At 48.7% G+C, this 121,896-nt stretch overlaps 3 protein-coding genes across 4 annotated transcripts; 2 read left to right on the forward strand and 1 right to left on the reverse strand.

Annotated features, from left to right (window-relative positions):
- Positions 1-39,405: 39,405 nt before the first annotated feature.
- ASCL2 (achaete-scute family bHLH transcription factor 2) lies at positions 39,406-41,086 on the reverse strand. The gene is made up of 2 exons (XM_048308294.1): positions 40,324-41,086; positions 39,406-40,224 (listed from the first exon to the last, which is right to left on the reverse strand). Exon 1 carries the CDS (start codon positions 40,857-40,859, stop codon positions 40,335-40,337), a length of 525 nt encoding a protein of 174 aa, XP_048164251.1. The 5' UTR covers positions 40,860-41,086; the 3' UTR covers positions 39,406-40,224; positions 40,324-40,334.
- Positions 41,087-41,403: 317 nt separating this feature from the next.
- Positions 41,404-80,760, forward strand: TSPAN32 (tetraspanin 32). 2 transcript variants are annotated; one of them, XM_048308293.1, is made up of 10 exons: positions 41,404-41,477; positions 43,031-43,385; positions 48,288-48,575; positions 50,606-50,720; positions 51,992-52,089; positions 58,731-58,805; positions 71,462-71,563; positions 73,054-73,146; positions 75,253-75,336; positions 77,505-80,760. In XM_048308293.1, the coding sequence occupies exons 3-10, from the start codon at positions 48,510-48,512 to the stop codon at positions 77,598-77,600; spliced, it is 729 nt and encodes a 242-aa protein (XP_048164250.1). In that variant the 5' UTR covers positions 41,404-41,477; positions 43,031-43,385; positions 48,288-48,509; the 3' UTR covers positions 77,601-80,760. The 2 variants fall into 2 exon arrangements, with proteins under 2 accessions (XP_048164250.1, XP_048164249.1); XM_048308292.1 differs by having other exon boundaries at positions 43,031-43,381.
- A 7,412-nt stretch (positions 80,761-88,172) lies between these two features.
- On the forward strand, positions 88,173-121,450 carry CD81 (CD81 molecule). The gene is made up of 8 exons (XM_048306553.1): positions 88,173-88,311; positions 98,562-98,676; positions 110,596-110,693; positions 113,455-113,529; positions 116,143-116,250; positions 116,828-116,923; positions 117,254-117,343; positions 118,033-121,450. The coding sequence occupies exons 1-8, from the start codon at positions 88,246-88,248 to the stop codon at positions 118,093-118,095; spliced, it is 711 nt and encodes a 236-aa protein (XP_048162510.1). The 5' UTR covers positions 88,173-88,245; the 3' UTR covers positions 118,096-121,450.
- Positions 121,451-121,896: the final 446 nt, after the last annotated feature.

Below are 121,896 nucleotides of genomic sequence, written 5' to 3' on the forward strand. Positions count from 1 at the left end.
GAATCCCAAGAAAAATAAGTCTTTGCCTGGGACATGGATATTCATGGTTTCTACTCTCTTTGGGACTTTATGGCTGCAGGAGCTCCCTCTGCCAGCACAGAGGAACTGTATGGTGCTTTCTAAACATGCTGAGCAGATGCACCTGTCCAAGTGGGCACCTTTACTGCCACGATGCTGGCTTCAAAGATTTTGGGGTTTTTAAAGGTACTTAAAAGTTTTTGAGGCTGTCTTTAGGGTTTGGATTTCAACTCCAGCAGTCAGATCTAGCCACGTACCCAGTCTGTCCCACACCATTGTTACCAGTGCAGGATTAGAACCTTTCTCACTCACAGATGCATTTCTCAGCCCTTGTTACTGTGCCATGCACTCCCGTTCCTTGCTGGTTGCAGTGTTTTCCAGTTTCAGTCGAAGTGCTTAAGGATTGCAGGAATCTCACCCAGCTATGGCAGGCACAGGCTGCTTCTCTGTCTCTGCATTTCTGCTGCTGAGCTATGGGAGGAATGCAGCCCCTCTCGTGAGAAGTGACTTGCAGGTAGGTGAGGTGGGAGGGAAGGAGGGGATTCAAGAAAAGAAAAACTACGTCAAGTTTGCTGCAAATGAGAAGGTGTCAGTCTTTTCTGCCAAGCAGAAAAGCTTGGGTCCCTTATCACACACCTGGGAGAGGGGACAAATGTTTCCCCCTGGCATCAGCTCCAGCTGATGAATGTGCATCTCCTCGGGGAGGAGTGGCTGAGGGTCTCCACCACACCATCACCCTCTCTCCTCCTGCCCCTGTACCCACTCCTTTCTTTTAGCTTTTCTATGGGGAGCAAAGAGAATTCATTTTAACCAAAATGAATTTTTGGTTAAAATGAATTCTCTTTCCAGCACTGAAAAACAGGAGGCTGAGGTCTAAAGACAGTCATTGCCCTTGCTCCACTCGTGTTGTATGGGTTTGCACACAGAGTATCTCCATCCCAGCAGTGCTTTCCTGGGATGACCAGGAAGAGATCAGAATAAACAGGTTTGGAAATTGTCAGGCAAACATTGACAAGGTCATCTTATCTGTGACTTTTTCAGGGAAGTGGGAATCAGAATCTGAAAGGAGGAACATGTTCATTAAGCTGTGCTCAGCAACTGTCTTACCAAACTGGCTCCTGTAATCAATCAGAATGGCACATTTCCAAGTCAGGGAAGATGCACACCACTGGCTATCAAGCCTGTGGGGCAGGGCCTGTCCTATCCCACATGTTTAGCCATCATCTCCTTTAATACATCCCTCAAAGGCAGATTCTAGGTAGCCCTTAATAATAGGAATAGGATTGATAATGAAAATGAAGAATAAACAGTTCACTTCAGAGTTGGAGGTGCAGATAAAGTTATCAGGTTCACAGAGGAGATGTGGGGTATGACTAAGAGAAGTAGGAAGGCAGCAGAGGCTGCAGTGATGCTCCATGGCAGGGGACTGTGTGGCAATTAGGGGGTCCAGGCATTCATCCCAGCCCCACTGCTGAGCCAAGCACGGATAAGATCCAGCTACGTTTTACACAGCCAGATGCATGTGCATCTTGCAGAGCTGGAGGCTGGGATCTGCCATGGGACAAATTCCTGTCCCATGAGGGAAAACATCATTAATCTAACTATCAACCTTGCAAACTCATCCTGGATCTCACAGGAGTTTTTACAGGCAATTGCTTGTAGCAGGTCTCCCGCAGCACCCGCACAGCACCTTTCTGATCACCTCCTGCTGCTGTTTATACCTGAGCAATGTGCTTGTCCTCACCATCTGTCCCTGCCTACAGTAATGTGAGCCCACTGCTCAATCCATGTGGCAGACTGAATCCCAAAGGTGTTGTCTTTGCAAGGCTGGGGAGCATTAAATGTCACTGCTACCACAGCCAGTGAAGGGGACTTTGACAGCCAGGTGCAGCAAGACCTCTTGTTTCAGAGGTGTCCCTTGGGCAGAGACCACTCTGCAGAGGAAACCCACAGCTGAATGAAGGGCAGGGTGAGAGCAGGGGGAAGGTGAGGAAGGTACAAATCCCACCAAAACCCTCCCAGGCACTGCAGCAGCTCCCCTAAAGTCCCTGAGAGCCCTCTTTCTGCAGCATATAAATGGTGACCGTGGGCATCGCTGATGTTGGAAGCTCTGCTTTCCACCAGCTTCAGATGTGCTTTTCCTGCTTCTATTCAGGCAGAAGGGTCCCTGTGGATATACAAAGCAGGGGGTTTGGGGGTCCTCTAATGCCCTGCCAGCCACTAACTTGCACAAATATGAGGGCAGCAGGGCCACCTCCTTACCTACTTTCCATCTGTAAAGCGGCAATTCTTCCTCCATTTAAAAATATCTCTTTGGTGGGTTTTCCCTGGCACTTGCAAAGTTGCCAGGGAAGCTGAGTGCCACTTCCGGAGATTGCTCAAGCAGATGCTGCGTGTAAAAGTGTCTTCTGGGTTAAAAGAGCATCCTGCTTCCTTCCCTCCAGGCTTGTTGGGAAGGGCTCAGGCTTCCAGGTGATCTGGCAGACTTTTGGGCTTCAAGAATTTCTGCTGGTAATGTGCAAGTTTGCACCAGAGCAAACCCAACCAGAGGAGCACAGGGATACCAGGGGCTGGGTACCTCTTCTCAGGGCTCCTGGTAAGTACTGCCTGCCAAAAAGAAAATTGCATTACTGAACCCATATTAGCTTTATCTTCCACACCATCTTTTCAGCCCTTTGGCCCCCTTCAGAGAGCTGCTGTGAACAGCAAATAGTTAAGAATATTTAGTTTTTACTTCCCTTGGACCTAGATATGAGCTGAACCAGTCACAAGGGGGTTTCCTTGAGGACTGCCACTTTTTTCTTCTCCAAATGCTCTCCCTGCTCCTTCACAGGGATCTTACTGCAAATTAACTGCGACTGTAGCACCAGCTCCAGCAGCCGCTGCAAGGAAGGCAAAAGGGGGGATGGATTCATACTCCAGAAAAGAGAAAAACATCTCTGTATGTCTTTCAGGCTGTAAATGGTTAAGCGTTGGGAGAGCTAGGAAGCAGCTCAAGGACTCGCCTAGAGAGCAGCACAGGCACAAAATATGATTAAAAGAGCAAAATGACAGCTTGTCACTGGAGGGCTTCACAAGCTAGAAGAAAAAATTTAAAAAAAAAATTAGTATGTGGATCCATGAGGAAGTTCCCACAACGGCTGGGAGTGAAACCTTGACCCTCTGGCAGATGGGGGAGGGTGGCTCCAGACTGTTTTCATCTGCATTCCGCTGCCTCCCCCTGTTTTTCTCCCTCCTGCTGGATGCAGTGACTGCAGCGGGTGCCCTCCAAAACACCGCGGGGGACAGAGAGCTTGTCTGTGCTGAGAAATGACACTTGGAGACAGAAGGAGAAGGGGAAATGTCTGCATGTCACTCTCACAGGGTCTGGGGAGCCATCAGCCATGGGGGAGCACAGGCAGTGGGGGGAGCTCAAGCGACGTGGAGCCTTCTCTGTGTTTGCCCTTTCCACTGCAGTGGTCGAAGAGCAGCTGGGATGCTCAGCCGCTGCATCCCTCACACGAGGATGGCCGAGGGACACGCACATACAGCACCTCCCTCTGTGCCACACCATCTCTTAGTCAGGAAAGAGCATTGAAGGGGACTTCATGGATTTGTGCTGGGACTGGGAGGGAGCCCAGGTCAATAGTCAACCTCTGGAGCTCCTGTTAGGAGTCCTGAGGGGTTTCCCACTCAGCTGCCCATGCCCTGAACACCAAACAGCCCTGGGACCAGGCACACCAGTTACTTCCCTGATGCTATTCACCTTTGCACTGTAAGTGGACGGACAAATCTTGTTCTCTTGTAAAACTGTATATTAAGTCCCATGGGAGGGCTCCTAGCAGTTTTAAGGAAACCAAGGACAGTGTGGATGCTGCTGGAGTATAACAAATATTTCGTGTTCATACTTAGTGGTAACTCCTGTCCCAAAAAGCTGCTTTTTCTCCTTCTCCCTCGCAGGCAGCACAGGCATTTCCCGAGCCCCAGGACCTGTGCTAACACCAGCTGGCTGCTTGGACACCACTATTCCTGGCATGACCCTTAGAGGGTGTTTTGGACCCCAAAGAGATCCTTCCCACTACAGCAACTTTAAGGTACGTTGCCCAACCTGCAGTTCAGTTAATAGCTCACAAGCAGCTTTTCCAAGTCCTCCAAGGCTTTTCTCATCTTTTGGCAAGAGTTTGCTTCTTTTGCAGATTGCTCTGGGGCTGCTGGGGTAGGCACAGTGATGGACCCTGCACAGAAGTGCTTTGACACCCAACTTCTGCTCACTGACCCCACCAGGGCAGCTCTGCACCATGATGGTGGGTGCTGCAGCCTAATTTTGGGGCTTCAGCACTCATGGTAAGGAGGCAAGGGCACAACACTGGGGCTCCCCAGGCCATGGGGCAGCCAAAAAGGAGTTTTTTCTTTTCACCCTCCATAAACTGCTGGTTGTGCAGGGAACTCAGGGCCATGGCAGGGAAGAGATCTTATGCCCAGGGACAAGGGCTTTCCTCCCTGCCTCCCAGGGCAAGTTTTCCCCTTGATCCTGTTAAAATCCTGCATCTCACAGTCCTACAGGTCACCGACAGCATTCCCATGCCAACATGCCAGTTAGAGTAATAAACCCAAGACCCACTTATGTCTTTTTTCTTCCAGCCTCAATTCCACCATGGTGGTGGGAATGGGACACAGACCTCACCAGCAACATCTCCACAGGCTCTGGGTTTGAGGCTACTGATCTTTGATTATGGCTGGGCTGTTTCAAATTGGTGTTTAGGCAGGGGAGTGCAGTATTCCCCTTCAGCTGGTTGGCAGCTGGATGCTCAGGAGTTCTCCAGCCAGTGCATAGATCCTGGCCCTGGGCTGCTCTGATCAGGGTGAGATACAGCCTTGCCTGGGGCAATGTGTTTTTTCGAGCCTCTGCCTGCCAAGGTACAGGCTTCACGGAGCTCCTTGAGGAGAGACGTGGGAGGGGAGAGTGAGTTTGGTTTTCTTCTGAGCCAGCTCCAATTTTGGAAAAGTTGTGTCTGCCTTTCAAGCCTGAAAGCATCCCCTCCCCTTCTCCAGGGGCCTCAAGTGCCCCTGCATTAACCTCTCCCATGTGAGGTAGCCCCCTAGGTTTTGAAACTTTAATGTCGTAACCTGTTTGTCCTGTTTACAGCACAGGGCTGGGGAGCTGACAGACCCTGAGCAAGCTGCACCTCCAGCTACCCTGCATCCTCATGGCTCAGCAGGTGAGAAAGAAGGGGGAAATAACTCCTAGAGCCTCTACATTTTTCCGTCTCATGTTGGGTTTTTCCACCTTCAAAAATAACACCAAGATGGCATTTGGATGCCGGTCTCAGCTCTGAGAGGGCTCAGTGGTGTGCTTAGCAGTGTGCTCATCTGAGGGCTTTTCCCCCAGACCTCAGCCCATGTGTGAAAGCTGCTCACAGTGACCCCTGAGATGAAAAGGCTCCTTCCCTGTCTCCAGAATAAGGCTGGCATCTGTCATCCTGACCCACGTCAGCAACCTGTGCACACAAAGGGTTGCAAGTGCTCTGGCGTAGCTGCAGCCCAGCTGCTCGGCACCAGCCCACCTGGCTGGGCACAGGCACAGGCCAGCAGCCAGGGCTGGATATCAAAAGTGCCCTTCTTGCTTCATCATTTGTCTTTGCATGCCCCTGCCACCGCTCACCCTCAGGCAGACCCCAATGAAGACCTTACGGCAGACGGTCATCGATGGCAACACAGCAGGTGCATGCACATTGTTTCTTTGCTGGAAGGATGCTGAGCATTGCTGCTCATCCGAACATACCCCGGAAACACTCACTGTGTCCATAAACCCTGTATTTACACCTCAATGCAGTCGTGGCATGTCTAATGAGGGAGGTGGGCTATGATTCTCTTGGCATCCATAAGATAAACATTCAAAAGAGAGAGAAATCACATTTTTCATGTCAGCAGTGCCATGTCCAGAACATGTCTTTTCTGGGATTTCTGTTACTCAGGATCTCTGAGATGTCTGATGCAACTTGTCACTTGACAAAAGGATGGGGCTTCAAAACTTTCTTGATAGAACAGAATTTTCATCTTGACATAGTCAAGATTACTTTCGAATACTTCAGGTCCTACATATTTGTAATACATTTGCAGAAATAGGGGATTTATGTTTTGTTCTGTTCTTTAATGGCAAAGATAGTGGCTGTGTATTGGTTTGTGCCTGAATGTGATTAAGCCTGTGCCAGGCTCCAAGATTAATGCAGTCGGGAATGGGCCAGCACTGAAGCTGGATGGTGTCCGGACTCCCAGGCTGCAGGATTTGGTAAGGCCACAGGTGAGGTCAGGTGTAATTCTCTGCCTGTTTGCTGGTCAAGACTGGACCCGAACCTGGTATGAGTAAGATGTCTGAGCAGTTGGCCAGAAAATACTTTAAAACCCACTTGAAGTGGCAGTGGGCAGTTACCCATTACCACACCTTGTTTTCTGCAGCGAGTCCCTATGACTCCCTTTGGAAACGTGCTTTTAGCCCAAGAACAGATATGAAAGTCCTTTGGCACAGATGCAGGCACGTAGAGACATGAAGCCCTCGGACCTGGCACCTCCTGGGGAGGCAGCTTGTATGGCTTGGTGGCTCACCACGTGCTCCAAATGGTGCCAAGTGCCTTCGCCTTTTGGAAGTGACAAACAGAAAGCTGAGCACCGTGGCCACCCAAAAGGAAACATCTGCAATCAGTGAATCATAAAGCAAGCCGGTCATGTTTTATCCCTTTTCTTTTTTATTTTTTTTTATGACAAAAATAAAGTGATAAGTTCACTTTGAAACTTGCTCTTGACTTTAGTGCCTAGGAACTTAAAACAAACTGGTTTATGCCCTCCCCCCCCCCCTCTGATATCTCTGCTTGCAGGTGGCAGAGGCAGGCTCAGCCTGATAAGATTACTGATAGGGGGGCAATTCGGCACAGAGCAAATGTGCTCATTAAGCAGGAATCTTAAGAAGCTGGGGATATTTACCTAATGCCCTCCTCCTCTTCCCCATTGTCTCAGTGGCCAGGCAATGGCTGGCGGCACAAGAGAGGGAGCAGAGGGGCTGGGGGCAGAGCCAGGCTGCCCAGGCATGGCCAGAACTCAAGCAGGCACAAAGAGTAGCAGGATTCAACCAGTCCCTTGCCATCGAGATTGCAGCCCAGGTTGGATGTGGGTCCCTAAAGGTACTTAGGGCTGTCCAGTGAGCCTAAGGTGAGCAGCTACACCAGACTGGCTTTGGCACAGCACGTCTGAGGACACCACTGCAGAACAGCTCCAGACTTAGTGTCACTGTTGCTTGTGCAGTGCAATAACTTGTCCTGGTTTAGCACATGATAAACGTCTTAGTCATGGGCAGCAAAGATAGGGAACAGGACTGCAACAAGCACAGCTCTGTTCCACCTTTATTTGAAGACCAATTGTTAAGCAACCCATTTTTGTTGGCCTTTTTAGTGGTTTAGTGGTTACACCAGACATGTTTCACTCTTGCCTTTTTCTTTTCAGGAGAGGATAAAACTGTCATGGTGACATGAAATAAGTTCCTCAAATGGATTTCTCTCTGTTTTCTGGGTTTTTTTGGCCAAGCATTTCCATATGCCTGAATTCAGAACTTCCTTCATCCTTATTTATTGTTAATTAAAATAAAAGCAACAGCTGTTTGCCATGGTGGAAATAAGAGGGGGAAGCACAAAATTATGCCCATCATGGATGGGTCCTATCCCTCCTTGCTCTGCTCCTTCCCTCACTGATGGAGCAGGTGAGACAGCCAGGGACACCAGGGCTCAGAGGCTGCTCCACCTTCTTCAGTTTGAAGTTTTACATGTCGTTGGTGACATATAGCCCTAAAGAGCATAAATGTGGAATGCTTCAGCCAAGGTCAAAGGATCACAGGGAGAACGGCACCATGTTAGAAAGGGCACAGATCTGGGAAACCCAGAGTCCCTCATGTCTACATGAGTATTTGCTACTCAGCAGCAGTAACACCACCAAGAAAGAAATATCTGGAAACTCAAAGTGGGATCGCTATAGTTTGTTATATTTATAACTTGGCTTGATTACACTTCTAAGCTTGACTCTAAATTTCCTTTGGGAACTTACCGAGAGGTAAGGATACATCCCAATCTCCATGGCCTCACCCCTCTCCATGCAGTGTGTCCTCTCTCTGGTACAGCCTTCTCTCACCACATCTCATCCATCAGCTCTAGGGCAATTACTTAGGGCAAAAGATAACATGCAAACACCTAATTAGTATTCAAAGTGCCCCAAATATCAGCTCATATAAGCACTATATAACAAAGCACAGAGACCACAGATCACAGCCCATTGCCCAGCCCTGTGGCTTGCCCAGGGAAGCAATACCAGATGTAAACACGAAAGGTGCACGATCTTTTTTGCATGTTAACCATGCAGCCTGGGTAATCACGGACATAGGAACACTGCCTTGGTTTCACTGAGCCTCCTGATTTGCTCCTGTGGCCCATACTGGGACATGTTTCACCTCTGTCTCCTCCAGGCTTATCCTTATAGTGGTTCAGGTACTTCTTCACCTGCACAATCAGAACTACCAATGTTTTCCCCATCACTGATCCCTCACTGAAATGCACTGCTTGGTGCTTTGCAAAACCCACCTCCAGTAGCAAGACATGGCCTGAGTGGACAGGAGGGGTATTTCACAAAATCTCTTACCAAGAAAAGAGCAGCACCTCTTTATATGCCATGCTGAGGACTGCACAGCTGAGTTGCAAGGCAAAAAGGAAAGGTGTCATGTAACACGATAAAGCACAGCCCTGCAAAGCTATGGAGCAAACACGGAGGGATGTATGGAAACAGAGAGTGCAAGTGAAGGATGGGAAAAGGGGTTGGTGTGGCCAAGAGAGACGAAGGACAGGATTGAGGTGGGCAGGGAAGCACAGGGCATAGGAAGTTCAGGGAGGGATGAATGGGGCTGACTCCTTCTCTTGTTAGAACCTTGATTTCTGCGTTCACACACCCGGGCTGCTGAGGGAAGTGGTGTATCTCCTGCAGCAGCACAGATGTGGCAAAGAGCCCTGCAGAAATAAACCCTTTTTGCTTAAAAGAGCACAGTGCGCTGGCCATAAACAGGGTATCAGTCTGGCCCTTCTAGAAAACAAACAAAAAACCACCCCAAGTGAAACTCACTGACATTCCAGAAATAACAAATCTGCATCCCTCAGTGTCTAAATCACACAGGCGGGAGCTCAAGCTGGAACACGCTGGCTGGTTTCTGCCCCATGCCGCGTTTTAGCCAACTCTCCAAAGCAAACTGAAAGCCTCGGCTCCTCCTCCCGGGGAGCTGAACAGCCAGCAATAAAGAAAGACACCCTAAATTACTGCAAGCAGAAGAAGTTTTGCTCAAGGCTGTGCGGTGCCTCAGCGGGGATCCATGTAAAGCAGCCGGCGTGAGAGGACGTGACATGACCTGCCGCAGGAATTGTACTGAAACTCGGAGCATGTCAGAGCAGGAGAGCATCAGGGCAATGGCTGATGAAGATTAGCCTAGATAGCGAGGAGGAATGGTATGTCAAAGAAGGAGGGGGGAAGCGATATGGCTACAGGGAAGGGAAGGCAGGGTGGAGCCAGCGATTCGGGCTGGTGCCCTGCCAAGGTACATATATGTTAATTGAGCAATCCTGTTCCTCCGCTTCCCTGGCAGGCAACAAAAGGCATGCACACCTCTGTGGAAAGGGTGCATGAGGAATGCTCCACCGGCAGCATGGAGCTGGTCCCCAGCAAAGCCCTCACCAGACAGGTGCCCCCTGCCCTAGGATGGGCCAGGGTTCACTGCAAGTGCTGCCAAACCATCAGGGAGCTACCTGGAATAAAATGTAAAATAAAATAAAATAACCAAAAAAGGCTGGCAAGCCAATGGCAGCTGTATATGAGAAGGATTCTCAACCAGTTATGGCAAAAGAGAGGTGGAGGGGCCCACAGGGGTTTTGGGGTTGCTGAGGATGAGGAAGCTGGCCAAAGGAAGCTGCAGCAAGGAGAAGCTGGCTGCTGCCTCAGCAAGGGCCACTGCTTCACCCAGATGCCTTTACACCCACGAGGGCAGAGCTGTGTGGCCACTGTCCCCATCACCACTGTGCAGTAGAACCCTGCCATCCTCCTCCCTGGTGGCCTTCAGCCCTGGGGCTGCTGCCTCTGCTTATTATTTTTGGCTCCCCAGTCCGATGTCTGCACCAAGCAATGGGTATAACTGGGATTCCACGGCACAGAGGGGAGCTCAGGAACCTGCCCTCTCTAAAGAGCTGTGCTCTGCTGCACCAGAGGAATATTGGCAGATATTGAGGAATATTGCCACTCCATTGCAGCTTAGCTCACCAGGCTGCAGTGCTCCTCTTGTGTACCCTTCCCTGTGGGTTTGCTGCTGACATGTAGGAGTAGAGCAAAGACGAAAGGAAAGGAAAGGAAAGGAAAGGAAAGGAAAGGAAAGGAAAGGAAAGGAAAGGAAAGGAAAGGAAAGGAAAGGAAAGGAAAGGAAAGGAAAGGAAAGGAAAGGAAAGGAAAGGAAAGGAAAGGAAAGGAAAGGAAAGGAAAGGAAAGGAAAGGAAAGGAAAGGAAAGGAAAGGAAAGGAAAGGAAAGGAAAGGAAAGGAAAGGAAAGGAAAGGAAAGGAAAAAGGAAAGGAAGAAGAACTTTACTGTGTGGGTGACTGCACAGTGGAACAGATTACCTACAGAATTTGTGGAGTCTCCCACACTGGAGATTTTTGAGAACTGTCTGGACACAATCCTGTGCCATGTGCTCTGGGATGGACCTGCTTGAACAGGGAGATTGGATCAGATGACCCCCTGTCATCCCTTCCACTCTGACCTGTCCTGCAATTCTGTGAAAGCCTAGGCAAGGACAGAGACTCCTGATCTAAAGTTAGTGATTTATCAAGACCAGCAGCAGCCACTGCAATCACTGATGTTCTCCCCCTACAAATCACCTCAACAGCCACCCAGACTAATAAGCCAGCACAAAAAAGGTAGTGAAGAAACCCTTTCTTGCCTTCATAACTTCTGTGTCCTTCCACATACTCAAATCTTTCTTTGAAGGTCTTTTTTCCTAGTTGTCATGGTTTGAGCAGGTCTTTGCATGGCCACTAAAGGTACTGAGTGCCTGGCAGGAGGGTTTCAAAGCAGCCCAGCACCTCTCTATCACCAAGCTGCAGTGCTGGTGCCCTTTGGTACCCAGGCTGTTCTCCCAGAAGGACGACCATGAATGTCCCCAGAGATGGTTGAGGTCTAGGGCTGTCCTTGAGAGCTGTCATGACACATGAGCCTTGTTGTTGGGTCTCCTTTACATGTGCACTGTCTTTTGTTGCTGTTGGTATTATTAGTTTTGTTTTCTTGTAGCAAATGCTGATGGCATGATTCGGATGGCAGGAAACTCTCCCTCCTCCGAGCCAGTGAAGAAAAGTGTATTAATTTTCTGTGTTGCCTGCCCGCAGCTCACACATCACAGATGATCCTTTCTGATGGAAACCCAGGGCTGGGGGCCATGGAGCAACCTGGGGCAAGACCTTCTGTCAAGAAGCAGTGCTGCCTGCAGGAGGAGTGGGGCTGGGGCCAGCCAGTGGGTTGGTTAGCACAGGATTAATCCCTGGGGCCACTGCTGCTCCATCAGGGAAACATGCTGCGAAGCACAAATTAATCCCAAGTAGAAGGGGTTCGGGTGGCAGCTCCCTTTCCTTGCTCCCAGGGATTTCTGCTGGTGTCTGCAAGCTGTAAACAGCTCTTAAGAGCACTTACCAAATAGGAAGCACTTGTACCTCTCCACACAAGTGTATATTCCAGACAGGAGGTGCACGGGGCTCTGGTAGCCTTGCTGCATTTCCGTGCTGCTGGGAAGCAGTGGGACAGCTTTCAAGGAGAGACGCTGCATCAGGCTCAGTTCCAGCTCTGTTGTTTGCTCTTGCCTAAGGGGGGCTAAAATACAAATAGGGCCCCCAGAAATAAGGCATCTGTAGGTTTACACTCCTCCATTCCTAGAAACAGCACCAATCTTTGCTGCTGCCTGGCACGTGGAAGGTGAAATGCATAACAAATGGCAGCTATCTGAGAGCTATCTGAGACAAAGGCTGTCCTGAGCTAGAAGGCCTCTGACTGCAGTGAGAGTGATGGGTCTCTAGCCCTATCTCTCCAGCCGGACAATACACGAACAACCAGTATGTGACATTGCTGGGCATCAAGCACAGGCTGCACAGGGCCACTGGCACCTTCTCAGCTAGTCCAGGTCCACCCAGAGCAATGTCAGCCATGACTCACATGCAGGACTCCTGTTGTCCTTTCATCAAAGCACTGAGATCTGTGACATCCAGGCAATCCAAAAGACACCTTTTGCACATCCATTGCAATTTGTGGGGCTGTCAGCAGGTCATCCGTAGGTTACAACAGACAGGTGATGTCACGGGTTTCAGGGAACACTACCTTGTCCTTCTCTGAAACAGCCACCATTAGACATCGCTGACATCCAGCATTTGCATGGATTTGGTTATGTGGCAGAGTAGACTGGAGCCTTTCTGTTAAGAAGCCAGCAGCAGAACCTCTCATTTGCCTCTCCTCTCATTCACTTCCTGCCTGTGTGCAAACTAAATTTGAGTGATGCTGCAGCAAAAGATGCCCTTGGCAAAGCATAGTCAGGGAAATCACAGGTTTACCATTTCTTCACTGCAGTGTGCTATGTTCAGGCTCCTTGGTGGGGTGTGCAAGGCAGCAGGCAGGCCAGGTTCACAGGATCTCTGCCCAGCCACCAGCATTTCTACACCCTCCTGACCCAAAAGCAAAAGGGTAGTGATGACTTGCCAAGAAATAATTGCATGAATTTTCATGAGCCCAGTTTTCTTTCCACTCTCGCCTATGTCCACTGTTTGACCCTTGGGGAAAAGGCATAAATGAAGATCCCTCAGACAGTTCTGTCACACTGATGGATCTATTTTGCCATTTGAATGCACAAGGGAATTGATGCTTTCACATTAATGGGGTGAAATATGCTCTGTTCCTTGAAGTCTGAGGCAAGAGCAGAGCCTCTGAGCTTTCTCCTTTCAATAGCTACAAAATGCCAAAAGAAAGTGGAACTGACCCTCGATGCAAATTATGTGGTACTGCTAAAACAGGAACACTTCCACCAGGAAGGTTTTAGCTCTAAGCAGCACAGAAGCTTGTTTGCTGTGAGGAAAGAATGAATATGAGAAATCAGGTGTAGTGCTTAGCACTCTGCTGTGACACCAGCTGTGCTCTCACTGAACCTCTGATTTCACACACACACGTCTTTTCTCACTCTTTTGTGTTCAGCTGAGATGAGCAGCAACAAATGGTCATAAACCAGCAAGATAGGAAGGGAGAAGGAGGGAGGACATACACACTCCTGGTGGTGAAACAGTGTTAGCATGAAAGAAGGTGCAAAAGGCACTGCTGTAAGCCTGATAAGAGGGAGCTCACATGCTGGGACCTGTTTAGGCTTAGAGAGTTGTTTGTAGCATCCGTGTCATTATTAGCCCTACACATCCCATAAACAGAGCAACAGCCTGGAGCAGAATGCTAGCAGGTCACAGTTGCAGGGTGGCAGGGAATGCCAGCAGGACAAATGACAATCACCCTCATCCAGGGACCAAACACACACATCATGCATACAGCAAGTGCAGAGGAGACACAGACACAGTGAGTGAGCCACTGGATTCCTCAGTAAAGTAAAATTCAGCAAAACTCCACAAAGCTGGACTTCGAAGGATAGCTGTAAGTGGCACCAGACTTGGGCAGCTGAAACATGTACTGTTCAAGAAACACGGGTAGTGTGTGCACAGGGCCCAGTGTTTGCTGCACAGCTCTCCTTAGGGATGTGCATGTTTTGGACCCACATTTGAGGCACCTGCTTCTGAAGACATAGCCCCAGGGCTTTATTTTATAGCTACCTTCAGTGATAAACAGTACATCTAGCCAGTCAAAGAATGCAGTTACACACGTGGCCAGCTGCAAGCAGAGCAATAGCTCATGAAATCTTTCATACTTTGCAAACAGAGACCAACCTTATCACCGCTGTTGGTATATAAAAAAAAAAGCCAAGGCAAGGCAAGGTGGATTGAAGTTCCACAGGCTGTGCAGAAATCAGTGGTGTGCAGTGGCACCCTGGCTGCAGGCTTTGGGTACTCCAGTGACCTGTGCACAAAAGAGGTCTCAGGAGTCACCCAGAGGACTGGATTTTTCCCTGGGCACCTGTTGTGGTTTAACCTCAGCTGGGATATGAGCACTACAGAGCTGCTCGCTTACTCCCCCACCCAGTGGGATGGGAGAAAGAGAACTGGAAGGGTAAAGTGAGAAAACTCATGGGTTAGAATAAGAACAGTTTAACAATTGAGCCAAAATATAACAATAATAATACTAAATTGTAATAAAAGGAAAATAATAATAATAGTGAGAAACAAGTCAAGCATTGATGGGTGCCTAAAGACACAAACAAGTCGGTATCTAAATTTGCAGACTCTAATCCAGAGGGCTTCTAAAAAGCTCAGTAGGTGCTTAGGTGCTTCATGGGCCTGAATCATCTACAAACCCCAGCCCTCAGCCAGCATTGCTAACACATTCTTGGCCAATATAACATGTCTGAAGAAACAGTTTCATGCCTGTTACACAAAGTAAAATGTTACAGCACCAGTGTAGCTCCTTTGAAGAGATCATTTAAGGACACAAGTAGCATGGGAAGCAGAAAACATACCTGCTATTGCAGGAAAGATTACTGCAGAAGAAAAAAAATGACAGATTATTGTTACCAGTCCTCTGCTGTGACAATGACCTGCAGTTGGGGGTGAACATTTTTCTTTTCCTGGGTCACGTTTGCGAAGATCTCAAATCAGAGAAACAAAACCTCAGCCCGTGGTGAGCTTCCTCCTGTTTCCTTGATTTGCTTTATTCACACAAGCTTTCACAATCAAAACTTTCAGCTTCTGCTCAGCAATGCTCTGAAGAGGTGGGCAGGGAGAGCTGTGTGCTCTGCTTTCAAGTGTTTCTTGTGACAAAGCTTTATCCACTTTGGCAGTGGGGTGAAAATCATGCTTTTTCTGGTCTTGGTGTAGTTTAAACTGAATAATAATTTTGCAGAGCAGCTATGAGGATAAATTTGTAAATGCAGTGAACAGAGGTGTTTTGAATTAGTAGATTATGGTATACATGCTGTCAGTAGGGCTTTCCTCTCTGTTTCCAAAGAAAGCCTTCCAAATAGGTCAAGGTCTGGACATTTTGGGGATTCAGCCTTTGTCCCTTCTTGCAGAGGTCGGCACCAGGCTTGCACCAAGGCTCATTTGTCAGCAAATGACAAATATCTTTGCTGACAATTGGTGGGACCGTGGTGGTGCAGCATCACTCCAGCAGGACAAGGCCTGAAGAAAGGAAGACCACTGGGATGGCAGGACAGGGTTTAGCCTTCCCACTCTGAAGTGGAGTCCATTATGTGGCTCAGTCCATTATGTGATAAGTGGCACATCCCCAAGGGACAGCTTCCACTACCACGTGCCAACATTGCAACCCATCCACAGAAGGAAACTCAGGGGAGCGCTGAGGGACACGGGCACACCAAAGGCCACATCCCCCTTGCCTGGGCCAGAGAGGATGAATGGCTGGGAGGGCCGGTGGTCGAGCAGGCCAGTCAAATAGGTTAAAACCACACATGCTCTCTCCAGTCTGACTCTTGTTTCCTGGAAGAAGTTTTATTGCCACTGAAATGCTTCATGCTCTGTGAAGCCCTTGCCAGCTGGAATCATCTCTTTGCACCTGTCTTTTTGTTTACACAAATCCCTTCTCTAATAGAGCTAATCACTCTGCTTTGATAAATCTGCCAGGCCCCCGATATGAGCTGCCCCCATGCTAAACAAACAGACCATTGTCTCGGCAGGGCCAGCCAGCCTGTTAATGGTTAAACTGGGAGAGGGCAGGATGGGGGAAAAGAGGCATTGGCCACAGGCAGCCTCTTTCTTTTTCCTCCCCCCAAACCTGCAGGTTTCCCCATCCTTTGTGGGGGCTTGAAACTCTGCATGGGTTCCTGATGTCAGCTGGGGACACCGAGCATGGTTTGACTGCTTGGGGATGTGCAATTCACTGGGAGCATCCAGAGCCAGGATCTAAGGTAGGATGGACATCCCCAAAAGAGGAGTGATGGGGCAGAGAGGCACTTTGAGGATGTACCAAGCAGGACGTTAGGCAGGACAGAAAAAAGTTAAGTCAGTCTGAAGCCATAACAGGGAGGTTTAAGAGTGTCCCAAGTAAGGATGGTTGACTATCAAGAGGAGAAAACTGGAGACAGAGAAATGAAAGCTTGGGCATCAAATAACAAAACCTAGTTACAGCAAGGAACACGAGGTTTTTGACTTCACTGGTGCTTTCCTCCAACAGATCTCCTCCAGCTTTGGAAACATGATCAATGCCAAAACCTTGGAGTAGTGCAGCACCAACAGAACACCACATTGTTCCCAGTGCTCTGCTGCACCGACATAACCCTCATTTAAAGTGGGTGATGCTACAAAAAACACAATTTTGCTGCAGATTTCTCTCCCTTGAGGAAGCACTGTAAGAACTGCTCCCCATCCCAGAGCCTTGGCTGGTCATTTTCCAGCTTGTGTTGCTGAACTGGACAGTCACCTCCTGTGACACTGCTATCCAGACTCTTCTGCATGCATAAGGTGAGCAAATGCAGAAGTTTTGACATGCTGTTTCATGGTAATTGAGCAATGCCAGCAAAATTTGGTCATGTCATCTAGCTCCAAGGCAGAGCAACAAACAAACATTAGCCATCGACCCTTTGCTGATATTAGCTGCATCTGTAGGAAGATCTTTGTATACAACAGCCAGGAAAGCTCTTTAGCAAGTTGTAATCAGCCTTGCGGTGTTCAGATGAAACCAGTATACCCTTTACACCAGCTAACAAATCCATCAGCACCGGCGGATGATTTCTGGATTGCTTTGCTTGGGCCTGCTCTGTGCCTCAGGCAAGAGTTATTTGTTTAAGCAGGGAGACAGGAGGTGCCCCGGAGGCAGCTCTGGCAGCCTCAGTTACACTCCAAGCACCAAACAAGGATTCAGCCTTGTGTCCCATCTGCATTTGCATTGCGTCCAGCCCACCCACATCCCCAGCACCATCGAATAACCCTGTGTGTCTCGATGTCCTTCATGGCTGCAAGGGAAGAAGCAGATCCCAGGTTATTGTTTGGAGATGCTGTGTGTAAGGGGTACCCTTAGGATCTCAACCTAAAATGTGTGTTCTAGTGTGTCAGTGCTTTAGGTCCTTGGAGCGGTGCTCACGAGAGGCAGAGAGCTCTTCAGCCAAGGCTGGCACAGGTTGCAGGCTGGAAAGGGATAGAGGGAAGTGGCACCAGAGCTGCCACAGCATCATCCTCCCCTGAACCCCTGCAAGCACTGATGCTGCTTGCCGGAGGTGCCACACACTTGAGACCGGGAGATTAACTGCCGGCCGGGAGGGGCGAGGCGGCTTACCGGGAGATTGCCAAACGGTAGGATTAGGGACTTGTTCGTGCACGGTCTAATCCTTCTCCACTGCTTGTGTGGGTGCAGGAGCCTTCCAGCTCCTCTATACCCGCCCCCAGAACAGGACAAAACTTGCGCCGGAGGAACTCGGCGATGCAGGGGAGCTGCAAGGTCAGAGCCCGGCAGCGCCCGGCAAGGAATTACACACGGTACAGGGAGAGAAAACAATAGCAGGAACCAAGGGTGACATAAGACACTAAGAGGTTTAAACCACCAAGAGCTTTAGCAAGCATTCGGATCCTCAGGCATCACCCAGGAATGAAGCGGTAGAGGAAGGCAGAGCAGCTGCGGGGCAGGCACCCGACAGGTTTGGGTGCGAGAGCTGAATTGCTGCAGCACCCACCCCTGCCAGGCATCACCCACCACCAGGCATCACCCACCACCAGGCAGCACCCACCGCCTCCCCAGCCGCTGGGCACGGGCACACAACGAGCACACGCGCGGCAAGACCAGGGTTTTTTTCCCCCTTCTTCCCCAAACAATTAATGTCAATGCGGAGAGGCAGGTGCTCCTGGCGCCCTGCCCTTCGTTCTGTTTACAGAACACTCCTTGAAGATTATTTGTGTTGAAATCTCTCAGCTTTTCTCTCTCTGTGTCTTTTTTCCCCCCCCTCTCCCCACCTTGTTAGCATTCTTCCAGCCAGTTTTCGTGCCCCGCGGGCCCTGGGCGAGCAGCCCGGCTGCGCCCGAGTGGCGGCGGAAGCCCCGCCAGGGCCGCCCCTCGCTCTGCCCCGGGCCAGGGGGAGCGGAGCGGGGCTCCCCCGGCAGCGTCCTCCCGCTTCTTTGTGCCCGCGGGGAGCGGAGCGAAGGGGGCCATTGTCCAAGGGCTGCTGCTGACCCCGCCATTTCCATCTGAAAAGCCGCTTTCAAGGGAAAGGGGCAGCTCCCGTCCCCTCGCCTCGCCCCGAACCCCCCCCTTCCACCTTTCTCCTCTCCCTCGCGGCGTGCTCAGGCTGCCTGTCCCTCCTCGCCCTTCCTGTCCTTCCTCCTCTCCTCTTCTTCCTGCTCCCCCTCACCCTGTGCCCAGCGTCCTGATTCTCTCCCCCTTCTCCTCCAGCCCGGGGAGCGCCCGTGCAGGTTGTCCCGGGTGAAAGAGAGGGGAAAGAGGTGGGAACAATTGTGGCAGCTTCAGCCAAAGGCCTCGGTGGGATGCAAGATGCTCGTCTCTCCTTGGAGCATGAAAAATCCCAGCTGTGGCTCTGCACAGCCTTTTGTTACCCATCTCAGCCATAGAAATCCTTCAGCCATGTTTATAAAGAGATAGCATGGGGTCAATGGAATAAGCACGGCCTCTTTTCTTCCAGCCCTCTTGAAAGCATGCCTTTTTAATGGTAAAATGCATGAAAAATTAGATAGCTGGCTGTATCACCTTCCTGAGGGATAGGTATAGCAAACCCAGGGATTTATAAACAAAGACTCACACAAGTTCCTGCATTAAACGTCTTCATTGCCTTTCAAATCCACTCACTTGGGTGCACATTTGTACTCATCACTCCCACCAGGCTCCAGGCAGATGGAGGTGACGCTTCAGCAGCACCCCATGCTCCCATCCACCCTTGGCTGGTCCTCACTCTAAACCCCACTCAGGGTGCGCAGAGCCACTGTCATGGACCTGTGGCATTTTGGAGTGAGTCACCCCGGTGAGACAGACAGGCTACAGAGAGCTTTATGGTCATCTTCTCAGCATTTCAAAACAGAAAGCAGCTGGAACAGGTTTGAGGCAGCCTTTCAAGTTTGCAGAAGATTGAGACAAAAGTACACTCATTTTTTAATTTTTTTTTTTTTTGAAAGGAAAACTGACACACAAATCTGTCATAAAAATTCCCACTGATTTCATCCCCATCAAAAATTTTGCTCCACATGCTGGGGATTGGTCTGCTCAGCAGCAGCCTGGGATCCTCCCTGCAGTGCAGAGGGGTGCTTCCAGCAGCTCCCCATCTGAAGGAGTCCATCACTAAACGCTGAGTGAGCATCCCTAACATTCACTCAGAGGAAGAAGGTGACCTTGAATGGCACCTGCATCCACTCAGCACCTCCTTTGGGCTCCCAAGCAGCAGTGGTCAGGTTGAACTCTTCTTCTACCCAGTCACCGAATTTTGGTAAACAATGATGAATGCTCTGGGTAAACTGTTGCAGCAGTATAGCTTGGCCAAATACTTCTCTGCCTGTAAAATAAGCAAACAACCAACCGTTTAAGTTGATTGGTGGCAGGAGAAAATGGCATATTGCAGAATAAACTCCCGAGGCATCAAGAAACCATGTGGAGAAACTGTCCAGCACAAAATGAGACATGCAAGGTTTTATGCTTTGCAGTGTACAGCCAACACATGAGTGGGACAGCTGAGTGTGGCAGGAGAGAAGAGATTTAATACAGACTGGTGTAATATTTCCAGCTGGTTCCTTAGTAAGAGAGATGTTTAAATCTTCATCTTGAAATGACAGGCCAAATGACTTTCTGTCACTTCGTTATCATCATGTTGTTTTCTCTGCTGCTGCTGCTGCTGCTGCTGCTGGTCCTCACACAGCAGTCAGCATTTCTGCTGACATAAATAGGTCTAACTGTGTTGATTTTGATAGTTCTTTTGTCCCATTCATCCTACTGGACTGGGATCAACATCTCTGGCAGATTTATCATGGCATAGATACTCCAAACAGCCAGGCAGTGAGGGCAAATGCCCAGTGAGCCCCAAATGCCCCATGGCAGCTGCCAAGCAGCCAATGCAGCCAGTAAAGAGCTGCCCAGGAAACTGCAAAGGGCTCCTCTGCTTGGCTGAGGCTCTCAGCCGGGCTTGCAGGCAGTGAAGGAGCTCCAAAGCAACCATCAGGTTCCTGGAGCTGCAGTTCTTCCCTACCAACACCAACAGCACCTGAATGTGCAATTTCACAGATCTGATAATTTTAGCTTTTATTTTTAGCTTTAAGTTTCATTTCTTACCCATTGGAGAGCACTCCAGGCTCTGCCTTTGTGGGGGATGGCTGCACAGCTCAGATGCTCCTAGTCACCCCCTCCAGAGAGCCCAATGCCCCCAAAGGTCCCCGTGGCAGGGCCAAGTCCCCAGCAGCAGCATGCTGCTTGTCAGGTCTTGTTGCTCACACAAAGCACCCAGAGCTTGTCCCCACTGCCACCACATTTCCCCTGGCAGGAAGAGCATCACTCCAACACACTGTGCAGCGGCACAGCATCCCTCCCTGTGCCAGAGCCAGTGTTGTCCACACACACACAGAGGAAAATGAGACCCGGCCTCCTCCATACCCTGTGTGACAGTGCAACAGCGACAGGGACCATGTCCACAACATGGGATCTGCCATCCTGCATCTTCTTCAGGCATCTCCATGCCAGTGTCAGGATGGGGCAAGAGAGGTGCCCATTACAAGGCTCTCCATGATGAGGCAAGCAACTGAAGTGTTCCAAAAGCGGCTTCCTTTTGAAACCAGAATAAAAGCCAGCGAGCAGTTTCAGCTAATCCTTTCCTCATCATGTATGTTGTTTGTGTACACGGCTGGTTGGCTCTCCATTTGTGCACAGGGCAATGTTAAACCCCTCCAAAAAAGAAGAAAGCAGGTCAGAAAACCAATCCCCCAAGGAGCATTGGAAATCAATGAATGGGTTTTAGCTGTGCATTTTGTTACCCAAGAAAGGCGGCTTTGCAAAAGGACTTTCTAACTCATCGTCTGGGCCCAAGACTTCCTTGTAAAAGGCTGTTGGGCTTGTTGCAACATATTCCAGGTGTGTAAGTGATGCCCTGCCTTGTGCCTTTCACAGTGCAGAGCCTGGGGCCTTGAAGTGAGCAGGGAGGAGAAGGGAGGGAGAGGTGCGTGTGTTCAAATTAAATGAAGCAGAAAGAGAAAGCTGGAACCCACAGCGCCTGGGGCACCACTAACTGAACAGGTTGAACCTGATAGCAGTGCAAAGGAGGCAGCAGGAGGGATCCTCAAGCTTCTGGCTGGTGGTGTAGAGCCAGAGCCAGCCGTGGTTCAGGAAGCCATGCTTGCAAAGCTCAGGTGGTGGGAGAGGGGGGACAAGGTGATGAGGCAGCTTATTTAGGGCTGGAGGAGGGAGAGTTCAAAAGAAAAAACTAAATCTTCATAAGCACAACAAAGAGAGGCAAATGAAAGAGAGGACAGGCATACTCTTACTCTGCTCATTACTGGGATCCGCAGCTTCAGATCTCAGTGGGTGCCCCTCTCTGGGATCAGCTCTATCTCACAGGGGCACATGGGGATGCAGAGATGAGCAATGAATGAGCACAGAGATGCTCAGCAGCCCTGTGCCAGGGAACCTGAGGGCTCCTGACTGGCCTCCTCCTCTAGAGATCCCAGATAACATTACATGCAGCATCCATTCCATCCTCAGCAGTGCACCAGTTGCAGGGATGTTGTCCAAAAGCCAGAGCACAGGGACACCAGCATGTATTCTCCTTCCTAATTGCAGAAGAAACAAAAAGTGTCAAAACCCAGGAGAATTCCCATTTTCAGGCTTTTTTTTCAAGATAGCCTCACTAGACAGCTGCCCAAGGCTTGCCAGCTCAAGCTGCAGGGTGGTAACCTTTTCCTTTAAAGAGTCAGGTGAAGCGGGTGGAGAGACCCTGTGGAACAGAGAGGTCCTGGGGCAGGAGGGCTTGCCCTGGGAGAGAGGCGGAAGGTGGCAAGCGTCCAGGCAGCCCCCCAGGGAGGGCAAAGGCAGCAGGGCTTGCAGGTGCCTGCACAGCCCCAGTGCTGTGGCCATCGCTCTCTGTTTCCCCCCACTGTCCTGAGCACACCACAAAGGCTGTGGTCTGCCTTTCAAGTAGTGGCAGCTCATTGGGAAGCTGTGAGACATGTGAAGAGGTGGTCAGAAAGGCAGGAGCTTTAGTTCTCCATCACTGCTCAAGGGTCCCAGACATGGACTTGCCTTCCTCTGCAGCAGTGATGGATGGCAGCTGGAAGAAACAGCCCTTCTTTAATCAGTGATGCCCAGGAAGTTAGAGAGCAGCAGGAGCTTTGGCCTCTGCCACTTCCCAAGCTCTGGGATTGCTATTCAACCCCCAGAGAGTGCAGGAGCCATCACCTGCTGTCACTGCCCAGGGCTACAAGCCACAGGCTGTGGGGCTCCCCTTGCTGCCTCCTACCCTGCAAGGGACCCACATCACCACTTGCTCACCTGTGAGTACTCCCTGGCACTCGGTCCTGTGTGGGAACCAGGGGTGATGGGGTGCTGCAGAGGACCATCCTCACACTGCTGTGATGCCCTCACATCCATTCTCACTTTCTACTCCTGTCTTGGCCCTGTTTGGAAAGAGAAAAGGATCCCTTGGTAGTAGAGAACTGGCTCCTGGACTGTGCAAAGATTTCAGGGCCTAGAAGATCATGCTTTTCTTGCTTTTCTTGCTTTTCTTTCTTTCTTTCTTTCTTTCTTTCTTTCTTTCTTTCTTTCTTTCTTTCTTTCTTTCTCTCTCCCTCCCTCCCTCCCTTCCTTCCTTCCTTCCTCCCTCCCTCCCTTCCTTCCTTCCTTCCTCCCTCCCTCCCTTCCGTTTGTTCTCTCTTTCTTTCATTCTTTCCTTCGTTCTTTCTTTCATTCTTCTTCCTGTCTGCGAACACTGCATCACAGAACAATGAAAAATAGCCTGAATGGAGAAAACATTGCATTGAGGAGACCTCTGTTACTGACTGCAACAAAAACAGTGATGTGGCAACCCAGTGTCCTTTCTGGACCTGGTTCCCAGCCACTTTGTGAGCTCTGCAGGTCTCCCCACTGGTGACCACGTGGCAGAAGTGGTCCAGCATGGTCCTCAGGACACACTTCTGATCCCGGCTGCTTAAAACAGCGCAGCTCAGTGCCCCTCAAGGAGAAAAGGACAGTTTTGTTGGGATGAAAAGCTAGCTTAAGCTCCTGCTGTTTTTGTGGGTGAGGTTTCAGGGCCTGGCCTCTGCCCACCTGGATGCTTGCTCTCTGGACAGTAGTGACTCCAGGCTGCTAATTCAGACCTGTAGGCATCACTGCAATATAAACTGCAAATAGTCATAATAATAATTAATAAACATGCCAAAACAAAAGCATTCTCTGTTTAATTAACATCAGTCTTCAGCAGCTTTATCTTGGGGTGAGTGGCTACTTTGTTGGCACCCTGCCCTCACACCATGCCTTGCCCTCTCTGGCTGGGGCAGGCAAGTCTTCACTGCGCAATTGGGAAAGTGTCCTTTTTGCTCAAGCTCCTACCAAATAACTCTGAACCAGCATCTTGCAGAGTGCCTCTCACCTGAAAGTAAGGCTACAGCCAAAGAAATAGCAGCCAGAGAAGCCCGGTAGCTATTTTTACCTTGCTGTGAATAGTCTGAGTACATCCAGGGACAAACATTACAGCCAAAGGAAAACAAGGAGTGGAAAAGTTCTGAGTGATCAGGCTCATAAAATAATACATGGCTTGAAGTAAGGAGCTGGCAGCCCCCTGGGACAAGGGACAATGTGCCCTGAAGGAGCCCAGCAGGATCAGGAGCAGGGCTGCAGAGCCTCTTCAGAATAAACCAGGCACTGGCTGCCGACATCCAAAAAACTTCAGGTGCAGCTGGGGAGCCACAAGCAATAGATGCTGAGTACCCACCTGTGTCCCCTAGGTGACAGCCAGGTTTCAGAAGGGTGCTGAGCAGCACTTGGGTAAAGTCTCTGGAGCAGGAGCTCTGTGACTCAGCCACCCCATGCATGTGTATTCCCAGCCAGGGACGTGGCACTGGCCACACTGACCGCCAAGCTGAGGCAGCTGGAAGCCAGCAATGAGCTCCAGCCTTGCTCATGGCTCCCTCCCACCCCACTTATCGTGCTCAGCCCTTGATCTCTCCCAGGCAGATGGGGAGGAAAGGCATCCTCACGGGCTCCCATGGCCCTGGTGGGAGCAGGGTGGGCATTCACCTGTCCCATACTCCAGTGTCTGTTGCTTTGAAGAAGTGCATCTCTAATCTTTACAAGGCCTTGGAGACAGGAGCATTCTGGGTGCATGTTAAACCACACAGGCCATCTGCTGCCCTATCTCTCTGCTTTACCCCAAATCCCTCCCCAATGAACCCAATCCAAGCTGCAGCCATTTCTGTCTCAGTGAAGATTTATAGGGGTGTACCTGCCAACAGCGAGCCAGGTAAATTCAAGGTCCTAGGCTCCTTCCTAAGGTAATTGGGAAGGAGGTAAAGGAGGGGAGAACAGTGGACGGATGCCTGTGCTGGGAGCCTGGACAGCATCTGCAGCCAAAAGGATGGCAGGACAAACAGATGAGCAAGGCTGGCACTTGGGTGTCTCCTGCATGGCTTCAATCTGCCGCCATCTGCTTTGTGCCTCCAAGAAATCCCCTGCTCTGCTGCAGGGATTCTGGGGAAGAGTGGACCAGAGAGGCCATCAGAGCTGGTACCTGGATCGGTGTGAGTGTGTACTTTCAGGGCTCTTGTTGCTGCCGGTTCTGAAATGGATGTAAAACACACACAGCCTACATCATGGAGGGCAAAATGGGGAGTAAAAGTGAAAACTGAGGGCTCTCGACATCTGAGCTGCCTGGCCTCACTGGGCTCTTGGTCCAAGCTGGACACTGGTGGCTGCAGGGTCATGTTCCAGCAGATCTCAACCTGGGCAGCACAAAGGGTTTGGGCTTGCCAAAACGTGGCCAGGACAGGGGTGCTGTGGCAGCCTGGTGTGGGCAGGCTCCACCGTGGGCCAGCCATGCCCTCTCCCTCCGTTGAGATGCAGGAGATAAAGCTGCTCCCACCTATGCACACCAGGGATGAAGAACTACAAGCAGGCTCTTGCAGGATCAGGCTTCCTGATGGGGATCTGCTGCCCTCCTGGCTTTTTAATGAGCACTCCGTGTAGTCAGCCCTGTAAAACTCAGGGTGGGGAACTGTTACTGATTAACGTCCGTTGTATCCAGGGAGAGTGGAGCAGGGGATCTGCTGGCAAAATCAGCATCAAATGAGCGGCAGCACGGCATAGTATGGCAGATGTACACACCCCACACGTGTGTGTACCCACACACGTCCTCTGGCTGGCTGGTGTGAGGTGCCATCACCAACCCGCCTGTGCCACGATGTCCTTTGGTCTCTGCAGGTTCTCAAAGTTCTCTGCAGCCGCCTACAAAGCAAGAACGATAGCAGAGGTGCAAAAGTCCTTTCTGGTGATTAATACATCATGTGTACAAAGAAGGTCTGTGGTAAATGGAGGCTGGAGCCGGGATTAATTGCATACCTTGAAGTGGAGAGATTTATGTAAGGAAACAGACTTGGCAGGCTGCCCTGCTCTGGGCTGTGTTTACCTGCCTGTGCCTCCACACCTGTTGTGCTGCAGCAGCAAAACATTATTTAATAACATTTGAAGGGAGATCTTAATAGTCATGTGCCCTCTCTGCGTTGCCCCACCTCCCCGAGTGCTGTGGTGAAGCTCAGCCTTGCTTTGTCAGGCTCCTGGGCAGCCAGTCCGTCCACTCCCCACCAGAGCTGTCCTGCAAGGGGCAGCCCTGTGGCACCCTTCAAGCACCCACAATCTGGGGTGAGGAGAGATGGGATGGCTGGAGAAACAGCATGAAACAGGCTAATGCTGGAGGTCAGCCCCTGAACTGATGCAACCCAAGTAGCTTGCCCCCAATCCATGACCAAAGCAGGGTTTCTTCCTCCTCAGCTTGAAAACACTGGCTGGACACACAAACATTTGCATGCACGCAGGACTGCAAGTACATAAATGCACGAACAACAGAGTTCAAAATGCTCATTATGTCCATTCAAATAAGAGACAAATATTGGGTAAAACCCTGTTCAGAAATGCCTGATTATGAGGCTGTTACTTCAAAGAGATTTGGCTATTAATTGAAGTTCGTTTGTTAATTTGCATCCTTATCTGCAAGGGACAAGAGTAAAAAGGGCCCCATGGGCCTCTAAATGGGAGCACGTGCAGCTTTATTTCTTACCAACAAAGCCTCTTGGTGATTATAAGCAAATGAGGGAGCACTAAGGACTTTTGGAAGAGCGAAAGCAGAAATGTATCCCACCTGCTAGAGAATGACCTCACTCACCAGAGCTTCCCTCCTGGACTGGTCTCTAGCTGTCTCTACTGAAAGTGTTTCACCTCCTCCCCTGCTGTCACAGCCGGTGTGTGACCCATGGGATACTCACCCCGAGCTGACAGCATTGCCTGCCTGAGAAATGCCAATCCCAGCAATGAGCCGCCACCATGAGCAAACCTTCTCACCCAGAGGTGTAGACTTTGGCCTTGAACACCTCCAAATCAAAACCACCCAGCATCAACACGCACCGTGGCAGCACGTTAAGTGCAGGTGTAGTTCAGACAGTGTCATCGGCTTTTCCTCCTCAGCCTGCTGCAGTGTGCCAAACCTCAGCACGAGGTGCACCCTGCTGCACTGGGGCGAGCCACACTGGTGTTTGCAAGGATGTCGGTCTGGTCCAGCCAAACAAGCCCAAATGTAAGCACTCGGCACAGGCAGAAATGGGAGCATCTTCCCTTTTCACCCTCCTCCAGTGGCAGGGATGAACAATTTGAATCCCAGTTGAAGCTATTAAAATGCATTATAAGAAACCAAGAAATCATTGCCCTCACTTCTTGAAAGCAAGGACTATATTCCATCCCCTGCGGGTACAGCACCAGCAAAGCCAGGGTTTGCTACACAGACAGGAGAGAAAACAGGGGCAGGTCAAGTGAAACTCTGTCCCCTGTGGGTAACTGCCCCATGGTTTTACACTTCCTCTTCTCCCAGAAGGCAGGCGAACCAACTCCTTTTGGCACCGCTGTTGTCATTAACCCTGACTGTCCCAATTCTGGTTCTCCTCTGCATTATTGAAGGAAAACTCCGGGGTTTGGGTTTCTTTTTACCCCTGCAAACAAAGTTCAAAGAGGAGATTGAGACCTCTCAATTTCAATATGAAAAGAGCAGGGGACCAGTTCACCAGGGCCCACCCGGTACATACTCATCCCGCCTCATTTCACCCGATAATCTCAGTGGGGGGCTCTGGAGCGGGATGGCCGGGGACAGGGGGACAAGGTTCTCCAAGGTTAATCGCAAACTGCTGCCGCATTCATCGCAGCCGTGCCTGATTGATGGGCACCATTAATCACTGCCCAGAGAGGCTGGAGGTAAGGCAGAAAGGGGGGGGAAAGAGGAGGGGGTGGGGTGGTGGAGCTGTGGGGACAGGGACACTGTGCCAGGACAGGAGCAGTGACACCAGACCAACACGGGTTGGGAGACATAGAATGGCCACATCTGTTCACCTACAGAAAGTACACATGGTAGGGCTTCTTTCCAGGAACAGAAGTGTATCTGCCCCCTCACTCGCCATGTCATACATACGTGCCCTCCTGCAGAGCAAAGGGCAGGAGCGGAGGCAGAGAGATCTCTCCAGCCTTTCAAAGTGCCCGTGGCTTTCAGTGGGGGGTCAGGATTGGGGATTCTGGCAAGGAGGAGGGCTCAGGGCAAGGTAGGGGTGGGCTTGTCTTGCAGCCATAAGGCAATTAATAGATTTTCCGTCTTCTTTATGGACTGAAATGCCTCTGGCATTTTTATAGGAACAATGAAGGCAGTAAAAGCCATCCAAGTGAGGTCAGATGAGGAGCTTGTGTGGGCGAGTGACTCCCTTTGGAGACAAGATACTGGCATATGCATTTTCTATCATTCCTGACAATTTAATATACTCTTGCTTTCATACTGACCCAAGCTGTTGCTCACATTTCTAGGCAGGCTGAGGCTCTGTCTGTAGCAATGAAATTTGCAGCAGTGTTACCTACCTGGCTGCAAATGATAGCTGGGACTGGCAGCAGGGCTTGACACTGCAGTGGGACCTGTTGCCTTACAGAAGCTTCTTGTGCTTTCCACTGCAGACATATGAGCCTGGCTTGGGCAGCTGTGCCAGGAGGCTTGGGATGATTTGCTTATCCCACTGCAATTGCTTCTGACATGGAATAACTATCAAACAACTCATGTTACTAAACAAGGTGACATTTCTATGTTATCTTCTTCATCCCACCTTCTGCTGCCTCTTGCTTTGAACACAGGAGTCAGTGCCTTGAGAACATGTGCACACACCAGTCCTTCTCCTAAACCTCTTGTCCAAAGCAACAAGAAGGGAAGTGTGGTTTCTAACAGGAATATCCTGCAAGTATACTTTATTAATTTTTTCCCTTTAAACAGCTGGTGTGACATTTTCAATTTTGCTCTTGCAATGTCAAAGGCAGTGTAACATTTGAAACTCTTATGACTGCTAGGACACAAGAAATATATCACCCAGATTTTGTTGGAAGCATTTACTGTCATTTCAAGACGAAGGGTTGATGCCCAGTGCATAAACCCAGTGTGGGCTTTTTTTCAGTCTGTCTTTCATGCTGTAGATCAGGTGTGGTGACCACCAGCAGGGAACTGGGATGTCTTTCTGATACTGCCTCAGAGGATACAGATGTGATGCAAACACCACTGGAAGCTACAGCAACCTGGATTTCAGTGAACTTTGGAGCGAACAGGTGTTATTTCAGAGATGACTTCTGGGATGGGAGGAAGTGCTTCAGCCTCCATGAGCACCCAGGTATATAGGGCAAGAGGCAACTCCTCTACCCGTGACCACCTAAAGTTCCGACTGACGCATCTCCTCACCACAGACCCACCTATGGATGTAGGGAGGGCCAGGCATCAGCCAGGGGCGGCTAATCTCATGTCAAACAGTCATCCTACAGCCAGCAGAATGAATTGCTCTCAGAAAATGCCTCTGTCTTCGTGGGCTGCTAAAGTAGATGAGTAGTCAAATGACTAACTTAAAGTAGACACCACACTCCTAGATGGCCGAAGGGGAGATATTTGAGCTGGATTTTTATCCTTTCCCATTATATCCAAGAGTGCCTCTTTCACCAGAGGCTGTTGACTTTCAAACAAACTTTTTTCAATATGCGCCAACAAATAAGAAGAAATCGTCAGAAAATGTGGTTTTATTCGATTGTACATTATTCTCTCCATAACTAAGGCTGTCACGCTTGTGGACAAGGTCGTTTTTTTAAGTATGGCCACCTCTGATCCTCCAGCAGAGCTCTGCAAATCCAGGATTATGCTGAATTAATTTACTCTCTGACAGCTATCTCCTCCCAGCAACACATCTTCCTTTCTCTGCTGCTGGCCATGACTGCATTTAGTTCTTTCACAAAGAGCACCTCTCAGCATAAGAGTTTCCCCCCAGAGAGTTAATCACTGATAACTACACTACTTTAAACATTTGGTTTAATCTGAATTACGTTCCTTGTGTTGACCAGCATTCCAAGAGATGTAAATCCCAGTTAAAGAAAGAGCCATCATTTCTCAGTTGCAGCGATTCTGGGCACTTTCAGTAGGGTCCACAGCTCTTGGGGATCTACCGAAAAATTCAGCTCCCATCAGGAACCTGTGCTTAGGTAGCCTGTGTGAATACACATCCTTTGTCATCTCCACCCAACTTTTACTTCGGGATCTTACTGCTGCCTAATGAAACCTGCCTGTTGATCTGCATAAACAGGGATGAGGGTGTGCTGGGCATCTCGGAGTGGGCGGCTTCTTTGTGTGAAGGGAGGCATGGTCCTTGGGTCTGGAAACATCTTTAAGTTGTTTTGCCATCCTTGGTGCATGTTTCAACGGCAACATTATTGTAAAACAGCTTTGTGTTTACTTTGTGTACAGAAAAGATAAAATCAGCATTTATATGCAAACATGAACCAACAAGGAATTTCAAAATCCTGCCATTTCACTCCTCTGAGAAGAAGAGCCAGAGTTATTGTGTAACCAGAAACATCTGAAAGCTGGGGATTTTCTGGGTCTAAATTCAATTTAGATTATAAGGGACTAATTTAGGATCTGACTGTATCACCTTGGGCAGCCAAAATAGGATCTGAAACACATGGAGACTAGGGCTTTAGGATGGAGAGTTCTCCATTTCGGACAACCTGGGGCACTGCGTGGATCTGAGCTCTCCCTTTACAAATAAAGCTGGTGAAGTAACACAAGCCAGATTCTCAGTCAGGGTGAGCCACCTGAGCCCACTCTGATATCCCTGCCTGCCCTGGGGAATAGGGGGTGTTCATGTGTCCATCTGAGTTCCTCCAGTGTGCACAGCTGGAGCAGAACTCGGCACAGGCACATCTGCCTGAGTGTCAAGGCCTGAAAGGATCAGACATGCAGAATAAAGGCTTTTACTGGGATTTTATAGCTGGAGCACTGTATCGAGCCTCAGTGCATTTATGATTGCTCAGGAAGATGTGCCGGGCTGGGGGCACTGGAAAATACGGCATTCATAGCAGAGAGCTGCTCATGGTTTTCTAAAAGAAAATGTCCACTGTAAAAACTTCAGAGCACAGGTGTTTTCCTTCTCCTGGAGGTCTTGATTCCTGCTATATATCCCTGCCTCGCTGGGGCTAGTGGGGCTGCAAAAGGAAGCACCTGCCCCAGGGCCAGCACTCCCCCTCCCAGCTTCTACCCACCCCTCGCCTCGGGGTTTATGTACCCGGGGGCGCAGGGATAAATGGGGATAAGAAGGTGGAAAAGGTCATCTGGGTGGTGGCCACAAAGGGGGACATTGTGCCTCCAGGGAGGGGGTGGAAACGCCCGAGGAGCCGGAGCCACGGGGGCACTTTGATGCAGTCTGGATGAAAGCGGGGAGGGGAGGGAAGAGAGGAGGGGGGGCAAAACAGGGGGAGGGGACGACACCAAAACCCAAAAGGCAACAAAACTCTCCCAGCTGGGACACAAGTCAGGATGGTCCCTTTATTTAGATGGATAGAGCCAAGCACAATGTGTGGCAGCCGGGGGCCAGCCTGCCCCTGTTTCTCACCAGCCCTTTCAAGCCCTTCCTCCCTGCTCCTCCCCTCCCTCCTCAGCCTCTCACTTTCTTCCATATTTTCCATTTTCTTTTTTTCCTTTGCTCCCCGTGCTCCACTTCCCACTTGCAGCTTTCTCCCACGGTGAAAGCACTGAGAAAGAAAGTGGGGTGATGTCTGATGCAAAGTTAATTTTAAGTAAAGATGGGGAGGGGCAGACCAAAGGCACTGGAGAAAAATGGGCATGGGGAGGACCCTGTGAGGAGAAGCCCTCCCGACACATAAACCATGACGTCTGTGTCTCAGCAGGTCCTCAAGCTGTGCGCTGCAAATCCTACAGCAGGGCTGAATCTCGGGCAGAGAGCACTCGGGGTTGTTAATGCCACACAGATCCTGCCCTCTGAGATGTTTTAGGGGCATATTTTGAGCATCAAGGCTGGAGGAGTTTGGGGACAAGCTGTCACACACATCTGTACCTCTGTTTTTTCCAACCTGCTGTTTTCCAGCTGACCACCTGACTTTTTCTCATGCAGACTTTCTATCACTTCGTTAAGGAAGAAACAGAGCCCAGAATTTTTCTGGTAGCTCAAATGTCATCACTGTACTTTGATATATCTATAGTTCAGAGGTACCTCAAAATTTCCAGTAAAATGAAATTTTAACCTAAGTTGGCCCAGAGTGAAGTCTTTTCTTCAGCAAACTGTCTGCTGTACATGTTGACCACTAAGAGCTTTGGCAATCTCAATAAAATTCATTCAACATTTTGGAATGAAAAATCATTGCTTTCAACAACCCTCAGAATGGACCATTTTCTAATGCAAATGCTCCACTTCTAGACTCCTTCTTATTCACTGCATCTACTTTTTTACTAAAAAATACCAAACCAAACCTATATGGAAAAAAAAAAATCTCAATTCACACAATAAATTATCAGGGGAAAGAAACCAGAAAAAATTTCTCCTCTTAATTTATTTTCAATAAATGACTTCTTCAGCGCTGGCAAAGTAATGTCTTCTGTAATGCTCAGCTCAGAACTTACTGGAAATATGTTACTTGCTTAGCAAGCATTGCTTCAAGGGAATTATTTTAACTCCACAACAGAACTTTCAACTCACTTCTCTTATTATAATAGAACATGACAAATCTAAATGGGCACAAATAAATTAACACAGGAACTTCACTTTAGACTTAACTCCTCTGGATGATAACAATTTGCTAGAGAAGGGCTGTACAGCTGTTCAGATTGCTGCAGTGGCTGAAGGCAGCAGCTGCAAATCCTGGATATTCTATCCAGTACTAGGATGCAATAATGCAGTGGTGCACCACGTGGTGAGAATGCCACTTTATGGAGTCAAGGCTGACAGTGGGGAGAAGCTGGGATGGGAAGGCAGCAGCACAATGTGGGTGGCTGTTCAGTTTACTCACAAAGAATGGTCCCAAATCATGTCCCCTCAAACACAGCAGAAGAAAACATCTTGCGGGCAGCCTGTGTGGCCTCCTGCCCCAGTCTGTGTCCCCAGGAGCCCTCTTCCTCTGTGCCCTCTCCAGCTTTCTGCTCCTTTACCTGCATGATTTCTGCAGTGTGAACACTAAATGCAGCCTGTGTCCAATATCCCACCAAGGAACATGACGCTGCGCTTGCTTTCTCCAGCAGGTTTTACTGCACAGAGTGGGTTGGTTATGATTTCTGCTAGGCCTGAAAGAGTGCCCAGAGGTCCCTTTAACAAGTTCTGTGTTTCTCTTCAACAGCAAGACTTGCCTGCCGGCAACCATTAGCTCTCCTCAGCATCATAAACAGTCAAATTCAGCTTACACCACGTCTGAACTTGGCTTAGGCACTAATTTTTCTGCCAGTACATCACTGTTTTCAACTCCAGTCAGCATTGTTTTGAAGTTATTACTGTCTGGTGGCTGGGGTTTTTTTGGTGGTGTATGCATCCTAAATGAGCTTTGTGGTCTCCCCACTTCAAAAGCTTCTCTGCTCCCACCTCCCTTTACTGGCTGTCCTCCAGCAAGACCAAAGACCAAAGGGTATAAACTACCTCAGCAGCACTCCAGGTCCATGCAGTATGCAGGGATGCAGCCTGTGGGACAGTCCTGGGGCCTGCTGGAGAGAGGGTTTGGGGGAATCAGGCGAGGAGACGGTGCAGAGCTGTGCCAGGGTGCACCCAGACCTGGTCCCCATCCTTGCCTCCGTTCAAATCAGGCCCAAATACAGCGTGCACTGCAAACTTCAAGCTGCTTGAAGCGCATTCACCCTCTCCATTGCCCAGCTTGCTCAGGTGTCTCCTGGGCGAGGAGAAGGAGACACAGAAGCACCCTTGGCACTGAATCAGGTGCAGGTGTTTCACTGAGGGGACCAGTTGCTTCCACTGTCACCAGCTGGCTTCCCTTTGATAAAAACAAGCCCATGGTGAAAGCAGGCTGGGGCCAGGAAAACGGGAGTTAGCAGCCTGTGCAGAGGGCTTTGTAGGTACTCTGCTGGCAAGGGGATGATGGTATTTACTAATACTTCTAAGCTAGGCTTTTATTTACCCAGTGGGTTTCACCTGCTTTTTCTGTGGCTGGTTCTGCTAAAGTGACTGTGGCTCCTTTGTGGAGCCTTGAAGGAATTGTATCTGGGAAACGGAGTGAAAGGGAAAATGTGTTATAGTATTGCAACACTTCCTACTAGTATTTAACATCCTGACAAAATTCATCTTTTCCACAAAAAAAAATCTTGAAGTGCTTCATTCAAGGGAAAGATATTTGCTGTGTTATAAAAGTGTCAACATTTCACTTACAAATTGGTCATTCTTTTGGCAGTGACTTTAACAGAAAATTCCCCTTGGGGCTATCATGCCGCTTTGTTGGTTTTTCTTCCCTTAAGAAAAGAAAAAAGCCAAAAACCAAACAACTTAAAAAGCAAGCACGATTTACTGGGTCTGGTGACTGGATAACTGTTGCACTGCAGGCTTTAAGTGCTGGGGCTGAGGCCAGGAGATGAAAGGAGAGAACTGAGGCTTCTCCAGCAGCAAAGTGGATGCTCGCAGGTCAAAGCCTGAAGCACTGCCCTGGTCCCTGCAGCCAAACGATTGCCTTACCACAAGTTTCTCCTTTTCTGATGTTTATGCTTCTGCTGTTATTAACATCTACCCATAAACAAAAGCATTAATGGAAGGGGAGTGAAGGGTGTCACAGACCAATACTTGAAATCATTTCTCTGTGCTTCTTGCTCTGATTTAATGCACTATGCTCTCCACTGCTGACCACTTTCTTACCCTTGCTTCTCCTTTCCATTTCTATGTTTCTCTATGTGACTGTTTATTTCTCCTCTCTTGTACAACAATGCTGACGGCTTTGGCAGATTACAAATGTCTGTCTAGTCTTGGGTTTTTCCTGCTCACCATGTGTGGATGCTGGTGTTGGAGCCTACCATCTGGCTGGGGTTCCTCTGAGGATCTCTCTCCTGCCTCACCTGTAGAACAGACATGATAGGACTTGTGGGTGCCACTTCATTTATTCTTTTGCCACCTTGTTGTGCCCGGGGACAAAAGAGAGGTGACAGAAGGAGTAAGGAGGCAGGCAGTGATCTGCAGAAAATGACGGTTTAGTCATCCTGATCTGAACATGATCTCCATCTGATTGTAGGCTCTCAAGAACAAGAGAGACTTTCAATTTAATTTACAGCAGAAATCTCAGTCTCTGATGTTTTTGCAACACTTTCCCTAAGCTAAGGATGCTGATATTCTCCTTCAAATTTCCCTTCTTGAAGATGGTGACAGCAGAGGTGCAAATCAGCCCCTCCTACTGGGAAGTGCCTTACCATGCCACCTCTCTCTTTTTTGTACTAGCTTTACCATTATTCTGAGTAGACCTTTATTATGGGAAAATAATGGGTGGAAGAATATAATATACTCAGATATAATAAAAAGACTGAGAATCTGTAAGTGTAAAACCCCTCAGTGTTCTCGGAGTCAGCCACGGGAGCATCCACTCACTTCTTCAAAGAGCAAGCCCCAGGGACCGGCTTGAGAAGACCTGCAGTGAGTGCCAGGGGTGCTCTGAAAGCACCTGGCAGAGCTCCTGTGTGCCAGAGTGTGCACAAAGCTCCAAAGGAGCTGGGCGTTGATGGTGTCCCCAGAATTCTAGGCCATTTGTTACACTGCCCAGTAGCCTCCTTGGGGTGCGACATTAACTTGTGATTACACCTGGTGCTGCTTTAATAGTGTTAGTCCCATTATTCCCAGGTATGCCTTTGGCTAGTGCTTTGTTGATGGCAGTTTCTGGGAAGCAAATCGAATGCCCAAGCTGGGCAAAGCCAGGCCAGCTCTGCCTGCTGTCAGCTGTGCAAGGGGCTGCCTTTCACTCCTAATTCTGCCCCCTCCCAGGCTCCTGGCCCACAGCCAATCCAGATAAGAAATGACTGAAAATTGTTGCTGTTAGCCATCTATTCTGTGACCTGCATGAAAAGAGTGGAATGACCTCGGGACTAGTCCCGGCACACAGCCGTCTGCCCACAAGCCGTGGCAGCCGAAAAGCCTTGGTAGGCAAACCAAAGGCTGGCAGGACAAATATTTTCTTGGCGGCTGCTCCTCACGGATGGGAGGGGAGGCAGCAACAAGCTGATACGCAGGAGGTCGCCTCGCTGCCTGCTGTCCGTAACAAGATCTTTATGAGGTGTTTATGTAAATGTGAGTTGTTTTACATTGAAACCAACCGTGGGCTATTTTCTGCACGATGATCTGTGGTGAAAAGGGTATTTGCTGGTGGTATCTTGTGGTGGTAGGAATAGGAGGAAGCCCTTTCCCTCTGGACTCTTATCTCCTAATGTTCTCTCCTGAAGTCCCCTGTGGTGCTGGGGCTCTGCTGAAGCCACTCTCCCTGCAAGGAGGACCAGAAATGCCATTCTGCCATGGAGATGCTGCAGGGCATCCTCCTGCCTGCTGCCTAGGTCTTCTTGGGGTGTACAAGCCTTCAAGCAGGCTGCATAGGCCTTCCCTTCAACATTATTTTTAGTAGTATGTGAAGAAATTTGGAAGGAGCGTAGCCATGGAACTGAAACTGAGGTTGCCCATGAGAGACAACATCATCATTTAAACACTACTGGGCAATAATGCATGGAACTATTTTTACCCTGTGCTGGGCTTTAAGTGCTTTGGGTAACAAGAAAAGCTTCAGTCCGAGCAACAAAAAAATGCCAAGGAGGGGACCATGGTTGAAAATTGAAGGGTTTTTCAGCCTGGGGATGGGGGCAGCTAATCCTGACACCAACCTGCAACTTGTTTCTTCTTCATTAGACATTAATGTGTCATTAGACATTTCTGTGACCTGTGAAATGCTGCTTGGGAAAATGGGCAAACATCGATGGATGGAGACGTGAGAGGTTTACAGAAGTGTGCTTTTATCTGCACATTGACAAGTGTGTGCCTCCCTGGAGTCCTCAGCCTTTTGTTTTTTTCTTAGTTCTCAGAATTCCTTAGCTTATTTTCTTCTTCCTGAATCTATCAGACTCTCCTGCAGCCCTGTACCTTAGGGCTGGGTTTGTGTCTTGCTGGGAGCTGGGGTTTCCATTTTAGGCACTGAGTTTCTAGTTGTACATCTAAAGAGTAATGATGTTCTCATCAGAGGCATTCCCCATTCCGGCCACAAGTGTTCCGTGTAGCAGCTTAGGCAGGCACCCAGACTTCCTGGAACCCCTCATGGCAGCTCGTGGTTGATGGCAGCTAACCCAAACACTGAGGGTCTCATCATCAAGTGTAGCTGGCTCGTGCAGGCAGGGGAAGTACCTGGCTGAGAAGACAGGTCTGCTGTTACTCTTGCTGCTGACAGGTGACTCTCACGGTCAGAGGGCTTTCATCGAGTCTTTGAACTGGCACTATTTTGCATAAACGGAGCAGAGTTCTGGGTCTGAGTTTTTAGGGTCAGAAGCCTTCTCAACAGGCTCCAAGCAGTCTTCAGGTGGTGCTGAAGATGAGTGAGCTTGGCTGGCTAAAGGTACCCACTGCAACTGCCAAAGAACCTGCCTTGCATCCTCCCTAATGCTTTCTTTAAAGGGTGCAATGATTCAGTACCCTTCTCTCTAGTGTAGCAGAGCTCTCTTCAGATCTGCCATGGCCACGGTCAGACAAAGGAGTCCCTCTGTTCATCCTGTATTTCTAAAACACACATACATCCTTTTCCCTGCACCTTCTTCTCCCTCAACTGTTTGGAAGACTCGTGACCACTGTGGGGTTTTTTAAAGTAAATTATACGTTCCTGATTTCCCTCTAGTTTCGACTGAAACTCTGACTGACAGCATTAAGGTAACTTGTGATGCTGACTAAGCTCCTTTTTTCCCCCTAATATTAATATTGCTTAAGTGAAAACTGCTTACAGCTGATTTCTTGCCAATACAGTTACAGTTGATACTGCTTCAAAGTTGCTGCAACAGTATCTTGGGTGATCAGATGAATGCGGTAACAATGCTGGGAGTTACTTGACTAAGAGCCAAATATTGCTTTTGGAAATACTAAAATGATCAGTGCACCTAAGGAAGGAAAACAAACACCCTGCCAAGCAGTGGTAACATGCTTTAAACAAATGCATTCTGCCATAATGGGACACTTGTGCAGACCAACGCAGCAGTCCCGATTTCTAAACCGCTTGGAAAAGATGATGTGATGTTGGTTTAGGCTGAGAATAAATATGTGTGTCTCTATGAGTTTATGTCTGGCTAAATTTTTGGAGGTCATCTGTGAGGATGAAGCCTTTAAACCCTCTCTGGGGAAAGGTACCACATTACTCGCCCCTCTCCACCAGCCCTTCCTGCTGCTGCCAAGCACAGCCGATCACTTAACACCCAGGTCAGCTCACAGCTCTGGCTCCTACCTGGGGGACTGTTCAAGAGCCATAAAGGGTAAAACCTTTGCAAGACATTTATTAATTTGAATTCCCTGTGCCTTTCAAAGGGAGTGTTTATTACAGCAACTTTGATTAGGGACTGAACTTGTAGCAAAATAATAATAATGCTCTCGATTGCAGGCTCCTAAATACTGCTTCCTGTTAAGGGCCTTCATTTTCCCATGGCTTGTTTTGGGGATTTTTTTTTTCCTCTCCAAATGGAATCATGTATGTGGGATACTCTTACAGATCCAGATGACAGAGCATCCACTGCAATTACTGAATCTGGAATTGCTAAGTGACACTCCTGAAAAATTTTACCTTCCCAGTACTAAGGCAGCAGAGACTATACACACAGTCCCTGTAAAGTAGGTCAATTTTAATAACCATTTCTGCTTTGTGTTCATTCAGCATATTCCACAGGCCAGCCCATTTTAATCCATTCAACTCCTAACATTCACCAGAGCTCTTTAAGGGAATTAACAGTCTCTGCCATACTTTTTTTGTGCCATCAGCCCTGTGTTTTGTTTCACAGCAGTCTTACCTTAAAGACACACAGTTTTTACCTCTGGCTCACCTCCCTTGAAGCAGGTCTGCAGCATGAGCCCAAAAGTAATGGACAGAGCTTATTAATATCTGACTACAGTTTCCATGGAGCAATTCACATTTGCTTATTGCCTTTAGATAAAGACTATGTACATGCAGCCCGAGTTAGAGTAGCACAAGGTGGGACACTGTGGGTTAGTCTGTGTGGTTTTTAAAGGACAACACTGTTCTCAGAGGTGCTGCTCCCCTGAATAAAGGCACCCCAACCTACCTCCTGAGACCTGCTGCCAGGACAAACAAACTTCAGATACCCACTTCCTCTTAACCTTCCTATGACTCTCCCATCATCCCAGGCAGGGGCAACACAGCCTCCTGCAAATGCACCTTCTGCACGTTCAGGAAAGGGGTTACCAGCCCCAAACCCGCCTTGTCTCCTACACACATCTGCAGCTCCCCACACATCACCCCGGCAGTACCTGCTCCAAGTGCTGAGTTTATAAAACTTGAATGGGGGAAAAAAAGTAAGCCTGGCGATTGTGCTATGCTGCTCCTTATCCCCTTCTGCACGTGAAGCCTGGTCCAGGGAGAACTGCCTCTCTGCTGTATTGGTCATTACTCCCCTCTCCCACCCCTCCAGGCAATAGTTAAGTTACCTTGCACATTTCTGGCAAACATACATATCTTACAGCCCTGAAGCCATTTATAAATATATTTTTATTTATAAAGTCAATTTACATAAAATATGATACTCTCTTAAAAACTGCATATGTACAACTTAAGAAATCCTAGCAAGTGCATACAAAAATGCCTTCAATACATTTTTTTTTAATAAAACTTCAGTTTTCAGAGAGGTGGACCTTCACACCAGGCAAACTCAGACACCACGTTAAAACACCACATAACTTTACAGTCTTTTACTGAAGTGTTTGGAGAGAATAATTTAAAAAAACCCAAACAAACACCTTTTCATCTATACCGTGTATGTTCCCAAAACATTCCAGCTGGTAGTGTTCAAGAACAAGTGGATAGGACCTGCTAAAAATAGAACCATCTCATCCCTTTTCTCTAAGGTTTCTTGTACAAAAATAAGTCTTCATACACCAGTGTCCCTATAGGCAGTTCAAGTTACATATAAAATAGAATCTGACATGATAAAAAATTCCCTCCCCCTCCAGAAACAAGGAAGCATCAAGTGTTTTTAATTTCTTTTTTTTTTTTCCTTTCCACCCCTCCAAAGCAACACCAGACAGCAGCGGCGGGGGGAAGCAGGTTCGCTCGGGCATCCTCGTCGTGGGTCGGCAGCTCGCAGCGGGCAGGCGGAGCCGCTGGCCCCGCGCAAGGAGCGGGACCCCGCAATCAGCTACACCATTGCACTTTCCACAGCCAGAAGACGACGGCTGAACCCGGTGAGAAAAGCAGCCAGCGGGGCCCCGCCGGGGTGGAGGTCAGTACTTTTGGGGGGATGCTGCTGCCGCCGAGACCGGGGGCGCCGACGTGCTGCGGACTGAGCGCGGCTGCGGAGAGACGTGAGAAGAGCCCCGGTGGGTTCGTGCCCCTCTCCCCCGAGCCCCGGGGGGCAAGCGGCGCCCCCTCCCATCCGGCTGCCCCCTCACCTCCCGCCGGGTCAGTAGCTCCCCAGCCAGCTGGTGAAGTCCAGCAGCTCCCGCTCCTCGGGGCTGAGCGCCGCGTCGTAGCCGCTCTCCTCGGAGGAGCACGGTGAGCCGGGCGCGGAGGAGGCGAAGGAGGGCGAAGCGGAGGAGTAGCCGCCGCCGCCGCCGCCAACTTCCCCGACAGCCACCCGCCCGCGGCCGTCGGGGAAAGAAGCGGCGGCGTCGTGCTCGTCGAGGAGCCGCTGCAGGGCGCGGATGTACTCGACGGCGGAGCGGAGGGTCTCCACCTTGCTCATCTTCTTGCTGGCGGCGCCGTGGGGGACGTGCTGGCGGAGGGCGGCGAAGCCCAGGTTGACGAGCCGCACGCGGTTGCGCTCCCGCTCGTTCCGACGGGCCACGGCGGCTGCCGCCGCCGCCCCGGTGCCCGGCAGGGCGGCGAAGGCCAGGCGGCGCTTGCAGCGCAGCAGCTCGGGGGAAGCGGGCCGCCGGCGGCCGCGGGGTGCGGCGGGGGGTAGCGGCGGCAGAGCCCCGCCGTTCATCGCCGGGCGGCCACGGCGGCGGAAAAAAAAAACACACCCCAAAACTTAAAAAAAAAAAAAAAAAAAAAAAAAAGCCAAAACTAAATTTAAAGCGAGACAAAGGAGGCGGGGGTGGGCAGCGCGGGGCAGTTGATCCCCATGCCCGTGCTCTCCCGCCGCCGCTCCGCGCCTCTGCGGCGGGTCCCGCCGCCGGCCGGCCCCTTATCAACGCGCGGCGGCTCGCGAGCCCCCGCCGGCCGCACGCGCCGCGCACGCCGCGCCACGCGCGCCCGCCGCCGCCGCGCCCCCGCCCGCGCCCTCCCCCGCGCGCGCCCCCGCCCCCGCGCGCGCCCGGCGCGTGGCGCCGCCGGCCCCGGCAACCGCCCCCCCCCCCGGCCTCACACGCACCCCGCGCACCCCGCCGCCCGCGCCCCGGCCCCGGCCCTGCCCCTCGGGGTGCGCTCCCTGCCCCCCCGCTCCAACCTTCCCTCAAATCACCGCCCCTGCCCTGGCAATTTTTGACGTTTTAGTGTAATTTAGTTATTATTACTACTCGGGGGAGGGGCCTCCCTCTCGCCACGCCTCCTCCGCACCTCAGACCGGGCACGCACGAACTGCCGGGACTCGCCGGTGCCCTCGGTGAGTGGAAGCCCTGGGTTCTGTCCCTTCAAATGTGCCACCAGCCCGGCCCCTGCCGAAACCGGGTACCTCGCGGGTGACGGTGTGGGGAAGGCGGCGGCCCGGCAGCGCGGCTGCTCCCAGGGCTTTCCCTGCGGAGCGGGGAGTGCCGGCGCCTGGCTGCCGGTCGGTGCTTGCCTGGCAGAGAGACGGGACACGCCGGGGCTCTGCTTTGTTACATCCACCAAAAGAGTATAATAACAAAGATTTATAGCAGTGGCGTGAATCATGTTGCCAACGCCGGCTTTTTGGGCTTCAATGGGAGATTCAGGGATAAAGGTATGGAGACAAGAAGGAAAATGCGAAGGTTTTGTAGCTCGGGGGTTGCAGCCCGGCTTCCCTCTGCCATGCCAAGCAGTCCTCCTTGGCTTGCCATCAAGCAAGCCTTGCTTCCAGCTCCGGTGGGAAGAGCAGCAGCGTAAGGTGCGTTCAGATAGCTGGATGGAGTGGGGAGGACAAAGGAGCTTCCTCCTGGAGTCCCGGGAGCTTGTGGGAAGAAATAACTTGCATGGTTTTTGCTAAATAAACAGGATGGATGGAGGGGGAGCTACATGAACGCACTGCCCTGGAGCTGTGTCCACTCTTGGCTTCAGCACAGCTTCAGGATGTGCTGTCCTGGCTTTGATCCTACCCAGCCTTTAAAAAAAAAAAAATCCAGTAGTGTGGGGCAGTTCAGTCACAGGGCTTCACTTTTTGGGGGGGAACATAACCCCATCTCAGGAAAGTGCTCCAAGTGGGTGTCTTTGGCACCAACATGGACAGGTGCCAGCAAGACTCTGCAGCTCGATTTGGATATCAAAGGGTCTGTATTCCCCTGGCTGCCCTGAACCACTGTGGTGCTGGTCCTTGGGTGTATCTAAGCCAAAATGGTAGTTCAAAGAGCTATCATTTCTTGATGTGACAGAGGGGGCTTTTCTAGTTTCTGTGTGGGTTATTTCGGGAGCAGCAAGGCTCCATTATGTTGCAAGAGAAATATTGCCCCTGGGGATCAGTTGCAATGGCAATGGCTTGAAGGAACCAGCCCCACTGCAGTGTCCCAGGCAGCCGAGCTGAAATTCCTGTATGGAGCCTGCGAGCACTTTGATTTTCTGGTAATCAAACACGCAGAAGGCTTAACGCCCAAATTCAGTGGCTCCTGAGACATTCTTGGCTGTGCTGTAGACCTGGGGGCAAACCAATGAGCAGCCCTACAACTTCTCTGAAGGACTTGACCCCAAAGGAGTGGCTCATGGCATGGGGCACAGGTGGAGCATTTTTCCTGGTGGGTTCCGGGCAGCACCAGGGAGCTGCTTGTGCCTTGAACATATTTGGGAGTGCACAGACTGCTTGCTCAGCTCAGGCCATGTCATGCACTTGTCTCCAGCATCTGCAAAGCTGCCCTGGCTGGTACAGGGGGCTTGCCTTGTGCTCACTGTCAGACGTAGCTTAGTCAGTAGGGGCATTACTGCAGTGGAGTAATACTGATGTTCTTTTATTACCTCGTCTCTAATTTCTGCTGAAAACCTTTTTCACAGGAAAGGGGAAGCTGCTGCCCTTGAAACCTTTCAAGAGAAAGCTTTCTGTATCGAAGTGCCACACTCAAGAGTAATAACTGGATTTTTATCATACAAAAATAGCTACAGGGAATTTTTTCATTAATAACGCACACCAGTAAACCCGGTCTCAAGGGAGAGCGCGCAGCCTCCAGCCACAGAGATTCCACGCTCAGCTCAGGGATGAGCTTGACTTGTCCAAATTGGGTTCAGGACTGCTGATCACGACGTGTGTTTCCAGCCAGATGTGGCCATCGGATCTGATATTCAACACACAGCAAGTGCTTACACTTTCCTAGCAGTGCAGCTGGCTCCCCAACAGTCTGCAGGAAGGTAGGTAGGTACATCTTGTACTCAGAGAAATGCAATCTCACTTGAAATCTCTTTATAAAGTTAATGACTATGTAAGATCCAGTAGAACAAGACATCATTAAACACTGTCTGTGCTCATAATCAACTTCCTGATCATAATCTGGGGAGAGAGAGCATCCAGCAATGTGCTACCCATCCCCAGAGAGTAGGGAGAAGAAATTCTCCTCTCCTGGAGCAGGTAAGGCAAAAATGGTAACTGTGTGGTTGGTGTGGACACCTTGCAGCCCCATGTGGCTTCAGCCAGTGTGCTGCAAGGTGGCCAAACGATGCTCAGGGAGAAGGAAAAAGGGCCTCTGGAAAGGGCCTCTGACACTACATTTAGTTCTTGCACCTGCCAAAGGTGAGAGCAAAGTGCTGCCCCTGACTTGGCACATGTGTCAGCAGGAAGGGTGGGGTGCTGGGTCAGCCCTGGTGTCACCCCATGCATTACAGGCAGCTGACATGGGCTTTTTAGAGTATTTTACCAAAACTTTCTGGACTCCAGTGGAAAGCAATAGAGGTCCTGTTGCAATAAAGCTTGAGAGGATGTATGTCAGAAATAAAAAGCAATGGGCAGTTGAGCAGCCCTGTTCTTGGTGAGCCCACTTGCCAGACTGGGCTGTGCTCACACTGGTTTCACCAGGAGCAGGGCTAGATGGAGCAGGGCTTGCATTGTGTTTTCAGGTCTATCACCTGCACAGCTGGCTCCTGGGCAGTTATGGTTTGCAATTAGCATGTGAAAAAGCAAAAATAATTTTGTTTGAGTAGGGCGGTGTGCCTTAGAGCTATGAGTATGGTTCTTTCAGTGGAGAAAGATGTTCATTTGGGTTTATTCTTTGAAGGGATCTTCAGCTTATGCTCTTTTCCAATGTAATCTTTCTCTGGCTTGATGAACTATTTTTAATAACTCTTCTGACATTTTATTTGCTCACCTATAATAATTTCAAATTGCCTGGGAATCACTAGAGGATTTCTGGGACACACATTGAAAATAGTAATAAGTAAAAAAGTGCTTTGGAGATACTATGATTTCTCTCTGGTTTTGTGTCTTCCAAGCCTCCAGCCAGCCTTGTTTCCATTCACAGTGGAGTTGTATGGTGCATCTGAAGCTTGGCAAAGCCCAGCACCTCCCCCTTTTCTCCTGTCATTCCTTTCTTGAAAAGAGATGGCCCCAGGTTTAAAAGTTGGTTTTTAGCTTTGATTGTGTGTATGTGCTAGATGAATGCTAACCAGCCTTTACAATGCATCCTTGTGATGTGCCCGGGAAGGCAGACGCAGGCTCTGAGGTCTCCCCGGCTTCCCATCACCCCTATGGCTGCGCTGCGGTTTGATATGGACATGTTTTATTTACGAGCGAGCTTTAGGGTGAATCCAGCCGTGCTATGGGCAGTAGCTGAAGGACTGAATGAGCTGAGCCACTGACACTTGTAAATCTGACACATTTGGAGCTGCTTTCTGCTGTGGAGGAGAGGTATTTTCCCTAATGGTGCTGTGCGCTGGAAAAGGAGGAGGCTTGCTGAGAGGCAGCAGGGACCTGGCGCAGGAGTATCCTGACTGGATGATGGGTGTATTTTTAGCTCCTGGGTGACATCCTCTTTCTTGCTTCCAGCCCATCCTTTCTCAGGAGCATGAGTAGCAGTGCCCCAAAGCCCAGGGGGAGGTTTCTCTTCCCTGCTGCATTGACAGAGTTCAAGCAGCTGAGGCTGGAGTGCTGCTGTTCCATTACTGGTGGCTGCACTGATGGAGTGAGAAGGCACCAGCTTGAATTCAGCCTCTTCTTCTCCATTTGTGTTTAGTGTCCCAAGTTCACCCCATGCAGCATTAACACATCAAATCCCCCAGCTCTTTTAGAACATCCCTCTGACAGAGTGGGCATTGTTTCCCTCCAGCTCAGAAGAGTGTTGGGAGTTTATAGCTTTGCAAAAAAATATGATCTGGCTTTGTTCCCTTTTTAAAATCAATCCTTCCCTTCTGGATGAGGTGGCACATCCTTCCGAGACCCATGCAGCTGAGGATGCTGGTGTATATTTTCATAACAGACGTCTGCAAGCTGCTGCAAGGCTAGAAAGAGAGCACCTGTGCTCCCTGGGGTATTTTCAGACTCACTACCATCTTTCCATGCTCCAGCTGATAACCAGAGATAAGGGAGGAAGCCACAGGCAAGAGCTGTGGTCACCTGTGGTTTTGCACCGCTTCTGGGAGCGATACGTTGTGCTCTTGCAAAGGGGACTGATCAATAAAACCTGCCCAGGTGGGCAGGAAGCCGAGTCTTGCTGGAAAAGCCGTGCTGCCATCCAGCCCACATGCTGGTTGTGAGGGTGGTTCCCTGGCATGCCACCAGCCCTGCCTCTCTTCCCAGTAGGATGAGGTTGAGGGGACACCCTGTTTCTCACCAATGCTTCCTGGACAGAGAGGTAGGCGTGTGCCAGCAACAGAGCACCCAGGGGAAGTTGAATCCCTTAGAAAGTAAAGTGTTGCAGATTGCCTTTTCGATGGGCACAGGTAAGATGAGCACACAGACTCCCCCTGTGCTCCCTTCAGCAGTGCCCTTCCATGTGCCAAATTTGCCTCCTTCAATCACAGCCCAACCTCTTAATATCCCAGCTCTACTCTACTGATTTCTTTTGGGTGAGGGAGTGACTTTCTTTTGTCTGTTTTTTGGGGGGAGGGGTGAGGAAGCAACTCCTTTTGCTCTTGTTAATTTTTTGATGTTAGAAATCCACATATGCTCTATCCCAAACAGGAAACTTTCAAGGCATACCTGTATGGGATAGAAGGTAAGAGAGAGGAAAGAGAAACAGCAAAAAATCCCTCCACCCCTGAGCCCAGCAGGCAGAGCAATTAGTAGAGGGAATGGGTATTAAGCAAGAGCACCAAGCACTGCTGGTGGGAGAAGCATCAGAAGACACGGGCAAGCTACTCAGAAATTGGCATTTTCTACCAAAACAGAGGAAGCAGCTGTTTAAACCCAGGTGTTTAAAGTTGCAGACCTGCTTTCAGAGCTCCGTGAGTCAGTGAAGGTACCCGTTTTTATGGCTGGAGATAAAAGGAGGCAGAACATATTTTGTGGGAAGACCAGGAGCCCTTGCAAAGTGGGTAGATGGCGATTTTGGGACCTCTCAGGTGGACCTGAGGTGAGGTGCGAGGCTCCTGCAGGAACTGAGGAGACCGTTATAGAACTGGGGAGGGAATTGCCCTTCAGAAAGCCCACGTCGATCATCCTGCCCTTCGGGAAAGGGTTGTGCTGGCCTGTGGGGACCTCTAGTGTGAGACTTGGCTTCTCACAGGTCTCTCTGCGGTGGCAGTCGTTTTGGACCGGGGAAGGAACTGGGGTCTAGCGGGAAACGAAGATGGGTTCCATGTTTTTTTCCCTCTCCGTCGCTGTGAAACAGGTTCTGGGTGTGCTCAGGGCAGGTGACACGGCTTGGTGACTGTCGCTCGTGGCTGGGCTGATGTGGCTTGGTGTTACACACAGAGCTGTGCTTATGCCTTCTTGCAGCCCTTCCAGATTTAACCTGTAACTCCATGGGTGGACCAGCTCTGCTGCCTTTGTACTAGGGATTCTTCACCTTGGAAATGCAGGTGACAACACCCCTGTCTGTCCTCTAGTATCAGAAGAAATGATGGGTGCCCACAGTTCTGCATTCAGATGCAATCCTAACTCTGACAGTGTCTTATAAGGCATTTTCCCTGTCTGGTCTGTTCCCGGCCATCCTGCTCCTGAAGGCTTGGCATCAGCTGCCTTACCAGCTTGTTGTCCTCTCCCCACTGCCCTCCTGCCCTGTTGTCTAGCCATTGGTTTTCCTCAGATGGTCTCCAGATGGTAGCCAGAGGAGGAAGGTCTCTGTCTGCACACGGTACATAAGTATCTCCTCCTGGGCATCAGGGCAGGGACCTGTGAGCCATGGGGACACCTGTTTTTGGCACTGGCTGTGGCAGTTCTCATTGGCATCTTGGAAGGCTGCAACCAAGATGATCTGCAGGAAAGCTTGCAAGAAAGCTAGTGATGTAGTCAGAAAATCACAACATGCTTTTTCCTGTGCTCATGGCTTTGTGCAACTTGCTTTCTCTTCGCTTTACAAAATGCATCTTCCTTCCTTTTTTCACTCCTCTCCTCCTCCTTCTTTGTCATCTTCCTGCAGTTACTGTTGTGGGATGGTTTTACTTTTTTGCTCCCTTTGTTTGCCACCTGGAGGGAGTGCAATTATTTTTCATTACTCTGTTTCACCTGTTCTCCACCAGCCTGGTTCCAAAACTAAGGATGATTAAGGCACTCAGTTATTCAGGCTGACTTTGGCCAGATCATTCTTGAGGCTTCTTTGCGATTTAGTTTTGAGAAATACGTGTCCTGGAGACAGCTGGTTTTGAAGACAAGAAATCTTCTGCAGCTGTGGGTCCATGGAGTCTTCAGTGCTAGGAGAGGGGAAAGGACAGAGTTAAAATGTCCACGGACAGTGAGCATCTTTGGGGAAGGGGGTTATATTTCCATATAGCCATTTTCCTGAATAAAATACTACCAAAATGTGTTTTTTTCCCATATCTGCAAATGCAAGTTCTAATAGAGACTCAGCCAAAGGTTATTGCCCTGTGGGGAGAGAAGACTCTTACACAGATCTGTTTGGAGGGGTTTAATTCCTTCTTTAAACAACAGGTTATTTTTTTTTTTAATAATTTTTTCCTAGACTTTTTCCCAAAATACTATTTATGCAGATTATAAAAAAAATGTTACCGACAATGTTTATTAAGCAAAACTGCATTCCAGTGAAAGTCAAAGCCAGGATATTTTGACACTGACTTTTCATTGCACAGTTTAAATTTTTTTTTAAGGGAGCTTTGCTCCAAACTCCATGAAAGGTTGTTTTTCTGTGTGTTCTTCCTTCTTTCCCAGCTGGCTGTGTGTGGGAGCGGACAGCAGCTGACTGAGAGCATGTTCAGAAGGTGACTGCCCTAAACAGGATTTAATAATCAGGCAGGAGGAGGTGCATCGGCACGTGGTGGGGACTCCACTTCCTGAGAGGCCCTGCTGTGGCCATGCCTCCTTTGGTGGAAACCCAGGCTTTATCAAGAGCTGGAGGGACCAACTGCCAGCTCTCTCTGGGGACAAGCTGCCATGGGACTGAGGTGCGGGATGAGGACCACCAAGTGCCAGCTGCTGGTGACCAGCCTCTGTGTCATGGTGAGCAGGCAGGTTTGGGGGGATCTCTGCAGAACCGAGGTGAACCATTGCCTTTGCCATTCCCGCTCCGAGAGGGGATGGTTTTCCCACGTTCTGTTTTTGGCGGGCAGAGGGCAAGCACAGCCAACTGCCTGAGTTATCATTGCACCATAGGCGGTTATCGCTGGCCACCAGCATCGCCCCCCTTCCTCTGATAGACTTCTGGTTTCTCAGGGATGTCACACCACTGCTGCTCTTTCACAACTCAGCAGCTGCCTCCAAGGAGAAAGAAAAGGTCGCTGCTGGCAGAATGGGTGGTTCTCAGCAAAAAGATATTTGCTCCTGTCTCCTTGGAGCAAGAGAGGACAGACCTGCTGCAGTCACACTTGCTGCTGGGAGGGTGGTTGACTGCAGGTGGGATCAGTGAGAATGTGAAACCACAAGGCTTTGGTGGAAGTGTGTGTGAGAAACCTGTGGATCAGCACTGCAAAGCGAAAGCAATTCCAGGGACTCTTTTTATCAGCTTTTGAAGCAAATTCAAGGGGAGTTTCTGGATATCTGCTGTAAGAGCTGATGGGAAATGGTGGATACTGGAGAACACTTCTCCTGGATGCTTTGACTTGTATGTTATTGTTGCCTTTTCACTTCATCAAAACTTGCCAGTTTAATAATAGTAATAATAATAACAATACCAACAGCAATAATAATAATCTGTATTTAGTTCAAAGAGGGTTGGTGGCTTTTTAAGAGTGTAATTAAAAGTAATACCTTATTTTGGGCCACAAATGAAGTTTGTAGTTTGACTGTACGATGGTTCTCTCTTCCAAATAACAGAATACACCATTTGGAGGAAATGACAGGAGGATTGGTACCAAGCATGTTTAGAGGAGGCATTAAGGCACAGCCGCTGTGGATGGTTAGAATCTTGTTATTGCTGTTAGGAGGATTTTAGACTGGTGTTTCTCAGAAATCTGAGCTAACTGGTGTTGCACTTAATATTTTGCTGGGTGTGAGTCAAGATACACAGTAATGCACAGTCTGAAGGATCTGAAGGTGCCACGAATTAGGTTAGACAAAATGCTATGGTTTGGATGGATTTAGTCTCTGAGACCGTAAGCCTCCAGCAAAAGCTATTAGAAAATGTCACACAGTGGGGATTATGTTGAGATTGCACTGTCACATTTGACACAGGTATAGCTGCCTCATTTTTCTGTATTGTAAAAGCACAGAATGATGAAGCCTTATCTTCAGAGCTAGGAGTGGCCTTGCATTTTGCAGGTTCATTACACTAGATTTGGAGCTGGTTTTGCTTTTGGTGCCTTTGTCCCAGCTCTGCCACCAGTCATGCTGCAAGGAGCCCTGCCCTAGAGCCATCTCCCACAGAAAAGTACCATCAGAAATGTTCTTTCTCCGTCACCTGGATTCAGTCTGGGCAACATGGAGGGTGATGTGCAAGTAGTTACCCTGTGCCTTAGGCATACGAGTGCTCTCAGGGCTGGGACAGAAACAGGCCAGCAACACCTTGCAGAGACAGAAACCAGCACAGACAACTTAGAGTAGTACAGGACTCAGCTCTTTGCCCTCTACTGTAGGAAAGAGAGCCAACAGCAGGCAGCGAGACTGGCTTTGCAAAGAGCAAAGCAGAGAACATCACCCCTGCCTAAAACCACTCTTGAAGCTGGCAGCCCTCACAGCCACATGTGTGCAGTCTGCAGAATGGGGTGGCACCACCCAGGTGCTGCCAGGGCATCAATCCTCTCAGTTTTCTTCATATGGTGGGAATTTAATCCACGGGCACTGGCCAAGAGACTGTGGGCTGCACAGTGTCACATGCACTCATTATGCAAGAGAGAAGAACAGCTTTAGTATTTTTAAGTGTCTGGGGTTTGTCCTTTTATGTGCATTTTGGGGTACATATGGTGGTCTCTGGATGATCAGGCTGTCTGCATTTGCATGGGGCTCAGGAGTATTCAGATACACCTCAAACCTTTGTGTGCACCCAGAAAGAGCTGCTGCCTTGTAAATCCCTTCCTGAAACCCTTCTTTTCCAGCTCCTGGGGCTATCCATTGCCACGCTGAGCACAGTCACCCACTATGGGCTCCGTTTCACCCTCATCAGCAACGTCTCCCTGGACAGCAACTCCTACAGGGTCATCCACCACAGAGGTATGTTGCGGTCACATCCCAGCGAGAACTTTGGTCATACCAGGAGCTACAAAATTCCCTAAAGCAGTTGAAAGAAATACCTCAAGAGGAGGAAGGAGCTGGATTTTGGAGGATGCATTAGGACTAACACAGTCCTACAGGCACTTACTTTCCCATATCAAACCTGCATGTCTGTAACCAAAGCATGCTGTGGGAGCATGGGGTGCTCAGGTGCTTCTGTGTTTGCACCTGTTCCTCTATTCACCATGTCCCCATCCTGCCCCTGTGCTGCAGTAAGAGCTCAGGAGGAGCTCCTCAGTCACTAAAAGTGCACTGGGGCTGGCAGGAGACTGGGAGCATGGGGAGAGGAGCTACAGGAGTTGAAGCAGAACATAGAAAATTGAGGCTGGGAGGGGAAATGCATGGCAACACCTAGAGTTTGTTTTAGGAAATGTGGGGTATTTTTGCTTTCACAAGGGAGAAGTCTCAGGTACAAGGCTAGAGCAGAGATAGCCCAGGTACTAAAATACCCTGCTCGCCTCTGCTGCGCTTGCATCTGCTGCTTCTCCCAAGCTGTACTCTGGGCTTAAACACGCTCATACCCTCTCGAGATCCTGGTTCTCAATTTCAGTTTAACAAGGCAGGTGTAAAAACTATGTTAGTCCAAAGCTAAGGTACATTCCTTCCCTGTTCCTACACATAAAGGGGTTATATATTGGCGCTGACTGTAGCCTTGCAGGCTCTCCCACCCCAGTCACCCTCTCCAGCAACGCTTCCACTTGCCTTGTTTGCAAGTATTATCTCAGCATGGTTAGGGTAGCAAAGCCCTTTGCCGAGCCGTGGTCCCTGCCCTGGGGCACCGGCTGTGATCCTGCCTGAGCCAGGAGGAAACCAGAGGGTGAGTGTTGCACCAGATTAGCAGTGCCTGGAGTCCCGATAGGGGCTGTGGGACAGCTGCTGCACACCAGCACCCCCCATTTGGGGGGGATCCTTATCAGAATGCTGAAATAATTGGCAGCTTGTGGTCTGTTGGGTGGACCGACACCATTTTAGGCTGCTTCACTTTGCTGGAGCTGTGGGAACCACTCAGAGGTTTACAGCCCTGCCAGACATACACAGCAAAGCATACACAGATAGTTGGTATTGAATAAATTACAGACAAAATTCAGTTCTGCAGCCTGGACATTTGGGACCAGCTCCTCAAAATGCACTTTTTGGCCTTTCTCTGGATGAAAGCATCAGACTAGGCCTCTGGCATCTGACCACAACTCCCATGTCTGACTTCCTTCCAGCTTTCTACTTTGGGATCTGCCTGAGCATGACCCTGATCCTGGCAGCTCTGCTGAGCTCCGCCGCCACGGTGCGGGAATCGCAGTGTCTCACCGCCATGGTGCGTATCCGTACCCACAGGAACTGGCTGGGAGGGGCTTTTTGTCACCTGGGGCTGGCCCCCTTAATGTGTGGTACTGGGAGCTGTGTTGCCTTATGCCTGGAAGCATGTATGCCTGAGGAAGGAGGTCCTGTTGTTCCACCTTGTGCTGCAAGGGGACGTTTTTGTAGAAGCATGACCTTGCAGAGCTCTTCAGGCTGAGGATTGCATCCTTCTGTGCCTAGTTTCCTTTGCCAAGGCCCTGTGTATGCAGCTTTCAGAGGCAAGGTGCTTATCTGCCAAGGAACTATGGAGATGACAATTCCCAGGGTATTTTTTTTCCCCTCATCAAGTGAACACATGGTTTGTGTGGGGAAACCTTAGCAGCATGATTTTGAGTCTCACATGCTTCCCCTGACTTGTGACAGCAAACTAGCCACTATTTTTCACCCCATCACTGCAAATATCCACCACAGTGGTGGTGTGAGGCATACAAACCAAGGCAGAAGGCATGGGGGATTTGGGCTGGACCCTGAGTTTTGGCCTACAAGGAGAGGTAGCATAAGAGCTGAAATTCCCCCTTTCTCCTCTCCATCATCCACAGCGAAGTGCCTGTTTGGGCCTGGACCATGTTGACAGTAGTAAACTGGACTGTGAGCTAAGCTCCATTTAAAAACAGAGCCTGCATGTGGGGCTTCGGCTGCACAGAGCAGCTTCCAGCCTTGGGGCTGCAGGGATGAGTGGTAAAGTGCTGCTCACTGCATGTTTTCCCATGTGAAGGGCAGGAGTCAGCAGGTAGGTTGTTGAGCATGAAATCGTGTTTAATATAAAATAATTGCATTGCTGTCATACAGTAACTTTAAAGAGATTTATCTAATGTGTGTAATTGGGGGAAATGATACTGATGGCAGAAATGAGAGGCTGACACCTTAAAATTCAGTGCAAAGCAGCCCCTGAAATTAATGTTTTCACCTTCTGAATATGCCATCTTCCTTTCTCTGTTTGAGATGCCCAAAGGGGCCTGAGTTCCTATGAATAACTCTAACAGAATAGGTGTAACTTCCCACCCTTTCGCTGAAGTGTTTTTAATGTGTGCCTGCAACTACCACATCTAAACCAATGGGTATGTACAGATTAGTGGAGAAAGTAATGGCTGCCTGAAGATGCAGCCAAACTTCTCTATAATGTTTATTTGTTGCCTTACTCTCTGGTATGTGGTTGGGGCATGCCACTCCATAGAACTGGCTGTTAAAATCACAGCCATTTCCGGATGCGATAGTTAAAGATGGCAAACACATACTGAGCGAACTCCAGAGCTGCTGTCCAAAGGCACTGTCCACACGGTGCTGCTCTCCCTTCCCGTTGTAACGTGGGTGATCCTTTCCCCCAGCCACCCATCATCTCCACCAGCCCAGCTGGTTTGAGCTATCACAGCCAAGCTCTGCCCACCAAAAAAACCTCTGGCTGGCAGAACCCTCAATGTGGCTATTTTTGTGGCTCCTAGTGCATCCTGTTGGCTTGTCTTTAGCTTCCACAGTTTTGGGGGGCGGGGGGGGGAGGGGAGTGGGATGTGGCCGTCTTCATTTTGGACCCCTGATGGCACCTTTGCAGGGAGGTCACGGTATCGCTGCCTGGCGGGAAGCAGAGGAAGGGTGCGAGGTGCCGCACGAGGCGTCACGCCACGCTGCTCTGAGCAGGGATAACGGGATGCCTCTCGGCTGCCCTTAAGCCCTGTTTCCGCCGCCTCCGTGCCGAGCCGTGGGGCAGGAGGCGAGAGGGCCGCTGGCAGCCGGGCGGGGCCGGTCCAGCGCCGCGCTCCGCCGCTGGAGGGGGCCGCGGGCCCGCCGGCCGCCCGCTGCCGCTCCCTGCCCGCTGCCGCTCCCCGCGCGCTCCGGGAGATGCTGCGGAACGCGCCGGGAACGGGAGCAGCCCCCGTGACCCCTGCGGGCTGCTGGCACGTCCCCAGCCCTCAGGAATTAACGGGAACCCTGGCAGACACCCAAGAGCTGGCCACCAGCAACAGTATTCTCGGCTCCAAGTGTTCAAGGAGCTCATCGGCGTCTTAAATCACACAGGGGGGCCTTTACCTATTCCTAAAAATCGCCCCCTCTCCTCCCAACTGTATCTTCCACCAAAGCCCAGCTCGCTGCTTGTTTTCACCCCAGTTCCCACTCCCAGGGCACACTTGTAATCTCTGATCTGCCAGCAAGAAGCAAAGGCAGGGAGAGCCAGCCCTGACGGCTGCAGCGAGGTGTAACCGCAGGCAGGAGTGGGGTTTGGCCCTGTGGGGCTCCAAAACTTGTCAGAGTGTTGTCCAGCTCCGCTGATCCCTGCTGGGCTGTAGCTCACAGGAGGGATCAGCCCTGGTGCTTGGAGTTTTTTTCCTCCTTCTGCAATAGAGAGAATCTTTCATCTTCCCCTGCTATTGATTTTAAAGGACTTTTCCTCCCTGCATTGAGTGTGTCTTATTTAGAAGACCATTTAATTCATTCTTTAATCAAAGAGGGAGGACATCAGAGTATTTGCCTCACATCTGTGGCTGTCCAGGAAACCGAGCCATGCTTGGGGGATGTCTGCATCAGTGTGGCTAGTTTACCACAATGCCACTTGGTAAACGGGCCACCCTGGGGAAAAGCTGACCAGGATGCAGACGGGCTTACGGGAGCACTTTTTTGTCTGTTTTGGTTTTATATGCTCATGCTGCCTGGCTGTCTGGAGGTTTGTGTGCCTGCAGAGGAGGGGTCTCTGGTCTTTGTAGGCCTTACTGGTGCTGTTCTAGTAACAGTAATGGGTGCACAGTGCTTAGAAACCAGAACAGGACAAACTGGTTTAGGCACACACATCTCAGGAGATTGTCTTGTAGCTGCATTAGCAGTATCATGAGACCAGACAGATGCTACTGTGCATCCACTGCTGCTTGTGAGGAAGCTGGTTCCAAGAAAGTAATTGAGAACTTAAGGATAACAAGTTATGTTCTAAATTCCAGGAATATTACCCCTGAAGCTCCTCTTAAACAGGGAGAATAGCAACAGGCTTATTGACTGTTTTCCAGCTGAGGCAAACCCTGCTTTCTGGTGATCCATGGCCATCGTGAATGTTAATATCCTGCAGCTCTCACAGCCCCTGGAGGTCGTGTCGCTATTGAAGGGCAGGAAAAGGAAGGAAAACAGCAGTTTTCCTAGTGCTGTTTGTACAAAGGAAAGACTCCAGCACCGGTGAGGTTTAAAGCATCATGTGTTGTTATCTGGTCAGACAGAGAAAGAGAAAGAAAAGAAAAAACAGGGAGCAACATTCCAACTATAATATCCCAGCTGAAATTCTTACAGCCTAAAACCTGACTTGTATAGAGGAAAATTTGTGTTCAGGATAGAGCAGATGTTCCAAAAAAATTCAGTGGAAAAAGCCTCAGTGCATGCCCGGTATAACCCAGTTTTTCATCAAGATTGATGAGCTAGTAGGGCTAGCACACAGCACAGGCTGTTTGCTTTATTATACCCAGGTGTAGGCTAGTGTGTAGAGGGTCCTTAATATAACTGCAGCACACGTCAGCATCTTTCTTTCTAATTTAATCTGTCTCCTGTGCTCTCCCTCATGAAGCAAGACTTCTGAGTGAGGCATCTGTGTGCCAGTGGCAGAGCTGGTGCCGAGGACAGATTCCTCTTTCTGATGTCACTGACTCGTGTTTGCTCTGTGCAAGGGCAAAAAACAGTGCGTGCTTTTAGATGAACTCGGTCAGGCAGGGAGGGACACAACCTGATGGATGCAATCTGAAGTTTGCTCCCCCCTTCCCTGCCCCCGGGCTCTGCAGTCTGGCAGGGAGCTGGCCCTTGCCATGACCACAGCAGCACCAAAAAGCAGCTGGAGCAGAGCAGGGCAGAGGTCAGCTCCTTCCCTGGAAGTGTGGGAGTTTGGCAGAGCTACAGAACCCAGTCTGATCTAAAGGATCCCTCCCTCATCCAAAGCTGACCCCCTTCACCAAAGGAGAAGCATCAGAAAGGTGAATTAAAAGAAACACCAGCCAACAGACAGGGTGCTGTTCCTGCAGACTCTGCCAAGTCTTTGGAAGAGAAATTGTTCCTTGCAGCAAGCATGGAAACAAGGTCATTCATAAAAGAGTAATTGATGTCTGCCTGGTGACAGCCTTCCACAGGGCTGATGTGGCTGTCTCTTGCAAAGGGAGCAGGCAGCAGCCTGTGGCTGGCTCCGAGGAACTCCAAGGGTCTGGGAGATGGTGAACCAGCCTCGACCCTTCCATATTTTGTATGCAAACTGCACATTGCCTTTTTCTTTTTTCCTCCAAATGTCTTCTAATGTAATTAGAAAGTTGCTCTTCCAAAAGCCTTTTGGCTGGGGAGTGAAAAAGCAGGCTATAATTAATTTATAAGATGTTCTCGGAGCCGTGTAATTTCTGTGCACCAGCTGGGTGGATGGGGAGCTTCCCAAGGGGTTGCATTTTGGTATTCCCAGAAAAACCAGACAGAAATAAAGGGAGAGTTGATGCTGAACATGAAGGACTGAGACGTGGCGTGGAGATGAGGAAGGGAAGATGAGAAGGAGGATTTTAATCTGCTGGGGGTTCTGGCCCCAGAGAGATGTTGTAAGTGCTGGAGCTGGTGGGGGAAGGAAGGGAGATCACAGAGGAAGAAATCTGGTTTGTCACTGGCACCCTGTTGTTCACACTCTCTGGGTTCATGGTGGGTCCCCACAATTGTAACTTTAATGGAATGATATGCAGAAGAATGCTAACATTGCTCTCAGTGCTGGTTTTTCCATCTGACTAATTTTCTTTTTTTTAAATTTTCCTGTCTTTGAACTTGATTTTGGTGAAAATGCCATTTGTTTGGTGGGGAAGTTGCTGGAGGCAGTGCAAAATGCAGGGTCTGGTCCTACTGAAGAACAACTTAACATGCCTGTGTAACCTCACCTCCTCCCTCCACTCTGTGCTGTACCTGCAGGAGTTGAACCCCCCACTCCAGCGGAGTTTTGGTCTGTGATATCTTGCCCTGCTAACTCTTCCACATCTTCATGACTTGTAACCCCCTTGTCATGTCAGTGTTTGATCAGACTTTTCCTCTCATCTCCTTTAGGGTCCTCTGTAATCTCATTTCAGCTCCTAGCAAGGCAACGAGTGATCTCATCAGCTGTATGGCCAGGCAGCTGCCAAAAAATAAATGAAAGGAGAGACTGGACATACATAATTTAATATTTTTCGTAAGAGCTGTACCAGGGTTTTCCCCAGTGTCCGATGCAGAGCGTGAAACAAGGCAGCCCCAAAAAAGTGGTGAAATACCAATGGCAGTTTTGTTCCAGGAGCAAAGTCCCCGGAAAGTGCAGAGAAACAGAGCAGATGGACAAGAGCCAGAAAAAGGAGTTTACTGGCACATTCACTTTCATTTCCAGGATTTGAAGTAACACGTTTTCCTTTCTTTCTGCTTATGCATGAGTTTGGAGCTTTTTTTTATTACTTTTAAGCAAATTTTTTTGTGAAGCAGAACTGGTAGAAGCAATGTTCTTCTTCCTCTCTTAAGCTTGAATTTGGTAAAATTTCATGAAAGATTTAAACTTTTTCAAGTTATTACAGTTATATCATACAACAAAAACAGTCATAGAAAAAATTAGAAATCAAAATAATATGCAGTCAGCTGGCTAAGTTTCCCACATACTGTTGTGTTGAAAGAGGCACAGTTTCATGGAAAAACTTTTAAGGGTATTAATTTTCAACTGATGCTTATTCATCATCTTTTGTCATTCCAAGACTAAGCCATGGATTCATATTTGATGAGCCCATTTAGCCTTCAAACACTTTACAGGCACTTCTTCCTTCCTTTTTTTTTTTTTTTTAATGTGAACAAGATCATTTGGTCCAGCTGTCACAGCAGGCGAGTGCTTTTTATATCAGGGTGTGTGGGTTCTTTGGTCCAGATTTGTTCAAATAAAAATAAAAGCATGTAACTTCCAGCTCTGCAAGCCTAGGGAAGAAGACAAAAGTCAAGCCACGTCCTGCATCATTGCTGTTATTGTTTAGACACTTCAGGGTCAGTTTCTGGCCTTGATTGTATTTCTGTCATCCTGTTGTCTAACTAGAATGGTGCTGATCTAAAGAAGGCAGCTTGGCCGTGGAGCTGCCGCCTTGGTCACAGAGTAAGTCCATCTCCTCTTCCACAGCAGGTTGATTTCTCTCTATCCCAATTATTTGCTTCTTTCTGGGCTATTTGTGTGGGGTTTGCCCTCTTTGAAGCCAATAGCCAAGTTTTAAATCCAGGGGATTGTATTCCATGAGTAAGGAGATGCTATTCTGGAGCACAGTCCTGCAGCAGAAGGGGAGCATACTGTAAATATCATGTTTTTATACCTTATTTTCTTTGTCCAGTAGGAATTTGGGCAGAATAGAATAACTGCTCTGCAGGAAGCTGCCTGGTTTTTTGGTCAAACTTTTCAATTGGTCACAGTGTAATTACAGGACTCCTGATGGAGAACCACATTATTGTCCATGTAATTTCTTTTAAGTAACTGACATTATGAGGGATATTAAAAGAAGGTGATGCTTAAACTTTAATGAAACTTGCTCAAACAAGCATATTAAATATGTCCTGATTGTGTTTGCAAATGGTTATTTTTCTCCCCAGGCTGTAACTGTTGGTATTTTTCGTCTTTATCCTCAGGGATTTTTCTGTTTTGCTCTGGCCTTTTGTGGACTGATCCCAGCTGCCTGCTGGAGATACACACACAGCACGGAGGTAAGTGTTGGCTGCTAGAAAATACCACCAGCATCTCGTCAGAGGTTTTTTTTGTAGCAACTATTTCTCCCATGAAAGGGACATCTGGTGTTAATTAAGACATCCATATTGAGGTCTATCAGATCCATGCTCTGTTGCATCCATCCCTTGGAAGAACAGGGTCACCTTCATCAGCTGCCTCTTCAATGGGATCATCTGAAGGGAGAAGCCATGGAAAACCTCATGCAGGGCAAATGCTTTGTGCTGAAGGCAAAACAAAATGCAAGTCTCATTAGCTTTGGGATTTATTTTTTTTTTTTACAGGGGATGTTTGCTTTGCTTTGTTTTGTTTTAAATGAGATGCTTGACTTTTGAAAAGTCATTTCCAGCTGGTTCTATTTCCTGCTAATGTCAATTGGGAGCCTCTATTCGAAGGCAGTGGCAGGTTGTTCGGGTTGTCTCTGGCAGTGGCCAGGAGAAACACGCAGGAGATGTGTTTATTAACATGCAGCAGTGGTACAGGAAAAACACAAAACTGAAAAATGGTGTTTTGGGTCACTATCATGCTGGACCAGAAAGAGAAGATTGTAGGAGGTTGAATTTGGAAGAAAGTTGGGTTTTGAATTGTTAATCCAGAGCTTGCTGGTGCTGTCGTAGAGGGTGGTGTGGGAGATGCGAGGTGCCGGGGAAGTTGGTCTTTATTCCCCTTTTTGCATCCCTGCACTTAAAAATACAAAATTTAGGAGACTCAGAAGTGTAAAAAAATCATGACATCTTTCTTTTGAAAGCAGAACACTGGTATTTTAGGCAAGTACCTAAATAATTCAGAGATAGATGTTTCATGCAGTGGCTCAGTCCTGTCTCTATTTTGCTCCTCCCCGGCCCCAGGCACATGCCTTTGGGCCTGCAATGTTTGAACCTGCAATGTTCTGGGCAGCTATGAGGATCTGAATAACGTGAAACATCATCCCAGTGGATTAGGGATTGATGCTGCCAGCTCATCATTTTAGGGTTACAGATATTGTGAGGGATCAAAGACCAGTGTGTCAGAAGGCTGGTCTTGAGATTTCCTTCTGTGATGAAGGAGCACAGCTCCATCAAAATCCCAGAGACTGTGGCAATTGCTTTTGCTGGGCACAAGGAGCCCTGTCCCCAAATGGTTCAGTGTCCTGTGCATAAATTAAAACCCAGTCCTTCTGAAAGCAGAAGTCAAGGTTAAGGTGAGGGATAAGGTCCTGCTTCTCTAGAAAGTTTTCCCAGAGCTGGCCAGTGCCCACAGTAGTTGAAAATCCTTTGAAATGTGCAGGTGGCTACACTGGACCAGGCTAAAGTTGTTGGCCAAGGAGATTTTTGGCTGACCTGCTGCTGGCCAAGCTAACAGCATAAAAACCCAGCAAGCACAAAACAATGCTTTTTCAGATGCCAGCAGCTTGTGGCCCAGGTGTCTGCTGGTGACACCTGCTGGTGCCTTTGCCTTCAATGTTCTCCCTGGGTTTTTCTCTGTGAATTTGTCCAACTGCTTTGGAAACGTTAGGGTTGAGTGCTGATGGCAGAACAGCATCTTTTATCTGTACACTTAACTGGCTGAAGTGGATTCAATCAGGGCTGAGACATCCATGAAAAAATATCTTTCCACAGCCTCTTTATTTTTTTTTTTCTTATTGTTTCAGGCAAAACTATCAACATTTATTACATTCACACTAAGAATGTAATATGGAAATAATTTTGTTCTCATGACCAACACAGAAGGGAGCACACTTCCTTCCTTCTTCTGCTGAATTTAAATTGTAGATTGAAGTAAAGGTGTTAGTAAAGGAGAAATGGCACCAGAAACTGTGTCTGGTTGGCATTGTGAAACTGTGTTTTCCAAATAGACTATTTAGTTTTACTTTTAATCCACATACATGGTGCAGGGCATAAAAAGTTCACAAGAAAAATGTTGTTTGTTGGATTAATACAGGGATGTGCCCTTCAAAAAATATTGTGCTGAAAAATTTTTAAGAATTACTTTGTATATCTCTTAATCACTACATCTGGTTTTACTTCAAATTATTTTCATGGGGTTTTTTTTCTTTGAGTGCCCTGCCCACAAATGCACCCATGGTTATGGTTAGCTTTAGTAATTGGTTGGGTTTCTGTAAGCAAAACAGCTTCCACTAGGCAAAATTATGGGCTTTTGTAAAAGGTTTACTTTCTGGGCAAAGAAAACCAGCACTGTTTCTGACAACAGAAAAAAAGAATACCATGAGAGACCATCTTGTGTTTCTCCGTTTCCTAAAATGCAAGGAGAAGGAGGGAATACAAATGAGGAAGATTTAATTAGAAGTGTCACTTACAGAACACATGGAAATTTAGTTTGGACTGAAAAGTAACCTGTCTCACTAGAGAGAGAAATGCAGATGTGAGAGAGAAATGTGGGTGACAGAAAGAAATGCAGGTGTGTCTGCCCCTCCAGGACAGGAGCACAGTGATATAGAAAATTGAATGAAGCAGGGGGAAGACTTCTGAAGTCTCGTTATAGAGCTGTTTGTTGGCTTGACTTTCTCAAAATAAAGAACCAAATTCAAGCAGGTGTCCTCTGCTGCCTACTGCATGTCAGTACTCTCAAAAATAGTTAATTGTGGTAATCTGAGGGGGGGGGAAACTCAAACCCAGCCAAGTGGGTGGGTGTCTTGTAAGCTTGATGGGATGTACACAGCTATCAAGAAAGGAACGGAACTGAGGATGTAAAACTGAATATGGATGAATATGGCCATTACACGTGCCTGAATCACTAAGAGCACCGAGGGGGTACTGCCCCCACGTTCATGGCTAGAACAGAAATTTCAATTTTTCCCATGAAAAATACACTGACTTTCCAGTGGAATGCCAGACAGAAAATTAGGCTGTTCATTTTGGAAATGCCAGCTGGGAGCTGGTGTCAGTAGCTCCTGTCCTCTCCCTCCCTACTGGCAAGGTGCCGAACACAGGCAGCACTGAAAACAGAGTCCTCCCCTTCATTTGCAAGCTGGGAATGGGAGGTCTCCCCTGCACTAATCCATGGCAGATGCTTCAGTGGTTTACTCCTGTTGGTAAGAAAAATATTAAAAAAAAAAAATCTACATTTTCTTCAGAAAGCAGACCCCTCTTACAGAAAATCATCTGAAAAAGTAAAGCCCAATAGTCAGTTGAAAAATTGTTCTGATGGTTATTATCAAGAGACAGTAGATAGAAATGTTGTTTGAACATGACGAAAACGAAGTGCCCTTTTTGCCTGTGTGGCTGTTCCAGAGCCTTGTTTACAGTACTTCCTACAGAGAAGCTGGGCAGGGAGAAAGGAAGAGTTATTTGTAAATATTTGATATTCTCAGACCTGGGCACTGTAAACAAAATGAATCTTCTCATTTCCCATTCTTTTCTGCTTTCCTGACCTTCTGTAGCTACTGGACAAATTCTTTCAGACAGATGTCAAATGTTTTAATTTCAAGTTATCCGCATTCCAGATGGACTCAATGTCACCATAGTCTGTTTTCTTAAAGTGATGTATGCCAGACATGCAGCAGTCATGAACCTGAGATTTATTGTGCTTTCTCCTAAAAGGTTGCATCACAATTGTTCCTTCTCGGTCTTGGTAGGGAAGTGTTGCAAACCTGTCTGAGGAAGGACAGTGGCGCAATCAAAGTGAACAAGAGACTGACATGCATGGGAGGACAGAGGAGATGGGATGACCCCTACACAAGCGTCTTTGCTGGAACTGCTGTGGTAACCACAGAAATCATGAGGTTTTCGGATGGTTTTCAGTCACGTTAGGAAGTCCTGGTCCCTGAAGCTGAAGAGCTGAATCTTGTTTTCCGAAGTTATTTTTATGGCAGTTCCTTTCCCCCAAACTGCTGTCTGTTTAAGTGAGGTCCCTCTGTCGTTCACAGCGTGGCCAAAAAGAGCAGGGATGTGGAACGCAGAGAGGGATGCAGGAGAGACATGCCACATCCAGCCCAGCTGGTGGGGAGGGCTGCTGCTTCCTCCTCCTCCTCCCCAGCTTCCCTTCTCTTCTCACCCATTAACTGCTGCTTTACAAACCTGTCTGCAGAGGCTGGAGCAAAGCTGTACTTGCAGCTGCCATATAGAATACTTGGTAGGCTTACTAACCAACACAAAAATAGAATCATAGAATCATTAAGGTTGGAAAAGACCTTCATGATCATTGAGTCCCGCCTGTAAATGATCAACTAGACCTTGTCAACTAGACCAGACCACTAAGTGCCACATCCAGTTATTTCTTGAACACTTCCAGGGATGGTGACTCCACCACCTCCCTGGGCAGCCCATTCCAATGCCTGACCACTCTTTCAGGGAAGAAATTCTTTCTGATGTCCAACCTGAAACTGGAACAGCTTGAGGCTTTTGTCCTGTCACTTGTTGCCTAAGAGATGAGACCAACCCCCACCTGGCTACGAGCTCCTTTCAGGTAGTTGCAAAGAGCAATAAGGTCTCCCTCCCCTGAGCTTCCTTTTCTCCAGGCTAAACACCCCAGCTCCCTATCACTGGGTTTCCCCTCCAGACCCTTCACCAGCTCCATTGCCCTTCTCTGGACACACCCCAGCACCTCAATGTCTTTCTTGTAGTGATGGGCCCAGAAGTGGACACCGGAATCGAGGTGTGGCCTTGCCTCACCAGTGCCCAGTACAGAGGGACAATCAGTGCCCTGGTCCTCCTGGCCAAGCTATTTTTGATACAAGCCAGGATGCTTTGGCCTTCTTGGCTACTTGGGCACATGCTGGCTCATTGTCAGCTCTTACCCAGCACCCTCAGGTCCTTTTCAACTGGGTCCCTTTCCAGGCACTGTTACCCAAGCCTGTGGCACTGCATGAGGTTGTTGACCTCACTTGACCAAAATGCAGATCCCGGCACTTTGCCTTGTTGAACCTGAGGTTTGGGGTTATGTTCTGGGCCCTGCTGTGAAAGAGGCCAGAGGAGTTTCTATTCCACATCGCCTTCTGCTCTTCCCTTTCTCTGCAGAAGCTGAGCTGGTCCTTCCAGCAACCCTGTGGCCCTGGCCCCATAAGCCAGGACAGTAGGATGGGTCAGTGACACTAACATTGCTGCAACATAAAAGGAGTTTCGCAACAGAATGAGCATTTTAATTACAGAGATTTGTTCACAGGTAAAAGCGTAAAATGGATTAAATTACGATTTCCCAACTCAGAGATTTGAAACTGGTGCAAATAGTTGTCCATATTTCTGTAAAGGCCTGATTCCCCATGGCCTCTGAATAAAGAGGTTGCTTGGATTTGCACTAGCTGCAATGATATGGTGATCTCTTAATTATCAAGCGGTTTCTCAGGTTGCTGGGTGATTTCAAAACGAGTTTCACCTGTGGCTTTTGGCTCCACATAAGTGGAAAGGCATTAGCCCCTCTGTGCTGCACTGCTTGTACTTGAAGAATAAATGTGAGGATTTAGCTTTTTATTGGCAGGGAATACAAGCCATTTGTCTACACCCTGATTCTCCTGCAGCCTTGCTCTGCTTTCTCCAGAGGAACTTGTCTACTCTCCCCTCCTCATGCTGGGAAGTGGAAATGGAGTCTTCCATGCTTTGTTAGCAAGCAAGGGAGTACCTTTTGAAATGGTGATTTTCTAACAGCCGTGGTGTACATGGCTGGAATTAACAGTTGCAGTTGTTAAATAACAAACATTGGTTGTTGATCTCAAGACATGGGTCTTGTTCTTGAGCAAAGCAGCTTCCCTCCTCCCTTCCCTGCATATGGAACCAGTGCTTCTGTCTGTGGGTCTCCCTCCCAAGCAGCACCTTTGCAAAACCAGAGTCAGCATTGCCTGGGTCTCCAGGAGGGAAATCTTCTCTTAGTGATCATAAAACCAGCACATGCATCTTGTTTCTGCAGGTATGTAAGGAACAACCCAGCACTTCCTAGATAATTCCTTAAGTGGGACTGTAGAGGTCCTTCCTCTGTGGATTTCCTAGGATGTGTTTGTGTCCAGTGTGTGTCAGGGCAAAGTCTTGCAGGGTCTGGTTGGTCTCATCTGTGGGTAATGCTTAAATGCAGGCTGAAATCCTAGAGATTTTAGTGGGACTTAAACACGAGCTGAAGGTGTGCTCAGGTGCTTTCTGAAGCCAGCCCTGAAGCATACAGGGAGGTTCCTTTTGGGTTTTGATTCAGTGGGGCTGGATCAGGATTGTAGCCCCTCACAGGGGTCTTCCAAGTGCGTTTACAAAAATCACTGATGTGAATGCTGTGAACAATCTGATGTGCTCCTTGGTCTTGCTGTTAATCTAGCAGGCACAATCAATTTAAAAGCACCAAGCTTTTCCAAGTCTCTGAGCTCCATGGGAAAAACAAAAAAGGGGGAAACCCCTCCCTCTTCCTTAGTGTTTTTAAATATTGTGCCTCTTTTTCCCAGTGTTTATGTTCTCACAACCCAGCAATGGCCCACTCCCCCCAGCGAGACACTGCTCTCCTTTGTCTGAGCCTCCACACATTTGCACTCACGGGTTCTATAATTTATGGCTGCCCCAGCACTGAACCCACATGGCCCCGTTTCTGCTGCTTTCTGTGGCAGAGCTGGAGCTGGAGCTCCCATCTCCAGCAGTGTCAGCCGTGGCACCTGAGGCCACTTGGATGGTTGCCATCGCTGTGGCACCTCCAACCTTCATGCACCTATAGGATGCTCACCCCAGCAGGACAGCCACCACCCAGTCAGAGGTGACAGGGCTGTCCTGGGGTTGGCTCTATTGCTGACACCACTGGTTTTTAAACTAAAACTGTTTTCAGTGTTTTTCAGTGCTTTCTGTTGGGAAGCAGTCTTGCCTGGCACTGGTTTCAAGTGCTACAGGTAAGGGTGCAGGGATGGCTGAGATAATTTGACCACAGTTTTTGGGGGGAGGGGTGGTTCATAAATTGCCAGGCTGTGTGTTTTGAAAGACAGTAACACAGAAGGTCAGTGTGGGCCCTTGGCAGCTTGTTGGCTTTGCAGTTCTGTTATAAAATGGACGGAAAATTTTAAGTTTTTTTGAAAACAAAAAAAGCAAAAAGCAAAGATAAAAAAGCTAGTCCAAAAAACCCCCAAGAGGACCTTGATAATCTGAGGCTGGTGACACTGGCAGGTATGCAGCCACAGAACTGAAGGGTTTATGGAAAAAAATCTTTGTTGATATTGATTAACTGCCTGCCCGTGTTTTTTGCACTTCCTTATAAAGCATCTGGTGCTCTGTCACAGACACAGAGCAATGTTGCATCTGAGTAGCACAGAGGTGGCCTCTGGGTTTTATGGCTTGGCTGAGTATGAGGCTCTGATGTCCCCCTGCCCACTGGCCAAGAGGGATGTAAAGCACCCACGCAGCAAGAATTTTGCTGTTCTTTTGGGGATATGGAGATAGGAAATGAGGAGGAGGTGAGCAGTGTAACAGCTCAGCACTTTATCATGTTTTAAGTGTTTTGTGCAAGGACTGGATGGAAGTGCTGAGGCTGGAGAGAAAGAGGTTTTCCTTTTTCTGAGTTCTTTGTTCCACATCAGTTTTTGGTCTGTCTCCTTCTGTGTATTTCCTCAGCAATGTTCCAAAGTATGGTCAGGGTTTGCCTGGTTCCCTGGCAATACCAGAAAGTAGAGGGAAGTCCATATGGTTTGGTTTGGGGCTTTTTTTATGTATGTATAGATAGATAGATAGATACAAAATCTGTATGTATATACAGATTTGGGGGGAAAAAGGGTGAAAACTATTTGGCTAAAAGCCTCATCTCGATCTTCTGGCATCAGTGGTCTCCAGTGAGCACTGTCAGTCAGAGGGGGAGCAGCACCTTCTTATCTTGTGCCATTTTTCCATGGGAGACGTCAAAGGCTGCTCTGATTTGCAGCACTGGCTGGATTTCTGCGTCTGGGAATGGCTGGCTAGAGGAAGGCTGGGGAGCTGACATGAAATGAAGGAAATACAAACCTTCAGCCAGCTGCAGTGACTGTGTTAGAGAGGGCTTGATCAAGCATGGATGGGGGAAGCTTGTCTTACCATGTGCTCGATCCATGTGATGGGAGTTGGTCTGCAACCAGGCTAAAGTCCCCAGAGTGGCTTTCTCTCCTGTTTCACTGCAGTTGCATCATTGCTTTGCCCAAACCCAAGCTGTTGCATCTGCCCCCACCCCTGTTTCTGACATGCTGTGAACACATGCGTTTCTGCACACTGGGGAGGAAAGGGAAGACAGAGACAGCAAAATGAAGAAGTGTTTTTCTTGCTGGAGCAAGGAAGATTTTTGAGTGAGTTAACTACTTTATTCCAGTTTCACTTCTTAACTGCCTAGCTTGCAGTTCATGGCCGAGTGGGGGAGTCTGTGGTAGCCACCTCTGAAGGGACATATCTGCGTGAGGCTGGTGAGTGCATCCTTCTTGGTGACGCTGAAAGATCATGAAGTGCTGAGGTTGCAGTTTCTTCTGAATCTGCACTGCATGTTCTCGGTTTGGTTCCTCAAAGGAACAAAGACCCACAGGAGATGAGCATCCTCCTCCTGCTTCCCATGCTTGTCTTCCTCCTCTGCCATGTCAAGAGTGTTCCTGTTTATTGAAAAGGAGGAAGGCGGGCTTGTCTTTGAGACAATCCTGACATCTCCTTTCACTTTATTCTCCTTGAGCTTTAGCTTTGCAGTTGGGATTTTTGCCCAGCAGCAGTTGCAAAGATAGTTCACTAAGACTCAGACCATTGCTCTTGGTACAAGTCTACAGTGGTTTCCACCTAATTGACACTTCCAGGTTGCCTAGGCACAGGTATTCACTGGCAGCTGGATTGGGACTCGTTGGCACCTTTTGCTTGCAAAGAGATCAGGAACAAGGCAGACCTTGTCTCATCTTTCTGTTCCAAATCCATTTACAGGTAAAAATTATCCTGATAAATAACCTAAGTCAGAAATGTCAATTTTCCTCTTGAGGAAGGTAAGGTGGAAATTTGCTTTGGTTTCAATAGCCAAGGGCAAGAACTCTAATTGCTTGGAGTACATGTCTTCCTGCAGTCATACATTCTGCTTCTTGGGGGTAAAGGATTTAGGGGACGATAAACAATCTCAGAATTCCTCTTTTCTTTTACTTTAGATGAAAAATGGTACTTACTAAGTCAGTTGGAGTCAGCTGCATCAATTTCAGTGGTGATTTTCCATTTGTTGTATCCAGCAGCCCATCAATATCATTCCTAAATGAATATTTCATTAAGGAAAGCAGAAAGAAGTGGGAGGCAGCAATTGTTTACCTGATTTAGAGCTGGAACATTTCACCCAGCTTCTTCCAAGAAAAGAATTTCTGTAAGGTGTAACCTCCATATCACTCAAGCTGGAGATTTTTCTTAACCAGAGTCCAGCTGAGGCTTTATCTTCAGCTCTTGGTGTTTCTTACTGACAAGCACTGCAGGTACAGTCCCCTTCCAAGGGAGAGCTTTGTCCAGCAGAACTCCTCCAGCAGTGGATCACAGCAGGTCACCAGGAACAGGAAAATCCACTTGACCATAATGATGCTTGTGTGTGGGAGGAGTGTAAGACCTTTCAAAAAGCAGATGGACTTTCTCTTCTCCAGCTGTATCAGCCCATTGCATGCTAAGTACTGTTGAAGTGATGGAGTGCAGCTCTTTATCTTAAAGCTCATTATTAACAGTATCAGTGTAAGCACTCAAACTCAAAAGGCATCCTCTTGCTTAACCATGACCAAAAGCACCCTGATTATTTTGAATATTTTTTCCCCCAGCAACTGGTGTAAGACACAGAAAAAGAAAATTATATCGAGGGAATGGACCTGAAGTTGCCCATCAACTTCAAGTTGAAGAGTGTGATGGGAATCTGTTGAGGATGGCAATTGAGTACAAAGCAGTGCTGCAGTCTAGATCTTTACTGTGTTAGGAGCTGGATCAAAGGAAAATATGGGGCTAAACTTCTGCTGGATGTAGCAATGTTGCAGTTAAGTCATGAAACCACCTGGTGACTGTCTCACACTTTCAGGTTTTAATTCTTACATCATCAGGCATGCATGAGCGAGCACGACATTTTGGGCTGGATAGATGCTGCCGTGCATGACCGGTGCTTCAGAGCTTGGCTGCAGCTCTGAGTATAAACATAACCCCATCCCAGGCAGCAAAGTGTGATGTTTTGCTCTCCTATGTCTTCTCTTATTAAACCAGACCTCTTGTATGCTCTGTGGCACAGTCTTCTGCACAGAAGGAAACAGCTAGTGATAAATACTGAGATATTTTACTAGATATCCACCTCTGAAATATTTAAATGAGAAAGCTGTCTGCAGTAGTCTTTGAAAACAGGCCGCTGTATTTTATGAAAACAGCAGTTTTTCCCTCCAAAATCAAATGATCCTAGCAAAAATCAGAAAGATGATGTGGAGGAACTACAAGCAATTCCCTCTCTAAAAAATGGATTTAGAGTTTGATATTGCCTTACTAGGATCTGAATAGCCTATTCAGATGATGTCTGGATATAAATGCTAGATATAATTGCTAGATAGAAATGCTGAGAATGACTAATCAGCAAATTGTACTCTTAGGCTTGCCCAGACACATATTCTAAAAGGAAATTATTGCTATTAAACATTTTCCATTTAGTGCCTCGTGTTTTTAGCTCTTGGAGGCTGCTTGACAAAATGAAAATTAAAAAATCAGGAGGTAACTGAGAAGTCAGCTCACAAGCAAGCTCAGAAATGGTGCAGTTGAAGTCTTTAGCAGTCATTTTGTACCTGGAGATTACCATCATCATCTCCATCACTGTAGCTGAGCTGGCTGTGAAATGATGACTGCTTGTGGTTTCTTCCATTATTGTTTCCAACAGCTGGAATAATTTTCAGCCATAATTTTGCTATGGGCTTCTTGTTCGTTCAGTCCTTTCCTATCCACTCCTATCCTTCAAACAGCTCTCCCAATATTTCCTGGCCCAGCGTTCAGGAGACCTTTAGAAGTAGGTAAATTTCTGGATTGCTTTTAACCCTTGAACCCTTGTTTGAACATAGCCACTTGCTTGAACCTTTTTTTCTTTTTTTTTTCTTTTTTAAGTCATCCAAATTGAGGTCTTTTGGGCGAAAGCTCAGCATCCTGACCCTCATGGTAAATGTGAAAAGACAAAAAATGCACAGGCAGCACTGTTCCCTTACCAAAACACATATGTATGTTGTCACAGCACAAAATAGTTTTTATTCCTGCATGTTAAACTGGGATCAGGATATTTAAAAGGTAATAATCTCTTACATTAAGAAGCCCACTGCTCTGTTGTTCCTTTCTCCACAAGAGGAGCTCAAAAGATTATTCTTTTTTCATTATTCTTAATCCAATTCTTCAGTGGAAATGGACGTTCTTTTTATTGGATCCATTTATTTAATTGCTGCTTTTGGAAAGCTATTTCATGGCCCACAAGAAGTTAGAAAAGCTTGGATGTTTTCCTTTTTATTGGGTTTTAAGGTTTGCTGTGGGGAAGGTTGGTGCAGAAGTCATCTAGAAATCTGGTCTTACTGCTGCACCCACCCCACTTTATGCACTCTGATACACCAGGGGGACAAAAGGAGCATCCTCCTTCCTCACCTGTGTGGGACAGCTCAGTGTCACACATTTTGCTATGGAGTATTTTTTTCGTATTTGGAGTATTTAGCCTCTAATATCTGAGCCCTGTCTGTGACTGAGTACTCTTACTTTTATGCCATGTTGGTAGCCATGGAAAATCTTCTGATGTGTGCCTTCAAACTCTATTCCTGGAGGCACAGAGCCAATCTGGACACAAGTAATCTTCTCAACCCCTCTCTCCCTGATTATCACCCTCCGTTTGTTGCTTGCAGTTTGGAGAGCTGGGCAGGACAAAGCAATATTGCAGTAATAGATGTAACCACCATGAATGATCCTGGTTTCACCCCTGTGCAGGGAGTGCTGGGGTTTTATTCCTTAGAGTAATTTCTAAGTGTGTACCCTTAGACTGAGCTGCAAAGGCTTGCTGAGAGATGGCTCTGTTCCCAGAGACTTCCCTGTGTGGCCACCCGCTCTGCCTGTCTCTCCCATTGATTTTCCCTCTCGAAAGACAAGCACTGCCTGCAGGCCCACTCAGAGTGGTGCTGCTAAGGAAGCAAGGGAATATGAAAGGAAGAAATAAGGTTTTGACTCCAGGCACTGAAGGCAACTGTCATATTTTTTTTCCTCTGACACCCGAGCAGGAGTTGGCTGGGATCTGTCAAGCTTCAAGTTCTCACACATTTGGTAAATATTTAGGGTCTGACTCACCACTGAATCACTCCTGTTATTTTTTTGACTGTTCAGAGAAATGGCTCTGCAACTCAGATAATACTAACCCTGTGAGGTCCTCTCACCTTTGTATTTTAGCATCTCATGGTCACGTGGGCCTGTCCTCACAGTACCACCTTCAGGATGGGGAGATGGCATCAGCCCTGCCTGGCAGAGGGACTCAGAGGCACACTGGTCGCAGGCACCCAAGTTCTTCTCTGACACTAAATCCAAAATGGACAAAAGCTCCAGCCATCAGCTGGTGAGACCCCGGCTCCTTAGTGTATGGTGGGTCACATACCAGTTCCTGCTGCTGCCTGGGAGTCATTTAGTAGATGCACTGCTTGTATTGCTATACCTGGGAGAACTTCTGTGGAAATCAGGCAGAGCACAATTCCCTCCAAAGACGACTGCAATCAGTGTTTTGTATGTACAGACCTCTGCTTTCATTGCAGGTGGAAGACAGCATGATGGATGTGTACGATTTCGTGTACGAGGAGGTGAGGAGGAACACCTCCAGTTTCAGGAGGCACGAGCTGACTGCCATCCATGAAGCAGTAAGTTGTCTTTCACCTGCAGCAGAAAACCTTGCCCTGGGGTATCTTCCCAAGGGTTTTGGCAGGCTGAGGCTGACACCTGTGCTCTGCCCTGTGAATGCTGCAATGCCATTTTTCCTCAAGAACCGAGTCTTCCAGCCTGCTGTGGAGTCTGCTCCTCCCTTCCCATTCTTTCTTTCCCAGGTCTGACCAACCAGATTATTAACAGGAAGAAAGGGTCACCTCTCTGAGCATCACTGTGGTGCAACATCTACAAAGCTGCCGCACTGCAGCTGCCATAGTATTTTCTGTCTCAGGAGCCCCTGTGCCCTGCTCCCTATCTGTGGTGCGAGACTGTGTACAAGCAGTCAAGTAGAGAGGGCAGGATTTCCACATACTCCAGCAGTAATATTTGCATATGGTTATTCCTATTTACCCTCAAGCCTGTGTCTGAGGAGTACTGGAGGCTATGTGGCCTCTTACAGAGCTGGAGACTGCTTTCAGGCTCCCAAAAACCACCACCCAGGATGCCTTTGGCATAGAGGACTTCTCTGTAGCTCAGCAGGTGGGCAAGGGTGGTTACTCAGAGCACAGGGAGGACACTTGCCCCTGAAGCCACAGGAGATGAGTGAGGATGTCCCCCATAGTGAGAAACTCCTGAGTCCCTGCTGAGTAAAGGAGATGCCATTCCCTCACGCAGCAGGGCTTGTTTGGGGAGTGAGTTCATGGCACACAGCAAGGCTGGATGGGAAGGTCAGCTCTGCTCAGCTGTTTCCAGACACCTCCCACGCAACTCCCTTTATCCTTCTGTGTTTTCTTAAATCATCACAACAAGTACTTTTCAAAGTTGTTTCTATCCGTGCTTCTCAAAACACGGAAGAGGGCAAATGTTCCTCTGCAGTGGTGGTGGTGGTAGCCCTCAGAGCCATGGCCAAGCATGGAAGTGCTTGCTCTTAGGGTTGTGGAGCAGCACTCCCAGGGTCCCATTTGACAAGGAGAACCAGGCACAATGCCTGGCTTCACCAGTTGCTTGTTTTAGCCACTTGAATTAGTGGAGAAGCAGTCCTTCTTCTCCTATTTTTTTTTCCCTTCTGCCAGAGCTCCAAACTGTCCAGTGCACCACAGCTACAGGAAACCAGCTCCATGGTGGGTGTTGCTGGGGATCCCCCCAGCCCATAACAATCACTGGAAACATGAGTCTCTGCATTCCTGGGTTTTCCAGAGCAGCCACAGTGAGCATTAGTATGACCACAAAGGGAGGGCTTGGCCCCAGTCCCAGGCAGCAGCCCTGGGGGAGCCTGAGCAAGTTGGAGGCCAGATCCATCCACCTCCCCTGACTTTAGCCTGCATTGCTGCAGTTGTGGACTCCTGCATGCTTTGCTCCTTGCTACCCTGGTTGGGTGGCTCTGCCTGGGGCATCAGGGGCCCATTGCCAGTACCTCCTACTGCAGCAGCTGGTAGCAAGGGGAGAGCCCTGGCAAGCAGCTGGCAAACTTCTCCCTCTCTTCCAGTTCCTGTGCTGTGGGAAGCACTCTACTTTTGGGGACACAACCAATGTTGAGCACAAAACATGCCCACCCGGCCAGGTGCACGATGAAGGAAAGGTAAGGGAAAGGTTTCTCCCACGCCATAGTGGGGTTGTGCCTCTGCTTTCTAGCTGTCAAAACCTCACTGGTGCTAAAGTGTTAATGAGAATTGTGGCTTTTTCATGGTTTGGGGTTGAAACGGGTTGGGGTTTGTTTTGTTGGGGTTTTGTTGTTTCAATAACACTGAACACAGTACAGGACTAGTGCACAGCTCTGGGGTCCAGCACAGGAAGGACATCAAGCTGGTGGAGCAAGTCCAGAGGAGGCCACCAATATAAGCAGAGGGATGGAGCATCTCTCCTGTGAGGAAAGGCTGAGAAGATTGTTTTTGTTCAGCCTGAAAAAGAGACAGCATGGGGGTGACCTAATTGTGTCCTTCCAGTACCTGAAGGGAGAAAGGTGCAAGAAAGATGGAGAGGGACTTTTTGCAGGAGGGCATAGTGACAGGACAAGGGAGAATGTCTTGAACCTGTCAGTAGTTTTATATTAAATATTAGGAAAAATTTCTTTATTGTGAGGGTGGTGAGGCACTGGAACAGGTTGCCCAGAGAATTTGTGGATTTCCCATCCCTGGCAGTGTTTAAGGCCACCCAGGATGGAGCTCTTGAGCAACCTTGTCTAAGGAAAGATGTCCGTGCCCATGGCTGGGGGGTTGGAACTAGATGAGATCTTTAAGGTCCCTTCCAATGCAAACCATTCTATGATTCTGTGAATTAGGAGGAGGAGCCCTGGTGGATCAGCAGCTCTCAGACCTACAGATGCAGTTTCCTTCAGTGCTTTAGAAAGCTTTCAAAATGCTTCTGCAGCCTGTCATTTCCCTCCAGCTTCCTGTTCATCTCCTGTGCATGCAGAGTGTGAGATATCACAGGCATGTATCAGAGCACAAAAAAATTGTTTGACTTTTCCATGTGACACGTTTCTGACACTTAAAATGTGTTCCACTAACAGCAAATGTGGAATTTGATGTAATTCCTTTTTTCACGGGGCATTAAATAGGTATTAAAATGAGAAACTCACGAAGCAGGGTGATGATGCCCAGCAGTAGCTTCCTCAAGCATGCTTCATTCCTCCTCTTTCAAGTACCTCAGTGAGGCTGCTGGAGAAGCCACCAGTATTAGACTGTTGTGCACTGAAGCTACAACTTCATACTCTCCGAGCAAATCTACGCACGATTATTTTTCTTCCACCAGAGTAGCTAAAGCCACCAGCATCAATATAGGGTGTTTCTAGGAAAAACAAAACCACACTGCTACAGTGCTACAAACACTCCCAGGGTCCCATCGTTGTCAGGTGAAGATGTCAAGTGCTAACAGCACCCGTGATGCACAGGCACACGTCAGCCCGCAGGGCAGCATTTCAAAGCACAGCCTCCAGGAATGTCTCATCCCAGGGCAGGGCCGAACTCGGCTCAAAAAGCAGGAAGGGAGAGCGGAACAAAGCTGGGCACCGTATGGCGACTCCATCGCTCCCACTTAGTGGTCTGCGTTTCCCTCACTGGGGAAGTGGGTGGGAGGATGTGCTTTGTGTAAAACAGGAAACTGCAGGCTTTGGTGGCTGCGCTGCGTTCACTCCTGGCTTTGAGCGCTCTTTCCTCGCTCTGCAAATCCCTTCATCAAGGGCATGCTCTTGCGTTTCTGAAATGGCTCTCTTGGCTAACAGCGCTGGGATTTCTGTGGGGCCATTGGCATGCTTAAGGCTAATGTATATTAATACTTGCAGCACCTCGCAAAATCGAGCTGTTCATTAGTAACCTTGGGGAATGCATTTGGCATCATGGTGTGCTCTGCTTTTCTATCTTTTCATTTCCTTCTTCCCGTTTTTCAGTGGGTGGAAAGAAAAAAGCTTTTGCATGACCACTCTTAAGCACACATCCCCCACAGTCCAAAAGGCATTGCACCAATAAAATCATTGGCGTGTTTTAGTAACAGAAAAGCCACCACAGGTGTTTGTCTTCCCAAGCTGCAGCAGCAGCAGCAGAAAAAGGGATAACTGCCCAGCTGCACAATGCTGCACCCCTTTCTTGCCTCCTTTCCTCTCTGAGGCTGCGGAAGTGCTGTTGTGGGGATAAAGCCCCCCACCAAGCTGCTGTTGTGCTGCAAGGAGTGTTTGTTTCTCTCTTCCCAGGACTGCCTGCGAGAGATGCAGGACTTTCTGAAGAAGCACATGGACTTTGTCTTCTCGCTCCTGGGCATCGCCATTGGCTTCACGGTAACAGTGTCTGTCCTTTCACATTTTGGCTCTGAAAGGCAGGATCCAGTGAGGGAAAAGTATCCTAAATTAGCCCCCAGAAGCTAGGATTTGGGGTGATTTTGGAGGCTGGCAGCAGAGAAACAAGCAGTGGTGGATTCCAACATGGAAATCAGGAAAGGGTCAGCAACCTGGCCAGGCTGATAGGTGGAGGGGTTTTCCTGCAGGAATAGCCTCGATGCATGGTTTTTGTGCCCAAGCAAGGCATGGCAACTGGGAGCAGGGAGCAGGATGCACCAGCACTTGCATTTCATCCACTCAGGCTTGCCTACATGACTTCATCTGTTAGTGAGAGGTCATGTCACCTCGCTGGGGGCTTGTAGATTATGTAGGAAGCCAGCAGCAATGGTAGAAAAGGAGATGCAGTAAAGCCTCCATATTTTAGGAAACTTGCTGCCTCCTAGATCAACCTGGGAAGTCGCTTGTGCAGCCAGAGCTGGAAGGTCTTGAAAACTACTGAGCACCAGCAGTGGAGATGGAGAGCTGTGCAGAAAGGGATGGTCTCATCCTATTAATGACCACTAATGAAGCTGATAAGATTCATCTCAGGCAATGGGTGGGTCAATCACAGGCTCATAAAGAGCAAGCTGCAAAAGAGAGGGGAAGAGTGTGTTGTCTGGGCCCCCAGGTTCTGTCTTTGAAGGAGTAACATGCAGAGGAGGGGTGAAATCGTCTTCAGAGTATGGCTTGTGTAGAAAGGCTCTGAACTTAATTTGATTCCTATTTGGGGGGCAACAAAAGAAAAAATTAAATGCTGCAAGAGGAGCGTGTCTTTCAATGGTGAGGGACTCAGGGGCTGCATGGGCGTGGTCTCTTTGGAGCTGGAGAGGGCCACTAATTAAAATCAGCCTTCTCGTTTGCCCACCCACTGCTTGGCAGAGGTGTATCACTGTAATTACCTGTACACAGGGACTCTGCACATGTGGTGATGCACACCAGAAAAGAGCATGTGCCAGGAGACTCCTTTCTCCACCATGAAGGCAGGTTTGATCTGCTGTGATATCTCCATGCTGCTCCCCAGCTGGGATGACCCTTCTTGACTAAAAGTGTGTTTGGAGATCATTTTATGCCTTGTGTTCACCTTGGCACCATTATGGATTAGAAGATTATTCTCCATCTAAATAAAACCCAGAGGAACAAAAAATTTGTATTTTATACTGCTAGCAGTAATTTAGGAAAACCATCAGGCATTGCTATGGAGCTGTAAATGTAAAGTCATGTGTGAATACTTGGTGTCACTTTCCAATTTTTCTCAAGCACAGGGAGAATTTCACTGCAGCTATATTCAGATAGAAGCGGGAGCATTTTTATAATAGATATACTTTTTTCACAGTTTGATGCTATAGCCAGATAAGGCAGCTGTCTTTGAAGCCTGTGCTAGAGGAAATCTCACTGCACGGTTCACTATTGTGATGGCAGGATGCAAGGGAAGCACGTAAAGAGGGCTATAGCTGCTGTGATGTCGCTGTCCCTCAGCCAACAGTGCACACACATCCCCAGATCAAGCTGCAAGCAAAGGCACTAGCACATTAGGGCATGCTTTAGGAAAGAGCACATTGTTACAGCCCTCATTATCCTTCCCACAGCAGCCTTACCTTGGATATGTTGCCTGTGTTAATCCTGATGTGTGATACACTAGGCAGAGTATCACAATAGACAGGAAGCACACTGTCCTCTGCATTCATAACTGTTTGGGGTTGGCTTAGGGCTCTGTTTATTTGTTTGTTTTGTTGGGGTTTTTACTTCAAACAATACATGGGTGTTGTGGTTTTTTCTCCCTATGGTACCTTTACAAAAGGCTATTATTATGAGAGAGAGATGTTTGTTTGCATAGGGGAATGTTCTGTGGCAGGAACTGAAATCTGAGTTTCCTGGTTTCATCTTATTTCTTGGTATTTTTAGGGCCAGGTTTGAGCTATGCCGTGCTAATTCCAATCAGATGTTTTAACCGTGTGTTGCTTTTTTTTTAACTCCCATGTCAGAAATGGTGTTCACCACTTCACTGAAAACCAGCTCTCTTCAGAAAAATGTGACAACAGGCAATATTTATGACCATTTATTTGCACAGATGGAGCATCATAATCAGTTACAAACTTAATTGTATGCCTGTCCCCTTTATTTCCCTTTAGGTTTATGGGATGATCCTAACTTCATTCCTCTGCTTCTCCATCCACTTCAGCAGCGACCTGTACCGGAAAGGCAAATACATCCTGCGAGAGAGGTAGAAACCTGATGCCTGGGCATCACTACCAGGCAGAGCCAGCTCTTGGCACAGGAGGATGTCTGGAGTCACCCACAAAATCCCCTGGGAAGGTATTGCCTGGGGTCAGGTGGTGGGATGTGTGTCACATATTTCCCTTTCCTGCACTACTACTGGGCTCGGAGATGCAGATTCCCTTGCCGGGAGACATGTGGGCTGTGGCTCCACAAGAAGAACACAAAGAGCCCCTTACAACAAAATGGGGAGAAAAGCCCAGCAAAAATCACAGCGTTAAACCAAACTTCTCTCATGCTGTCATCTGAGCAGTTCCCTGTGACCCCCAAAGGTGCAATGTTTCTAGGAAGATGGCTTTGGATCGCAGCCCAGGATCAATGTTGCACTATCAGTAAATAAATGACAGGAAGTGTGTCGCTGCTGATGGGAAGCGTGCTCTGCCAGCCTGAGCGCTTGCAATGATTAACTTTGGGCATGTTTCTGATCATGCTGGGGTACATAGGCATCCAATTCAGCTGGTTTTCCCGTTTTCAAACATTGCCAGATTTATATAACTTTTGGTAGAGATGAGGACAAAAAGTCAGAAAATAGTGAATGAGCTTTGAAACAACTGACCAACAGAAGGACATATTTCTCTGTTATTCCTCCTTGCTAATGCAATACAACATTTTTTTTTAATTCTTAGGATTTAGTCAGCCTCCTAAATCTTGATACCACACTGATTTCACAGGGGCTTGTTAGGCCGCCCCTTGAGTGCTGTGTCCAGTTCTGGGCCCCTCAATTTAGGAAGTGTGTTGAGATGCTTGAATGGATCCAGAGAAGGGCAACAAGGCTGGTGAAGGGTCTAGAACCCAAGCCCTGCGAAGGTTGGCTGAGGGAGCCGGGGTTATTTAGCCTGGAATAAAGGAGGCTCAGAGGAGACCTTATCACCCTCTACAACTGCCTGAAAGGAGGTTGTAGCTAGGTGGGGGTCAGTCTCTTCTCCCAGGCAACCATCAACAAGATGAGATGACACAGTCTTAAACTGTGCCAGGGAAAGTTTAGGCTAGACATTAGAGAAAAATTCTTTACAGAAAGAGTGGTTGAGCATTGGAATGGGCTCCCAGGGAGGTAGGTGGTGGAGTCACCATCCCTGGAGGTGTTTAAAAGAAGACTGGACATGGCACACAGTGCCATGTTTTAGTTGATAGGGTGGTGTTAGGTCATAGGTTGACCCTGATGATCTCCAAAGTCTTTTCCAACCTAGCTGATTGTGTGATTCTGTAAGTTCTGGCCCCAGCTCTGTGTTTATCTGGCTTCACTAACCCACTGTGCTCCTGTGGTAAAAGGACTTTGATATTACACACACAAACAGAAGTTTAAATCTTTAAGAGAACAGGACTGATCTCCAGCCAGGTCAAACAATGCAATGTCCAACTCCACGTCTTTTTTACATCACCTTATCAATAATAAACAGAATTTGTAAAAGGCTGTCAGTCTAGTTGAAACAACAGCTCCCTGGTGTGCTTTGCCCTTGTGGCAAGGAGGCAGAGCCGCTTCTGAGCTGAAACCCATCATTGCAATGGATGTAGCACCTGCTGTAAATTATACGGCCGTGTGAAATGTCTGTTGAACCAGCAACAGCTTTCACTCCTCTCATACATAGTGGCTTTTAGGCATGAAAAAGTTTAAGTAGCAATTGTTTACTGAGATAAATATGGAAAACTCCGTGTTGATGTTCAGGACAGGTCCTGGCCCTCAGGCAGGGGCTGCTGCATGTGCACAGCAGTACACGAAGAACAAGAACAGCAGTACAGCCTACAGCACCTGGCTGGTGTTTTAACATGGGCTGCAAATACCTTGCATTGGAAAGAGTTGCGGAGGGCTCAGAGAGGGCTGTCACTTCTCATTCCACTCCCCTGGAACCAGCAGAGCTTCACTGTTGACTTCACTGGAAGCAGGATGAAGTTCAAACTGCCCCAGTGTAATAGTCAAGCTACCTCCTGGCAATCACCAACACACCTCAGTCTGGCAGGGATTCGGGTGCGATATGCACTTCCCAGCATACGCACTTTTTAGTGGTGGGGAAATACTCACTTATACGTGTATATGTATTATCACATATATTCTTCTCTGGAAAGAGACAATCTCCCTTGTGAGCTCCAGCTGCTACTGTCAGGCCCCTGCTATTGTTATTCCTCAGGCCAGCTGACAGCTCCTGTGACTCATGATTGCTTCAATAAAGATTAATTTCTTGGAAAAGGCCACCATTCCTCCTCTTTTTTCTGCCGTGCCTGAAGCTGCCTGCATTGCTTGGGGGTTTGCATCATGGGGGCACTCAGTAATTCTTTCAGTGCTGGGAAGAGATGTTCCCCAAGGAGCTGGTGCTCGCCTGTCCCATCAGTGTGCTGGAGGGAGAGGATGGCATTGGTCCTTTGGAGGAAAGGAAGCAGCTCATCAGCCTCATCCCACCCTCAGCCAGCTGATGGGACAGCAGGCAGGTACTTCTCAGGGACTAATGTGAGCTGAGGCAGGAAAAACACTTAAGGACATGGTTAAGCTGTAACGACCAGAGTATTTGTAATGAAGAACTCTCTATGGTTTCACTTTTTAAAGAATTAGGTAGGCAGGTTTTGCCCACTTCTCTGCATTGGCTGGTTAACTGCTGCTATTCTGCCATATCAAAAAACATCATGGACAAACAAATTGGTGGAGTCAATGTTGCCCGTGTGTGTTACCTGCTCAAGCCTCATCAATGTGTACAAAACATCTCTGTTAAAGCATCACCACCAGGACTGCTCAAGCTTTAGGTGTTCCACCTTCCCAGGTCAGTTTTTAGTGTAAAGGCATAGTTATGGACAGGAGTAGCATACACATGATGAAGGTATCTGCTTTTCTGCTCCTGAAAATTACGGCAGGATTTCATTGCAGGGCAGCAGGAGCTACACACAACACAAGCTCTGGGAGAAGAGTATGTCTAGTCACTGGCCATCTCATGAGCTTTATTCCCATTTCACTGGTTGCTGGAGTTCCCTTGCAGGGAGCAGCACCTTCAATGAGGAGGTGACAGAACCATGCCCAGAGGGACACGCTCTTCTCCCAGAGTATGTGTTGTGTGTAGCAGCAGGGGCTCCTGCCACCCTGTGATAGCATCCCACTGTGATTTTCAGCAGCAGAAAAGTGGATACCTTCAGCTCCTTGATCTTTAGAAACCTGTTACAGAAATGTGCAGTGTTAACATTTTGTTCACAGTTGTAGAAGTGGCAGCACCGAGGGATGGCTGGACGGAACCTGGAGGGTGGGTGAGTGTTACACAGTGTTTTTACACCTCTGCCAACAAAAAATCCCTGTACTACAATGAATGTTTTTGCACTTACTAGTCCCTGATTTTCTGCTGGCTAGGGGCAAATTACAGCTCTTGTGCAACCAGAGCAAAACCCCAGGAACTTGTTGATAAATGGGGCCAAAATTTACACAGTGTTGAGAAGAGCAAGAGAGAGATTTTTTTGGGAGAAGAGCATGGAGCTGATCATTGGGGATGCAAGCCGGCAGCCAGACTAGGAAACACCTGCAGAGCAGTGAGCCTCCCTGGGGCTTGCTCTAGAGGAAGCTGTTTGTTATAAGCATGTCAACGCTCACACTCTGCTAGGAAAGAAATCCTATTTATGTAGGCATATACAGGAGGAAAAAAAAATAGAATTTACAGACTGAAGGTGCAAAGTTAAATATTTAATTGTGAATTGGCTCCAGCTAATTGTCAATTAAGCTGCAGCAATTATCACTTATTTCCACTAAGGTTACCTGGGCACTTGCAGTTTGGCCTCTCTCTGAGCATGCGTTAGTTTGTGCTCATGAGTTACCTTTTTCCTTTTACTTTAGACAAACCCCCAGCCCTATCTGAGGACACAGGAAGTGGAAGCAACATAAGGTGAGGTTGCTCTGGCCTGTGTGGCCACCTATAAACCTTTGGGGCTACCTATAAACCTGTGGGGCTGGGGAGCATCAGCCCATGGCAGCAGCAAGCATTTTTTGTGCTGCTCTCCACCCTTCACTGCCCATGCGCTGCTCAGGTACTGTTCTACCAACAGGGACATTCAATTCCACAGAGACCCTACATGGGGCTCATCATGACCATAGCTTGCTTATGAGCCAGAGGAGCTTTCCCAGGCCTGCTCTGATGGCAGTGAATGATGCTCAGAGCACTTGTGGAAAGCACAGGTTAAATAATACAGTAAATCTCTACAGGGATTTGGTGGCGAGGAGAGTGAGAATCTTTCAGCTTTGTGCTGTGCTGTCTTGACTCCAAACTGGTTTGCTATTTCCTGCCCTTTTGACCGTGTGTTTGCGAGTTCCCACTGTCCTTGAAATACAACTTCCTCGTGCAGCAACCCCTTCACTATGCAGCTTGGATTCGTGCCTGCAGCATGCTCCTAGAGAAGACACTGCTGAGCAAGTCCTTCCAAAGCCTTAGAAGCTGGCAAATTTGGGTGGACTCTTGCAGTGCTGGGGTGGTAAGGAAGCCATCTCCTGCCAAGGTAAAGCTGTGTTTATGAGCTGCAGACACACAAAATATATTTGGAAGTAATAGTTGATAGACACATGTTTTTCTAACCAGGTGCAGAAGCAATGCATTTGGCAAAGCAGCTGGCTATAATTCTCTTCTAGAAACGCAGCCAGAGGTGGAAGATGCCCCACATAGATCTCTGCCAGCACAGCTGAAAGCAGGTAAGGTCAGAAGCTGCTGTGAATACACAGTTAGATCACAAACATCCTGCAACTTTCACATGAAGTGTCATTGCAGCTCTCTCTGTTAGTAAAACGCAACTGAGGTGAGAAGTGATTTATTTCTTAACTGTGTAGCTCCTCTTCTGGGAGAATGAGCAACTGGCAGCAAGAACCACACCTGTGCACTGAGAGATGTAACAAATGTGTGGGACAGTGGGGAAGAGCATGGGAGTGAAGAGGGAGAGCTCTGGAGAAGTCTTGGAGGCTGTTTTGGAAAAACACAGGCTGTGCATTCTTTGCAGTTTTTGGCTGGAGCTGCCAAACCCATGACTGATTGCAGGCCTGCTGGCGAAGCCACTCCACTCCCCACCATGCCATGCCTCTCACGCCCAGCACAAAGCTGCTGCTACCTTCCTCACCTGGCATTTGGGGGTCCATCAAACAGATTTATACCTGGAGGCAAATTCCCCTGCCAGGAGGGTCAAGGGGAAAAAGCCCACCTCTTTATCTAGAAGGGAAATATGTGGTGGTTGTTCAGCTTGCAAGGAAGTGGCACACCTTTGGAGAAATAATTTCAGATGAGCCTGGAAGTGCCCACCAAGAGCTAAAGCCCTGCTGTCTTCTAGTTGCTATTCTCTTAGATTCCAGCAAGCAAAAAAGAAAGATCCTTCCCAGCATTTTTTGCCAGGAAGATGCATATTCCTGCATTGCTCACCCTGGAGTCACTGGCATTCAGCTAGCCGGGTTGTTTATATTATCCCAAGACAAAATCCCCCGTCTCCCCTCAGGATCACTGAGTGCTATTGTTTAACCCCTGCATGCAGCAGCTTGCTCACGGACATGCTCGGTTTCTTTTTAGCCCTGTTACATTAGCAATAAACGATACCTACTAATGAATTATACATTGATTATACAATAACAGCTCTCTGCATCTATGGGCTGGACTCTTGCTCTCCCACATGGCACCTCCCAAAGTGCAGCTCAGCCCAGCTGTGGCTCAGCCCTCTCTGATGCCCTGAGAAAAATGAATGTTCACTTTCTGGGCCAATGAGCTGAGAAGAGAGAGTGTCTGCTTGGATGGGAAATCCGCTCGGGTTTTTACTCCCTCAGCTGTAGCTCCAGCAGGAGCTGATGCTGTCCTTCCCCCCCTGCTTATATAACCTGACCTATCACCATAGATACATTGATATAAATATTTAAAGATGGCAGGGAGACAGCCCCGGCAGATGGGAACCATTTGTTGAGTTTATTAGAAACAGAAACTTCAGGCTCAGCTACAGGTCTCTGCTTGCTGCATCCGTCTCCCCTGAGGCTGCAAGGCAAGTGCAACCCCCAGGACTGTCACAGCTTAACTTGCAGAGGTGGGCATGGGGATTTTTGGATGAGCAGGCACCAGCCACTCCTGCTGGGGCACAGAAAAGGTGTTCTGAAAATATCCCCTTAGATATGGGGATGAAATTCCTCATATTGTTTTTTTTCTACTCAAAATGAAGGCTTTGGCTGGCTCCCCAGGGGTGTCGACACGTCTCTCCTGAGGTGATGGAGCTCCACCTTCCCATTGCCATAGGCCAGTAGGTACACTGCAGTTTACCCTTGCTCAAGTCCCTTCCTTGAAAAACAGTATTGTGGGGTGTTGGCTGCCCAGGAAGTTACCCCTGTGTGATCTGGGACTATTAGCCTCCCACAGAAAGAATTTCTGAGTTTCTTATCATGCATCTCCAAAATGTCCTGTTTAAAGATCTTTGGTGATGCTGTTGTTGCTTGTTTTTTTTTACCACCAGAGGTAAATTGGAATTTCAGGCTATTTCTGTTGTATTTTGCATTAAAAATAAGAAGTAGTGGTTAAAAACTAACTACGACCTCACCAGCAAGATGACGTGCATGTTATTCCCATGGTTTATCTGTCAGTTTTGTGCTGGCTGAGGAGGGCAGGGGGATTGCCATGCAAGCCCAGGGCATGCAGCCAGAGTACCGCATCAGCATCCTGTGATCCTCAGTGGATGAGGGATTCTAATCTGCTCTCCCAAATCTTTCAGGGAGACCCTGGTCAGTAGGTGTTTAGAGCCTGCCTTGATGGTAAACAAGTCATGCCCTGGTGGCCTGCTCTTCAGGCCCGTGTAAGAGGTGGGGAGGATGTGTGTCTGTCCTCTCCCCTCATCCCCCTCCCTTACTTTTTATAAAACAAAAGAGGTTTTAAGGGGAAGCTGCTGGAAGGCAGGTGGCCATCTCTCTGGGATAAGCAGGCTCAAAGTCCCAGGGGTTGGGTTTGCTGAGTCTCTCTGGTAAAGGATGTCCTGTTAAACTTAGACTGGGAGGCAGCATCTGCTCTAACAGACCCTGGTGAGTCATACCCAGAGGTGCCAAAACCCACAAGCATGACACTGACTTATATAAGCAGGTTCACAAAAAGCCCCAACAACCCAAGCCCAACAGACAGAAACGACCACTGCAAGCGCCTCCGCTCTTGGCTGCTTCACTCTGCCTGCAAACCCAGTTGCAGAAGCACATTCAACTGGCTGCTTGGGGATGGGTTTATTTTTTTAATTTGGGGCTTGGAGGCCTTTTTAAAAAACATTTTCAGAGTTTATTTTTCTTCTTTGAGTGATGAAAGGCCTGGGGGGAGGTAGGTAGCTTCCTCACAGCCCTGTCTGCAGCTGGCTGCTCTGGGAACGACTGCGTGCCCTGAGCACTCAAACCAGCTTTTCCTCCTGAAGAGGGAAGTCATCAGCCCTATTCATAGCAGTCACACTCGATACTGGCATGTGACACCCAGACACGAACTGAATTTTTGCAAATTAGCTTTACTTATTTATAAAGAGGTGGTAACACCACTGAGAGCTTGGGAAGGCAGTTGTGGTACTTTATGGGCTGTAATGCAGTGTGAGAAATGTGTCTGAAACATGACAAGTGAATGTACAACCCCTGAAATCACACATAGTCCTGGGAAACAGCATATATTATCTTGTCACTGTGCTGTGGGGATGGGTTTTTTTCTTCCTGTACCTAAAGGCCAAAGTTTTCAAATGTACCCAGCTGAGCTGCTTAAAATAACAACAACAACAAAAGGACAAAGCTCAAAATCCTTTTCCACTTCCAACTTTTGAAGAAAACTTTGTTGGCATGGCCAGTTTAAACCCAGTAGGCTTTAGGCTGTGAGTGGGAGCTTCTTGATGCAGGAGATGGTGGGACTGTGCCCCTGTTGCCCCTGCCAGGGCCACAGCTGTCCCTGAGCAACACGTGCTCCAACAGAACCTGAGGGAAGGTCCCAGCAACAGGACTGTGTTGGCTCCAAACCAAATTGTTGGCTGATACAATTTTTGGAGAATACAAAAAGGTTTATTTCTTGTTTTCCTTTTCCTTCACTCCTAAACATAGGAGGAAAAAGGGCAGAAGAAAAGAAAAGCAAAACAACCGGGGGGGGGGGGGGGGGGGGGGGGCAGGGGGGCGGGGAAAAAAAAAGCAATCCTAAACTCCCTGGAAGCAGTTTCAATGCCAACCTTGTGGCAGTGACTGCAGCTGGGGTTGCCTGCTCTCCAGTGCACAAAAGTTGATTTGAGAGTCATTTTCCTTCATAGGCAGTGGGGCTACTGCTGCTGAAGGCCTTACTGCTGCTGGTTCCTTTCTCTCCCACTCACAGACTCTCCAAGCAGCATCTCCAAGAGTTTTTCTGGGAACAGCTGCCTAAGTGCACAAGAGGCTTCTTGTTTCATATAGTCTCCTGTCTTCGACCTATACTTATGTTCTTTTTTTCTTTTTTTCCTTTTTCTTTTTCCTTTTTTCCTTTTTTTCTCTTTTTTTTTTTTTTTTTTTTTTTTTTGGTGGCAGTGTGTTTTTGTTTTACTATTTATAGCTGTAAAGGGTGGAGGTGCAGAATGAAGGCTATCATGGGATGCTCTGATGTGGCAAGTGAGCAGCTTCAGGATCCTGCTGTTATCATTTGGAGCAATGAGCAGGAGGCACACAGGATTAGAGCTATTGCCGTAACCAGATGGGTGATGCTGATAATTCGGGACAGCAGTTACATGCACAAATAGCCTGGTGAACCTCCAGCTTTGTTGGTAAGTCTGGATGAGTGAATATGGCTTAGAGACAAAGGGGTTATGAATCCATGGCAAGCCCACAATCGGGGACATACTCAGCATAAGTAATTAGGGAACGGGGCCAACTTCTATTCATTCCTGATCCCTGCTGCCGTGTAGTGCATGGGCTGTTACTGAGGGGCAAGGAAAGTTTTGATGAACATGACAAAGCCCTGGACCAACTCATCCCTGAGGGCAATGGGATGATTTTGGAGGAAGCTGACTTGTTTCCAACATACGTGTGTAGGAAATGTGTGATAGGTAACAGCTCATTCCTGACTATGGGATGCATGGCTGGGAAGACTCTATCAGAGTGTGAAAATACTTGGCTCAGAAGCTGCTCCCTGAAATCCTTCACTGGAGGAAAGTGCCCAGGCTGGAAGAGGGCAGGTTTCCACGTACGACGCTGTGGGCGGGTGCCAGGTTCATATTTAGCTCGGTGAGGTGCTGACCTTGGCTGGAGCTGCTCGCTGATGCCTTTTCCAGGCATCCTCTTATGCTCTGCTTGTGTGACTTACTACTCTGCCCCTGGAGAAGTGAATGAGCTTCCTGGAAGCATGACATGGGGTGAGAACAATTTATATTTCTGGGGATCAGCAAGTGGGCCAAAGTGGATCTCCGCCAAAAGCTTGGGAAATTTCATCATGCTTCTACTGCATAGCTTTGGGAGGGGAGGGGGTTAACTAAAATTCCCAAGCCTGTTGATATGTGTGACCCACATCTCTTTGGTGTGCAGCCCTGAAGCCCCCCTGATGCTCTTGTTACCCAGTAACCAAGGGAAAACATCCTTAGTGGTTCTACTGAACTTGATGCAATTGCTTGCAGTACCGAAGCCACAAGCTTAGACAAAAACTGTTCATCAGAGCAAATTTAGAGATAAAATTAGAAGGGGAAATGAGGAAACGCTTCTCTGAATTTCAAACTGAGAGTATTAATGCAAAAGTCCTTTGTTCTTTCTTTTGGTGGGAGAGGTGGGATCCCCTCATGAGTGCACCCTCAAACTTTTCTGTACAGAAATACAAAACCTCCTGCACCCTGCATCTATTCACAGAGGTTTCTCCCTGCACCTCAGGCTGCCTGGTGATGTTTAAGAGGAGGCAGTGAGTTTTAAGGGATGGTGGTCAGGTTTGGGAAGTAGTGCTCCTACAGCCCCCCAACACTTGCCCCCGTGGTTCCTACTTGTGTGTAGGAAACTTTGTTGTGAGCTGTCCCTGGAAGGCGAGAAAAAGGGGAAAACAAAGAAACAAGTAAGAGAACACATAAAGAAGGGGAAAAAAGAAAAGCGAGGGGAAGAGATGAGAAAAAAATGAGTGGAGATAAAAGAAAGAAGGGAAAAAAGAAAAAGGGAGGAAAGGAAAAAAGGGGAAGGGGAAGGGGAAGGGGAAGAGAAGAGAAGAGAAGAGAAGAGAGAAGAGAAGAGAAGAGAAGAGAAGAGAAGAGAAGAGAAGAGAAGAGAAAAGAGAAGAGAAGAGAAGAGAAGAGAAGAGAAGAGAAGAGAAGAGAAGAGAAGGTGAAAATAGAAAAAGGGAGGGAAAAGCAAAAAGGAAAAGAGGAGTTAGGGGCAAAATGTAAATTGGATAAGTGGGGAAGAAAAAAGTAAAAAAAGAAAAGAAAAAAAAAGAAGAAAAAAGGGGGAAAACAGGAGCCGACCGCCAGTCACAGGAGGGCGAGGGGGGTGCGTGCGCCAGCCCCGCGCTCCTGGGGCGTGTCCAGGGGCGTGTCCAGGGGCGTGTCCAGGGGCGTGTCCAGGGGCGCGTCCATGGGGCGTGTCCATGGGGCGTGCCCGGGGCGGGGAGCGGGGCGGGTTTTCTGCGCCCGCTGCTGCCGCCGCCCCGGTCAGCCTGGCAGCCCAGATTTGGGAGAGCCGCCGCCATGGGAGTGGAAGGCTGCACCAAGTGCATCAAATACCTCCTTTTCGTCTTCAACTTCATCTTCTGGGTGAGCACGGGGGCGGCGGGGAGCGGGGGCTGAGCCCCCCAGCCTTTAAATAAGGAGGCTGCAATATGGCTCGTCTGCCTGCGCCTGGGTTTAGCCTCCTTCTTGCCCCCCAGCATTGAGACTTGCTGTCTGGGATGTGCCTTAGGGGTTTTTTGTTTGGTTTTTTTTTCCTTTTTTTTTTTTAATTTTGAAGGACGGAGAGGGTGATTGTCCTTTGCTTTTTTATTTTAATGCATGCGTATGTATGTAATCGTACGTGTATATCTATTTATGTCTATTTTTTAAATAGATATGCAGAGGGGGAGGTAGAACCGTAGGATGGTTGGAGAACACCTTTAAGATGCTCGCCTCCCGCCGCCACAGATGTTTACGGGCGCCTTTCGGAGCGGAAGGGCGGGGGGCAGAGCCGGGGCGGGGAGGCTCCCGCAGCCCCTCTTGCCGCGGGTCTGCGCTGTGGAAAGCGGCGCTCCCCAGCCGGGGAGGGAAGGAGGGAGGGATGCAGGGATGCTGCCAGGCGGAGGGAGCGGAGGGGAGGCGTCGGCCCTGCCGGCGAGGGGGCGTTCAGCAAATACGGGCGGTTTGGGGCTGGCTCCGCGCCCCCCGCCCCGCCGCTGGCGGCAGAGCCGGGCCCCGGCCGCCCTGGCCCCGCGCCGGGGACCGCTGCCCCCGCCGCCCAGGAAGTTATTTTAGGATGCAAATTCTATCCAGGCTGAAGAGGCTGCCTTTCCTGAGAAAGTTTCTCATGAAATAATCCATCTAGACATGCGGCTAATTTAGCAAACAGGCGGCGTATCCCGGTTTCCCTGCAAACCAGGTTTGTCCCGATTAGAAACAGCCTCCGGCAGCGCGAGGTTGGCTGGCAAGAGTCGCTCTCTCCCTTCTCCTGCGCTCGGGGGCAACGAGATGTGCCCGAGCAGGCTGCTGGTTTCGTGTTTTAAGTACACTGGTTTCCATTCCAAGAAATGCTTTTTTGTCTTGGAAGTGAGTCCAGCCCCACCCTGCCAGGCAAGGCACCGCTTGGATGCCCCTTGTCCAATACCCTGTGCCCGTTGTCTGACACCCTGCTCTGTTGTTGAGGATTTGGGATTCTTTTTTCTTAATGCTCGTTTACAGCAGCAAACATAGCAAGGGGGGCTAGAGAGGTGGGAAGGGGACCGATGCCTTCCAGAGTAAACCCTGCTTGGGCACCTGGAGTTGCACTGCCTGACTGGAGTCTCTGCCTGCTGACTCCTCCCTGGGGGTGCCTGGGGAAGCTCTTTGCGGGGGTCCCCATCTCTGGGAGGTGTAGGGTTTAACCAAGTGGGTGCTCACTTCAGGCCTCTTCGCCTTGTTTCTGGGTATAACGCTGGCCAAGGGGGAGATGACAAGCTCTGACGACAACGGTGTTAATTGCTGATCTGTTGCCAGCTGCATGAACGTGGGACAGTTCTGGGTTGGTTTTGTTTTAACCTTTTCTTCCACTCTTAAAATGGCAGGATGGAGGCGGGTAGGATTGTCTGTGAAGTGTTGTTCCTTCCGAGTTATCGTGCTTATCCCAGGGCTTTTTCTTCCCTTCTGGTCCTGATTTCCTGCCATTCATGTCGAAGAAGCTGCCGGCTGTGCTTGCGAGGGAGGAAGGGTCTCCTGGGTGGCAGGAAGGATGCTGGGGACTCTGCACAGCCACGACTCCTCAGTGAGATCACTTGGTCATCTCAAAGTCTTGCAAAAGAGCTGATCTCTTATGAATGGATGTTTTGATTCCACGAGGAATAGCCAATCTGTATAATTTCCCTGTTATGACTTCTGGAATAGGTGCCTTGCCCTGCCCTATTTGAGAGTGCTCCCTGTGAGTAGGGGTAGACGCTTCAGTTCCTCCCAAAGAGGGGTGCCTGTGACCTACTGGTTCCCCAAAACAGCTCCCAGTACTGGACTTGCTGGTCCCCTCGCACTGTCTCCTGTGCAGATTGGGAGCCTGGACTCCATTAGAATTAACGATGCTGTCTGTGAGGCTGGCCAGCTGAATGGTGGTTGAATACCAGATCTTGGAGTTTTCAAGCCCTTGTGTGTTGTTTTTTAAATTAGTAGTTGAGAGGAATTTTAGGTTTACCACAAAGGCAGGTTAGCTGCCAACCTTGCACCCCCCAGGTGGGGAGGGATACCTTTGTTGCCACCAAAGTGCGACGGTCCTTTTCATGGGGTGGCATTTAAGGACAGAACGTGGTGCTGAGCACCCTTGCTGTAGGCTGGCTGTGTTGGGACACCACCTCTAACTACAGGGGAGGTGTGAGACAGGGCACTTGCAGCCCTTTAGTTCTGATAGCTGGTTATTATGCAAGGGCTGATGGGCTCCTTGTGCTTATTTGCTTATGATTTGCCTTGTGCACAGCTGACGCTGGGTGCTGTTGATAAAAACAAGCCAGAGGCAGAACCCAAAGTTTGGCAGGCACCATGCTGTGCTGCACAGGAGCTTGTTCAAGTGCCCAAGAGGAAGAAAGGAAGCAATTCTCAGCCTTAGTTACTTCGATAACTTTTTAATGTAGCCCTGCTATCCTGCTGGAGTGTAAATAAACTGACACCCCTCTGGCTTCCTCCCCCTTTCTTCCCCTGGCAGCTCTGGGGGAATTTCACAAAGCTGCTGTGTTGAAAAAGCAAAGGGTAAAGGTGACCCACTGCCAGCTCCTCATTCATTGTACCTGAAATGTTTCAATTTTATTTGATTTTTTGGGATTGCTTTCCCTTTGTGCACACATTCTTGAGAAGATGCCAAGGTTGTGCTTGGTCCGAGGTGGCTCTTGAGGGAGCAGCAGCTGCTACATGGACCACATGTACAAACGGGTGCCTGTCCCAGGAGAGAGGGTCCCCACGTGTTTCACAGTGGCATCCACCTAATGAAGTGGTGGAGGAGGCCATGGTCAGCACCTGGGGGCTTCACCTGGTTAGCAGAACATGGGGCTGGAAAGACGGAAGTTTTTCTGTGCTGCCAAGTTGTCCTGAAACCTTGGGGTGGCTAGTGGCAAGTGGCACTCTGCCCTGTGAGAGGGAGCAGTAGCTGTTACTGGGTAGTTTGGCTGGTGTGATGGGCAGCCCTGAGCAGGGCTGGGCTGGGCATCTGAAGCTGCTTCTCTATCCCATCCCTATAAGATGGCTGGACTTTGACTGCTCTCCTGAATTATCCAAACCCAACAGCAGAGCTCAGTGCGTGGGGCTGAACTGACCACCACTGCAAAGAGTCCCTGGGGAGGCTGAAGGAAGTCAGCGAGCTATTTTAAAATATAATTAAACATAACCAAGGAGGAATTGACTTGCTTGGAGAAGAATTGCTCAAGCTTATATTAGCTAATACAGCCCATGGCAGCCTTCCAGGTTGAGAGCACCACTGACTGCCCTACCAGAGAGGTGTCTAATTAAAAGGAAGAGCTTGCTCCTAATGCCATTTTCCAGTCAGTGTGTAACTCTTCTCTTCCGTGTGTGAGGGGGTGTGTTAAGAGTCTGTGTGCAGAGGGAAGGAAGGGCAAAATCAGAGGAAAGGTGGAAGTGAAAGTCTGAGTTGACAGGGGTGATTGAAAGGGAAGGGGTAGAGGAGCTGCCTATTTTCTTGTGCTACACTGGAAGATCTGTCAGTTGTACCCTGGAGTCTGCAAAGCCTGCACAGAGATACTTGGTGTTGGTGATGAGAGGTGACGGTGTGGAGCGGTGGCAGCTCTCTATGGTGGTTGTTCCATGGTAAGGCTTTTGCTGAGTGGCACATGACCGTCCCATTGTGGTGAGGAGGGTGCCTGTGTACCACTGCTCACAGGTTTAAATGAAGAAACACAGGTTTGAAATAACTCTGTGGACTAACAAGCTAGCTTGCATCTTATTGTGGGTGCATGCTTGGGCTGAGCACTGCTGCAGTGCTCCCTGTGGTAGTGCCTGGCTGGTTGGGCTGTTGGTCTCCCTGGGAATCGCAGAGAGCCTGGCAAGCAGCAAGGACCTGATGCTGGCCCAGCATCTTCTTCCACAGATTTTGGGTTTGGTATCCTGGGACGATGTACAGGCCAGCTTTTTTCCGTGTGTGTTTCACCCTGCAGCTACTTAACACCTGCCTTTGAAGGGCAAGGGAGAGGTTTCCTTAGGAGGCTCAGTGCCTGGACTCAAGTTTTGCTGCTGATGTCTCTCTGGGATGTGTTTTAGGGCTTTCTGTCTCTGTCCTTCCATCATCTACAAAACCTCTTCTGAAGTCTCTGTGTGCAGAAGGTTTTTTGAAGAGATGGGTGCACCCTGCCCCATGGGGGTACCTGATTGCACTTTATGGGCTGGGCTGCAGCCAAAAGGAGGGAGCGCTGCTGGCTGGAATGGCAATTGCTCTGTTTTCCTGAGATTATTCTCCTGTCAGCCACTGTAATGCTTATCTCCTGCAAGAGCATTAACAGTGAGAAACCCTTTGATCCTGTACTGTGGAAGTGCCTTTCACTGTACTATTGAGAAAGCAGTTGTATCACCATTGTAGTTAAATGCTTATGTATGGGGCCAAATTAATTTTAAAGCAATATCTCAAATTGTTTTCCTCTCTCCTGAGGGCAGTTAACCCTGGGAAGTGCTACTTCTGTCTGCAGCAGGGATCAGGCTGGGGCACGGTGCTCCCCATCATAGGACCCCACTCCTGGGTTTTGGTGCTGGATTCCCATTCTCCTCCCATCCATCAAGCTTTATTTGGCCTCTGGCATGCTGCTCCTCCGGGAGTGTTCCTCTGGAGGTTGTTTTGAAAAGCTCTGCAGTGTTGTAGGGCTGGTAACTATAGGCACCAGTGGAGAATTTCGCTCCGGCTGGCAGCTCTATTAATAGCCGCTGCTGGAAGGTGTGCTGCTGGGAGCAGAGCAGGGCTGCAGGCTGCTCTCCTCCTCCTGCCTGCAGGACACGGCGCTCTTCCCAAAAGCCTTTTCTGCAATTCCTGGGCAGGCCTTGCCTGCAAACTTTCAGCCTGATGTTTGGTGCCGTGGAGCGCGATGGCTGTGGAAGGCAGCAGAAGGACCTCGCCTGTGCTGTCACAGAGTCCTGTCTGCCACTCCTGCCTGTGAGTGCCTGTGCTAAGATCAGCTTTTGCATTGTGTGGCTGTCCAACTGCAGCTGCATGTCTGATTGAAGTCCCTTCCCCTGCTTACACCCTCCCAAGGGGCTGCAGGGCATCCCACAGTGCATCCCAACAAGCAGCACAGGGGTGATCTCTAGTGCTTCTCACCTTAAAACTTCAAGTGACTTTTTGGTGTGAAGACTTGACATCATAGCATGGAGATGGTCGCAGCATCGAGCCCAAGTTCCCGGGTTCCTGGCCACCATTCAGCTGTCAGCCCTTTGCTGTACCCCATGCCCTTTCAGCAGTTCCATGAGGTGCAGCTGTTGCAGTAGAAAAGAAATTTATCTGCTTTCCAGGAGGCGAGGTGCAGGCTGTGGGAAGGCGCAGTGCTACCTGGGCACATTCCATGTGTCCCTCTCTTGCCTGCCTCAGTCCTCAGGCTGATAGTGCAGGACCTGTAAGGTGCGAGCACAGATCTTGCAAGGGCTTGTACTGCCCTTCCAAAGGTTATTTCCATCAAGTTACAAGTCTGTCTCCTTGCTTTTTCCCCCGCTCATGCTGGGTGCATGTATGATGAACACCAGAATGATGTTTCATTATGTACTTTGCACATATTGGAGAGTATGATACCTGCTGCTTCCCCTAGAGACCCACAAATTACCTGGGAGCAAAGCATTCAACCCCAAATTAGGGGTTTGTTCCTGGCTGTATGAGAGGCTTCTTGCATGAAAAGATACTTCAACCTTGGCAAGCCACTTTGTTTTTCTGCATCCCCCCGCACCTGAAAGGAGGAGGATTCGTTGTTACTCCATCTCAGCTGCTTTCCAGGTTGTGTTGGAGAGGAGCCCTAGGACCCCCCTCGGGTGGGGTCTGGGTGCTGCCCTCACAAAGGGTTCTGCTTCCAGCTGGTGTAAGGGAAGCTGCAAACCTCTGCAGCATGAAAACCTGTTAAAAATCTCCAGTCATCTACCTTAATCATAAACCAGCTAAGATTCATTAAGCTTTCTTGGCAGCATCCTGCTTCTTGTTAGTAATTTAGAAATAGGTATTATTAATAATAATTAATTACTGTTAATTACTAATTAATAGTAATTAGCAATAGGTATTTCCCAGGTATGGTTGTGTGACCTCTGCTGGCAGCATTTTTGCAGCAAGGTGAGAGCCTCTCCTGGCCCTTGGGCTCACCCAGGTTGGGAAGCACGACCGGGGGGGCCAGGACCAGCCGTGGCTGTGGGAAGTGGCACTGCTAAAATACAGCATTGTGAAACTGCTGGCACCTCCACTTCCCTCCTTTGCTGACTTGAGGCATAGGATGTCTGTCTGCTTTGCTTTGGCATGCCCAGCAAGCTGCCCTGTAGCCAGAACTTCTTTCTTCTCCTCCTCCCATCCAGGAAATCTATTTCTGAGAAGGGTGGAGGGAAGGGAGCAGGAGGAAAAAGGCTGGGGGCAGCGGAAGGGACTGGGGCGGTGATGCACATCCTGGCATATGTGAGTTTTAGGGAGCAACAGGCTAAGGTGGGGGCAGGTCAGAAGTGGGGTACACCACATTAAGAGGGGAATGGGGTCATTCCTTGCTCCCCTAATTCATAAGAATTTCTTGTGGAGAGGAGGAGTGACTAAGCTGTGAAAAATGGGCTTGTTCCCTTGCCCCACAGCTAGATCTGGAAATTTTAGGGTGAACAGCATGTCCATTGGTGAGGCTTAGTCCAGGAAGGAGCCTCACTACATGCACCGTAGATTGAGCAGCAAACCAGGACTGCACACCTGCCTTCTTTGTGTTGCTCATCTGGTGATACCTCCTCTCATGGGGTACCATCCCATCACCTCTTGGGGACATGAGCCCTGCCTTTTGCCTCCCCTAGGCAGCATTCGATGGGGACTGTCCCCGCTGTGTCAACCAGGAACAGCATTCCTGAAGAAGCAAGCCTTGGGCAGGCAGGATCCAGCTGGAAAAGTCCAGCTGTCTGTGGAAGAAGCAATAAATCTCTGGAAGCTGGAAAATAGCAGTAAAGAGGAAACGTAGGAGCCTGCAACATCACCTCTGCTGTGCCAGGAAGCTGCTCAGGGCGTGAGCTCTGGGGCCAGCCCCATCCTGGGGAAGACCAGTGATGTGCCTTCCACGAGTGCTATGGTGCTGGCAGGAGAACAGCAGGCTGGGGAGGTCAGCTTTTGGAAAGCAGATCAAAGTCTGACACACTGCTGGCATTGCTGAAGTTGCAGCTTTTAGATTATTGCAGTCCCCAAAAACTGAAATGGAGAGCTGTGCTGGGCGCTTGGAGTGTATCACGACAAGCGATGGCTCCAGACTCTGCGACATTGCTGTCTGACAAGCTGGGAACACAAAGATCAGTGGGATAACCTGTGTGAGATTACAGATATCCACAGCAGAAAAAAACGGTGATACCTATGAGGATGTGCAGCCTAAAGATGAGTGTCACGCTGCCATCAGTGGTTGGAGCTCTTTGGGCTCTTGTGTTGGCAAACAGCAGTTGTAGGATGGAAGGGGAAGCAAATATCAAGCTTTTATCTGGAACAAATTGTTCTATTAAAAATGAGACTATCCCAAGCAAGGTACAGCAGAAGGCAGAGTTACTGTGGCAAGCTGACAATGTTTTCTCCCTCTTGTTTTCTTTGCTTTGAGAAGAAAGACTTCGTTTTGGACTTCTTGGTGGTGGGAGGATGTATGGTTTTCATGGAAAAAGTTACTCATCGTAGCCCAAACCCTGTTTTCATTAGTAAGGGAATGTCATTTTCTCTTAGGAAATCCAGCTGCTATTGGATTAAAGCTTCCATTCAGAGGTCTTCCATGCTTTGTAAAAAATGCAAATGGAGTCAGGCGGTGCGGGAGGGATGTGCGATGTTCCCGGGGCGCATTCAGGATGAAACCAGGAACATCTGGAGTTGGTTCAGCTGGCTGTCTTAGGCAGACCTCGCTGCTGGGGTGGGTTTGATGCATGAGAAGAGGCTCCACCCCTTTAGCTGATGTTCCCACATGATTAAAAAGTATCTCAAGGATAGCTTGCAGTCTGCTTTCAGCTCTCTTGGGTATTTTAAGGCAAATTGGGTTGGAAAGGAGCTGCTGGTGTCATCCCAACCTCGCCATGGGTGGCAGGGCGTGCTGGGGTGGGTACTGCTGAGTGTGGAGGGCAGCATGTCAGGGCAGAGCAATGTGTCCTTGCAGGGAGAAAACAAAAACAAATAGGGCTGCAGCCATTTTTCTTTACCTCTTCCAGCCAGCACAGAAATCCAGACCTTCCTCAGGATCTTCTCTCTCCTAGCAGCTACCAGGAGAGCTTTACTTTGAGTGGCATGGATTAATCTGGGGACATATTCTTTCCTCTGAGAGTCAAAACACACACTTTGTTATGCCCTCAGACAATGAACGAGCCACGCCAGGCTGGATTTGGGTAACTTTGTGCGAAGCCGCAACCTGCCTTATTTGGAGCTGGACTTGAGCACAGAGCGGTTTTCGTGACTTTTCTGCATTGCCAGCGTTTGGAGAACCTCAGGCTGGCCCTAGTGCAGGAGGGATGAGGGACTGTGCCAGTGGGGAAGTTGCATTGGTTGTTGTGGGAGAAGTGTTAAAAGCTAACTACTTTGGTGGCAGACTGGGGAAAAGCAAAGATTTCCCTTCCTCTCCAGGAGCTGATGGGGATTTTCTCCGTCTGATAGTGGAAAAACCCCAAGAGCAGCTTGTCCTGTGAGTTTGGAACAAATGGTGTGGGTTTACCCCAGCTTTGATGGAACTCCTGTAAAAGTCTTGTGGCTGGGATTTATAGAAATGAGCAAGGAGGAAACCACCAGCAGAGCTCTCAAGAGGGAAAGCCAGGCTCCCATCAGAAGCCTGTCTTGCAGATCCCAGTCCTCCTGTGTTCCTTTTTGTGCTTGCACAACTGGAGACTTTGCACTTTTACTGAAAAAGTCTTGCCTTGTTTTTGTTTTGTTTGTTTTTTTTTTTTAATGTGACCTTCATGGTGCCTTACATGCCTGTAGCTGACCTGATTCAGACCTTTTTAGAAAAAGCATGTTTCTACTTCTGTGCCCTTTTGTAGTTATCTTCCCTTTTTTAAGATGAATGGCTTCAAGGATTTAGGACACTCAAAATTAAATTAGCATTTGAACAGGTACTTTCAGCTTTTCACAGCAGTGATATTGAATTCTTAAGGGTGTGGATTTTTTTCCAGGTGTTTATAATTTTTCCTCTCTCTCTTATGCTTTTAAATGGACAGGGGATGTCACAAAGAACAACACAATGAGTCCTGCAGGAAATGCTCTACCTCAAGTTCCTCTCAGTGACACCTTCCCTGCTGTAGTGCCCCATATCTGCTCCCATCTTCCGCTGCCATTCCCAGCCCCTCCGTGAAAGAGAAAACAGTGAGGAAGTCAGTCATAAAACTTCCCATTGTTTGTACATAAATATCCCAGTGGCTGAGTTGACGTCCCATGCGCAGAACATCTCCTCCCACATCTGGAGTGTGTTTTTGTCCCTGCCCTGGTCAGTCCTGCGTCTCAGTGTGCACCCATGTATGTGGCTGCGCTGCTCTTCTGCTGTTGGACAGCATGGCCAAGGCAGCAGTCTTGGCCTGGAGGCCCCCAAAAGTGGTGTGATGGTGCCTTGGCCCGAACCCATGCCTTGCTCTGCTTCAATTCCTGTATTAGGACATTAAGGAAAGCCCTGTGTGCCAGGGGAACACTAGGTGTGTTCGACTGGAAGCCTGGATGGGAAGTCGCGTGCATGCAAGACTTGGGGGCAGAGAGGAAAAATTCCCGCACTTTCTGTTCGTACCTCACAGAGAAATGGAATGGGATGATAACAGCCCATTGGAAAAAGGGAGTAATTGGGGCTGATCCTGACTTCTGTTGAAAAGCTCTCCTAAAAATCTTAGTGGCATGTCTCCTTCTGCTTGGGTAAGGCCGAGCCTTCCATTTAAGTGGCATAATAAAATACCTCTTGGGAAAGAAATCTCCTGCAAGAACTGGAAAGGGCTTTGCACATCCCCAGAATGAGGGGTCTTCTCATAAAGCAGGGAAGGTGATACGGCCTATGATCTGTGGGGCACAAAGCATGTTGCAGGGGTGGGATGATGGTTAGAAAGGATGTTCTTGTATATTTGTGGGAAGATGAAAAGCAAGTCTGCTCCCACCAAAAAACTACGAGTCTGGGTCCAATGTGGCTGGAACAGTGGGTAACCCTTGCTTCCCTCTGTTTTCTCCCCAGCTGGCTGGAGGCATCATCCTGGGAGTGGCCCTGTGGCTCCGCCATGACTCGCAGACAACAAATATCCTGTACCTGCAGCTGGGGGACAAGCAGGCCCCCAACACCTTCTACGTTGGTGAGTAGCTGTGGGGGTGCTGGTGGTGCTGCTTCGGTGTTGTGCCCCAGGGTGGGCTGCAGTGTACCCAAAAGCAGGGCGGAAAGCTCCAGGTGAGCATCAAGGAGGTCACAATAAAAATACCTCCTGCTGCCCTCGTACTCTCCAAAATATCCCCTGCTGTGCCAGCCAAAGCCTTCGATAAATGTTGGCCGTGGCCCGAGCGCAGAGTCCAAATCCACATCAGCTGAAAACGCAAAAAGATGTGTTGTGGTGTAATGGGTTTTCTCCAGAGCACATTTGGGAAGAGGGGGGACTTCTTGGAAGCGTGTCTCGTTTCCTATCCAAAGGGATGTAAAAGTAGCCGACAGAGTGCCTGGCAGTAGAAAGTGAAGCTTGGTGAGCGTGTGACTCATGTTCTCCAGGAGGGGCAGGTGGAGCCTCTGTGCGCTACGATTAAGCTTAGCATGATTTTTGTTAATTTGACAGCATGCTGGCATGCTGGAAGCTGAAACCCCCGGTTTTTCCCCTGTTCTCCAATGATCCCTCACAGACAAGGGGGAGCAGCTTGCAGGAGGGGCTGGCTGCCAGTCAGGAGCTGGCTTGGAGCACAAGCTGACGGGGCTGGGAACATTGTCTGATCCAATGTCCTGTTCTCACCTGTAGCTAAAATTACTTTCTGGAAAGGATTTTCCTTTGCATTTCCCTGCTTGCCCATGAAACAGCATGCCTGAGCCCTCTCCCTGCCCGTCCCTGGTTACAGAAGGTGTTCCTGCTGTAAATAGCTGTGAGTTTTTCTGTCTTGCTGTCTCTCCTGCCTCACACCCAGTGCTCTATTTGCAGCATTTCCCCTTTGTAGATCTCATAAGAAGTTAAACTCTCCCCTTTCCAGGAGCCAGTCCAAACCTCTCCTTCTTTTGGGGGGGCTAACAACTGATATCTCCCTAGGTAACACTTTCTCCCTAAACCTGGGAGACCTGGAGTGTGGGGCACAGTCCTTCCCTCCTGCCTGTTGAGTATCTTTTACTCTTCCACTCCTTTTTATTTTGTCTTTGTCCTCGGCCTTCGCTGTTTAGAAGGAGTTGGGGAAGGACTGTGGGTCACACCACCGCACTGACTTTCCAACACCCGTGAGCAGCCCATGATTTGAGACTGGCTGTCTTTTTAAAGTTCTATTCAGCAACAGATTGGCCTGGATTCCTTCTGGCAGCTGTAATTTCCATGCAGTAATAACAGCAGAGCATTTCTTTCAGTTGCTGCCTTTCCCAGCCAGACCTCTGGAGTCTGAAGGCTGGGATTTCTTTTTGCTTCCCCCCCAACCCTGCTCCACCCCCCCACCCCCCCTTTTTCCTCTCTCCTACAACTGATATTCCTTCCTTTTTCTCCTCTGGTGTGCAATATACACATGTACACAATGTTCCTGCTTTTGGGAATGGGAACTTCTTTGGGCTTGGCCTCCAGAGCTCTGTTGTTTTCTTTTTCCTTTGCAAACCACTTTTTGGTGTCTGGCACAGGGCGCTGGTCCCGGGATTTGTCAGGAGGCTTTTAAAGGCCAGCCAGGCTTTGCTGCAGTGCTGCAGGAACACGGGGAAGCAATAAACACTGTCCAAGGAGGAAAACTTCTATCATAGGGTGTGTACTGAGTGAGAAAGGGAAGTAGGAAAGCAGGGACTTGGCATCTCTTGGTTTCTTTTTGTGTCCTTTCCCCTGCCCCAAAGTTGGAGCTGTTTCTTAAAGGCTATTTTTCCAGTGTGTCTGTGTGTTATGGGAGAGTAAAAATAATGGATTTGAGGGTGATGGGGAAATGGGAGAAAGAGGCTGTGGCGAGCAGGGAAGTTGCAGAGTACCAGGCATGACACTTGAGGCTCCAGCAGGAGCAGGAGTAGAGGAGCAGTCCTTGCCCTCAGCTCCCAGACAGGACCATCTCAGCAGTCACCCCGTTAGCCCCTAGGGCACAGGCAGCTGTTCCCCTGCTCGCCTTTCCAGCCACAGGGAAGGGGCTCTGCGGGCTGGGGTTTCCCACAAGCACTACCCCTCCTCCCCAGCACTTTGGCATTGCATGCAGCGAGTTGTCTTGTGGGCTGGCTTGGGAGGTTATTAAACAGGCCCTTGTTCACAGGCTTTTTCCTCAGCACGGCGTGCAAACCATCTGATCCCCTAACCACTTGTTCCAGTCTTGGCTTTTGACACTTCCATTTTGGCTGTGGATCCAGTGCTCCAGCAAATGCTTTAACTCCTTCAGGACTGTAAATAAATCCCAGTGCCAGGGATGAGGATAGCTGGAGCACCTTAGTTCCATGCTTTCATAACTGTAAAGGAAAATACTTGTTCTTCATCTGAGCTTGGCTTATGGTCTGATATGCACTTACTTGCTTTATTTGAAATTCAGAAACCAAAATCCTTCTTGCTCTTGGATAACACTGTGTCTGGAATGCTTTGTCTGTCTGGAGGCTGGGAAGGTGTTGGTAACAAGGCCGAAAACATCCTTCAGGATAGCTAGAGGCATTGATAAGTTGCTAACAACTGGTTAACCGCTTCTCAGATATTTACTGATCCTACACATTAAAGTACCATTGAAAAAAACCCAAACAAACAACAAAACTGTGATTCAGTGTCTTAGGAGAGCCCATAGAAGAAGGCTGAGCTGGTCTCTCTCTGCAGACACCGGTACAAATTGGAGCAGTTCTGATCTCTCCACAATAAGTTAGTGCTGTGGTGTCACTGGTTTTAAGAGCACCTGGGGATCTTGAAGAGGCAAGTAACTCTGGACTTACTGCTTTTGCCCTTTCTTGGTGGGATGACAAGTGGGAGGAAAAAGCTAGGTTCCCTGTCCTTCAAACATTTGGTTATGTGATGCCTGGAGACGGCTGTTGTGGGTGAAATGCTTTGAGGAGGGCAGGAATAAAAACCTCAGCTCTTGTTTGCCTTAGACCCACACCCCACGGTTTCCCACTTCCCCCTTGCTGGGCTGCCTGTGTGCTGGGAGCATCACTGGGTTCTCGTCCCTGCTGCTGCCCTTCCTGTGCTTTCCCTCAAGCTGCCTAGCGAGGAATGGAGCACAGCAGCTGGATGGTCTCGGCTCCACTCTCTCCTGCCAGATCCAAAATAGGAAATCTGCCTCCAGCTGCTCACAGCAAGTGACAGGGCAACACGACCTGTGGCTCTAATTAGCTCGGCCCTGGGAGCGTGGCCAGCCACGATGAGGAGTGCAAAAGTGTCCTGAGCTGGGCTGTGGTTTCCTACTTAGCTTTTGGGGTGAGGAAGGGGTTAGTTTTGCTTCCATCTAGGTCTTTTGTGTTTTATTAGTAAATCCTCTGCTGGGTAGTGTCTCCTCCCTGGAGCATGGTGGCACAGGGGAGGGGTGTGAGGTCTCAGACAGGCCTACAGCAGTGGGCTAAGCTTGGCCATTGAGCCTGCTGCCACCGCTGCCTCTCCCTGTCATCCTGCTGGGTGTCACTGTCCCAACAGAAAGGCAAGAGAGGTTTTTTTTTTTGGTGGGGGAGTTCCTAGGTAATGTTGATCCAGCTCCCAAGCCAGTCAGGCAGCAAAGCCTGAGGGAGGCAGGTGGGGCACAGCTGAGAGCAGCAGTGGCCTGGGACTAAGGTGGTGAATGTGCCTGTGAGCGCTACTGAGGCGTGGAAGGGACACCGGCTAATGGGAACACAGGCTCTCTCAGGAGGTGAATCAGACTGTCTTCACCATCCTCCTTGGAACAAATACAATCCAGGATAATGATTTCTGCCCTGGAAACAAGTTCAAGCTGCTTTTCATGCAGACTGGTCTAGAATCAATGGGCCAGAAAGCACAGGGAGGCTTTGAAGTCTTTCTTACAAGTGAGTACTTATCTGAGTTGAACTGAAGCTTTCATGGTTGTCTTCAGGATTTTGGAAGTCCTGTCATGAGGTTTTGCTGGGCTCAGGGAAATCTGACCCTTGCAGAGAGGAGGGTCTGCTAAGTGGCAGTGCATAGGGTAGGGATGGGGACAGCTCTCAGAGCTCTTTCCCCAGGTGTGCCCATTGTCCTTACAGCGCATGAGGATGCCTTGGCCACTCTTGCCATGGGTCCCAGACATGCCCAGCAGTGCAGAGCATCCCAGCTTATCACTGAGACAGACTCGTGTTGGCTAAATGGTTGTGGAGGAGCTGTCCCTTCTATCCATAACTTAATTAGCCTTTTTAGCTAATTTAGCTTAATTAGCCTTTTCAGTGGTGTAGGCTGGAGCAGCAGAGAATGGGCCAGAAAAGCAGTGATTTCTGGGGTTTCAGGGAGATTTTCATTGCAGAGGAGGCTCAGCAGAGCTCCAGTGTGTTGAAAAGGCTCTAGAGGTCCACAGTGCTCCAGTGGCTGTGCACCTACCATGAGCAATGAGAAGGTCTTGGTTTCTGTTCCTGCTCCAATCCTTGTCCCCATCCCTCTGGAAATGATAGGCATCTTTTAGAGATGGTGCCAACTTCCGTACATGATGGGGTTAGACTCAACAGCACATCTTTTGCTGAACTCTTTGTGAAAGGACTAGAGAAGAGCCTGAGGCTCCTGGTTTGTAGGTTCTGTAGTAAACACCAGGGAAAAACCACCTTCAGCTCTGGCATGAGGCACTGCAGGGATCCCTGTGGATGCACACAGCTGGTTCAGGACTGGTTTCTTCTCTCACCCATTTGTGCTCTACTTTTTCAAGGCCCCCTGTGTTGGAGATTTTCCACCAGACACATGAGCTGTCGCCAGGCTTGCGTGCTTGGCAGTGGAGACCAAGGTCTGCATTTGGCCTTGAACCACACGAGCAAAATGGATTATTTAAAAAATAATATATGTGTGGATTTTTAGAAGTACATACATTTTTCTGTCTTGGAAATAAACTTACTTACAGTTGAGGACAATTTAATTATTTAGTCCCTTAAAGAAAAAAAAAAACAAAAGCGGAGATTTACTTGTTCTAGATTTTCCTCTAATCACCGTCAGATCAACTCCTTCAATAACACTGGAATTCTTTTTAAAATAGTAGTTTTAAGGCAAAACACTTTTTTAGTACTTTCCTTTCTGGCTTACATCATGTATCTGAGAGTACAATTTTTTTTTTTTTTTTTTGTATTCTTATCACAGAATTCAATTTCTATTAAGAAAGCAACATGTTATTTCATTGCATTTCCATTTGATTTCCATTTAATTGTAATTCATTCTACCTTTGTTGTGATCAAGTCAACTCTGCAGGCTAAAACTGGTTATGACTTTAAAAATACATTAGTACCATCAGGTTATTTTGGGTTCAGATCTATCCAACTACAACTAATGTAGTTGTTCTTCTCCTTTGTCCCCTCCCATTGGCTTTGCTGCCCTGGACCTGTGCCAGAGGTGGCTCCTTGCTCTGCAGAGCTGTTTAAACCTGTAGCTTTGGCAGTTTTCCTTAGAAAACCTCCACCATGTTTAAAGCATGCAAAGCCTACAAGGAACCCTCCAGTGGGGTTTGTGCTCTCTTAGTGGGTGGGACCCCAGGGCACATTGAAATGTCCAGAAGCGCTCTAGGCTGGGGCAGCAGAGGATGGGCCAGTGTATTCCAGCCTGGCTCTCCTGTGCTGTGCCACCTTTGTCCATGCCAGTCCTGGAGATGTGCCATAGACTTCCTCCCAGCTTTTGTAGGTATGCTGACTTTACAAAACTTAAATCTCCTTCCTGGGAGGTTTCCTGGGTAGGCAGAGGAGAAGAAACGTGACTGTGGACCTCTGTGGAGGGGATTTGGGTATAAGTGTGTGCACACGAGGACATTGTTTGGGGCTTTCCCCACCATCCCTTTGTTTTTCTGACAGAGAGGTGCCCATGGCTTCTTCTTGCCTTGTTCTTGCAGATGAGGGCAGCATGTCCAGGCTTTCATCTCCCCATGAGAGCTCTCCATGCTTTGTGATCCTATTGCTCCATCTGGAAGTCATTAGCAGCTACAGAGCAGCAATGTTTTCCTTGGGAAAGGGGGTGGAGGGGAATGGAGGGGCTTCCCACTTGTCATCTTCCAGCAAACCCTCTCTTTTTCCAGCCCCCCTCTCTCTCACCCCACTTTCAAGAAAGCGCTGCCAGCTCTGCTGGGCCAATTCCACTGGGCAACTGGACAAAAATGCCTAGGATATCCTCCTCTGCTGGCTGGCTCGCGCAGCCATCTTTTTCCCGCCTCAACCCTGCCCTGGAGGGACTTTCCAGTCCCTGCCTGTATCGTGCCCCCAAGCTGCAAGGAAGAACATCATGGTCATTTCTTTGGCTACAGGGAAGAGTGTTCTTCCACGATGGATGGTGTGGAGTAGGAGGGAGTCTCCCTGCCATTGTCTGATGGTCCCACCCTTCCCTGCAGCTGCAGTGGTGATGAGCCCAGTGATGTTCAGCATCTCCAGGCCAGGAGCAACAGCAGGGTGGCACTGAAGCCTCCCTCCTTTCCTCAGAGGCTTGCAAAACTCTTGGATGAGCAGAGTCTCCCCGCAGGAGCCTGCTGGGAGAATAAACATCTCTCTTTCCTCTGCTCTCAGCCCCTTTTTAAAGCCCATCCCATGGGGAGGGCAGGCACAGCTTGAAGAGCTGCCTGGCTTTCCCAGGAAGCATTGTGTCATGCTGAGGGGGGATTTCTTATTTGATTTCTTTTTTGTCTTTTGGAAATATTGCCACGGTGACCTGGGGGCAGTGACTGGCTTCCATTAGACTAGTGAGTTAAAGATGCTGGGAGAGGATTGAAATGAGGGGAGAAGTAGGGTGCTGTCCAGGAATGCCCATGCCTGCAGCTGCCCAGCATCTCTGACAGGGACGGTGGGGCATGGGAGGAGAGCTGGCCAGGGCTGGCCTGCTCCCTGCTTATTTTAGAGGGATGCTCCTGTGCTTGTTCCTCCTTTTATTTGTTTTTTCATCGTGTCCTTTTTTTAAGACTGTTTATTTCTTCTTGTTTTCTTTACTTCTCAGCAGGGACAGGACATGGTTTTACAACCCTGCAGGCACCAGCTATGCTGCTTTAATGCCAAAGCAAGTACTGACACTGAATACTACCTTTTTCTCTCGCTTCCCTGCTGCCACACTGAGCATCCTGCTTCCTACCTGGCCTGCAGGTAAAGGGCCCTCCATGGAAGCATCATCTGCTTGAGCTGGGAGCTAAGCTGGCCTCTTGGCTGCTTTTTATCCCTTTCCCACCTAGGACTAAACCAAGAGAAGTGCTCAATTACTGTCAGTTCCCTGGCTCTGATGTTTGGGGGCTTTCCTAAAGCTTTATGAGATCCCTGCAGCCCGAAGCAGCACATGCCCTGTTGTACTGGGGAAAGGGGGATAGTGTTTGGTCCACTGCTGCTGCTTTTTCTCATCATGTCCTGATGCTCTTGAGTGAAGAGATCATATCATGGTTCCTGTGTTCCTGCTTTGAATTCAGATGAGAAGGTGAAGCTAAGAGTGGTTGAACTCTCTCCTAAAGCTTTCTGCTCAAAGGCTTCATCTCAAAAAGAGAAAGAGGACTCCAGGCAGTATTGACACCACTCCTCTGACTTCCCCAACTCCAAGATACTGGTCCTGAGGCTCACAGCTTGCTTTGGTGTGTGGCTGGGTATGTGTGGCGGTTGTAGCAATGTTTCTTGTTTGTCATGGAGGTGCCTTGGTACCATGAACACCTGTACATGATTTGCTCTCTGTACCTGCTGCTGCAGCTCCAGCTGTTCCCAGGGTTATGTACTGCTGCTGTGTGAGGGGGCAGCATGGCTGTGGGCACTGCAGCTTGCAGTTTATTCCTCTCTCGTTTTACTTTTTGTTTACGGCAAACAGCGCTGCTTCTTGTAAAACCCCTGAGAAAGCTGCAATAAAAATGAGCTGGGAAGTGGCATGTGAAAGGCAGATGGAGCCTTGCTCACGCCAAATTGTGCCAGTTTGGGTGGAGCCCTGAAGGAGCAAATAGCGTTTTAGTCAAGAGTTCCTCACCCGGGAGAACATTTTAGGGGTTAACCAGTCTCTGATGCTTACACAGAGGAGGGGAAGGCTTGTGAGGAGTTTCCTCTGACTTTGAGGAGGATAATGTGCTGTTCAGGATAGGGATGACAGGTGCCTTGCTCACAGACACGGAGCCCAAAACCACACTAGGCGTCATCGTCCTGTGTGCCAAGAATGAAAGCAAAGATGTGTCAGGCTGCTTTCTGGGAAAAGGGCTTGGTCGTTCCAGTCTGTGCCGTGATTGCTGTGAAATAGTCCCCCAGCTGCCTGGCACCCAGTCTGGAAGTGGAGACCTCCCCACCAGTCCCATTCCTTGAGGGGAGGGATGGGTGTGGAAAGCAAACACCATTCAAGCATGTGGTTGGGCACTTGGATTGCCTTCCTTTGCTTTCTCAGCCTTCAGCATGGCATTTTTGTGGAGAAACACCACTGGCATTCCTCATACAAGATGCTATTGTTGCAGTAAATATTTTGTGCTTGTTTTTAAATAAACTCTGGAGCAGAGTCCTGCCCTGCTGCCTCCCAGGAGAGGCTGTTGTGCTGTGGCCCTTGGTAACAAAAGGCGACTCCATAATGGCTGCTTGTTTGTGCCTGGGAATGAAGCTGGCCTTTATTCCAGAAACCTTCCAGGGTTTTCCTTGTGGTTTGCCAAGATCAGACCGCTCCTCGCTGCCCTCTCCCCCGCCTGCTGCGCGTTCCTGCCGCTCCCACCGCACTGCTCGCATCCGCTGGGCTCCGGTCAGGAAGCTGCACGTGGTGCACATCTTCCCTCCCCTCCTTTCCTTCTTGCTGTTTCCTCACTTCACAGCAGTGCTGGCTCTGATGAGGAGCTGCTGAAGTGAGAGCAGGGAGAGAAGCGGGAAGCTTCACTGACAGTCCAAGGTCTGCACAGCCTGCCTGGGGTGGGAGTTCAGCAGGTCAGGATTGGTCTTGTTTTTTTGAAGCTGCCAGAAATCTCAGGAGGAAGCAAGTACAGAGGTCACTGGAAAACTTCTCTGAAACAGCAACTGTCTGTGTTTCTTCTTAGTTTTCTCCATCAGTTGAGGTTCTCACTGGGCCTTCGTTTCCTAGTTTTCAGAGCAAAACTTTCCTAGCCACCAGTGGGCCCTGTGTTCTCCTAATCATCTCGATATCAGGAAAACATTTTTTACAGTGAGAACAATCATTCACTGGGAAAACCTCCCCAGGGACATGATAAGAGTCCCTATCACTGGAGGTTTTCAAGATATAATCGGGCAGGATTCTGGATAGTGCCACCTAAGGTTCCCATTCTCTTGAAAGGTTGGACCAAGTGATCATTTGAGGTCCCTTCAACCTGGGTTGCTCTATAATTGTGATCTCCTGGCGATATTTGTTCAGCCTAGAAGGTGCCTTCAGTGTTTATTTTTAAAAAATTGAGAATAAAATCTTCTGTCTGTGGTGACTTGGTTGTTGGGGTCCCAGCATCATGCTGCTTGGTCTTCAAATGTGGTGCATCTACTTGTTACCCATCTATTGGGCTAACCAGCTTGAATAGTGACTTCTCAGATGTGGAAATGACTTGTCCCCAGCTCAGCTTTGTCTTCTCTGTATTCTCCTAGTTGGAGAAGTCAGAAACTGCTGCAGTCAGGGATAAGGAAAGTTGATTTTCTGACTTGTGATGAAGACTCTTCAGTTGAACTACCCAGGGCTTAAAAAAGAAAAATCTGCCATGGTTTGGGTTGAAAACCCAAGCCAGCAGCCTCTCTGGTACAAGCTGGAGTGGCAAGGGCTGGTTCTTGGGCATTAGCAGCTTCTGGTGACAGTGAGCAGACTGTTTTTTGGGACACCACTCCTGGTATGTTGTTCTTTGTGAGACAGCAGTTATGCAGTGTCTGACAGTCTCCATCAGTCTCTCTGGGGCTTGGCAGGTGTCCAGCAGACAGCCTTCATTGTACAGGATTTATTAATGTCTTCCCACCCCCACCAGGCCCTTTGGGGGCCCTCCGTCCCCCACACAGCCCAGCCCACTGCTTGCCACGCTGTCTCCTTGCCCAGCTGCCACAGCTGCTCCACCTCATGTCATCTCCAGCCACTGGGACAAAACCACCTCCTTCCACTTCAGCCGGGCCTGCAAAACTTTATCTGCTGGCCTGTCCTTTCCAAGAAACTCTCCTGGGAGGTTTCTTCTGCTTGTTTTTCCTTTCTTTGCACACCTTCACCTAAGGAGGTGTCTCATGCCCGCTTGGGGACCTTTTTGCCTGTATGGTTTTCATGGCTCCTGAAACCCCTTCAGAACACATCAGGAGGTGCAGCTTGTGCCTCCGGCCCCCTTTGCTGACAGTGTTGCCGCAAGGATGTTGGTGTCTCCGGCCACAGCTCCCGTCAGGTTTTGGGAAGAGGGGCTTCCTGCAGGGTCAGTGTGCTCCATTGTGGCACTTCCCCTGCTGCTGGCTTCCTCCCTCCTGCAGTACCTAAAAATAGAGTGAGCAAGGTGCTGCTGAGAAACACCAGAGAGTCCCAGCGCGGGAGCCACTGGGGTGGCGCTTCCGTCGCCGCCTCTCGCCAAGTCAGCTCTTGCATCGGCGCTTGTGCTTTTGGCATGCTGGTGATTTTTGTTTCGAAGAGGGAAGAAGGGGGAGCCAAAGTCCAGCCTGTCCCAAGTTTGAAGAATACGTAAGGGAATGTTAAACAAGTGGAGACCGTTATTGTGTATCTGGTGTTTTAGAGAAGGGTTGACTTGACTTGACTCTGCTCTCAGTGCATGGCCTTTAGACTTTGCACTTTAATTATCAGAAGACTGTTTAAAAGCTACAGAGATAAGAAAAACCTTAAACATCGCGAGCATGTACAAACAGTTTTAATCTTGAGCTCTGTTTATGTTAGAGCTGTTCCTAAAGGAGAGCTGACAGTCTGATTAATAACTATAAAACATTCTCACTCATAACAGAAGAAAACATTTCATTGAAGGGATGTGTCTCCCAACCACTAGTAAGAATCACTGTGTTGCTGGTACCTCTGAGATGCCCCATGTTTTTTTATCCTCATGATGATTCTTTTTTTCCCCTCATTGTCCATTAGAAATAGTGACTGCAGTCTTACCTTGTTTGTAATTTTTTGCATGTATCAAATTGCTTTTGAATGAGAAATAAGATTCACTTAGAGAGTAGTATAACCACAATACTTGAGAATATTAGTTAACCAAAAATGCACTAAATATAAGGGATACACCAGGAGAGAGCTGTGTCAAATTTAACTGAGCTGGTAGTGTTTGGCTGAGTAATCTTCTGAGCTTCACCAGTCTCGTGGTTGGTGAGACCATGGTGATTACTCATGGCAGCAGACTTGAGCCTTGAGTTAAGCTCTTGTTCCTGAATGAATAAACTCTTATTCCTCTGTTTTCTGAACCACTCCCAATGCCTCATTTCAAGCTTTGAACTAGTTATGGTGCAAGTTGCCTGTGGAAATTCAATAAGTTAAAGTAAAAAATGTTGTCTTCACTGTGGAAGAACCTATAACAAAAAAGTGCCGGATTTTATTAAGTGAGATGCTTAAGCAGTACTTTCCCCTTGGTTTTGTGGTTCGTCTGCCTTTAAAATGTTAGCCAGATAAATATTTGTAGGATGTTTAATATAAATAAACCATGTGCCTTAGTGTTTATTTTACAAGATATGCTAACTAATCATTTTCATCTCTGCTTGAATATTTAAAACAGCATGCCAGGGGAACTCCGTGCTACAGCTCTGAGGATGCTGTAGAGCCCTTGTCTTGCCTCCTACATCCTCTGCCTAGTGCTACTCTCAGCATTTCCTCTGATTTTGGAGGTGATGGAGATTTTAAAGCTTCGGTGCTTGCAGCTTCAAACACTTTGAGACCCAACTCATGTATTTAGTGTTCTACTATGTCTGCCGTCACCTCTACTCACACCTCCTCAGCCTTAATTCTGCACATCCACAATTATCCACACCAGGAGCCAGAATGTCCAGCCAGGCATGAGGATGCTGCTGGACAAAGCTCTGCAGTAACGCGTCTGCCTCTTGCTCTGCCTTGCAGGAATCTACATCCTGATCGCAGTCGGAGCTGTCATGATGTTCGTGGGATTCCTGGGATGCTACGGCGCTATTCAGGAGTCTCAGTGTCTTCTGGGAACGGTAAGAGACACACAGCTTTGGAAGTCACTTGGCACCCAGATTTCCCTGCTGGACAGCACATGGCTGTGCTTCCCTTGCTGGGGTCTTTTCCAACAAGCAGGGCTGGGAGGATGTGTGAGCACATAGGTGGAACTAGGTGAGATCAGCAGGATTCTTAGAGACTCTTCCTCCGTTATATGTGAACCCCCGCCTTGCTTTTATCCCTCCCCATGGTCTGGCTGTCTTACCAAGCACCCACTAAACCCTCTTTCTTACCTGGTGTCCCCTACAGCATCCCCTATGACTCCGTTTCCAGGCTGCCTCTAGCAATTCTAGTTCTTTTAAGGAATCATCTACTATTTTTATCTGTTTGGACATGGAAACAGCAAAGACTTTCCATAATTTCTTAGTGAGAACATCTAGGTACATCCTGGAAAATCCATTACTGAAGTGAGGCAGCAGCTCAGGATTCCTGGCACAGGATGAGTTTAATTGGATAAACTGTAGCCACACCAAAAGCCTTTACCTTGGGAGCAAGGGAGACCCATTTATTTAAAGCAAGTTCTCACATGTGGTTCAGTTTAAACTTGATGCATAAAAAATAAACTGGAAGGGTAAAACTTTTTTTTTTTAAATTCGAATGACTTTCCAGCACTTGGCTTCATTGGGCTGGAGGATTCTTGGTGGCAGTGTAGCAACTCATGGGTGTGGGCTCAGCTGGGACAGAGGGAAACAGAGCTGCTTTCCCTCAGTCCTGCAGATGATTTCACCTCTGGTTGCTGCCGATTCCCAGTAATCTGGGGATATTTTTCCATAGTGTTGATAAAGCACTTCTGAATGTCTGCTGGGAGCTGCAGTAGGAGTTTGCAGGCATTATCTTGGCTGCTGGGAATACTAGGAGCCTGCACACAAATCGGACAGGGGTTGTTGTAGCACAGCTTGGCAGCTTTGGATTTTCATTTTGTTTTATTAATGCAAGTGATTACAGACCCTGAATTACCCCTCACTCCCTCCTGAAGTTAGAGGATTAGAAGGGCAGATGGTACAACGTAGCTGAGGCCTGACAGGGAAACCGGCTGCTCTGGCTGAAATTAGCAGCTCTAGCTGCTGTGCACTGCCTGTATTTGCTCACACCTTGTCTTGCCAAGAAAAGTCTGGAGACGCCCCATGAGGACGCTTTCAGCCGGCCAAGGCTCCCACTGTGTTCCAAGGACAATTCCAGGCAGCGTCCTCAGCGTGTTTCAGGGAAGCAGCCGTGCTCCCCTTTCCTGCACCTAGCTGAGGGAGTGACTCTGGGCTTACTGCAAAAGGGAGAAGTACCAGGAAGCTCCATGCTATCAAAATCCTGTGCCAAAGGCGGTATGGAAGCTGAGCAGCAAGACCTGAGGAAGACAGGAGGGAGCCACTTGGCATGGAGCAGGCTCTGCTCCCTGGAAAGGGGCTGGGACACAGCCAGCTGCCTGGCTGGGAGCACCACTATGTTCCCATAGCATCAAGCTGCATCTCCTGGTGTTCTGCAGCCAACTTGAACTGAATCTGCAGGAAGTTGTACCTCCAAATCTGGGATAAACGAACCATCTTTCACTGGAGGGTAGCCACTGCAAGAATGAGCCCTAGTGCTTAACCAGACTTACAGTGCATTGCACCCACAATTTAGGGTGATGTGAGTCCTCAGGGGAATTGTGGGACCTAGTCCTCCAAAGATGTTCCTACAGAATCAGGGATAGATAGATGTTTACACAGGAGTTGATTGTTCAGGAACTAGACAAGGATGCTGGAAGTCCTTTCCTGCTGTCAGGTTAATAGTCTTGTTTCCATTTTGCTGATAACCCTTTGCTTTTACATGTGAGAGCCTGGTCATGGCATCATTCTGGGAACTCCTGTTTCCTCTGTTCTTGGAGAAAATGTCCTGAATGTGTTTTGAGCAGAGACCACTCAGGAGCCAGGGGCTGTTTTCCCACCCTCTACTGCAATTTTGTCTTTCCTTGACTGCATTCACATCTTTTGCTTCTTGACTCCCATGGCAACTCTCCCACTTTGGGGCTTTTCCCAGGAAGAAGTCACTGAGTGATGTTGTCACAGAGGCAATGCTGGCTGCATATGGAGCGTGCCTCTCTCTGCCTTCTCATGTGACCCTGATGTATGAGTTTACAGCTTCCCATTCCCAGTCCAGCAGACCAACCATCACAGCGCGTTCCCGCCATCTGAACAAAAAGATGGAGAAGTCTTCGGGGGGATGGCAGGGAGGACTTCTGGAATTGCACAAATGGGGTGGGACTGTGGGAAAATGTCAGCATTAGTATTTATGCAAAAAAATGCAGTAGCCTTGCAGGGCTGTGGATGCCAGAGAGCTGGCCATAAATCACACCCTGACACCACCAGCTCCTCAGCAGCTGAAATGTGCTTTTAACCCTGCAATGGCAATTCCAGTCCTCGGAGCATTTGTGGCAGAGCAGAAACCTTGTCTGGATGGTCCTGCAGGTACATGAAGAGGAGCAATGTATTTTGTTGTACACAGGGCATCTTCACCCCTGTCAGTCCCTTTGTGGGAAAGGTTTTGCTAATCCCTGCTCAGCAATCCTAGCGGGAAGTCTGGACATGGGGTGGCATGTGATGAGTTACAGGATAATGTGTTTGGGCTCAGTGCATGTATGAGAGATAAAATGGTTTGAAGCCAGATGACTCCTTGCTCTGATTTGTCAGTAGAAGTGCTGCTCCACACCTCTCCCCACCTAATTGCTGCAGATACGTTAAGGATCCCTCTCTTGATTTGTCTTTGCAGTTCTTCACTTGCCTGGTGATCCTGTTTGCCTGTGAAGTTGCGGCTGGAATTTGGGGTTTTGTCAACAAAGACCAAGTAAGACGATTCTAAAACCTTTGTTTGTGGGGCTGGGAGGCTGGGGCAGAACTGCAGCAGGTCCCAGCATGAGCTGTTTTGTTCCCAGTCTGAGTAACTTGGATTAGCGGTGTGACCTGGGCAGGCCACCTCACTCCTCTTGGCCGGGCTGATGAACTTTAAATGTGAGCATTTCACGGTAACAGCTGCCCCTTAGGGTATGTAGTGCAATGTCTCAAATAAAAATAGCCTGTCTCGATTGGGTCTCCTCTGTGCTGCCACACTGTCAGTCACAGAGGGAGTCGATTCATGCATGAAGTTGTGAAGGAAAGCCATCTGCACCTCCTCGGTGCCAAAGGGAGGGCGTACCGTACAGGGAGAGCCTGCATTAATGGGATTGCTTGGTACTTCCTGCTCTTCTCCAGTATCATATAACCTGCTTCAGGCCATTTGTCTGCCAGCACTGGGCTTGCTGTGATCCGTATGCTGTGCACACGTGAGGGGTACAAGTCCTGTGTCTGTCCCAGGCACCCTGCTAGGGACTGCTCAGATAAAGTTTCCTGACTGGAGGAGCTGAACTGAAGGGTAGAACTGAAAATTGCAGCTTTTCAGCTTCTGTTTCTGCTCACCTTCCCTTCACTATGGTCACATGTGCTCACACACACACAGGTTTGGTCTCGAAATGCAGAACTGCCCAGGTATGGGAACCAAGGCTGTGCTGCAGCAAGCAGCAGGCTGGGTGTTGGTCACTGGGCCTCAGGGGTTTGGAGGAGGGAAGGGGACTGCTTGTGCTCAAAGCCAAGGTTAGACTCTCTGGCAGAGTAGGAAATGTGTTTACTTTACTAAGAGACGTAAGCCAGCTGTGTAAGTAGGTGCTGGCCTGCTCAGCTCTCACATGCATGTGGGCAATGGCTCACAGGCCTGAATGGGAACACCCTTGTAGTCGTTTAGCAGGAGAGAGCATGACTTCACCGGAATAAACTCTTCTGTGGCTAAACATACTATTATGCAGGCAGGGTGCTGTTTCCTAGCAACTTTAGTGAACTAATTAACCTCTGCAAGAGGGGCTGTGCCTCCTGCAGATGTTAGTTTGTGAATCCTGACGATTCCAAGATGTGCAACTACAACTGACAGCAAAAAAAAGTGAAGGCTGAGTAAGGAGGGACCCCACGGCTGTTGTGTCCCATCGTGGGGAGAAAGCGCTTGGCCATCAGAGCATAAAGCTGAGAAATGTAGGATTTCTCAGTACAGCAGTGATGACCTCAGCCCCTAAAATTAATTTTGCAGCTTAAAATTAAGGGTGGCAGTCTCTTGGCATCAGCTGGTTTTGCAGCCTTGATGATGAATGGGCTATTTGAAATCTCTGCTCACAAGGCAGGCTTGCTTCTCCTTGCCTTGGTTGGGAGCAATGCAGGCTGGGAGGGAAGCACTGAATGATCCCAGCCACAGAGAGGTGCTTCCAGAAGGGACACTTCTCCACGGAGCTGGAGGCATTCTCTCCCTCAGTCTGCCTTCTTGGAGATGATTTAGATTCAGAATAGAGAGGTAATAAATAGGACTTTTAAAGTTTTTTATTTTTATGTACCAGAATCAAATGGTTTGATTGGAGAATATCATCCTCCAAAGCAAACTTTTTTGAGCAGTGATGAAGGAATTCTGGGATAATTGATTGAAATCATGCATCATCTTGCTGCCGTTTCTTTTTTCGTATGCTAATCCAGCCTGTGCTGCCAAGAGCAGATGTTCTAGAAAAGCATTCTCCCTTTCTTGCTTTTATGTTTTTCTTTTGCTTCTATTGCATGGCCTTCTTTCATATCTCTCTCTCAAGTTATTGAAGGATGTTAGAGGAGAAGTCACAAGGCCGGTTCCCCTGAAAGTTAGGAGATTTTTGCACTGTGAAGCAACCCTCATAGGTGGCTGCAGTTCATCAGCCAGGTGGCAGGGTTAGAGTACGGATAAGGTGTCTCACATAACCTCTTGCAGGACAGCGATGTCTGTAGGGACCCAGCCAGGATTTTACATCCATCTGAATGCACCTAAGCTCCTGACCCAAAGGAGCTGCCTCACTAGCCCTTGATGTGCAATCTCTCCCAAATTCCTGCAATCCCCTCTGAGCCATTCAATAAGCTGAGGTACCCATATTTCCAGACAGCCTTGCCTGTGCACCCCACCTCCTCCTGACTTTTCCAGTGAGTCTCGCTTCTGTGGGAAATGTGTTACCTGCCTGCTTTGTCTATGTGTGGTTCAGAATGAGCCGGTTTTGCATTTCTGAGCACAGCAGCACATCCACGTGGGCTGAAAGCTATCTCAAATCTTGTGGCTCACCCTCCAGGCCTTGGCTGTCTTTATCTGCTAGACAGAGCCTGTGGAGCCCTTGGATAGTGTTGGCTGGAGTCTGCTGGCTGGTAGATGGGGTTCTTAATATTTGCTACAGCTGGAGGGGCTTGAGCCCTATGAAAGACAGGCCTTCTTTCATGTGCCTGTGCAAACAAATGGGGTCCAAATCTATTTAAAAACTGCTTATCTTACTGCAAGTGCCATTAGAGGGAATCCAGCCTTCAAGCACATCTGCTGGATAGGTCTCCTCCTCCCCCTCCTCTGGCTGAAAGGGAGTTTTTTCTGTGTCTTTCCTAGATAGCCAAAGATGTGAAGCAGTTCTATGATCAAGCGCTTCAACAAGCGCTCATGGGAGAACCAGATGCAAACAATGCCAAAGCTGTAGTGAAGACCTTTCATGAAACGGTAAGATGGTGGTGGTCGTGCTGGAGAATTCATAATGGAGGTCAGGAAAATGGATGGGAAAAGCAGAGTCTAAAGCAGATGATGCTACGTGCAGGCCTTAGCCTATCAAGTTTGCTGTTCTTGCATGTTAAGAAGCAGAGTTGTGCTCTCTTCAGTATTCTCTCCATCACATGGTACTGGGAATTCTGGACCAAACTCTGATTAAGTTGCCTTCCTTTTACCTTAGTACCCCTGATTTAAGCAAAATTCAATGGAAGAAGAATGTAGCTCTGAGGAATTAATCCTGATACTTGGTCTATTCAGCAGGAAACAATATCTGTGGAGAGAGCTGGTTTCACTCTCATCCAGGATATCTATGCCAGATCTGTCTGGAACTATTGTAGGAAGCAACTGCATTGCATGGAAAGAAAAAAGTTCGTTTGGGGACTTAACTCCCCACCCTTGTTTTCCCCTCCAAGATGCTTCCTCAATCTTGGGTGGCTTCAAGAATGTGTAATGGTGGGGAGAACACTGCATAAGTGTTTGCTGTCTGCTAATGTTGGCTCTCCATTGTTTCTTTTTTCCTCTCTCCATGTAGCTGGACTGCTGTGGTTCTGATATTGTAACAGCGACTTTCACTCCTGTGTGGAGGGACGACCTCTGCCGAAAGGACTCCCTGAAAAGCTTTTTTGAGGTAGGCACAGCTGCTCTTCAGCCAGCACAGCTACTGCAGGAAACCTTGGCTGCTAAGGAAATTTAGGGATTTATTGGGAAATAGATAAAGGGTAGAGATTTCATTTATTTGGGGATGGTGTAGGATGTTGAAGGTTCCCATTTGGTTCTTCATTTGCTGGTTCTGCTTGAGGCCACTGACAGGTGCAGAGGAATGAAGTCTGGTTGGAAGCCCTGGAACCAGGATATGGGGACATAAGCAGGATGGGGGGGAAGCTGACCTGCCTTTCTGGGTGCCAGGGGTGGATGAGGGGAAAGCAGGCTGTCTGACTGGTGTGCTTCTCTACCTCAGAACACAAACTGCCACAAAAAAATCGATGAGCTCTTCTCCGGGAAGCTCTACCTGATTGGTATTGCTGCGGTTGTGGTTGCTGTGATCATGGTAAGTGTGACAGCCTGGTGGGACAGGGAGAAGCCACCTTGGGGCACCCTGGTCCTCTTCCAGCTGGGCTGGATCTGTCCCTCTCCTCTGGATGCCCCTGCAGCTCCACATGCAGTACCAGCCCTGTGTACCCCAGAGCTCTGGAACATGGCGAGACCAAGGGCTTCGTCATCCCTCTGGGGAGTTGGGGTGTTAGGGGTGGCACCTGGCAAGCTCAGTAGAGCAGGAGCCACCTGCAAGACCAGCCAGGAGGGCAGAGCACCACTGAAACCTCCTCCAAAACCATTTGTTCTGCAGGCTGCCATGTTTTGTCACTGGGCTCTGCAGTGGGAAGTGATTTGCTTGCTTTGCCACATTGGGTTTGCTCTCCCTAGTGAGGGGTAGGTGCTGTGGGGGTGTAACACAGGATCTGTGCAAAGCCTTGGCTATAGTGCTGGAGGGATCGTGAGGCATTTGCTGTGTAGCTGGCAGCCAAAAAGCCAAAAACCACCACTGCTGCCAGTGAGAGATGGGAGAACAGCATCTTACCTCAAATGGGCCAACTTCATATGAAAACAGCAACAAAGAGTAGCATCCCTGCCCTTACCTCTGGCATGAGAGTGTTAATATGGAGCAGGGGACCTTGGGATGGGGGAGCTCTTGCATCGTGCTGGTTGTTGCCTCACTGGTGCCCCTCTGTCCCTTGACAGATCTTCGAGATGATCCTGAGCATGGTGCTGTGCTGTGGCATAAGGAACAGCTCCGTCTACTGAGCCGTGAGAGCCGGGCAGGGGAAGGGGGGAGCAGGGCGGACGGCGCTAGAGGGGACCCCAAGTGCCACCGAGTGACCAGGAGACATTTCAACAACAGACAAAGAAAATTATGTATATAAATGCTTCCAGTATTACCATACAGTACTTATCATTTTTATTTTGAAGTACTTTTTTTTTGTTTGTTTTAAATAAATAAAACTTGCCCGTATCTTTGTGGCTGAGTTAGTTACACATCAGTTTTGTGTGATGGGAAAGCTGCTGTAGCAGGAGATCAGGTCCTTCCTCCCCCTTCCCCACCCCCAGTAACTCAGAAGTAACGTTGGTGGAAGATGTACGGAGGAGAAGGCTGCAGCCCGGTCTCAGAAAACTTTGCCTTGGTTTTACCAACTTTTTAAATTGGATGCTGAAGCAGAATTTAGCATTTTTGTTAATTTGTACTCATCTTTTCCAACCATCACCGCAGCTCCCTGGCATTTCCAAGCTGTCCATAGGGAAGCCTGGCTGACTGCCCAAAGCCTGGGAGAGAGGAGGGGAGAGGATACAACCTCCATAGCCGGGGTGCAATGTATCCCAGGGGAAACACAGGCATTGTTCCTCTCGAGCCTGTTTCCATCAGTAGGTCACTCCTTAACAGAAGTCATGCTGAAACTTTTTTACTCTCTAGAGTAAAAATGTTTTTCAGTTTTGTGTTGTTTTTTGTTTTTTTCTTGGGGCTATAACTTTATAAATTGGCTCATTTCCATTGATTCATTACATTAAAAGGTCAGTGGCTGGGGGTGAATTTTAGTCCCAGTTTTTCAAATACAAAAAACTGAAAATTAAATTACTTTTTTAATGTCCTTCAGTTTAACGTCCTTTCATTATAGACATATGTTTCAAGGAGAATCTAGTTCTATACCAAGTTTCCACTGTTAAGCTAATGCTCACACAGAAATGATATTGAAAATAGAAGAAAACATAAAATGTCCTTGACTTTAGAAATCCTGCTTTTATGTACTGTAGGATGATGCTTGGGTGTTCCCAACCATCTGCATACATGCTTAAAATTTCATCTTTGCATCACTCTCTTGTTCAGTGAAATTATTCTTAATTATAGCATGTTGTCACACACTGTAATATTGCTGAGAAATTGTAATAATCTGATTATGAAAAAAAAAGGTTATTTTTAAGACCTTCCAGTTATATTAACAGCAGATCACCTTATAAAATCAAGGTAATTTAGCATGTTAGATCGCACCAGTTGAAACACATTCTTGTGATCTGTTAACTTCAGTTATCACTTTGATGTATGTGGCTTCTTTTATATGCCACTCTGTTACCATGTAGATAGAGGGGGAGAATGACCCAGGAGCTATGTAATAAAATCAGAGTGTCACGAAAAAGATGATCTATATGTATAGTTCTATAGATATATATTTTTAAGCAAAGCCTTTTCCTTAGCCGTGTGGGTACTTGAGCTGGAAATTATAGTATCTCTCAGCTCTTTTGCCGCCTTGAAAGCAGGTAAGGGGAGGAGTTTAAATTAGTGATCACTTTCCCCACTTCAGGAGTATTTCTGTTTCTTAAAGTATTTCACTCTTCCCCCTTTGTCACAACAAAGAGCTTCAGGTCTGATAGGGAGGGAGACCTGTGATCATCAATCATTTTAAACTAGTACTTTGTCCACTGCACGTGGCTGTCATGGCTGTTGCCACTACAGGATAGAAGATTCCTGCATTGGGGCAAACTGATCCATTCAGAAGTTTTTCTTCCCTTCTACTCCCCCCTTTCCTCTTCCTGCCTTTTAGTATATAGGGCCTTTAAAAAGTATATAGGTAAATATATAAATATATATATATCAAGTTGTGCTGGGTAAAGAGGAGGAAGTGCTTCAACAGATCTTCATATTGTGGGGTTGGACAAGAAAAAGTTCAGCCTTAGAAATAGCCTTAAAGCAACACTGCCCTGAATGTCCATGTTGTGCACATTGAGAATGAGACGAGGTTCTGCAGTAGGTAACCCCTTCCCCTGCTCCCCAGCGTAGCTCCTTCAGGTCATCTGCTCTGTTATGTGGCCATATGTATATGCATCATCCAAGCATGTGTGTTTACATCTATGTGCATCAGGATTGTCAGCATACAGAATGGATGTGTAACTTGCCACCTTTTTTGTTGACTGTTGGTAAATGTGTATAAATATGCCATTAAGCATTTCAATTCTGTTTTCTTTTCCTTATACCGTATTTTTGATATTGTTCAGTATTCAGTTGATGCTGTGTACATAATTGGAGCTCTGTTTGAAGACAGACTGGGTGTCGATGCAGGTCAGCTGTGTCCTCAGACATTGTACTTTTAACGGTTTGAGTTGTCCCAGGCAGGAGCAATTGGGAGAAAGTGGTACTTGGAGAGGGAATCTGAGAGCTGTGAGAGGGGGAAGAGCAGGAAGTTTGCTCAGGCTGTGTCCCACAGGGGCTGCAATTCACCCTCTGGCTCATTTCAGAGGTGGCTTGCCATTGTGGAGAGCTCCAGAGGCAGCTTCCTGGGCCATCTCCTGTTTCTGTGGCTGCTGCAGGAAAGGTGCTCGAGAAGGGGAACAGCTAGAGAAGGGTTGTGGGAGTGGGGACAGAAGGATGTTTGCAGGGAGAGGACAATGCTTTCTTTAGTTACCAGCTGAGTCCCCGCCCTTGATGGAATGGTCCCCAGCTGGAGGGGTCAGCCCTGGGACAACAGGGACAGAGAGGAACCATCAGGCTTAGGAACAATGAAGTAGTTGAGAAACCCTCTCTGAAGAAAACTACCCACTTGGGTCTCCTGTGAAGCTGGACCTGAGTTTACACAAACTAGAAGGGGAGCTGTGAAGGGCTGAGGGGACTCACCCCATTGCAAGCCCTCAGGATCCAAAAGCCACAGGGCTCTTCTGCCAGTTGATCAGTCCCAAAGCTGGCTGAGGTGAAGGGGGAAAACCCACTAGGTGGGACCCCTGCTCTGCCCCAGCACCTCTCCTGCATACCTGCACCTTTGTGTGTGCCACATGGCACCCTGTACTGCTCCTCTCCACACCCTGCGAGCAAGGAAAGGATGAAACTGCAGGCTGTAAATACAAACCTCTCCCTCTCCATGGAAGCATCCCTCCTGGAGCTAGTGGCAGCTGAGAAAATGTCTGTGAGCTGAGGTGGGGATGAGGAGTGTCAACTGTCCAGGTCTGAGTTCAAAGACTGCATCGAAAGGTCAAACAGAGCCGCTGACAGCTTAACTGAATGCTTGGGATTTTTTCATACTGTGGAGCATGCCACAAAGCAGTGTGTTTAACTTCTTTCTGCCTTTTTTTTTAAAGAAATGAAACAAAAATCAATTTAATAAACATTTCTCATAGTGTGCATAGTGTGATGAACTGCTGCAATTTTACAACCAGTTAACCTTACACCAGGATGCTTTGTGAACCAGGCTTCAACAGCATGGGTTTTTACAGCCTCTGGGAGGGGGGCCTGCAGGCAGGCTGAGGATGTATCTGGACTGGTGCTGAGGGAAGGCAAAAAGGCTGCTTGCCAGAAGTGGTGGCTGCTGCAATTATGCCCCCCCTCAAGGGGGCTAATGTGGATTCCAAAAAAGAGTGACTGTGCTGAAATTTGGCAGGCGGGGGTGGGTGTGGTGGCCATACTGCACACACTCGAGGGGGTCCTCCTAAAATGATCAAAAATGGCCCAAACTGCCCTGTGCTGCCATCTGGACAGGGACTGGGCTGGTTTGCTTTTTGTGGATGGTCTGGTAATGCCACCGTTGCTGCCCCTGCCTGCCCCTCCGCACCATCGGGGCAAGCCTGGCT

The sequence above is a fragment of the Corvus hawaiiensis genome, chromosome 6 (assembly GCF_020740725.1).
Source record: "Corvus hawaiiensis isolate bCorHaw1 chromosome 6, bCorHaw1.pri.cur, whole genome shotgun sequence".
NCBI classification, from domain to species: Eukaryota; Metazoa; Chordata; class Aves; order Passeriformes; family Corvidae; genus Corvus; species Corvus hawaiiensis.

What these genes read in the sequence shown, in the direction of transcription:
- TSPAN32 (XM_048308293.1), top strand. Translation starts at nt 48,510, where the DNA reads ATGGGACTGAGGTGCGGGATGAGGACCACCAAGTGCCAGCTGCTGGTG. An exon ending in AGGTGCACGATGAAGGAAAG is followed by an intron (nt 73,147 to 75,252) that starts GTAAGGGAAAGG and finishes CTCTCTTCCCAG; the next exon opens with GACTGCCTGCGAGAGATGCA. An exon ending in GCATCGCCATTGGCTTCACG is followed by an intron (nt 75,337 to 77,504) that starts GTAACAGTGTCT and finishes ATTTCCCTTTAG; the next exon opens with GTTTATGGGATGATCCTAAC.
- ASCL2 (XM_048308294.1), bottom strand. Translation starts at nt 40,859, where the DNA reads ATGAACGGCGGGGCTCTGCCGCCGCTACCCCCCGCCGCACCCCGCGGC.
- CD81 (XM_048306553.1), top strand. Translation starts at nt 88,246, where the DNA reads ATGGGAGTGGAAGGCTGCACCAAGTGCATCAAATACCTCCTTTTCGTC. An exon ending in CCCCAACACCTTCTACGTTG is followed by an intron (nt 98,677 to 110,595) that starts GTGAGTAGCTGT and finishes TCTGCCTTGCAG; the next exon opens with GAATCTACATCCTGATCGCA. An exon ending in CTCAGTGTCTTCTGGGAACG is followed by an intron (nt 110,694 to 113,454) that starts GTAAGAGACACA and finishes TTGTCTTTGCAG; the next exon opens with TTCTTCACTTGCCTGGTGAT.